The sequence below is a fragment of the Opisthocomus hoazin genome, chromosome 18 (genome assembly GCF_030867145.1).
Source record: "Opisthocomus hoazin isolate bOpiHoa1 chromosome 18, bOpiHoa1.hap1, whole genome shotgun sequence".
Classification (NCBI taxonomy): domain Eukaryota; kingdom Metazoa; phylum Chordata; class Aves; order Opisthocomiformes; family Opisthocomidae; genus Opisthocomus; species Opisthocomus hoazin.
The window spans coordinates 5,164,946-5,272,238 of NC_134431.1; the positions used below are offsets into that span (position 1 = coordinate 5,164,946).

The window sequence follows — 107,293 nt, forward strand, 5'->3', positions numbered from 1 at the left end:
TCAAGCAATTTCCCAGCTGCCCAGCTCCAGCTCCTCACAAGCTTTGGGATTTTTGTTATAGACCCTTTCCCATGCCCTATTCCTTGCTGCAGCCCAGCTCTCCTCCTCAGGACTTGGGAAAGGGTCACGGAGCACCCAGGGGAACCCACCTCCCAGCCATGGGCAGTGTAGGTGGGAGATGCAGAACTATTACTGACCCCGATACTGAGTATACGCTAAATGAGATTTCTCCCCAGGTTTGTGATACAGCCAAATTGGGGCTCACAGGCATAGGAAAAGCAAAACATCCCCCTAGCAAAATGGCCGTCCCTTCCCAGGCTCCAAAGCCTTGCCAAGCCTTCCCAAAGAAAGGGCCACCAGTTCATTACCATTTTGTAATGCACCATTTTATTCTATGCCTTAAAAACAGCGGTCAAAGGATCCAAAGCTCACTTGCTGCTGCCAGTCCAGACAAGAGGAGTTATACAAGATCTGGAAGCTTTGTTTCCTCAGTAGCCTTTTGTAAAACCGATTTTTCATTTCATGTTTTCTGGCTTTGATGTGTGACTGCATTTCCCAGTTTGAGGCCGTGGCAGTGCAGTGAAAGGTCTTGCTGTGCCGGCTGCTGGACACATGTCCAGCAAGAGTCAAGACAAATACTGGAAGGGGAAAAGTCTTCACAGGGCTTTTGAGAAAAAGTCACCATCTGCCACTTCTGCTTGGTGAGCAATGAGGGTTGCCCATCTTGGCACTGGCCAGGTTGGTCAGTGGTCCCGAAATTACTTACACAGAGGCACTGCATGGTCCTTTTTACGGAGAAAGGTGCTTCCCCCGGGGTCTGTACCAGCATCCCAGCCAATTTTGTCCAGGAGACATGCAGGTACAGTGTCCCCGTGTCCTGCACTGGCTGCACATCTCTCCCTGCCCCCTGAGAGGCTGCTAAAGAACACAGGCAGTTGCCAGAGAGCTCTCCCTGGCATTGCAAGGCAGAGGAAAGTGCTGCAAAACATTTCTTCTACATATCCAGCACCTCCCTCAATGACAGCAGAGTGACCTGCTTGTGGTTACCAGTGGAAATCAGTGGAAACCCAAGGGAAATCCCACCCTTTGGTACCATCGTAGCAGAATGAACATCTCTGCCCCTCAGCAGCCATCCCATCACACCCTGTGGCTACTGAGGGCACGGTGAAAGCACAAGACTTGTTCAAGGACTCGCAGTGTCCATGGACAAGGCAACCCTTGCCCTGCCCTCTGCCTACCATGGACCACAGAGCCTCCTGCCACAGCCCCCATATCTTCATGGGAGCAGAGCAGGGCAGATGCTTGGGCATGCCCAACCAACCCAGCTCGCCTGTTGCTCATGAAAAGAGTGAGGGGCTCCCTGGCCCTTCCAGGTGTGCCTTCAGGTGCTACAGTGGTCAATGGTCCCAAAACACCTCTGTCCTCGCAGAAGCAGAGCTCTCACGGGCCACAGCAAAGCTTGGAAAGGAGCAGCAGGGGCAGGTCTCTAGAGCCACAAAGAGCTTATGGACTCGGTTCAGCTCATGTCCATATGAATGAAGAAATGCTTCACTGTAAACAAAACATCCCTTTCTTCTTCCCTCACTCCTTCTCTCCTCTTTCAACAGCAATGCTGAAACTCCACCACTTGGATGTACCTCGCTAGCTAATTCCACCCGTTCATCAGTCCTGTTCAGGCAGGAAAATAAGTGTGGTTGATTGTACAGTTAAAAACAAAGCCCATCTCTGCAGCAGGTCATGGCATCAGCCCCTGCAGTGCCATCACCCAGAGACGGTGGCACAGCTGGCCGCAGCAGCAAGTTGAGGTTGGAGGAGCCTGACAGCAGCCATGCTCTTAATGGGGGAAACACACAAAGTCAGGAATTTCTATTTTAGTAAAACCAGGCCAGGTGGAACCTAATTTCCTAATTACTTTATTTTGGAGTATTTGGCAATGGTACTCTACTTGGGCAAGTGTGGGTTTGTCAGAATTCGAATTTTTCCCTGCAACGTGCTGCATTTTCTGAAATATGGGTTGAAAAAGATTTCTCTAGTCTGGGAAGAACAGGTAGTTAAATTCAGAGATGAAACAAAACCATCAGTGCTTAGGGGCTCCCAGTAAGGAGGGTGATGACCAAGTTTGAGCTGGATGCTCCAGTAAACGAGCATTTACCCCCTCTAGCTATTCAAATGGAGAGCGGTGAGTGGAGAGACTGGGAGACCCTCACCGCAGCGTGGGCTGGATGTGAGTGAGTCTCCCGGGGGATGTGGGGAAGGACCACACGAGTAGCATCTGCTCCCAGGTGGGTCTGGAAGGAGGCAGGAGACAGCTTGGGTATGAAGGTGAGATCCAGCCTGGCTACTGGCTGTGCAGAGGACTGGAAGGGGCAAGTCTCACTTCTCATGAGAAACATCAGAAAGTCACGTTTCCATCGCAGCCCATAGCAGGAACGTGTTTGCAATCACAACCAGCGCTGCAGAGCAGAGTAACCACTCCTCACCCACCTCTCGTGGCGCACAGCATGGAGCACAAGCCTCTGATCTCTATCACTGCGCCGCTTCATTTCCCAACGCCGCGCTGCAATGACAGCAGTTATGAGATGAGCTGGCCGGTTCACCTCCACAACACCTGAAGCGGCTCTGGCGGTGGCACGGGTAGAGAGCCACAGGGCAGGTGACACCAGCAGACACCCAAAAAGTCACCACTTCAGCCCCCATGGGGGTGGCCAGCCCCACAGACATGGTGAGACCCCAGGCTGGGCTGCTGCACCGCTCAGCTGGTGTTCCCTGCCTGCAACGCTGCTCCACATCCAGCCCAGCGAGCCCCAGCTGGCACGCAGGCAGTGCAGGCAGCACTCGTGCCAACAATACTCAGGTTTCAGCCCAACCACAACCAAACGTGTCCGAAATCTCAAGAAGAGCCAAGCGCCGCACATGGCAGTGCCTGGGGAAGGATGTGACGTACCCTGAATTTCCACTGCTTTGGCCAAGCACCAGCGGCTCCCAGGAGATTTGCTTCGTTTCCTAAAGTCTCAGCCTGAAACAACGCAGTTCAGTTAAAAAACTCAGTAAGAAGATGTCAGTAAGAAAAATGTTATGTTTTTAACACCGAGGGTAGCAAGGGGAATTTTGAAAAGGTCTTTGACCCTTGAAGTCTCTGAAACCAGGAGGCAAACAGGAGGAGCTCACACATTTTAAAGACTCATAATTTTGCAGCCCATATTCTGATTGCAGAGTCCTGCTGAGTCCTCAGACCTAATACAGGGATCATTTATCATCTGCTGTAGGGACTGCTGAGGACTCTTGCAGAAGACAGTTTGAGCTTCCCTTGACTGTAGGTTAAAAGACCCCTCTCTACTCTGCAAAAGAAATCTCTCAGAGTGTTTTTCATTGGAATTTTTTCTATTTTCAGAGACCAGGGGGAAGTTTCAGAATTTCAGAAAGGTCATATTTTCCCCTTCCAGCTATGAAAACAGCTCTTTCACCTGTGTACATGTATACAAATTCAGAGGTATGCATTGGTATAAGGTATTACCCACAAAGACCTGTTAGACTAAAATCTAGATAAGCTTAGTCATCTGAATTTTAACTACTTCTTATTTGGTTCACTAGATTCTTTGAGTGAATGGTGCAAGAAGGTGTTCTCCAAAATGCCTTGAAATCATCCAAGCATGGTTCGGTAAAGTTCTAAGCCATTTCTAATCGTAAGCTTCACAGAGTTTTGTCACACCACAAAAAAAATAAAAACAAGAAAGGGGAGAAGACAGGAAACGAGCCCCAACAACTAGGTCTCACAATGAGCAAAATTCAGCTCAGGTCAGCTGGCAGAATCCTGTCAAATCGGGTCCCAAAACTGCCGTGTATTTTTGCGGTAGGGTGGTACCTTCTTGTCCTTATTTGCTTGTTGGTACTCATCCAATTTTTGAGCAATCACAACTGAAAACTTGAGATGCACAAGCCACAGCACTAACACTTTTGACACTGAAAAGCAGATGTGACACGGGCTGAAATGGGGACTCATGAAGGCAATAACCAATCAGTTATAAACGCATTGCACCCTCAAAACGCTGTAGGAAAGGTCCAAGAGAAGGTCCGGTGCACCCACTGAACGTGGCATCATCTACCCCCTCAGAGATGCATACAACCATGCCATGACAGATGAGTGGCTGGGGTGTCCCTTTGTACCACTGCTGGTTTCTTCTTTGCACACCAGTAAACAGAATGGTTGGGTTCACCAAGGACAGGAAGTTCAGAGGCAGGAGATGATTTTGTCCTCTGCTTGATCACTCCCAGAGTGGAGGTCCACCTCTGGAGCTCAGGGATCTCCTGCCCTGCTGACATCAATGGGAACCTGCATCTGTTTTGGCGGAGCTGGAGGGTCATTGCAGGGGGTTTTGCACTGCCAGCCTGTCATCTTCCCATCTGGAAGCCTGTCCTTTCAGAGTCCTTTGCCATCATGTCACCTCATTGCCTCAAAGGAGCTTCAAAACTGGAGCAGTGAAGAACGTCTCAACACATGCGTTTTGTCCCACACGAAAGCAGAGCCGGCACTTGTCTTTGAGGCTCTCTAGCAGGCTCTAAAAAACATTAACAGGGGAGAAAGAAATATCTTCTTCAAATAAGAGAGGAAGGAGCCCTCCAGCCCACTGACATTTGAGCATCCAGACAGCAGCAGCAGAACTGCCATGAAAACAGTCCTCTTGTGACACAGACACTGTTTGACCACTCCTAATAATTGTTAACAGAAAGGGCACACAGATTTCTTTAAAAATAATTTCCATGTTGGCAGCTTTGTCAGCCGCCTGACTTCTCTGCAATGCTGCAGTCGTTCATCTGCCTACAGCCTCGTCCCTGGGAGGAGGCCAGAGCATCGCAAGGGCCCAGCAAGAGCAGGAGCCCTCCCAGGGGCTCGCATGGCCCCCGGCCCCAGGAGCCGCCCTGGGGGGCTGACAGCAGAGGGGCACAGGGAGCAATGGGGCGGTTGTCTAAGCCCAGTTTGGACAGCAAGGTGTTTTCCCCAGTGCTGCTGTAGGGACTCCAGTGAGAAGCTCCACGCCCTTTCTTGATGGAAAGGAGCAGCTGAACAGATGAGAAGCTGAGGAATGAAAGAAGACGTGAAGCTTTGGGAACCCAGAGGGTGGGTTCCTGGGGACCTGGCTGGACAGCCCCATCCCTGAAGAGGTCCAGAGCAGCAGCAGACGGAAAGCCATGGCATCCCTTCCTGTGCCAGACACAGACCAACGTCTGTGACGCTGCCGTGGTGGCACGGCTGTGTCTCACAGCACTGTCCAGAGGGGCAGGAGCTCTCTTGGGACACAGACCAGGCACTCAGGGGTGCAAAACTGCATTCAAAACAGTTCTGGGTGACCGCGGAGGGAGCGGGTGGTTAGCCACCAAACCCTGCTCTGAAAAGTCACTGCCAGTGAAAACATGCTTGATTTTTATCAATAATCCCAAACTAACAACTGAAAGCTGAAAGTTTTGTTTTTAAAGCAAAGTTTTCACTCTTTCAGTTCTCTACAAACCACCAATGTTTGCCAGAGAGGTTTCAACACAACCGTCTTCGTCAGCACCTCGCTTGCTGGCTGGCACCTCTGTCCAGCCTGCCGCAGAAGTGGCCAGCTCTGGGCTGGTTCTCCCCCCTGAAAGCTGTCCTTGCCCACGGCTTCACCAGGTAGCACAGCGGGGCCGTCAGAATGTCCCTATGGTCCTGCTGGGAGCTGCGCCGCCGAGGCCTTAGGGGAGTCCTTCAGGTGACAGCCCGTGGATGCAGAAGCAGTGCCCAGACGCAGCAGGGTGCTGGGATGGGCGATGCCACCCTGCCAGCTCACTCCCACCCATGGGTCACAATCCCTCCGGGCTCTCCATGTCACTGGAGGGTATGGGAGCACCCTGCAGCGATGCAGCACAGTGCTGCCCCATACCAGGCCTGGGCAGGGCAACAGCCCTCACTTACTGGAGACCTTTGGGCACTGGGTTTCTTTTCTCCTTAAAAACCCATTCTTTGAATCTGCAGGACTCCAAGAATCTCAGCCTGCTTACAAACACATTGCAATTCCTGAGCTTACAGGGTTGCACAGAAAAGTCAGGAGATGCAACGTGAGCGGGACCAGAAAGAAAGATGGTCCTTCCTAAGGAAACCCACCCTGTACACGCCCCTCTCCCTTTCCTGTCTGGGGAAGGAGGAATGGAGCGGGCATGGCTTAATGGGTGAGTCTGTGGATGGAGGATGGAGGCTGAAGCTTGCAGGAAGCTGATCTGCTACCACAAGGTCCTGCTGAAGCCATGAGTGCACCAAGGGAGACCCCAATCTGCTGTGTACAGCAGCTGGGGATCGAGGTGGGTGTCCCGCTGCAAGACCCATAACCTTCTGGCCATCATAGCTGGAGCCTGGTGGGTGGGATGTGGACAGCAGAGCAAGGAGGTCCCCTCCACCTCCTTCCACATTGCAGTAGATGATAATGGCTCTGTAGGAAGAAGGACCAGGAGGGATGAGGTCAAAGCGGGGCCACAGCATGGTGACAAGGCCACCAGATCAGGCTTCAGAAGATCAGGCCAGCCCCTTCCATGGATGACAGCTATACACGCACACAGATGACAGCCCTCATCAAGAAAAGTTTTGCAGAGCACGGCCAGCAAGCCCTTCGCACCTTCTACTGCCACTGGAATAACGAAGCCGAGATTAATTCAGGGACCTTCATATTTTGTTTTCACTTTTCAAATTGCATGTGTTCAGCTTCCAAGGCGTGGGCCAGCCCTGCGAACGGGCCAACGCATTGATGGCAATGGTCCCCACACCTCGTTGTGTTGCAGGCTCTGCTCTGACCTTCAGCCATGCTAGAGGGAGTTCCCACAACGCTCTTCTCAGCTGCTCTTCAGGATGGTGGTGGCATGCAAAGATTCCCTTCCAGCTCTGCTAATGAACTCACCTCTTCTTCAGAGGTGTTTGCCTAGCAGGAAGGAGAGAGCTTTTAACGGAATCTTGCTGCTGGAATCCGTCTCATCAGACATGGATGAGACACTGAAAATGCCATTGTTGTGGATCCCCAGGAAAGGAGGCCAGGACCTCACAAGGAGGAGGTCACCCCATTCAGTGTGTGAGTGCAGAAAGGGAGATGTTAAGTTTTGAAGGCATCAATGGCATGGGCAAAAAAAGCAGGTATATATTCCAGAAAAATCAGCTGCGATTTCTCTCCCAGCCAGTTCATGGGATCCCTGAAGGATGGAGAGGCAGCAAAGTCTGAGCTGCGTTTGGGCTGTATTTAGTTGCCCAGATCATAATTTCTCTTGCAGGGAGGAGCGAGGTGAGGCTGGCACATGGGTCTCATGCAAATCCTGCCAGGACCGGGCACTAGTGCTCTTCGGGTGGCTCTGGCTCCTGTGCAGAGCTCCTGTGAGCCAGCCCTGCTAAGCAGGCATCGCCATGGGAGAGGAAATGCAGCTCCACTGAAACCAGTAGCCAAGCCCTACAGATCCCAGCAGCAATGGGGCTTCCCTCTGCTCTGGCTTCCCGCTGCAAACCATCCATGGAACAGGCTGCCCAGGGCAGTGGTGGAGTCCCCATCCCTGGAGGGGTTCAAAAAACGTGTGGATGTGGCACTTCAGGACATGATTTATCAGGCATGGTGGTGATGGGTTGACAGTTGGACTCGATGATCTTAGAGGTCTTTTCCAACCTTAATGATTCTATGATCCCCTTCCCAAGCACTGCAGCGCAGTCGCTTCTGTTGGTGACCATTTATGGAGACTGATTGTGCTGTTCTCATGGTAAATTCTATGTCATAAAATTGGCAATTATTAAATATCAAAGGCATTTTCACAGAGAACTATGTCTTTCAGGGTTTGATACCCCGAGCAGACAGAAACACTACCAGTGAGGAGCTTACTGTTCATGCTGGTCGAAAAATAAGTCTAAGGACAGAAGGCAGCCAATCATGGTTGTCACCCAACTGGCCTTAATATATGTCATATATACGACATACCTGACTGGCCTTTATATATGTTACATATATGATATACTTTGTGTAGCAGCAATAAAGTAATTTTAGGTTGAAAGCAAAAATAGTAAGGCGAAAAGAAGCTGAATGCTGGAGGGAAGTGAATCCTCCATACCTCTTCGGGCACATCTCCACGCGGTTCACGCCGGGAGCAGGCTGCAGCCTCTGCCCCTTGGGCTCCTGTGCAAGCCCCAGACCAAGACTGGACCGTCCCAGCGTGGCTGCTGGTGGTGTCTCCCTCCCTCCCCTGTTCCCCCCCCAAACCTCCAGACAAAACACCATTTTCCCAAATACAAGGGAAATCCCCCCAGCAGCTCCAAACCGGCCTCCCCCCAGTCCCGCACCCCCTTTGGCAGCCGTTACCAGCGCAGTGACACGCTCCTGCACACAGCCCTTGTCTCCTGCCTTGAGAAACAAACTCACCTCTGTTCTGACCTTTACCTAACAGCAGGAGATCCTTGTTCTGTGACAAGTTTCAGTGAATTTGTTTTACATGGTCATAAACTAGGGAATAAAATGTCTCTGCCGTTTCTCTGTGTTTCCAGAGCCACAGGAGGGTTTTCTCATTGCTTCTCTCCAGCTGTAAATTCAGTCCTTTCTACCCCATTCGCCGTGCGAATGTGAAAGATGGGGGATTCTCCCCAGTTTTTTGAACTTCGAGGTCAAAATCCTGGCTGTGCTGGAGCTGATAACCAAACTGGACTTCCCACCCCTTTCCCACCACACATGGAGTAAGGCTGAATAACCCCTCTAGTCCCATTTTTTTTTTTCTATCTTTGCAAGCCCACCAAGAAAAACAGAAGATGCAGCAGACAGTCCCCCTGCAGATGCCTCTGCCTCCCCTGGTGTCAGGGCTGGCAGCAGACCAGCCCACGCCTCTCCCCTGCCCGCACCCGAAGGCTGCGTACCTGCTCCTTGGCCCTGGGGGACATGATCAATTTATGCAAAGGGAAACGCTGCCTGGCCCCTGCTCATCTGTCTGTATTCTACAGGCACCAATCATCCCAACACCTCCAAATCTTGCTGGTAAAAGAATATCAAAGCCACAATCCCCACTGGAAAATCCTAGCTCTGATAAAGAAAAAGAAAGCTCACTTACACAAGCGTGGCAGCTTTAGACTTTATCAATGTCACTTAACGTGGGTGCCATAAATCCCCACACTAAAAACCAAGACACACTGATGCTAACTCGGTTTTATTTTTGCTTTCTCACTTGTCAAAATCCCAACAGTAAGGCAGACTTGCATAAAATATTCAAATTCTATATAGAGCCACAATTCTTTGTGAACACAGTGCAAAGAGCTCCTGCATGACCCTGTTTGGAAGAGACCTGTTTGGAGCGGGAGCCCTCGCTGCATGAATTCTCTGGCAGCTGCCTACCAGCAGTTTCTGCAGATACATTCGTTAGTTAAGTTTGTCAGTGAAAGAAAAATTAAGAGGTTTAAAGAAAACAAGTTGAAGCCGAGGTAGCTGTGCGGTGGAGTGGTGCCACACCAGCTCTCCCTTTCCCAGCTTTAGTTCTCGTTTCTGCTTGCTGGGTGCCATCTCGGGGGGACGCATCTGTTCGTACTCCCTGCCCGGGAGAGCAGGGCTGCGGCGCACTGGGACACCTCCCCAGTCACAGCTAGGCAGCTGCGAGTCCAGCTCTTTCGTTTTTAAATTGCAGCGTGGCTTAATATTCTGACACCTAAATGAAGACCAGAAACCAGGTGGCCCGTGAGTTTTCCATGTCTTACATTCGCTCTATTTCTTTTCTTTTTTATTATGTCAGTCAGGTGCTGAACAAATAAAATCAATTCTGAACTTATAAAAAGCAATTGGAAATGTCTAGTCTTTTATAGTGAAATCTCGACTACAGCAGCCCACAGCACTTGGAGAAAAATCAATCATCGTTTCCATCCTGCTATGTGTGCTACTAAAATTAAGAATTGATGTTTGGCTGCAAAGGAAAATTATTTCAAGAGAACCACTTTAGCAACAGTTTTCGGTGTTCATAAAACTCCTGTTTACGGTTCTTCTCATAACAGACGAACTCACACATTCCACCATGAATTATAAATATTAATGGGCGATCCTGATTTACATGCAGTTTCTATCTTAATGGGCATCAAGATTGCAAGCAGGGCAACAGCACCACTTATGGTAATAGCAAGTAGTAAACAAGTCCTCAGCCTAAAGCTGTCATAAAGCAAAGTGTTAAAGGCCCCTACGATTACAGCCTCCCCCACATCCAAATGAAACTTCGCCTGATTTTCCCAGTGGACGTTTCATAAAGACAGCCTGACGAGCTGGAGTGAGGCCCCTGAAGAAGCACTTAACTCTGATGCGGCCTAAACATTTTAGTAATGTGCTCTGCCCGTTTGGAAGCACTGCTCCCCACGTCTTCTTCGATTTATTGCGTCAAAGCCCATATAACTTGTATGATGTTATGCACACTCCACATTAACATTCCTCTACTATGTGCCACAGCCCCACTGAAATCAGCCCTTTGCCCCAAACCATTTCCATCCCGCCAGCTGTATTTACTAACAAGCATGCAGGTGACGGCCACAGGACCACCTGGAAGCCGCTGCTTATGCTGCGCGCAGGGGCTGTGCCGGATCAGCAGCCGGGGCTCTCTGACCCCCCGAGCTGTGGCTCAGTGCGCTCCCCGCTGCCATCGCGAGCTGCTCCCGCCCGGCTCTCGACAGCCAGTCTTCTCGGCCACTCCGTGGTGGGGCTTGTGGCGGCAACAATGAAGCCATCTTGCTTCAGCCAGGCTTGCAACAAACCTGTGGCTATGCCGGGAAGCGGAGCAGCGAACGCTTGGGAGGAGACACCCCCGGCTGCCCCCAGATCCACCCCAAGGTGCTCAGCTGCCCCAAGCGCCCTCCGAAACGGGAGCACTGCACCAAAAGCGGCTTTTTCACAACCAGCTCGGTTTTGATCCAGCTGGCTCTCCCGGCCCCTGCTCATCCCTTGCGTTGGTCTTTGCTGCTCGCCCGCCTTGGCAGGTTGAGAGACAGAAGCTCTTTTGTGATGGTCAGCTCAACTCTGTTATATTAATCACATTTTTTTCCTTGAACATATTTCACAAATGCTCAGGGGGGTTCAGCGACTAATTGCCATGCTTCAGATAGTGCGATTAGTGCCCGTGACATTGCCGCCACGGAGCCCGCCTTCTCCGCGGCCGCGGTGGCAGGGCACTCCCACCTACCCGGCTCCCCCTCGGAGACACGGCTCTGCCTCTGTCTTGTCCTGGTTTTCTTTCAACTCACATACTGTATCTTTTTCAAAAATACTTCAGTCAACTTTCAGAATTCAATAACTGACTTTGATAGAGAAATTGCTGTTCCAGTATACGGCAAATGGCAGTGGTCTAGAACACTGTTAAATTGAAGTCTGGAAAATGAACTTTAATAAAATGCGCTCCAGTAATGTACTGTGACAGCTTTTAGTGAAATCAACTCCAATACTTTGATTCTCCCAGGAACGCAGCAAGATATACTCCAGAAGCCTTGAGCCATGGAATAAGAAAGCAGACAGCTTTATGATAAACTGCCGTAGAAACCTAAATTACAGCTGCAGCAAATGAATAATACGCTGAAATTACTCGGCGGCTTTTCGCTGCCGAGTAGAGCTGTGGGCAGCCACGCCAGAACACGAGCGTGCACTGACACCTAGTGGGATTGCCCCAGTCGAGGAGCCTTGGGGCAACGCATGTTTGTTTTATTAAAGAACACCAACAACAGCCAGCCCTCCCTGGTGCTAAACGCCAGCACGAGGCGACGAAGCGGTGGGTTATTTGTGCCCCTTCCTCTCCTGTGAGCAAGCTGGTTTAGTTCTGATTTCTACACGTTGCACCTTTTCCTAGGCAAAAAACTGGCTTATCACTTCCCTTCTTGTTTCCTCTCTCCCTGCCAGGGTCCCATCCCGCTCCTCCTCACCTATGGGCACAGATGGGGGAGATTTACTTTAAATTCTCGCGATTTACTGCGGACCAAAGTCTAGAGACGCTGGTGCAGAGAAAGCTCTGCCAATTGCTCCGATGTTAAAACGTAACTTGCTGGTTAAACAGCAGGATGCTAAAGTTAGTGTAACCACACTGGGAGTAGGGGCTCCGAAATCTTATAGAATCATAGAACCACAGAAAGTTTTGGGTTGGAAGGGATCCCCAGAGGTCATCTAGTCCAACCCCCCCCGCAATGAGCAGGGACACCGCTAACTAGATCAGGTTGCTCAGAGCCCTGTCCAACCTGGTTTTGAATGTTTCCAGGGATGGGGCCTCCACTACCTCTCTGGGCAACCCGTTCCAGTGTTTCACCACCCTCATTGTAAAGAATTTCTTCCTTATATCCAGCCTAAAATATATTGTATCTTCCTCAACTTGAGCCACAGCACTGACAACCGCAGGGAACTCCTTCCTCTCGCAGGGCGCTCCGGTCCCGCTCCAACGCCCGGCAGCAGGCCAGGGTGGGAAGGCCGCTTCCAGCGCGCGGGGGTGACACCACCACACGGCTCCACACACGGGCTTGGACGCCGGCCTCTCTGCAGCAGGTCCTGATGCGTCACACAGAACTCACGGAAAGCTGGGTCTGAAGCAGAGGGAGCAGGAGCGCGAGGTTTGCCGGGCGGCAAGCTCACAGCGATCCTCCCAGTTGCTTCACCAACGCTCCGGGCCGTTTCCCCCCTCTCTCCCGGACAGGAATGGCAGGGAAGCAGTGCCAGGAACCATCTCCCCTTCCCACCCGGGACAAGGGCCTTCCCGGGCAGCCGGCACCACCGCGGGAACCCGCCATTGCGGCAGAGCCGCCGCAGCGCCCGCTACGTTTGTTCTCACGCCTGAGGGCTGCACCCCCAGGGCCGCCGGCTCCCTCAGGGCCCCGGCCCGCCCCGCAGGCTCACTGCTGCCCTGCCACGGGGAGTTACGGCCTCCGGTTAAGGCACGCAGGAACCTGCCCCTCCCTCACGGAGGTACCCGCAGTCACTCCCGGTCCTGGCGCTAATTACCGCGATAATTAATTAATCACCGCGCTAACGGTCCCCCGTCCCCGCCGCCTCCCACAATGCCCAGCGACCCGGAAGCAGCCGCGCGGCCTAAAGCCCTTCCGGCGGCGTGCGCACGCGCCGCCGCCGCGGCCGCTCCCATTGGCTGCCTGGCTGGCTGGTGGGCGGGGCGCCGCTGAGGCGGTGGCGGTGGCCATGGCGGTGCTGCGGTGGCTCGGCTCCCTCCTGTGCCTCTGGGCCCTGCGGCTCCCGGCGGGCTCCGGCGCGGCCGCCCCGGGGCTGGACGTGGCTGCGTACCGGTGAGCGCGGGGCCGGGCGGCGGGGCCGGGCCGGGGCCGGGCAGGGGCTGAGCGGGCTGTGCTTGTGCCTCAGGGAGCGGGTGCGCGCCATGTTCTACCACGCCTACGAGCACTATCTGGAGAGCGCCTTCCCCTACGACGAGCTGCGGCCCCTGACGTGCGACGGGCAGGACACCTGGGGCAGGTAGGGCCGGCCCCCGGGGACCGGGCCTCGCCGCGGGGCCGGGCCCGGCTCGGCTCGCCCCGCCGCCGGGCCTCAGCTCGCTTCTCTCCCCGCACAGCTTCTCCCTCACGCTGATCGACGCCCTGGACACCCTGCTAGTGAGTACGAGCTGCCCGGCCTGCGGCCCGCTGCCAGCCTCCTGCTGCACACCCGCTCTGAACGCGGTAGTGGCGCAAAGCCAGTTGTTAATTGACCGGGGAGCTTCTGCGTTTCTCTTGGCTGCAGCCCTGGGAGGCAGGTGGGCAGAGCCCCGGGCCCCTGACACCTCCTGACTCTGCAATAAAGGCCGAAAGCGCGTGAAGAAAGTGTTTTGAAAGGAGTTGAAACTCTCAGTCGCTTTTTTAGCGCTATTCGTAATTAATGATTTCACGAAATAGTAAAACAAAACTAGAATTAGCCCCTGACGTTGCGCCTTTGATTTCCCGTGACCTCTAAGCCTTGTTTTCTGTTGTCCTGCTCCCCCTGCAGATCCTGGGAAACGTTTCCGAGTTTCAGCGAGTCGTCAGTGTGCTGCAGGAAGGGGTGGATTTTGATATTGATGTCAATGCGTCTGTCTTCGAAACTAACATTCGAGGTGAGGTGGGTTTCTTCCGTGGTGTTTATGCTGGATTTCTTTCCTGTATGAGTGACTGAACTGTACACAGAGGTAATGGGAAGTAGCAGTCAGAGTGAATTTGTAATGCAGTGCAACCAGAAAAATCCCAAACAAATGTCGCTTCCTTTTTGTCTTTGCACATCACCTTTTTGCTTCCTGCCTCAGTGTGAACAGAAGTAGATGTGGCAGTTTCAATATTCTGGTGCCAGGTTTTAAACTTTGGAATAAATATCTTTTCTACTGAAATAGTACAAGTTCTATGCTATCTATTTTTACATAGTGTTTTTTAACAGATATTATTAATTTCTAAGCATTGTAAAGTGAAACTTGTCTTTTTTCTTGAAAATCACAAAGGCCTTTGAAGTCTTCTACCCGGGTGAACGCCGAACTGTTTCAGTGCCATCCAACTAAGAAGCACTGGCAGGGAACAAATCTGTTAGTTATGCTTTTTTGTTTCTCCTGTCTAATGCTGCTGAGACAATTTTTGTAGCAGTGTAATTTTTCCGTGTTTGTGCTTGTTATGTGACAGTAGACAAGCCTGTGAAAAGGGCTCATGACTCCCTGTCTCTTCCAGTCACACTGAAATTCTTGACTCTCACCTAGACCTTTTTTTTCAAGGAATTTAAGAAGGTACACTGTGTTACTTTACACAGACATGGTATTAAGCTGTCTGGAAGAATGAAGCAGAGTTCCTCTCACAGATGTTTGTGTTTATTATAATGTTAGCTCTCTGTCTGCAGAGCAGTGCAGGTAGAGTAGGGCAAGTAGGATCCAATGCTTCTAAAATAGTGGAAGATGTGTATCTGCTACCCATTGCTAACAGGCAGGAAGAAACACGCCCCTCTGCTTTTGTGGCATACTGAATTAGGCTGTTAGAGATGAGCCATCTCACTTTTCTTCTCCAAAAACACTGCCTCTGCATCGTGGTAAATACAAATAAATAGAACTGGGTTCAGTTTTCATTACTCCCCCTGCATTCTTTAATGGGATTCTTACTGTGCACCTTCCAGTGGTGGGTGGTCTCCTCTCCGCTCACTTGCTGTCGAAGAAGGCTGGCGTTGAGGTAGAAGCGGGCTGGCCGTGCGCTGGACCTCTCCTGAGGATGGCGGAGGAAGCTGCTCGCAAACTGCTGCCAGGTGAGAGCTTGTCTGGTTTGCGTCGCTGCGCTGCCGGTCAGGAGGTGACTGCTGTGTTTGGTGGAGAGGGCGCTGCTTGACGTGGAAATCCGTAAAACAGTCCTGCGTTCCCTGAGCTCAGCGCAGGTGTAGCTTGCAGGGAAAACATTGTGAGGTGCATGATACTAGCTGCATATATGCATGCCAAGTGTTGTATGTGCTTAATGCATCAGTTTGTTCCTTGTTGAAGGGAAATATATTCGATATAAACAAAGGCTGTGAAACAGCAGCTTGTGAAGACAAGAACAGAGCAGCCTTATCTGCCCCGTTGTGGGCTGCTGCTGGGATGTGTGCCCTAACAGTGCGACACAGTTTCTGTGTGTGGTGTGTGCCCTGGGCTGCCGCTGAGTAATCACGAGCTCAGCGTTTGCACTTTAGTGACCAGTGTGTGTAGTTCTGCTTTGACTACACTGCTTGTGCTGTAAAAAAACCAGGGATGCAGTGTGCTACTGTGGGCAAGGTGGAAGAGATCTGCAGTGCCGTCCCAGGACTGTGTGTAGCTTGGGGTACCCTCTCTGTCCCTCCCAGGGTCACACTCTACTTCTCACTTCGTTCTTTCCGGTTACAGCCATTGCTCTAGTTCCGTTTCTTGCCTGTGTGGAGTGGAACGTGAGGCACGCATCTGCTTGACAGTCTGTCAGGGGTAACAGCACTCTCCCCTGAACCAAAAACATTGTTTCAGCTTTTCAGACCCCAACTGGGATGCCATATGGAACAGTGAACTTGCTGCACGGAGTGAACCCTGGGGAGACCCCGGTTACCTGTACTGCTGGAATTGGCACATTTATAGTGGAATTTGCCACTTTAAGCCACCTTACTGGTGACCCAGTGTTCGAGGATGTTGCCAGGAAGGCTTTGAAGGCACTGTGGAAAAATCGCTCGGATATTGGGTTGGTGAGTGAGAAATGAACTTTGAATTTGCCGGCCTGGTTTTTGTATAGCCTTGTGGATGCAATTCTAAGTGTAAAAAAGCATCAACAGAAAGGAGTTAGAACTCGATAAATAACCACAGTGCTCGTAACTGGGCTGAAGTCGTGTGTTTGACATTGCTCCTGAACACCTGCAGCATCCACATCTCTGCTTTAGTGGTGCCGCCCAACGTTATGCCATTGCTCTGTTCCATAACAGACGTGGTTGGGAGACAAATGCCTTCTACTGGGCACTGCAGTTTTTGTAACAGTAGCTGTAACAGAGTAAATAAAAGGTCTGTCTAATGCCTTGTGTGCCTACGGAAGAGAATCAGAATGTGGAAGAGAATTAAGAGCATGGCAGGTGCAACAAGATATTACCAGCCTCTCCAGCTCTGGTGCTTTAGGAATATCCAGAGCTAGAAGTGTTGTCTCTGTGTTTGCTATCCCCTGGTCAGTGTTTCTTCAGTTAATTTCTATAGTTGCATTTTGAACCTATGTGAACTCCTAGTGTTGCATATGTGAAATCAACAGATTTATTCATGTGCTGTATGAAGAACTGTTTTCTTTTGTTTTCTTTGGGATCTGTTTATTTTTGGTTTATACCCCTAATTCTTGTTCAGGAAAGAAACTGAATAGCTGGGTTTTTTTATCTTTGCTAAGCAAGTCACGATTGTGTATTTTATTCTCCATCAGCTTGGTCCCTGTCTAAGCTGAAGAGTCCCAGGTTTGAAGGATCTATTTAAATATTAGCATGGCAGCTCTCATGCCTTGGATATCCTTGACCTTCATCTCTGTATCTGTACCTTTTCATCCTCCTCTACTATTTTTTAGGATGTGAATTAGGACCAGACACATCATGTTGAAATTTGGGGTTTTTACAGTAGTATAATGGCATCCAAAGTGATAGTCTTTATAGTTTGTAATTCTCTGATGCTGATAAATGTGTCTTGTGTGAAATGCTGGTTTGTATGGATATTGTGAATCTGTGAAATGGACGGTCTGAAAAAAGGTCAAGGGTTTCTTCTGTTGTTATGCTGTAGGATTTTTTTTTAATTATTGTTTAGTAGATAAGCTTTATTTCCACTTTAACTCTCTCTTTCCTCCTCCCTCACTTCTTCCAGGTTGGTAACCACATTGATGTGATAACTGCGAAGTGGGTGGCCCAAGATGCTGGCATTGGGGCCGGAGTGGACTCCTACTTTGAATACCTTGTTAAAGGAGCCATACTCCTGCAGGACGAGGAGCTGATGTCCATGTTCCTAGGTGAGCAGTTTGTTTTCTGTGTGAAGGGTCCCAGGACTGCCTCCCTGACCGCACCTGTAAAAACTTTGCCCATTGGACTGTGGAAGAAGATGAAGAATCTAAGAGGGTACACTCAAGACTTCCTGAAGCCTTTGCTGTAATCCTTCTGAGCAGTCTGTGATAACAAGGAGTTGCCAAAGTGAGCGTCCTGAGAAGTCAGTCATTTGACATGGCTCAAGTGAAAAAGGGGCTTCTCTCATTCTTAAAAAAAGATTTTTTTTGTTTGATTACCTACCCATCTGTGTTTCTTTGTAGAATATAACAAAGCAATCAAAAATTACACAAAGTTTGATGACTGGTACCTCTGGGTTCAGATGTACAAAGGAACAGTGTCCATGCCTGTTTTTCAGTCCCTGGAGGCTTACTGGCCTGGCCTACAGGTGAGAGCTGCCATACCAGTAACATATGGTGATTTTGTTCATTGGTCTTGGGTCGGTCTTCAATAATGAAGTTACAGATATAACCCTCATCTGTGCTGGTTTAAAAGTTTGTTTTGATTTTTGGTGAAATCTAGAGTAGTCTGAACCTGTAGAAGAGCGAGTGATGACTTTATGTATGGTCTATGAAAAAAGTCTCCCATTAAGCATGATGGGAGGGCAGTTTTGCTGTGGCAAACTCCACTGACAGTGGTCTCATAATCCAGATGGGAACATAAGGCAAAAGAAAATCACACCTCTTTTTTTCACCACCTTCTAAATTCTTTATTTGTGTGAAGACTTTCCCATTGAGAGATTTGCCTTCTCATCAGTACTTACATTTGGTCTGGAACTTTATCCCCACTAAAATAGACTGTATGCTGTGAATGACTAAAAGAAATGTTGACTGAAGAAACTGAGCCTTCCATTAACTAAAATTCAAGGAGACTTCCTATTATTTAGGTGTGTGGAATGTAGTCCAACAGAAAAGCAGCACCTATCTCCTTAGACCTACCTGTGCTTAAGGCATCCTGGCTAAATATTACGCACACCGTTCAGACCTGCTGAACAACCCATTTCTGTCACCATCTCTTGGTTTGACAATAGAGTGTTACTGCATCAGTTCCTGTGCTCTTTCTTCTGCACCCAGATGTTGCTTTGCTAATGGGTTCCTCTCTCTCAGAGCCTAATTGGGGATGTAGATAATGCCATGCGAACCTTCCTCAACTATTACACTGTCTGGAAGCAGTTTGGTGGGCTGCCTGAGTTCTACAACATTCCCCAGGGCTATACGGTGGACAAGAGGGAAGGATATCCACTCAGGCCTGGTAAGCAGAAATAAAAAGGAGCATGGACTCCTGCATTTGCTCTGGTGGCAAGATCAAGTGTTAGCAACACCTGTCCTCCAAAAGTTCCTCCCCAGTTTTGCTTTGACTCAGTTCCTGCATGCGTTTTACCTGTGATTTCCATAGTCAGAGCTACGTGTTTTGCTTTCTGCTGTTCACAAAGGCAGGGCTACCTTTTAAAGGGAGCAAGCCGTAGTGTTACTGTATAAAGAGGGCCTGTTGATGAATGAGCTTCGCAGTGTAGGGTTTGACATGTTTATGTGTTAGATTGTCTTACATGGGATGTTTTAAAGTGATGCCAAATGTCAATGTGACTGCTTGTGTCCTTAAAATTTAGGAAGTGAAAGTGAGTATGAATAGACTAGTTCTGCTGAGTTCCTGAAATAAAACTAATTCCAGTTGCACTAGTAGAGCTCAACATGTCAGAGGGATTGTATGTTGGCTGTGATACTGCAGTGAAATGAGCTGTGTTTTTTCTGTTTTTATCCAACTCTGACAAAAAAAAAAAAATCACACCTGATTATTAGGTCAGTAACACTTTGTAAATGAGAATAATTGATTTCCTTTTGGTCTGAGTGTTCAGGTGACATCCATAGTGGGCACTTACACCAACAATATGCATCAGCCTTAATTTTCAAATGTATTACAGCATCCAGAAAGACCTGTTCAGTAAGTAAACGCAGCATAGTGCATATGTTGCCCGTATAGAATATTTCCATAATGTCTGGTTTTTATGGTGTTTTAGATACCCCTGTTTCAGAGGCTTACAGTATTGTTTAAAAGTTGTATTTTGGGGGTTGAATTTCTTGTTTGTAATCGTTTCTAGAAGCATCTTTCTTTTCTTCCTTTGACAACTGAATTTTGATCCTTTTCTCTCTTGCTCCTCTCCCACTGTCTGAATGTGGGAGGGGAGCATTATTCACTTTTACCTGAGTGGATGCAGTCTGGTTAGAGTGTGTTTCTTTGTAGCACATCCTTGGTAAAAGCAAGTATCTGTGCTTTGAGCCAGAGCAAGTGCAAGTTAGGCTGTTTACCTGATCATCTTACAGTAGTATTGTTAAGTTAGTTCAAGGAATATCTTGTCTTCCCTGTGCACATGGTTTGGTAATCTTTATGCTTGCAAATATTTGTTTGGGTTTTTTTTTTTGCAGAGCTGATTGAGAGTGCGATGTATCTGTACCGTGCCACAAGAGATCCCACACTCTTAGAACTGGGAAGAGACGCGGTGGAGTCAATAGAGAAGATCAGCAAGGTGGACTGTGGATTTGCAACTGTAAGTGCTAAATCAACTGCTCAGTCAGCTAAATGGCTATGGTTTTAGAAAGTGTTCACACAAATGATGTTTTGCCATTGAGTCAGCTCTTTGGTTGGAACATGACTTTTTTCAACCAAACCCCTGGTCTTTCTCTGTGAAGCTGATCTCGTAATGGCTGGTCGTGTTTCTGGTAGTAACTTCCCTCACAGCCTGAACAGTGGGACAAATTCTGTCACTGGCTGTTGCACCAGAGCCCAAAACATAGGAAAGCATCAGACGCTTCTCCTGTCTTCTGTATCTTGGTAGCTGCTGGGTGTTCCAGCTCAGCAGGACGCTTATACTCGGGCTCTCTGCCTGCCAGTTGTGTGAGTCTGCTTTTCCACTATGCCTTGAAAATCTGATCAAACACAAGAGAACTGCAGTGAGTGATTGCTCTAAAATTATTTAATGGAATATTTCAAACATGCTGTCAAGCTCTGTTTCACAAAAAAAATCCTTATTGGGGATTAGGTGTTGTGATTTGGAAAGTAGGTAAAAGTCTTATGATTTTATTTTTTTTTTTTTAGTGGGGGAACTGGCGAGACGCTTACTCACCGTTCTCCTCACCCAAGTAGGAGGTGCATTTCTCCTGATTGTTAGTTTCCTGTTCCTTATTACTAGACTATGCTAATTCAAAACATCTGAAACCTTGTTGATGTATTTGCATACAACTGTTTAAAGTGCAGGGTGAATTAGTGCCATACTGTGCTGTTTAACTGAAATGAATTGCAAGCTGGTTTTACTTTTCCCCCTAAGTTTATAACTTACTGAATTTGATATGACTGTAACCCACTGTATTTCTTATCTTGTAGATCAAAGACTTGAGAGACCACAGACTGGATAATCGCATGGAATCCTTCTTTTTGGCTGAAACAGTAAAATACTTGTACCTGCTGTTTGACCCAGACAACTTCATTCACAATGATGGATCAGCCTTTGATGTGGTGATTACGCCATTCGGGGAGTGTGTCTTGAATGCTGGGGGATACGTCTTCAACACTGAAGCTCATCCTATAGACCCTGCTGCACTGCACTGCTGTAGGAAGCGGAAGGAAGAGCAGTGGGAGGTTGAAGACTTGATGCGGGAATTTTACTCGTTGAAGAAAAAAAAGAAATTCACTTTCAAAAGAGCTTCCAACCATGGTGAAGGGGAAAGTGCAAAAGACCCTGAAGATGCCCCTTCAGAGAAAGGTGGAGAGAAGAGAAGCTCGAAGAAGAACTCGCACTCCCTCTTGAGTTGCCCCAGTCAATCCTTTAACTCTAAACTTGCAGTACTGGGACAGGTCTTCCTCGATAACCCCTAATGCTATTTTCTTTATCAGTTTAAATTATTGGTTCAGACTCTGGGAATATATTTTTATAGTTTCATAATGGAAGAAGTCATACCTCACAATGTGAATTGTATTATGAAGTGAAACAGCTTCCCATTAAATTCTGCTACTGCTGGTTCATAAAATGCAATGCAAGTATCTGCTGTTAGTGCTGTGAAGTTGCTGATCTCAAACCAATTGGTTGCCTGAATAGCAAATAGGATCAGAAAGAAAAGTCTGCAGGCTAGAGGTACTGTGTTTATTTCATTGTGAGCTTACTTTCTTTTTGCAGAATCCAACATGCTTTTCCTACGAAACTTCCCTGTTTCCTTCCTCTTTTAAACTTCCCTTTGGGGCCTCACTTGCATAACTCTGCATCAGCCACCTCCGTCAGTGAAGCTGGCCTGGGGCTGGACTAGCTGAGCGGTTTGTGTAGTGTGCGTGAGGGTAGGATGGGAGAGGTTTCGGCTGTCCTGAGAAATCCAAACCTTTAGATGTGTTACTAATGTGTTTTCAACAGGTGTATGCAATGATCAGAATAGAGAAATCTGTAGTGTTTCTTTCTAAATTAAAAAGTAAAGAAAGGGGTCAGAAAACTGGTGGGCTTTCTTCAAGCCTGCTGGAAAGTGAGGAGCCTGGAGCAAGCACGAACAAGCTATAGTCATTCAAGTGGGTTGGAGATACAGGGTAAATAAATCCACTTAAATACACCTGGGTCAATGGCCAGTCGTTGCTGGTGGGGAGTTGCTTTGAGAAACTATTGGTTTGATCTGTACTAGTTCTATAAAGTTACATAAAATCTGCACTCTCAGCCTTCAGGATGGAAATCCTGTTGCAGTTGTGAGTAACCTCCAGTAAGAGACATTTGGAGCTTTGGACAGACAGATACATTGGAAGGATTGGTAAGCTGGTAACCTGTACAGGCCCTTCTAGTTCTGTAGTTCTTTTAGCAGGTGGGACAGCTGCTGTTCTAGAAATATAGCGTAGATGCAACTGTTGCAGGGGAGGTACTGAGTGGAGCGCCCTAAAATTGAGGTAAAGATAGAGCTGTTGCTAGTGGCTCCTTGTTGTAACCATAAGGTTGTCTTTTCCAGCTGCTTGCTGTTCATCTGTAGATCAGACAAAACGCATGCCTTCTCTGGTGGTTTCACTCAGTGCTTGGCCCTGATTCTCTCTCAGCATTGCCCCACCCATGAAGTAGAGGAAAATGAAGGCCCTGTGGGGTAGACTGCAGATTGCCAACACCGTAGATCTCTGCTAACTCTGGTGTTTTGGTGCCCTCACCTAAGAGGCTCCAGTAGCAGAACCGAGGGGTAGTAGCCTTAGGAGGCAAGATCTAAGATCTTTCCTCAGCACAGTTGGAGCTGAAAGAACTCATGTGTCCGCAGCTACTGTTCTACTGTGAGTAATTAGATGGATCTTGATTAGTGCTATGGGATAGATGAGTCAGAATAACACGAGAGCGCCTTAATTTTGGTTTGTTCCAATATTTGAGAGCGACTAGCATCTTACTAAGATGTTATTTTAACAAGAACTGTGCTATGGTTTCTAAGGATCCTTAGTAAGCCTTTGCTTTCAATGGAAAACTACATGATTTGGCCTAACTGCTGGAGGGCAGAGTGCGTGCTTGGGCCGTAGTGACACCAGCGGTGCTAGTTGATGGGCAGTGCGATGAAGGAAGGACAGACGTTTGGGAATCTCTCTCGAAGGGATGGCGGATGAAATCGGTGGTGGCTGGCTGGCCCACTAGAGATCAGATTCTGTTCCCCGTACATGTAATGTAAGACGTTCTGCTGTTGGTGAGAACTTGGTGGAGACAAAATTAGTATCACAAGTCAGCTGGGGGAAAGGAATAATAAAGCTAAAACTTGTGGTCTCCTGCTGCCTCTTCTCCGAGGGGCCTGACAATGAAGGACATGGGTGGGAAGAGATGGCAGGTCTATTTTGGCATGTTCCAGCTGGAGGGAGAGCTCCAACCAAGCAATATGGGGAGCGCTTGGTCACGTTAACACAACGCAGAGGAGTTTTGTCAGGAATCCAGAACGAGATGTGTGTGACAGATGGGTTGTGGCAATTTTGGATGGCTCCAGAACAAGGCAGGTCGGCATTCACAAGGTCCCACCCACAGCACATACTCGCTGGAAGGAAACTGGATTTTTGTCAAGTTGTGAAAACAAATTTAGCATTTGCTGTTGATGCCGTCCTTGTAACTGTTTGGGTTTGGGTTTTTTTTTTCTCCACTCTGAGCAGCCTGCAAAGCCCAAAAATTGAGGCCAGATTTTCTGAGGTATTTCAAAAGTAAATGTTTGGATTTGGAGAGGCTGTGGATTGATGAAAGGTCAGACAAACATCTTATGAAAGACTATTTTAATGGAGCTAACAAAGCACAAGACAGAGGAAGATGAGTCAGACCTTCGCACGAATTGCTGGCAAATGGCAAAAAACTTATGGAAAAGCGGGGGGGGGGGCAGGGAAAGTGCTAGGCAGGGGCCTGAGAGCAGCAGCCTTTTGTATCTGAGGCAGCGTGAGTGTGCAAGTGGAAAGATTGCCATGTCTGCGTTTCTTCAGTGCTTAGCGGCTTTCTGTGGACAGCAGTTCGTCCAAAAGGCACGTCCTCCATCAGCAGATCTTGCTTTTTACAAATAGAACTGTGGTCGTCACCAGGCCCACGCATTACTGACGGTGGTGAGAAGTGATGTAAGACACGATGCTGTAAAATTTGGAAATACCTCGCCCGGATGCTGTCACAGCACTGGTTAATCGTGTTAATCCCTGGTGTCTTTATTGCTTTCTGTTGTTCCTTGTGCCACGAAGGGACGTTAAAATGGAACATAAACCAAGCTCCGCAGTGGAATCGCTCGTGAGTTTGGGCACCCATGTTGTACGCTGCGTTCCTCACCGAGGAGCGGAGCTGGGCTGCTCCCCTAAACAGGCGACAGCAGTGCAGAGCCTCAGGGAGGCAGGAGGAGGGCGGGCACGGGCGAGCGTTGTGTCCTCGGGCCCGGTGTGACCTCTCGGCCCCGTCCCTCAGGCAAGAGCTCGCCCCACGCCTCTGTCTTCCCAGCGTGCGGTGTCTCCTTCGCCTTGTTTGGCTTCTTAACCCTTGAAGCGTTGCCCCTGCTCTGCTTCGGTGCGAAGGGCCGCTGTCCAGGGCGGCGGGAGGGCTGGCGGCGGTCCCGCAGCGGCTCCTCACGCACCCTGGGGACGGCCCTGCCATGGCGGCGGTCCCGCTCCTTCCCCGCGCGCCCCGCACCCGGCGGCGGATCTGCGCATGCGCCACCCCCCGGAGCCGGACTACATTTCCCAGCGGCCCCCGCGGGCCGGCGGCGGCGCAGCGCGCGCAGGGCCCGGGCGGGGGCGCTGCGGAGCGTCCCTCGCGCCGCTCCGTACAAAGCGGCGGGGGGAGGGGGCGCTTCCTGTTTGTCTCCGTCCGCGCGGAGCGGCGGCCATGGCGGCGGCGACGGGGGACCCCGGGCCCGAGCCTGGCCATGGCGGCCGGCGAGGAGCCCGCGCGGCGGCCACCACCAACATCCTGGCGCAGCTCCGCCACGGGCAGCTCAGTGGCTGCGGCCTGACGCGGGGGGCGCAGGTACGGGCTGGGGTGGGGGGGTGCGGGCCGGTGGCACGGCCCCGTGGTGGATGGGGGCGGCAGGGGCCTCCGGCGACGGGACGGGGCGGGCTGGCGGCTGCTTGCCGCCCCTCCAGCCCCGAGCCCCCCGTCCCTCCGTCGCCCGCGGCCGGCCTCGGGCAGGGCCTGCAGGCCGCCTCGGGGCCCGGTCCGCCAGGCCCCGCTCCTCGGGGGTTGGGAGCGGCCGTTCGCCGGCCCTCGCGGCCCCTCGGCGGGGCCGAGCGCCTGCTCGGGGCTGTCGGGGCTCTCTCGGAGCTGCGAGGCCGGCCCAGCGCGGCCTGCCTCTGGGTCTGCTGGGGGGCAGCGTCTGGCGGAGCGGCCTCTCCCCGCCCGGGCTCGGGCACTCTGCGGGGCTCCCGGCCTGCTCGCCAGCCCGGTCCTGGTCCCGCTCCGGGGGGGACGGCCATGCGGCCTGGGGAAGAAGGATGCCGCTGCGCCCTGCTGCTCCTTATCTCTGCTTCCCACCCTCGGTCTCCCTGTAGCAAGACTGTGGAGCCGGACGAGCGTTTGCCGTGCTGCGAAGGAGCCATCCCCCTCCATTGCTTTGATTGGTGAGAGAGGTGGTGGCTTTCTCCTGCCAAGAAAGGAAGCTCTGCCTGGAACCGTAGCAGTGCAGAGTCAAAATTTAAGCGTTATTGGGGGACAAAGGCAACCTCACAACGTTAGAGCTCAGGAGAGCTTTTAGCTCTGAAATGGGGTAGGCTTTGCGCTGGTGGTTTTCCATGAAACTATTCCAGGTCTATTTCCACTTTGTCATCTTTCCCAGTTGATGATGCTGGGAAATACTGAGAAATGAAACCAGCTTATTAACCTAGGCTTGTGCGTGTTGTGTGCTTATGCTGGCTTTTTTAAGAAACTGCTGACGGATAATGGACTATTCATTTCTTTTTATGAATAGTAAGTGGCATTTATTTTACAAGTTCAATGCAAAATGGTGCAAGGACTTGGAAACTGAAGCGTGGGATAAAGAGCTTGCGTTCGGGTGGTGATTTATTGAGCTGAAGTGTTTTAAAAGAGTTGAAGTGGAATAAAAAACAGGATTTCTCGAAGTGGTTTTCACTAGTGCAGACACAGTATTTTCCTTGATTAACAAGGATTCTGAGCAATTATGAAGAGAAGACTTGTTCGTCATAAATGTCCGTGCCTCCTTCTGTAGCTGAGATAGGTAAGGGAGCAGGAGGTGACTTTTAACCGGTCTTTTGTCCTTATTGTACTGTTTACTCAGGTATTAGTTTGGTTAATACTTAAGAAGAAGCAAATCATTTGCATGAATTTAAACCTGATACTGTCTCTTTTGAAGGAAGTGATTTGTGTGGGATTGTTTTAGGAGTCATTTTATGCGACGTGTAGACAAAGCGGTGTGTCGCCACGCTAGCTTGCCTGTCCACCTCTGCGCTCCTGCTTGCTCGCTCCCCCGCAACCGTAGCGATCGAAGTCAGATCAGCCTGTAACAACGTGGTGCACCAGCGTGAGCTGTGAGGGTGGGACCTCCACTGTGGGCTTGGTTTGCTCGAGAAGCACAGTGGTACTGTCTTTTAATTTGGGGCTTTTAGGAGTTGCTGGAAATAACTGCTGAAGCAAACGACCAGGCTTTTACGGTAATCGAGGAAACTTCTGCTAGTTATATCCTCCTTCTCATAATGCCCAAGTTTTAGGTGTTTTTTTTGTTGTTGCTGGGGTTTTCTTTGTTTGTTCTGTTTTACTTTATAAATTTCGGTATCACTGTGTTGCCCTGAAACACTTAAAGCTTGGATGCCTAGGGCTCCCAGTGCTTCATAAATGCTGTAGGAATATGTTTTCAAATCACTTAGACTACAGGGGAGAAAAAAACAACTCCCCGAATGATTTTGAACTTTGTAAATTGCGTGTCTCTGTACTTTTACCTTGAAGCGTTTTTTTGTTTGTAGATGATCTAAATATAAAACACTTTGATGTGACTTTTAAAGAAGTACGAGGCAGTTTTGGATGCTTTTCTAAGTTCTATTTTTTTATCAAAATGTTTGCAGTTTTCCTGCAGTTGACTCCTTGGTGGCAGCATGGTGGCCCTTGCTAAAGTTTTTGAACTCATTTGCTCCTGAAAAGCCTGAGAGCAGATCAACTTTCCGAGCTGCTGTGTTGGCGTCTGGAAGAACAAGTCAGGAGAATGTCCTTCGAGCTTGCTCTTTGCATTCTTTGCAAGGAAGTTTTAGGTCATAGCGCTGGCATACTCTGAGGGAGGGAAACTCTTTACAAGACCTTGATTCAGGGAGACTGGGAAGCACCGTCCCTTGCTGTGGTGCCTGCCATCGGAGTGGTGTTCTCCCAGAATGTTATAATTGTATTTCAGCGTCTGATCTCTGGAGAGAAAATTAGTACCCTTCTGTGGGCAGCAGTGGCATTCATCCTTAAACGAAGCTTTGCGTGCTATTTTTAGGTGATCGCAAGATCCATTTTTGCATGAGGAAAGCAGGGGCTTATCTTTGAACTGATGAGGTTAGTTGTTGACAGGCCTCCATCTGAAAGTTTGTCGATCTGATCTTACTGGGACATGATAATATTCTTAACAGCAACAGCCACCTGAATATCTGAGAGTCTCCAGGCCAGCTGAGGCTCTGAAATCTGGATCCTTGTGTGTTCTTGCTGTACTCGCCTACCAGGAGCCATAGCTTTCATGGCGGTTGGTCTTTTTGCTTTATTGTTAACAAAAAGGTAGATGGATAAATGAGATTTCATTAGGCATTGCCATTAGCTGTTCGTGTATCCACTTTAGCCGTATTGCTAGCATCAGCTGCTGCCCTGGATGCAAGCCTCACCCGCTGGCGTCACATTGCATAACCTCGTGTCAAGGTTTGCCCTAGCACTGAGCACAGAGCAAGTGAAAGGGGCTTTTCAGACATTGGTAAGCTAGAAGCAGACCAACTTTCCAGAAGTGACACACATTTTTCTAATAAGGACAAATACTGCTTGTGAACTGGCTGGTCTGCAGTGCCTCTCCTGGCACTACTATTTACAGTGGCTGTGCTGTCTGCACACAGACACTGTAAATAAGACCTGACGGGGTTTATGCTGCAGTTCCTTGAAGGCGAAGGAACATTTTGGCTCAGCACATCGAGCTCAAATCCCCTTAGCAAGAGGGCACACACTTCATCTGCTGCAAGCCAACTGTGAAAAGCGTGCGTATAACATGTAACCAGGAGATACTCAGGTGCAGCCATGTGATTCCATATAGACAGAGCAGTAGAATAATGGACTAAGCAGTGATTTGTTGGCAAACTAGCGTGCTGCTGGTGCAGTCCCAAGAGCAGATCGTCAGCACTGGTCTCTCTCACAGGATTGCCAAGGCTTAGCTGAAACAATCAGAATGGAAAAAAGAGAGAGTCCATTTTTCCAGCTGTGTTTCGTGATCTGCTATTGCTAGGAATACATGCTTCCCTTAGCAGGATAGTCCCTGTCCACTCTGAAGAAAAAAAAAAATCTCTGCGGAAGCAAAACATTTTCTGCCTCAGACATACAGATTTCCAGCTCCTACCATTACAGGTTATCAGTATTCTGTAGTAGTTTCCCAACTCATGAGATAATGTTTTGTTTTCTAATCAGTTTTGTTTCCTCCTTGCAACACCACCAACAAAAAAAACGTTCACGTGAGTACAATCCACTTTAGTAGCTCTAATTGTGTGGCTCTTAGCAGGCTTACACCTCGTCAGTAGAGGACAGTTGGCGAGTACTGGAAAGCCTGGACGTGCTTTTTATATAACAGGGACCAGAGCGTTCTCATACACTAGAAATGCTCAAAAGTGGTAGTGTTGGACTTGTTTTGTGTGACTGAAGATGAGTGGGAAGAAAACTGTTGTAGATGTGATACTCCTTCGCCCTCTGCTTTTTTTAGGTGCCCCTATAGATTTTGCTGTCTGTCAAAATAAAGAAGAAAGGTAGGCAGTTCCAAGGAAAAAGCAGTCACTGAGTAGTTAATACAATTTTGCATGTTAGTTGATCTATTTTCCTCCGAGAGTAAGATCATGAAATCAAACATTAGTGGTTATTACTGCCATCTGGCAGATTCTGTAGTGGTTTTGAAGAGCTGCTGGTGTTAAAGATCTGTGTTGGAATTGTTCTGCTCTCAGAAACGCTGTGGGGTTTTGAGATTCGCGAGGCGTGTTCTTGGTCTTGGTAGACCGTCTTCTTCCAGTGACCAGGGAGTAGGGTGGCAGTCTGGGAGTCGGGGGATGGTTGGACCTGGCCTGAAGTTACAGCAGGTTTTGTCCTAGGACACCATGTCCCTGCATTCATGCCTGGCTTTGGGGCTAGCGGGAGAAAGGATGGTGGGCTCCATCCAGGGATGTGGAGGATGGAGAAACAGCAGTTATGGGAAACTTGATCCGCACTTCGCAGAATCTAGGAGCTGGAGAGAGGCTGGGAATAGGTGCTCTTATGTGGACTTCTCCCAGCTTAATATCAGTTTCTTTTTGTGAATAAAGTTCCGGGGGCTCTGGCATGTTCTCAATCGGAGCTACGTGGCAAAAGGCCCAGCTGGTGACTTGTCACGTTGTTTATTGCCCCACAGCTGCAGGGTAGCAGTTCACTGCTGCTCCCTTGCAGCGCTTTCCAGAGTCACAGAATGGGCCAGAAGCTGTGTTTTGTGTTAAATTGGAAACTTGGGGGGGGTTCATTGACCTTGGTTGTAGGCTTTTTGTACAAAGGTGTGTGAAGAAGGAGACAGCTTAGCCACACTGGTGCGTGTTTGTTAGCGACTGAACAGGAAAATGTAGTGAAGAGCTGGGGTGACGGGGCACTCCCCAAAACACTGAATAATCATTCTCCTGGCAGTCTGTCAATGACTTCTTAAGTTATTACTGTTCAGAGGAAAATTAAATATTTAATTGCACAAGTATTAGTTTCCTGGTTTTTAAAGGTACAGCTTAAAAGATTTGAAGGGAAAGGGTATGGAAAGGCTTTAATTTTATTAAAAATGCGTAGAGACCACGTGCTTGCATCTTTCTGAAGATGCGTAATCTTGTGCCTCTTTTTCCCTTTAAACTTTTAAAACATTTGAATATATACTTCAGAACTGGTCATGGATGATACTGAGAATGGAAACGGTGTTTTTAAAGCACTTCCAATCTTACCTTAATGCATGATTGCAACAAAAAATTGAATTAAGAAAAATTACAACTGATGTGCCATAGCCGTAAAGTCTATCACAGCATGAATCCTTCAGTGTTGTAAAGGATGCTTGGACACCTGAGCCACTCTTTATGGCTTTTTGAAAGATCACAGAAAATGCCCTCTTGTAGTGAATGTTCAGCAGACAGTGAAATGTTTGAAGGGTAAGATGTGAAACAGAGACAGGATTTTGTTAGAAAAATGTTACCCCTGCTCGGGAGAGCGAAGGGAGGGAGGCTTAGCCCAGGGTATTTCTGCTGCTGTCACGTGCTCACGGGCCTTCGGTTCGTCAGCGGCTTTGGGAGGCCGTGGAGACGTGTCCCTGACCACCGCTTAGGAGAGCGGTGAGGACGAGGTTAGGAAAATACTTTGGAAGGCAGCAAAGATGGTCACAGTGCAGGAGCACAAATGGAAAGGAAAGTCCTCACGGAAGGGGGAAGGGATTTCGAAGCAATCATAACTGCAAGGGATCTCAGGCCCGTAACAAAAGTTTTGGCACTGCTCGTAGCGCGGTGCTGAGCACGGGCACGAAGCAGCCGGGAGGTTAAGCCACTGCTGGTGGAGAGGCTGTGCCTGGAGGGTAGCGGGCATGGGGGGGGCATCAACAGCAAATACTGTAGCAAAGTCAGGAGGGGGAGTAAGGAAAGAGGAACTGAGCCGATCAAGGGGTGGATTTAGGCAAATATTAACATAGAACTTAATATAACTCGATGAAGATTTAGGTATTAATCAGAATTACTTACTGGTCATTATGTTAATGGATGCTGGGGTGTTTTAAAAGGATTTATAACACAGGAGGATTAAAAATAAATTTATATTTAATATAAATTTATCTTTATTTTTATGTATAAATATTTAGATTGGTGTGTGGTGTGTTCAGCCCTTTGTGTACTTTCAAGAAAATTTATGCACAAAAGTTCTTTAAACTCTGTAGTAGGAAAGTATTCCTGTGGTAGTTATCGGTCTTTGGAGTCACCTCCTGGGGAGTCCTGGGCTCCAGGCCTTTGGGAGAAAACCACTCGGTGTCCTCTACCTTGCAGTCACGGCTGGGCTTGATGACTTTTTTTAACCCTGTATTTAAATCCTTTCAGAAGTCTTTGGTTGCCCTTCCACCAGCAGCACAGTGCTGTGGGTTCGCCAGCGCAGCTGGAGGAGGCGGCGGTGGCTGGTGCTGGTCAGGCGCGTGGGCAGCGTTCGGGGAGCTGCCCGTGGGGCCGGCATCGTGCAGAGCGCTTTGGGCTCTGACGGGGTTTGGGAGCTCAGTGCCTGGGCTCGAGCGTGCCGCCTGGTTTCGGAGGCCTGCCTGGGGTATAAGCGCCTCTGGAGAGCCTCCGTGTGCCGTCCCCAGGTTTCTCGGTTTGTGATTCAAAACTTGGATGTGTTGCAGCAGACTTCTGAGAAATGACTGTGAGGAGCCTTGGTGTTTGTACCGGTTTGGTTTGCTGTACCTAGGTGGTGGGGAAGTTTTGACTCCGGTTCTTTGGTTTTCCTGGTAATTGGTACTTACTCTGTTCTTCTTCTAATGCCAGTAAGGCGTGACAGCTCATAACCCCTGCAACCATCAGTTAGGTAGGTCCTTTTTTTTAATTAATGCTATTTCCAGCTGGGCTTCTGCAGCCTCCCCTTCTTGCTGGGTAGTATCCAACTTCTCAAGCTTTGTGTGCAAGATTTCAGAGGTTTTTATCCAGAGCTATCCAGTGAACGAGGACAATTTCTGAGAAATCGGTGTGGGATTGGGCTTACCCTGCTTGGATGGGACCAGAAATTACTGGAGAGGGAAAAGGGTCCCTGAAAGACCCAGTGCTAATTTTGATGACTGTTCAGTAACATCTGCCCAAAAAGAGCAAGAAGGAAACCGACTTCGCTTATAACTAAAAACCATTGACTAGCTGCTATTGCAGAAATCATGAGATGCAGTTTTTAACCGAAATGGTTGCAAAGAAAGACAGCTCCATACAATCTGATTGAATTTTAATCCCTCCATAGAATCCCAAATCTTTGCGTTGGCAAATACCACTGCGCCACAATGGAAATATTCAGAGCCAGGGCAGCCTCATAAATTAAGAACAGGGACCACAAGCTAGAGCTTGCAATGAAACCAAAGACATGTATTAAATCAAGAGAAAGAAAACTTTTTTTGGGGGGGGGAAAGTGGTTAAAAGAAGATGAGAGCAAGGAAACGTTTGCTTCATTCTTTCAGAATTTCAGTTCTGAAAGTTTTCCGCAGATCAGCACAAGCGGCTGCCTGTCAGAGTCTGGGACAGATTAAGGGCTTTTGGCCTTTTCTGAGAGCACTTGGATGATGAATTCTGCTCTGTGCTACTGGAACCCCAGATTGGAGCCCAAGCGCGTCATCGTTGCCTGTGATATCTTCCACATCAGCTGGAGCCGGGAAGTTGGATTCTTTCCCTGGCGTTTTGCTGCATGCTCCTTGCACTTTATCCAGCAATTAATCTGGTTCCTCCCACTGCTCGTGGGGTTGTGTACTCCTCCCACAGCTGAGATGACGGGGTGGTGGTAGAGCTCCGCTCGTGCTCCCTGTGCTGGGTGTTACATGGAGAAATTTGTGACTTCAAAGGAGCTGACCCATTACTCACAGTCCAAACGATGAGAAACCATTTTGACCTTGTGGTTTCATCCTGCCATTTCTTGTGCAAATGGCCACCTCAGAAGCAACTCTGTGTCATTCTCCAGCAGTGCTGGTTCACTGCTCTTAGTCAGAAAGCAGAGTAAAGTTGAAAACGGGAGAGAGTACTCTGTCACAGATTTGCTCATGCTTCTTCAGTCACCCCTTGTAGCAAGAAAACCTGATACTTCAAGAGCCTTGAAATTCTTAGTTACGAACAAATTTGGGTTTTTCATCAGGAAAAGAACCCCAAGTATCTGGGAAGCTTAGAAGGGTGAGGATCTGTAGCAGCCAACATTGCCAGTCTGTTTTCATGTGCTTGCACCACTTTTCTGGTCTTCCTTTATGCTGTCTAACAAGCCTAGAAAAGGGTTAAATTCTCAGTCAGAAACTGGAGTATATTTGCATATAATTGTTTAATCAGGAATTGAATGGCCCTTTGGAATTGTGCGCTGAGGTATATCTGAGAAGGATGTATTGGCTGGAACAATCAGAAGCAATATTTCCTGGCTGTTAACAATGAACATGTAAGTAGGCTGGAGGGAAGTAACGCAGGTTAACCACAGAAAGGTTCGAGCGACTCGCGCAGAATGAGGGCAGCTTGGAGGTTTAGGCCTAGGGGTAAGAGAAAATCCGCAAATGTGGCATTGAGATGCAGTGTTGCTGGCCTGAGGACTGGGGGTTTTTAATTTCATTTTTTTATTTGGAGGGCATATAATAATACTGTAAAACCAGCCAGAAGTGCTGTTGGCTGTAATTGTTGTTGTCTGCCTTACCTTTCTGTACAAGGAGAAGTCCCTGTTTCAGGATTGGTCCAGGTACCTCTGAAGCGTCGTTAAGAACGGGGGTTAAAGTCTGGTCAGCATTAACTGGATGGTGAACTTTAATGAAGAGCTCCTCCTTTACAGCATCTACTGGCAGTAACCTGGGAGCGTTCGGAGTGTTCAGGCATCAAAACATCTTTTGTGGATTCCAAGCAGAATATTTATTAGTCTTGTGCTGCTATTTCAGTCTTTCAGATGTAAAATATAATGGTGAATACTGAGAAATTTTTTTAGTGTTTTGAGGAGAAGAGGGAAATTGGAGAAGGTTTGCACAAATGTAGTAGCAAATGTTACTGTGTTCTTTTTTGTGATTGCAGCCTGCTTCCCAGTGTTGTTCTCCTGATTTAGTTGTTGGTCTCCATTTATAACCAGCCTGAGACTGCAGAGGATATTTTCCCTGTGTCTTTGATACGTTATTCTGGAGCCTGCTTGTAAATCTTAGTGGTTTGTGTCATAGCTATGACCAATGATGGCTTCGGGGACATACTCATTACTAGCTGAGTGTAACGAGTAATGAAGCCTTTCCATCTTCAGTGTTCTGTCTGCCTTAGACTAGTGTAATTTTTGATAGTGTCAAGGGCATCCATTTCCTTCTTCAGTGACCTGTCAGTTGGAGTTCTTGTAATGGAATTATTTAGAGACTAATATGTTCCCATTTAAAAATACATGATCAATATAAAAAGTATGGAATGAGATTAAGTACTCTAAATGATAACATCTCCTTTAAGCCCCGTCCTGCTTAAGATACTATAACAATCTAAAATTCTGCAGCTACCAGTCCTGGGTAAATTGCTGCATGGAAAGAGGTATTGGATTTTGTAATGGTGCTCTCTGCAATAAACTATTTTTCTGTTGTATTCTGATAGTGATATTTTGGGGAGATGATAAGGTTGTTTTCCTGGTTGTGAAGCATTGGACACATGGGAATTATATTCTGTCTCTGTTGCAGATCACAGAGGCCTTGTTAAAGGAAAGAGATAAACAAGCAAAATGGAATGGGATTCCTTTACTGTTGCAAAAGCTGTATGAACATAGCCACCCGAACAGTGATTTCTCCCAGTGCCATAGCATCTTAAAGGTAATATCTACACTGTTCTTCCTGAAAGCTGGGGGTTATTTTGTTGTTGCTTTTTTTAAAGTCTGTTGTGATCATATTCCAACTAATTTTTTAAACTGTTTGCTTGATAGTATCTGTGAATTGGCTGGTATATAAGAGCTGGGAATTCGTGTAATTGATTAGTCAGTAGATCACACAGATAGTCAGAGACAATTGTGTTTGTACTGATGAACAGTTTTCTTTTTGAACTTTTTTTACTGCATGCAGGAAATTTCTCCACTTCTTTCAATGGAAGCCATGGCGTTTGTTACAGAAGATAGAAAAGCTGCTCAAGAGTCCGCTTTCCCAAATACATACACATTTGACTTATTTGGAGGAGTCGATGTAAGTTGTGTTTTTTCAACAATATAAAAACATTTCTGCATGATAGTTATACCACTAAGAAATCTGTAAGTGAGGTCTTTTGAGGAGTTTGAAGCTTCTAAATGCAAGCTGCAGAATGACTTTACCAATTTGGTGCCAAGCATTAGAATTATGCCTGTTTCTGTTAATCAAAATGTGAAAATAATGTATATTCTGAGGTATTATGTCATCAAAAGTGAGGTAGTTCTTCTTACATGATAGACAAGACCTGGCTGTTTCTTCAGGTAGTCTGTTTTTAACTGAAAAAAGGTGAGACCTCTAGGTTCTTAATGAAAACAGTTTCAAGTGATTTCTAGTCGTGCGATTAAATACTACAGTCGGTACTAGAGCACTGAGAATTTCCCTTATGACTGAAGGAGATGTGGCATTTTAAGCACACTAGGGCACTCTCTTAGCCAGGTTGTCCATGTTTATTGCTGTCATGCAATGCGGACTGCTTCATCTATGGAAAATTTTTTAAAACAGAGCTGCAAGATTTCTGTAGACATTCTGGCAATTGATCTTTTTGTTTATTTGTTTTAATTCTACATTATGCAAATACCCAGTTTTATGGTGACAGACTCTGGGATCTTAGCTTTCCTTGGAGATGTATTATTTGTATTTTCCAATGAACTAATTGACACTTTCTTCCCCCTCCCTCTTTTTGTCTGACTGAACAGTGTCTTTGCTACTTCTCCCTTGTTATGCTTAGCATGCCTTTATTTAAGTAAAATTTGTATTTAGGTTGTGTTTTTTTGAAATTAGCACTGTTTTAGTTGCTGGTGTGCTGTCAACTGAGGACAGAAGTCTTCAGCTAACCAAGCAATTCAGAACATTGTATGAAAATATTCTAAATTTCCCTTGTTTTTAAAGGGAAGTAGTGATACTTCCTGTAGAAGTGCTTTTAACATAAGAATGCACAGAAAATGGCTTTATGTTTCATATTTAAATAAGTGTGTGTGTTGGGGTTTGGTTGGTTGGTTGGTTGGGTTTTGTTTGTGGGTTTTTTTTTCCTTTGGGCTGGAAAGGGTAAATATCAGATACATTCTAATTACCTGGTACTATGGCCAGAGTTGACTGATACAAGTGGGTTTAATCTGGTTAAAGGCAGTGGTGGAAGCCAGTGCTATGTGTTCTGAAAATCCTTCTCTAGGACTTGAAAGGGAAGTGGTCTGATCTGCTGGTTCTGTGTGCCATGTGCAGATTCTCTGTTGCAGCATTTCGAACTGCAAAGCACGAGTCACTTAGAAGGATACTAAATTTGCATTGTACTCTGTATGCTATAAAGTATGATAGTATAGTCCTTAAATATTTTTGGATTCTGACAGCCTTAACATCGAGGAAGAGCAAAGGCACATTTGTGTCTCCTCCCTTTATATGAATACATGTAAAATGTTACCTGAGAGTACAAACATATGAACTGATGCATGAGCCTCGTGGACTTTGGACTCGAATGCAACCCCATTCCAACAAATAAGGTCTCATCCCCCCACTTTCTGCTCCTTCTGCCTCTGGGGAGGCACCTTCTTACCTATTCTCTTTCCGCCATTGGACTCTTGCACTTCTTGGTGCATACTGTTGCAGTTTCAGTAGGATGGCTGAAGAAAGCCCGCTCCAAGGAGTGTCTCACACCACCACTGCAGTCCAGTCCCTGGAGTGTATGTGAGGAGCATACCAGTTCTGCAAGAATAAGGTGATAAATACGTGGTGGGTTATAGTATCGACCAGGAAAAATAAATACTAGCTGAAAAGGTTCACTCTGTGGCAAGGCAGGAGCGATCATGACTGCAGCCACCCTTAAAAGACAGACTTGTTGCAGTAGGTGTTCTTTCCCAGGAGAAGAGCAGTGCCTAGGGATATCTTTGGATGCTTATCTCGGGTACCGAGCCTTGATGTGTGCCTTCTCCTCCTAAAATGTAAGCCATTAATATGAGCACTACATTACTGCTGCAGTCATTTTTCTCTACCCTACTGATGCTACAGCTACTATTACAAATCTTGCTGGAAAATGTATATTCCTCTTTAAAGTTCCCTGTTTATTTATTTGTCAGTGCTGAAAATGTGGGCTGTGCCTCCAGTGCTATCAGATGTTTTCCTCTGCGTCTGGCTAGATAGTTCATTAAGACAGAAGTAAAGTTAAGCTGGGACAAATAGGCAGAGCAAGTTGTAAAATGTAAATATCTTGTCAGTTGGCATGACTTGACTGGGTGATGCCTGCCTTGCTCTTGACAACTTTAAACTGTTAGTAACAAATTAGGGGTTTTTTGCAATACTTCTTGCAGAATTCATCAGTTCCTTCTAGTGGTTAACTCTCATTTCTGAATAAACCACTATTTTTTAAAATGTTTGAAAATAAACCAGTGTTATAGGCTAGAACAACTGTCAATCAGCTCTACATCTATCAGAACCCTAGTCCCAGTCATGGAAAGCTGACTGTTACATTCCTTAAACAGAAATGCGACAACACGTCACCTATCTGTAAATGTATATGTAAGTATGCGTATAAGTTGCATCTACACAAGCAGTGACTTGCTCTTTGTTGGTGAGATTAAAATCTGGAGCAACTAAGTTCTATTATGTCTGGACCTGAAATGTATTTTGAAGCCCTGCAAGATTTAGGGAGAGCCTTTGCAAATTTTGCGTCTCTTCACAGATTATTGCTAAAGGTTTGTTATTTTGGGAGATGGGTGATAGCCATCCTTGATGTGATCTGGATGCATGTGGAATTGCATTCTTTGCAGCCTCAAATTCTTTAAAGCTTGCCAGTGGGAGATTGTTTTATATAACTGTTATTATTTCTTCAGGGTAAATACAACTATTTTTTTGTGAGAGTAATTTTGACACCAGGGGGGTTGTGACTGTAGAGCTTCCATTATTCACCTCTGACTTCAGCAGAGACAATTTGTCACTGACAAATTAGTTAGTTATTTGTATCCCAATGGTTATTCCGTTAATTCTTTATCATCTTGTTGCAGCTTTTAGTAGAAATTCTCATGAGACCAACTCTTATTACGCAGAAAAAGAAACAAAAAAGTAAGTAAATAGGCGTTTTATGTTTTTTTCATTCTTTCCTTGCGTCCTTATTCAGATAAATTATTCTGTTTTTCTGTTACTCTTTTTCCATACCAGCAATTTCCTGTTCCTAAATGAATCGTTGGTTTCTTTGTTCGCTGAGTACTGATTCATGGTGGGATTTAGGATGGTGACCTGTGCAAAGCACAGCTCAGGAGTATTCATGCACTCAGCATAACATACTTCTCTCAATGCGGTAAAATCTGCAGTCACTGGAAATTTTTACTGTAGCTATAGCCACAGTAAAAACAGTTATTAATAATAAGCCACAAAACATTGTTTATGTAATAGGAGTTACAAAGATTGTGAGATAACGAACAGTATGCTGTTTTCCTGTCCTAGTCCTAGTAACTACTACTACAAGTTGCTATAAGGAGAACTTGCCAATGGGGTGCAGTGGCTTCAGCACAACTTTCCTGCTGGAGCAGCTTTAGTTTCGTGTTTTCATTTCTCCTGTCTGTGATTCTGCTGCTTCCCTGAACCCTTCCGAGGAAGGGAGATGTCACGGTACGCTCCATGCCCGTCAGCCAGGGAACTTCTAAGGTGAAGGAACTTGAAGCAGCTGTTGTACGACTGTACTGAAAATGTATTTTAAATATTAAAATGCTGGAGTAAACCAGATTGAAAGCTTTTCTATGAATTCCTGATGCTGCCTGGAGAAAACTGCATGAACTGTCCTTCCTCCCTCTCCCCTATGTTTAATAATTGGAATTAATATGTGTCTCAGCAGTTTCTCATATTGACAAACTTTGAGTTGATCTGTAACATTTTTTGTAAAATACTGTTTACACCCCTATCATTTTCTTTTGTGTGTGACTAAAAAGCGCACTAGACCACAACGACATCTCTGCCTGTGGTCCTACTCAGTGCTGGTAGCAGTTTTGGAAGCAAGCAGGTGAACGTGTCAGGTATACAAGGTTTCTTCCTCTGGTTTTTTTCCTCTAGGGCATTTGCACATGTGATCTGAGCTAGCAGTTAGCCTGAAATTCTCACCTGTTTCATAGCTGTTTGTGTCACTACTGTGGACATTAATGTTCCTTTGCAATGTAAAGCTAGTGAATGTCTGTTTTCTACTTTGCAGTAAGCGATGACCTCATCAAGGACTGTTTAAGCATACTGTACAACACGTGTATATGTGTAAGTACAGCTGCTGTGCAGAAGTGTTCTTCTGTTGGTCATGCTTTACATGTGCTACTTGAGAAGACAACATGCAGACTCTTCTAAGCATAACTTAAACTTACTGTGAAACTTTTCATTAAAATTCCTGCAGTTAAATGTAGGACTTCCCTATATGTTGGTGTGTTACTCATTTTCTGTTTGCTTAGCCACATCATGAAGTTTAAATCCCCATTTGGATCTTTCTGTATCTATATTTCCTTAGGAAGACTGTGTCAGCCTTTGTTGTAGTCAGACGTAAAATTTGAAACTAGAAATGGATGCCTACTAACCCAAGCTACAGCTCATCTCGTTCAGTAGTGGTGCTGGCAAAGTGTTTAAGTTTGATCTTGCAACTCCTTCATGTGCTGAATATTAGTTCAGTTCAGCTGGTGGCAGATCAGTGCTAAGGAAGACGCTGGGTTAAAAGCCTGTTGAAATACTTTGCCATTAAAATTCTGAAGCTAGAAGCACGTGCTTCAGATTATGCGTGCAGGGAGCATCCTCAGGATTGTTTACTTAATCACACATCTTATTATGTCATAACTGAGAGAGCATTGTTTAACAAAAATTTTTGAAGGAGGCAGTTACTGGCTTGGAGCTCTTCCAAAGGCATCAGCCTCATCTCGAGAGTTTGAGTCTTGGTAGATCGTGTTCTCCTTGCTAACTATCTGTGTACACGTGGGAGGGGGAAGAGAGGGAACACTTTTTTCTTGACTTACATGATTTTTATTTTGTTTTAACTACAAGTAGTGCAACTTTTACAAACTGTGAATAGCGTAGTACACTAAGAAATAATTTGCAATTTATAGACTAGCTGCCGTTTTATTTTGGCATTACTGCGCTCTCTTGAATGAGAAATGTTCAGGATAACAGAAGTGTTGTGTGCGCAATATTAACTGTTCTTACGCTTCTGTGGAAATATTCAGGAAGTACCTAAGCTACTCTAGCCCTGTGAGCACTGGTAGTGTGGCAGTCGTATATGACTAACAGACAGCTTTGCAAGCGGTGAGCATGTAGTTTTAAGTTCCATTTAATTCCAGAAAAGACTGGCCATGGTCTCAGAGATCAAAGCATGAAAGCTGTCTTCGGCCATCAGAACGTGAAAGCTGGCCTTAACAAACTTGTTAAGTCATGTTCTAGCATGACTTTTGGGTTCGTCACCAAGTTCATTAAGGCCAATGCTTGATTCTGGTTGCTCAGACTCTGCCCAGCTGAGAGCAGTGCTGACAGCTGAGGAGGGATTTGGGTGCTGCATTTACATACCGTGAAATGGAGCTGGTTACAGTTTGTGTGGGGAATGAGAGACAAGCCTCTCTGACGTGTTTCCAGGCATGCAGTGTTTACTTTTGGTTTAGGCAAGTAAACAGTTGCCTTGAGATGGAGCCTTTCATCCTGGAGCCTGTAGTTTTTGCAAGCATGTTAACTTCAGACAAGGACTAGAGCTAGTTTTGGTCATCGTAAATAACAACATTTCCTGGTTTTGGTAGTAGCTGATGGGATAACACCTCATCTGTGAAACTGTCCTGCATGTGCCTGTAACGTACAGCTTCCCAAGGCGGGCTCTGACTCCTGGTCTGTGTGTGCATCTTGCTGCTTTCTAGACGGAAGGAGTCACGAGGCGACTGGCGGAAAGAAATGACTTTGTGTTGTTCCTGTTTACACTAATGACAAACAAAACGACATTCCTACAAACTGCAACGCTCATTGAGGATATCCTGGGAGTTAAAAAGGTTGGTTACTGGTTTCTTCATTTTATTTGTGTGACTTTTCAGGCCAGGAAAGACAGCTGTTTCTTTGAAGAGTTGCTGAAGACAATCTGGCATTCTCACTTCTTGTAGCTTATTTGAAACCTGTTTGCAGTGGTGATTAACTTCAATCACATGTCATACAGAAGCCAAATCATGCATATGGTATCATACTTGTCATGCTTTTGCATAGCTTGCAGAGGATGATGGGGGTGAGTACCAGGCTGTCATTAAAGTACAAGTATTTCAAATAAAGAAAACGAACCTCATATAAATTGGTTTTTCATCCTTGCCTTCTCATTACGCTTCAGATGTTTTAGCAGTCTTCCTAACATCTGGAAGGCTTCCCATGCTTCTCTTATCTTGGGGTTTGTCATCTCTCTGAGAAGATGTAGGCTGGCAACAGGGCACTTAGGTATTTCTGCACAAACTAGGTTTCTGAAGTTGCTTGCCAGCATCAAGACAGCTTAGTGCCCTGATGCGGTGCAGATAAAGTATTAGAGGTGTCACCCTGGGAAACCCCTGAATGAAATGTGTCTATGTACTTTTTTTTAAAGTAAATTTGAGAACATTGTACTTCTGAGATAGAAAACAAGCTTGGTTTATCTGAACACAAATGCTTTTTGCTGAAAGCTGTTTTCAACATCTTTTTTATTAAAAAGATCTTTTGATGAAAATGACTGAGAAAAATAATCTAGAAGTCTGTTCTCATCCGAGTTTCAAAGAAAATACAGAAGTGGAAAACAAAATTGAAACTTCCTGATACCTAAATGTAATTTGTGTGTTAAATTAGCTTGGGGTGGGCGTGTTTAATAATAAAAAAAAAAAAAGGCCCTATAGTTTTATGTAAATACTAAGTCTTAAAAATATGGGTATCTATACTATTAGAATTGATAAACGTAAGTGACACCCGTTGTAGATCACGTCTGTTTGCAGACTTTACACTTGTCACTGCCTGCTTACTTCTCTGCTACTAGCATTGAAATAACACGCAGATCTCGCCAGGGAAGAGCTGTAGCTGGAGCCTTCTGGCTGTGTCTGTGTTCCCTTCTTGAGCATCGCATGCCCCTTACTCAGTTGGTGTTCCCTTCTCCAGGAAATGATACAACTGGATGATATTCCCAATCTTGCGAGCCTTGTGTCCAGTTTTGATCAGCAGCAGCTTGCAAACTTCTGCAGGATCCTTGCCGTCACAATTTCTGAACTTGACACAGGAAGCGATGACAAGCACACCCTTCTTGCCAAAAATGCCCAGCAGAAAAAAAACCTGGGTCCTTCTCGAGCTGAAATTAATCAAGGTAATTGTTACAATGGGAACAAACGCAGAAGAATCTCAACAGTGTGTAGAATTTCCCTCTTCATAATGCCACATCTGTAGTGTATGTTTCTAGAGGATACTGTAAGCATTCTGTCTGTTACAAAGCATTTTTCTTTATTCGCTTTCCTGGAAACAGTCTCTTCTGTTAATGAAACTGACTGTAGCTTTCTGTTTCGTATGGTGTTGGTAATTAGGTGAGTTACTTTCTATCATTTCAGCCCTCTCTGATGAACTGAGTGACTTAAAGTAGTTGGGTTTGTTTTCTGTACCTCAGTCACCTCCATGGCCTTCACTTTAGCAGCTCTCAGTAATTATATGTCCTCCTTAAAATATGAAATCCTGAACTGAAACTGCATGCAGCATGGTGGCTTCCCTGATTTTATCTGACTTTGTCCTGAGCAGGATGTCTGTCTTCATCAACAAGGAAAGTGTGTTTAATATCGATCACATTGGCCATCCTTACCACACCAGCCTTGGAAATCTGTGGGTCTTATCTCGACTTTAACTTTGGGCACAGTGCAGGTTTCCTTATTTTGCTGAGTGCATCTCGGATGCAGAAGTCTTGCCTAGAAGGATGAATATGAATTTGAGAGATTTAAATTAAAGTACTCTCAAATGTAGAATCTGCTGTTTTCAGCTCTTACTGTGCTGAAAAGCTTTCGGGCTTCTGAAGCAGAGGTTTGCATAGGCCCATGCCGAACAGTTTTGGGAAGTGCAGAAAAGGGTTTTGGAGCTCATTCTCCCAGCTCCTAACATTTTATGTTAGCCACGAACAACAAAGCTCCACTTGTAATCGCTGCCACGTCTACAGGATCCAGTGGGAGCAACATAGCATAATCCAGCAGGCAGAAGCTGAGAGGCTTTAAGGGGGGGGGGGGGGGGGGTGTATCGTCTTGTGCCCTGTGATTGCCAGAGCTTGCTTGTAGAGAGCAGTGGACAAGTATGCGTAGGTACAAAGTTTAATTTAAGTTAGTTGAACTGAACAAGCTTGGATCCTGCAGAGCTGAACTTAGTCAAGCAAATATTTAACTAATCATCTTTTGTTTGTAGAATTAGAGACTGTATCTAAGACTATAAAGAATATTCAACTTTAAAAATTTTATCAGGGAGCTTATTCTTGCAGAGGGGGTGGTACCAATGGACAGAATATCTCAATTCTTTTATGTAGTGTTTACGGCCGAATTCTGTCCTTTTCTGCTTACATCTGCAAGTGAAGGACTAGCCATGTATCTATAATAAACAGGTCCTGTAATTAAGTTATTCTGTGAACACTTTACGACAAAGTGCATCTCCTAGCACCTCCCCAAGTCCCCCAAGCATTTTGCAGACCATTGATGTCTGTCCTCAAACTGCTGTTTTGAAGGGTGCAGTTCCACAACAATTAAAACCCTCTAACGTGGGGCTGCTGTCATGTGTTTCCCATCTGGTTTGCTCCATGGTGAAGTAATTCAGGAAACTACTACTTAAAAAGCTAACAGCTTTCCACCCAGCTACTGAAGCGAGCTAGTTGGGTTTGCTATGAGTCAGCACCACAGGAGGTAGAGTGAAGGAGGTAGCACTGTACAGAGGAAAGGGGAGGTGGAGCTGCCCTTCCAAGGGCTGCTGCTTTATTTCTGCCAGCTTAATTTTCAGCCAGATCAGTTTCTTGATACTGACTCGCTGTGGACTGGAAAACGGCAGTGCCAGCTAAAGGGAATTGGCCAGAAACAAGCAGTTAGAGTAGGGTAGAACTAATTTTTCCCCAGTCCAACACAAACCAGTTTAATGCTGATTGAATTATACCTAGGGTACACACACTCGTTTCCAGTCCATAATAGGGTGCACCGACTGCTTCCGTCTTTGGATCTTTTTAACTGGATGGAATTCGTTGTACTGTGTACTTTTCTATGTGACTAATGTTTTGATACCTTGTGGTATAGAGGATTTGATGACTGTTGTGTTGGTGATCTTAAATCGTAATGAAATTATTTTTCTTTTTCAGCTACACTTTTGAATATTCCAGGCTTCATTGAGCGATTGTGCAAACTGGCAACACGGAAGGTGTCTGAAACAACAGGTACTTCCAGCTTCCTCCAGGAGCTGGAAGAATGGTACACCTGGCTGGACAATGCCCTAGTACTTGATGCGCTGATGAGAGTGGCAAATGAAGAGGCAGAGCAGAGCAGCACAGGTATCTGGCTTGCATTCCTCTAGCCACCATTAGCTGATGGGTCTCTTAACCTGCTTCAGTGTTTGCCATGTGTTGCTTTTCCTTTCAATTGGTCTTGATTCCCTTTTTCTTGCATGAAAGGCAAAAATGCAGTGTATATCTTACATAACTCAAAATACTCAGTAATGGAATGAGAATTATCCCCAAATGTTAGTATCTAAATACTTGCTTCTGTGCTTCTTGGGAAACTTTCTTCCTTATCCAGCTTCATTAGTTTTGTAGCAGTTAATTATTAAAGACTTCTGAAATTACACAAAAATTAATTATCTGAATGCTCCAACAGCATCTTGCACGTACCTTTATACACACCAAGTTGGTGGAAACTGGCAAACGCTTGGTATTTTGAAACAGAATTCACAAGGCAATTTTGCCGAGGTGGAACATGCCCAGCCACAGCTCTTGACCCACAACATCAGTTAGCAAGCAAACCTAGACACGCTTTCCCAGAATACTACCTCGGTCTCCGGTGCCTTGTGGCTTAGGGACTTCTGAGTCAGAGGTGGTGTCTATGCTTTTTAGCCTTTGATGGTTTCCTTCCTTTGTGTGTTTGCCTGGTTACTGTTTTTTCACGTGGGTTCAAAAAGCATTCACTCTATCCTGTGGCAGGGCAATTCATCGCTTAGTTATGTATTGTGTAAAAAGCTAACTCCTTTTTGAACGGCAACCTATAAGCTTCACTATGTTTTTATTTACTTTCCCTGTGTCACTCGTAATTTCTGTCATGTTTTCCACTTGCAATCATGGTGTCTTATATCCTATTTCTGCCTTTAGCAGTATAATTGTATATAGGACTATGAAAACTATTTAACTGTGGCCTAAGCATACTGATACCGAGGTATGAGATGAAAGTAGACTGATAGTAAATGCTTCTGTTAATCTCAGCCCTACTTTTTTTACCTTTCCTGACGTGTCCTTTCTGGTGCAGTAGTCTATTAATGCATATAGGTGATCCTAGTTACTTCATGTAGGTGATGCCATTTAGCTTATTATAGAAAAGTTAAATAATTTTTTTAAAGTGTAATTGTATCTCCTCTAAAGTTCCAGCTATATTTTTTTTCTCTTCTGTAGCATTTAATTTAAACTGGTTATTTGTTGTCTGTCACTATTTTTAGTTGAGAAGAAGATTCAAGCAGACATGCTGGTCTTACATCTGCAGTGTTTCAGTGTAAAAGTAATAACTGTAACAAATCCTTTCCTGTTGAAGCTGCCTCAGGCTCACATCTTTGCCATCTTGTTCAGAGTCTTCGGATGAAAGTGGATTGGCCAACACCTCAACCCGAACACAGCTGCCACAGTCCATGAAGATCATGCATGAGATTATGTATAAGCTGGAGGTGCTGTATGTTCTCTGCGTGCTGCTTATGGGGAGACAAAGGAATCAGGTGAGCACTTGCGAACGGTCACGCACGCAGAAGTTGATGTCTCTTTAAACCGAAGTGCTCAGTAATTAGGTCACGGACACAGAAACACGAAGGGCAAAGCTCAAGGCATAAAGCTGGGCAAATCCCATCATTGCAACGATGCACAAGCGAACAGGCAGTGTTTCATTGCTAAGGACCAGAGCGAGCCGCTGGGCAGGGCTTGTCACCGGTTGTGCTGACCAGTGTGGGGCTGGTGGTCAGCCTCTGCAGAGCTGCTGCTCTGGTGCAGGATGGATGGCAGAGGATGCCTCCTGGGTGAGGCACGCTGTCTCTGTGTGAGGAAGCGTGTGGATGTACCTAGACGCTGCAGGAGCTGCAGCCAGGCTTCTTCCCCGCTCCTGGCAGACTGGTGACCTGCTTGGACAGAGCCGCTTCAGACCGTCCCCTGCTTCGTCTGCTTTTGCTTTTGGAATCCTTTGGGGTGATGGGTGAATGGGTGATTTTTGCAGTAGGTTCCCATGTCTTGGCTGAGTATGTTGTTAAACTCTCAGCTGCGAGGATACACCACAGTGCTGTTTGCACTAGGTGCTGCCTAGAAATCATGCTCATCTGTTCCTTTTGTGTTTCTTGCTTTTGAAATGAATAATAATTTGTTCCTAGCCTCGCACAGGCTTATGGAGAACCCATCACTGCAGCTTGGCTGTAGTTTGGTTGAAATGGGTCAAAAGCATGTTGTGAAGGGAGCAGAAAAGCAATCCGTTGGTGCAGTTTTGACAGGTTTCCAACACTGGCAGTCTGCTCAGCTCAGCAGAGCAGCTTGGAATAGTAGGGGCATTTGGATGCCCTAGAGATTGGGAGGGTCAAATGGTCTTGAGTGGTTGAAGGGCTGTTGTATTAGGCAGGAGTAGCTGTGTTGGGGGGCTGTTGCTTGAGCACATTTATCCTGAATATTTTGTTCTTTGCTAGTACTCTCCCACTGTATAGGAGTCACAAATACTCGCCACAGGCAGCCTCTTAAATCTCTTAATCTGAATTTAAAATAGAAGTGTGTTTGTAGTACAGTCCTGAGCGTAACTAACCTCTTCACTCTGAACCAATAAATAGATACTCAGCATTAAAAAGAAACAGATTCTGTACCATAGTAACGAGAAGAAACTAGGAATTCTTGCAGAAACCGCAGTCACTGCCGTAAGAAACTCATAATCCAAAAGGCAGCCCAAGACAGAACTGGAACTACCAGAACACAGGAATCTGTTAGGAGGACTTTTTTTCCCATTGTATCAAGTCAGATAATTCATCCCTGCTGATTTCACCACAAGAATGCAGTTTTAGAGATACTGCAGAAACTACTTAAAGCTTGCACTTACCCAGCTGCTGCCTGTTCAGGGAGCTGGAGCTGGTTGCTTCCTTACCTCCCTGGGTCAGTTCTACGGTGTTACTGTCAAATGTGACAAGGTCTAGAACGTATGCTGCTGAAGCAGCTGGCTTTGAAGCTGACTTTTTCTTTTAATTTCCTGGACAAGCGAGTCTTTATTCTTAGTCTGCTACTGCTGCCCCCATGCGAACAGGGAAGCTGTCTAAGGATAAAGCTGGCATGCAGCTCGCTTCTCTAGGGCTGATTGCGGACTGGAATTGAATTCTTGAAAGATTTGAGTTACTTCATTCCCAAACGCTTTCTGTCCAGAGCCAGCTCATTTTGTAAAATCCACTGCCTTTGAAACACGTGATGTAGCCTCCATTCCTTAAGGTACGTATTTTTCAGAGACTTGTGTGGCAGATGCAAATCCATTCCCCTTCCTGAGGGGCAGTCAGATTAAGAACTAGAGCTGAGCTGTTCTGCGTGGAAAGCTCCCGTAAGCAAAGAGCAGCATTGTCTGCAGTAACACTGCTGACAAGCATTTCAGCTGCTTGGTGGTATCTCTCTCTATGAGGGAATAAAAGCACAAGATCTGCAGTATCACTCTTCCAGTCTCAGCAGCCAAAGGTCTTAGTGGTTTTATATTGGAGTAGTTTTGCATAGAATTTCTAAAGGGCATCACAAACCTTCTTCAGTCCACTTTGATAATCAGCATAATGATTTGGCATTTGCTTGAAGCATGATGCAGCTTCCTAACAAACTCAACTGGCTGCTGAATGTTTAGTCTAAATCCTTGGTTTAAACTTGACTGATACCTGACTTGTGTAGATTGACCACTGCGCTCTGTGCCTTGGCTCCTACGGGTGCCACCTTGGGGTGATCACACCAGGGGTTAGTGGTGTTTCACTGCAGATCTGTGCCTTTGCTTCCTTCTCATTGTAGTCACGCCCTAAATTACTCTCCTTATATATATATTTTTTAGGCTGTCTTGCCTGTCATATTGTGGTGAAAGGCAATCGGTTGATTTACTTGCTCCTGCTATAGGGAGCCAAACTGCACACAGCAGAAGCTGAGAATAGTTTTAGCAGTGAGAAAGCAATAGAGCAATTCATGTGAAGCTGGGCAGCAACAGGAAGAAGTCAAAGGAGTTCGAAGGATGAATATAGAGCAGGGATTGTCGTGGCATCCCCAGGCTGAGTAGTTGTAATGAGTTTGGGATCTGTGAGCAAGCGTGATTGAAAGGCAATGGCTGTGACTCAGAGCTTTGTCATGCAGCTGTCTGTCAGGTGAGAACTTCAAGTTCAGCAAACTAAAAGTAAAGTGAACACGTTTGAAATTAGGGGTGAGTCAGCTGGAATAAGCAGGTTATGCTCTGTGTGGAAAGGAGCAGATTCACGAGTTAAAAAAGTGAGCGTAGAGAACCTCTCCTTTAGTGAGGGGCCGAGGCTCTCGCAGGCAGCTTGCACTCGGGGTTTCATCCTGTTGTGCTTGTGCCACGCTAGCCACTGAGGGCTGGAGACTGCAGGGAGTGCTTTCTTCAGACAGATTCCTCGGAGCTGTGTCTGCTGGAGGCTTGTGACTAGGTCAGAGTGTCCGAGAGCATATTAAAGTAAGGGAGCACCGAAGGACTCCAAGCTTTGCAGTCTGTCAGGGTAGTATGGGTGAGGTGGGAAGGAGCTGTGTGCTTCCTTGAGTGTGATTATTTGGAGATGCCCAGCAGTGGGAATGTGATTTTCCATACAGATGGGAAAGTTGGCGGCTACAGTTAAGAGGAATGCACAAGGCCATCAGCTATGCTGCAAAATAAGAATAAGAATGAACACTTGTAAAATACCATCAGCTTCAAGTATTTTTAGTTCATTCAGGTTATTTGAGGAAATAGAACAAAATGGAGTGGTCTGCTTGAAATACTGCTAGTTATAATTCTGCATCTCAGGGAGAACCTAGGTTGTTGTTCAGGTGACTTGGTTTTAAGGAACATGTCCATTACTGCTTTGGGCACTTAATTTTTATAACACGTTGAGCTTCCCAATCACACGTGGTTTTCGTTTGTGCCACGTCTCGAGGGATACATCTTGTCATAAGCCTGCAGCTGAGAAGAGTCCTACCTTTGTATTTTTCCTATTCATCGTCTTCCAAATTGCTTACATCCGAAGTATCAAAGCTTGGACTGAAGGTATTTAACAGCTGTTCACACCAAAATTATTAGCTTTTTTTACTTGAGTAACTCCATAGTCTGTTTCAAACATCATGATGTACCATGTCCTAGTTTGACAGGCAGACTGATAAATAAACCTGAGTAATTTGGCATTTTCTTCTCTTCTGAGCATTCTCTAAAGAAGTTCAATTTCCTCTTAACCTGAAGGAGCAGCACTTGAACTGCAGTGCGGTTGTGTTGCTGCTGGACTTTGCTTTGCTCAGAACTCCTGCCTAGGTCACGTGAAGAAAACCGGTATCGATCATTTGTGTTGACTTCAGAGGACTACCTCAGCTTCGCCGTGTGAACTGGAGAGGCAAAGGACGCTCGGTGGATGACTGGCACCAGAATAATTCACAGCTTAGTTTTGTGACACATTGAAGTTAGGTATAGATGTATTTTCAATGTGGTGTAAGTGATCTCCCGATGTCCAAAGCTGCTTCCAGAGGCACAGTGGTTAACTGAAGCATGGCTGACAGCCTTCTCCCAACATGTCTGTTTTCTGTCCAGGTCCCCCAGATGGAAACTACTCTAATGATACACCATGATTAGTGTGCATGTTAACACAGACATGCTGTTTGATAAAAGAATTCACTCTGTTGTCAGAGGATGATGTAATTGTGCCCATCTGCTTACCAGGCTACGTTATATCCATATTTGAGGCTGCAGCAAATGCGCATGTACTTCTCTTTGCTTTCCAGGTTCATAAAATGATAGCAGAGTTCAGACTGATCCCTGGCCTCAATAACTTGTTTGACAAACTGATCTGGAGAAAGCATTCAGCATCAGCCCTTGTTCTGCATGGACACAATCAAAACTGTGATTGTAGCCCAGTGAGTAACTTTTTAAATCCTGTATTGGGTTTTTCTCTTACATAATTGCGGGGAGTTGTGTTGAGTAACTGGGCGCTTGTATAATAAGTGAATTGAGATAATTCTATGTTTTTATGTGATAGCATTCAGGTTTTTGTGAGTTACTGTTTTCACTTAAGTCTTTATCTTTGGCTCATGCCAGCAATTTAGCCTCTCCCCTCTCTCCAAGTTTGGGAACTGGGAAAGGTGTAAGTTCTGTGTCCCTGGAGGCCAAAGGCAGAAGACGACCAGAACTTAACGAAATGGTGGCTAGTAGGTCTAGCAAGGAGAGACACAGAAGAAAAAATGAATCGCCATCAGGTTTGGGGAGGGCTGGGGGTTTTTTGTTATTTTGTTTTGTTTTTCCCCGAACCTAGGTACCCCAAATCAGTCAATACAGTGGTGAGCTTTTTTGCCTTTGCAGTGAGAAGAAATCATTAACTGTACATGCATAGGCTTGGAGGCAGTCTCCACTTCTGTTTTGGGAAGCCTGCGAAGTGCAGCCTTCTCCAGTTACGCAGGTCACTTGCTCTGCTGTGCAAATGGGTTTGGTCTGGATAGGTTTTCAGTTCATCTGTTTCTTGTCAGCTTGGTGTAACTAATGATATCCAAAAATATGAAAGCAAAATTTTTTGACCTTTCTTCTCTCTTTTTAGGACATCACTTTAAAGATACAGTTCTTGAGGCTTCTTCAGAGCTTTAGTGATCACCATGAGTGAGTATGAAAAGCTGTGGTAGCTTGTGGCTTGGCAGTATTGTTTGCCTGGTTGCAGTTTCAGCGGGTGTCCTAGGCACGGTGCGGGCTCTGTCTGAATGGAGCATTGTACTGTCCTTAAACTCGATTCAGATGTTCACGTGCCTTTCAGCTCCTGCTATGAAAAGGCTAAGGATATGCTCTCCAGTGGGCATGTCTTGGTATGTCTGTTGACGATTAAAAATAGCCGGTTTTGCTTCATGTTGAAACAAACTGAAACATTTATGTGATGAGTTAACACTTTCTGGCTGCGGAAATGGGGAAGCAGCTTTCATGATGCTGTTTATCTGTCTTCTCCCTGAGAGCTGGTAGTGAGCCAGTGTGCTCATGAGCACACATACCCTGTGGGGACATGTTCAGGTTTAATTCAGAGGGGAACAAGCATGAAACAAAGGCCGTTGGAAGATCAGGGTGAAAGACAGCGTACCTCTGAAGAGGTTAATCAATACTCTTTTGCCTTTGTGAAAAGGCTGGGAAGATGTGATCGATGTCTAAATGCCAGACGTGGAGAATTCCTGATTAAACTGAATGGGAAAATGTTAGGGGAACAATTGTCTATCAGCTAGCCAGTGGGAGCCTAGGTTGGAAGTAGGAAGAAAGCTTCTGTTTGCCTGCAAAAGGCATGGTTGAGAAGCTTGAGTCTGCTGGAGTAGTTAAGGGGTGATGCAGATTTTTTTTTTTTTTTTTTAATGGTTATACTCGAGAAGCACACCTCTGCTGCTGGTACAGAGGTACTGGTTGCTCTGTTCTGACTTGCAGAATCACATCTGCCACTCTGTGAATGTCCTTCTAATGTTGCTCTAACTCAGTCTTGCAAGATGGTTTCCTGTTCTTTACAAACACTGCATTTGAGGCATATTGCACGAAATATGCATGTTGCTTCGCTTCTTGCCTAGCTGGTCTTATCTACAGCCAGGGTGATAATTTTGTGTCGTTTTTTTGTAGTACTGTTAGTTATGCATATTGAAAGTACCAGCCTTTGTGGTTGGGAAGTGCTACCTGTAAGAGTGGGGAGCTGCTGGCCATATTGTTAAACATCAGGGAAGGGCTGGCCTGTGGTAAATCCTCCATGCAAGACGTTGTTTGCCTAGGAATGACTCCTATGTAAGTGGTTACTACAAAGATCTCGGGCTTCTTTAAACAGAAAAGAGCTTTCTGCTGTAGCATTTGAGTAAGTGGAATGTGTAGAATCTGGTTAGGTTTTTTAAACCAATAGTTACAGGAGCTTTCAATGGAAGCACAGACCAGCTGAATTAGCTGAGGACAGGGTGAGAGCAAGTACTTACATACTGATATTAATTTCAGCAAAATTATGTATAAACCGAACTTGCAGAACTGTTTATTGCATGGAGAGAGAGGCTGCATTTTCGTTACAGAAGCCTGTTGTTGATCCAGATCAAAAGAAGCTTCACATGACAGCCTCAGTGGGCACTAGTCTGGAAGACAGTGTTTGAAGCAGGACGCCATCCCCATCGCCTCGCTGGTCTAATAACTTATCCTCTGTGTAGTTGTTACAGTTTGATGAATAGGTTGTCTTTGCACACCCTGACACTTAACCACAGCATGCTATGCTCCCTGAGGTTTCCTGCAAATAAATCCTTATTGTCTGAATCTGAACACTTTGAAGTAGGAGGGCTCAAAGGGAGCACACTGACATTGGGCAGGGAGTCTGTCAAAGCGAGCCTCTGGACTACATTTCTACTTTGTCAGACTTGTTCTGCATTTAATTTATTTTACAGATAAATTGGTTTTAGTTACGAAAAGTTCAGCATTTGAATAAAGCATTTAATGCAAATTCTGTGGTTTTCTATCTGTTCGTATTTAGTTTTATACATTTCATGAATTTTTAAATTATTTCCAGACTAAATAATTTGCTCAGAGTAACAAAATACCAGGATGATTGACTACTTTTTTGGAGTTTCTGCTTTCTAATTGAGGCTTATGACTGATAAGGAGCATAGTCACTATATGGCAGAGAAAGACTGTAGGAAGCTATGAAAAAAATTGCTTTTTAAGTCTGCTGAAATTCGGCAAAATGTTACTGAGATTTTCAAAACCTAGAGCCATCTGGAAGCAAATATTCGCAAAACAAACCATAAGATCTTGAACAGGTCAACAAAGAACCAGCATCTCAAAGCTGGTCGGTGTTGAAACATGCATTTGGCAAATTTTGGAGGAGGTTTATAAAACGGCAGCTCGTTGGCCTAGCGTGTGAGTGTGCTGTGGTGGAGGGGAGTAGAGTGTGAACGGCTGTGACGAGCTGGAGAGGCGAAAGCTGATTGCCTCGTCCTGCAGCCCTCGCAGGCATGTGGCTTTACTCTTCATGGAATTGCATGTTTGCCTGCCTCCTGAATTCATCATATTTTTCTCCCATGCTCCCCAACTGTCTTGCTTTAGGAACAAGTATCTCCTTTTAAACAGCCAAGAACTTAATGAGCTGAGTGCAATCTCCCACAAAGCCAACATCCCTGAAGTTGATGCAGTTGTCAACACAGACAGGTGAGTAGGGGTAGAGGGCTTAGGTCAGCAGCTTCTCGTGTTTTGCAAGCAGTTATACTGGAGGTTCAGTGTCACCCATTTCATCTGAGGTCCTGCTGTCTACCTCACTTGCTTTAATTTCAGTGACGTGTTTCAGCAGGAAGCATCTAGGTTTTTGTGATGCTCATGGCCATTACCAAATCTAAAGTGTGCTTGTGCTCAGAGTAAGGAACTTCAAAAACAAAAGCAACCTGAAATGGGGGTTTTGAGTTCATGGCCCAGACTTGATTAGGATGTGCTAGGTCTGCCTGTTTGCCTGGCTGTTCTCACTGCAGGCGTTGCAGACAGACCTAGGAAGTAAACTGAGATCCCTCTAATGCATGAATTGCTGCAACTAATAAATCTTAGCTTTGAGATTCGGAAGCAGTCTTGCACACATAGTGTCCATTTGCAGTCTTTATAAACAGATCTAAGTGTGTCTGCTCAGAGCCTTTATTTTAAGAGCAGCTAATAACTAGAATAAGCTAAATTAGATTAACATGTTAAACCACTTACAGAATCTCTAGTGTTATATTTGAGTATCTGTTAGATTGACTTTCTTGATTTAATAAGCTCTTTAATAGACGATTCTGGTGTACAAACCTCACAAGGTGAAACACTGTTTGCAGAATTTAGTTGTCAGAGTACTCCCAGAGTATCAGCAAGGACTTGGTCTGCACAGAGCAGATTTACCTCACTTCAAAAGGGAATTCGCTAAGAGGATTTCTTAGATAATTATTATCATAATACTGTGCCTAACTGGGAATGAATGGAGTCTGCATTACTCAGATCCTTTCTTTGTAAGGACGGGTACTTTTCTGGCTTTGTTTGAAAAGGTGTAAGTGTTTAAGGGGAAAAAAAATTGACCCTGTTAGGAGCACACTGAGAGGAAGTGGATCAAGGGTATAAACAGCTTTTTCCAACCTACAAAGTTTCCTGTCTCTCTCGAGTGGTAGTAAGAACAGACCATCATGCTGTAAGAAAACTGCTTCCCACAAGAGCTGTGTCAGCTGGCTGTTGACTGCCCAGGGAAGGTGCTGGTGCAGTAAGTAGCCATCAACCTGGGTGCATCTGCTGGATGTGCACGTTGGGCTGCTCTCTGAGGAGGAGTGCCGCTTGAGGCATCTTACTCTACCTCTGCAGGATGGTTTGTATGGCCAGGCAGGCAGCCTTGCTCAGTTGCTGGCCTAAAACTGGTTTCTTTTCCACCCTTAGCATTTTGTTTCCATGTTGCTTTTCTTGATACGTGAGGAGATGAAGGCATTGCTTCTGCACGCACTTACTGTGGGTAGATACTCCACTGAAGACGGTATTTGATACAAGTAGTATTGCAGTTCTACAGCCGCCATACTTTTACCAGTGTGTACAGAAGAAGGTTACCCCATGTAGGATCTAGGTTTCCCTACTCTGCCTCCTAAATGGAACTTAAAGTTTCCTTCACATTTATTGAGCAAAAAAGGCCTTTTTTCTTTCATTCCTAAGCTGAGGTGTGGTATATATTTTTTTCTAATCTCTTCATTCCTACAAGATGTGAATTGGTCTTTCTGAAATCATTAATGTTTTGAGAGAAAATGAAAAGTTTTTCTTTAGGATTTATTTGAAAGTCAGGTTGCAAGTATTGCAGACGTTTACCAAAGGCAATGAGGAGAACTCTTCCACTGGTAGAACTAGTAATGAAAGTTATTAATATTTATACTGTATATTTAATATTGGGCTTTTGATTATTAAAAGCTCTGGAGAGGAGAGTGGATTCAGTGTTCTACAAGGTACAGTGCTTGTTGGCCCTTCCACTCATGCTGTAATTTCTGCACGTGCTCTAGGAGTCTTGTCTGTGATGGGAAGAGAGGCTTGTTGACCAGACTGCTTCAGGTCATGAAGAAGGAACCAGCTGAGTCCTCCTTCAGGTGGGTTCGCTTTGCACTGTAACATCGTATTTTGAGTTGACTAGGAAGTCAGTTTGTTTTCATACAGTTTACAGCACTTGAAAATGCTTGAAAATCGAAAGTTGTGAAAAGATCTGGCTTTGTTGTACTTGGCTGCAGTGGCAGTGCCGGTGAGGGAGAATGCCAAAGCTTGCCTTGGACCTCGTACCCAGTACAGTCAGTGATCTTCGGCAGGATCAACGTGTCTGAATCCAGCTTCAGATTGGAATGACACTGATCGGGAAATTTGATTTAAATTACAGCTGTGATAAAATGCTTCCCTTACTCCAAAATTGAAACCTCATTTCTTTTATTTCTCAGGTTCTGGCAAGCAAGGGCAGTTGAAAGTTTTCTGCGAGGCACCACCTCCTATGCAGATCAGATGTTCCTGCTAAAGAGAGGACTCCTGGAGGTAATGAAGTATATGTCAAGCTTCCTCTGTAACAGATCTCCATAGCAATTAAGAAGGATTTATGTGTAATGAGTTCAAAAGGGGGTAAAAATGTAGTGTTAAATATTCAGTGGGAAGAGGGCAATTTTTGAAAAGTATTTGTGATTTCTGCGTGTGTCAGGCAGGTGTGAGGTGGCTGGTTCTATAGCCTGCATCACTGGGAAGTTAACTGAACAGAAGAGTCATCTGAATCGTTGTCTTTAGTTCTGTTATCTAAGAACTAAAGCTGCAGATAAACGTTTTAAACCGTGATTAAATCAGAGTCTATGTTGTACTGCTGGCTTGGGCGAGAAACTGTCTCAATAACATGTTTTCCTCCCATGCCAGCATATTCTCTACTGCATTGTTGATAGCGAGTGCAAATCACGGGATGTGCTTCAGAGTTACTTTGACCTTCTGGGAGAACTGATGAAATTCAACATTGATGCATTCAAGAGGTTCAACAAGTACATCAACACAGATGAGAAGGTAAATATTTGTAAAAGCTGTCCCCAGTGGGTCAGATTATGTGCTTCTATGACCAGAGGTAGCACTAAGAAACTCAGATTCATTTGCTGATTTTGATGTGATTGTTGAGCTTGGTGCACAGTAGACATGGAGTGAGCTGCCAAAGTCTCTTCACGAACATGTCTGTTGTTGCGTGCACTTGTGTTTTCAGAAGCTCTCCTAGCTGTTCTGAGTCAGCAAGCGCTGAGCTGTTCAGAGAATATTGCCCTGTTACATGATCGGGCAGGTCTGAGCTCAGGGCTCAAAGATGGTAGAGCATTTCCTGTGGAATCACTGGGGTTTGGGTTAAGCTGATAGTTGTGGACATTGCGACAGGCTCCAAAAAGTCTTTTTCTGGAGCTTGGGGGATGTTCTTCATGGAGGTGACTTAAAAATATTAATATTTGATACTGCAAAAGACATACCTTATCTTTGAGATTGTTTGAGCTTACAGACATTTTAAGAAGTTGTGTCTGATGTAATGACCTATAAAACTTAGTTGTATATGTAGATTGATAATGGGCAGCTCTGTGCAAAGTGGTTTCATGCTCTTGTGCCCTTTGTGCATATGACATCAGCTGTTGGGTACCCTTTGAATGACTTCACTCTTGCTTATGTTACTGCAGTTTTTCTCTGGTTGCTGTTAGGTCTGGCAGGCCTTGGAGAATAGAAGCAAATATATACTTAAAAGAAAGATGTATTTAATATCAGGTTGTTTGCTCATAAATGAACTCACATATTCTAGACAATCTGTCTTTATACTTTGTGTGTGCTTCTTATTCATGGATCTGTAACTTTTTAAATTGTCACTCTACGAATCCCTCGCTGTGTTACTCCCTAGTATTGTCTGCTGTATGAAATAAGTGTAGGAGAACGTGGAGCTGGAGGAACTGCAGAGGCCAGCAGCCATACTGTCTCGTCTCCCCCTCTCCAAACAAATAATGAATGAAATCTTGGTCTCGTTGAAGTGACACAGCTTCAGAAGAGATGTTAGTGGTGCCAGGACTTTGGCATTTTTCTGTTCCATAGTGTTTTTAAGGTACTTGCTATAGGGATCCTTTGGTCAGCCCTCAGTACCAGTATTGGCTTGGACTGGATGAGGCAGGCCTGGGAATGTGTATCTCCTCTTATTCTTGTTAGAGATAACAAAAAGGTGATGATCCTGAGTATTTGCTGTTCAGAACCTAACTTCTGTTTCTGAAGTGAGGGGAAATCGTCCACGCCTGTGAAGCCTTGTGTTGAAGTGTGTGTTTTCGGTGTGTGTGCTCAGACTTCAAGGCAGTTTCTCCAATAACCTTCAAGGACTGTACTCTCTCAGTGTCGAAAATAGGAGAACGCTGACTGTTGCCCTGCGTACCAAACGCTGCTCCTAGCTCTTCCTCCTTGGGTTTGCTGGCCTGTTCCCTTCGTACCAACAGAGTAATTGGCTTAGTACAGCCCTCGGCCACGCGTGCTCTGAAAAGGGCATGAAATGCTGCTGTGTCAGAGCTGATCTATGAATCTTCATGTGGGATTAATTTTTTTGTTGTTTTTCTTTAATGCAACACTAATAATATTTCTCTTTAGTTCCAGGTATTTTTAAATCAGATCAACAGTTCATTGGTTGACTCAAACATGCTTGTTCGCTGCATTACGCTGTCCTTGGACCGGTTTGAGAATCAGTCTGATGCTAAAGGTAAAGAACAGGAAATGGGTTGGGTGGGAGTGTGTGGGCATGTTTGGTAGTGGTGATGGTTACTTTAAGTCTGGGCTTTGAAAATTTTGGGTTCAGACAGAGAAATGCCGCCTTGCAAGTTTGTTGCTACAGTCAGAACCAATTCTTGCTGTCATATTGTTTGGACCAATGTGCCTGAACTTCAAGCACCTGATGATTGTCTTTTTCCTCTTGCTGCAGTTGCAGAAGTCCTGTCAGAGTGCCGCCTGTTATCATATATGTCCCAGATGTCCATGAGAATGTCCTTTCTTTTCCGTCTCATTAATATTATTCATGTACAGACACTTACACAGGTAAAGAGCTGACAGTAACTTTGCAGTTATCTTGCTGATACTGTGTGGTGGTGAACTGGGCTGGGAGCAGGGAGGAACCTGGCCTCTTGTGAGGAGACCGTTGTCCCTTCTCTCTTGATCTGTCTAGGAGCACCTCCTCTGCTTGCTTACCAAGAGCACGTTTTGTGATGATGTGCGTACAGCCAATGTCTCTTATTTTTTTTGTGGTCTGACTTACTGTATCATTTTTATTTTCAGGAAAATGTCAGTTGTTTGAACACAAGTTTAGTTATCCTAATGCTGGCCCGAAGGAAAGAAAAGCTACCTTTTTATCTGCGCACTTTGCAACAGATGGAATATACAGAAAAATACCCAGGCTTCATCCTGAACAATTTCCATAGTCTCCTGCGATTCTGGCAACAGCATTACCTCAACAAGGATAAAGACAGCACCTGCTTAGAAAATGTATGTGAACCTGTTACCATAGCAAGAATCAATCATAGCAATATCTGTCTGCTAATCACATAGCAAAAATGGGAAGTGAGCAGTTATGAAGGGAAAGAAGGGAGCAAGTTCTGCCCCCAGCGTAACTTTCTGTAGTGCTTTTCACACTGTCTTACCCAGTCAGGTCCCTGCTGCAAGCAGGCTGCTGCAGGGCAGGTGCTGGGTTTGCCTGCGAACAAGACCTTAGGTCTTGGCTCTGGCACACACAGGTGAGACTTGCTGATGCTGAGCGGGTTTGAGCGGCAGGGCTGGCAAGAAGGCCTGCCTTGCACTGGGGTGTGGAGGCAAGACAGAATCCAGCTCCCAGACCAGTCAGCACGTTAACCGGACTGTCCCCTCTCCTCGCGGGGTGGCAGGCAGTGCAGGGAACGTACCTGGTGTAGCTGCTAGATGAGAAGGCAGCTGCCTTGTGGAGAGCACTCCAGAGCTGGCCTGTCTTGTACCCTGAGAAGAGGAAGAAATGACCTGTGATGGGGAGTTGACTCCCTTGTATGTGCCCTAGGAGGCTAAGGTGAGGTTGCTCTGGGTTCTTCCTTGACTTTCCAGTGCCTGGGTGGCAGCTTTAACAGATTTGTACTGTGTTCATGCAAAAGCCCATCTCTGGTGTGCATGTGACACTGCAGCACACAGCCTGTGGCGTGAGCATGGTGCAGGCAGTCTCCTACGGAGAAGGTACCTGAAGAACGGCAGTGGTAGAGCTTGGAAGCAGTTAAAATAAGGAGCTTCAGTTCCCCAGGGAGGTGGAGTGCAGTGGAGGGAGTCTGTGTGGGAAGGAGAAGCTGCAGCGAGTGGTGCAGACTTGTAACGCTTGTCTCCCGGCATTATTTGGGCCAGTGCTGGGCTGAGCCGGTCGGACCTGGGGAGCGGCAGGGTGGCTTGGGGCCCGCAGCACTCAGGCACGGTGTGGCGGTGGCCTTGTCATGGTTTGGTGCATCCACGGCGCACCGAGGTGCTGGGCTGCGCAGGGGGGTTGCTGCCGAGACCAAAGCGCTGCTGCTGCTGCTGCTGCTGCGTTTCAGGGTTGTGCTGTGCTGTGTGTGCCTTGGGCCGCTGGTGGGGTTGGAGGTAGGTCGTTGTCCAGGCTTTGGGTAGTACACGGTGTTGTGTGGGACTGCTGAGAGGCCTGTTGGCCTTCAGAGAAGGATGCAGGAGGGATCATAGAATCATGAAATCATTAAGTTTGGAAAAGACCTCTGAGATCATCAAGTCCAACCGTCACCCCATCACCACCATGCCTGATAAACCATGTCCCCATGTGCCACATCCACACGTTTTTTGAACCCCTCCAGGGATGGGGACTCCAGCACTGCCCTGGGCAGCCTGGTCCAACGCTTGACCACTCTTTCAGTCAAGAAATTTTTCCTAATATCCAATCTGTGGGTGTGAGCAGGGAGGGCGTATTGTCTTTGTGTCTTCCCTGGGAGTGGGAGCTACTGCCAGCATTGGCTGGATCTGCAGCACCACAGTGTCCCAGTTTGTGTTTGGACTGGACAGGGAGGGAGAGGTTTGGCCTTGTGTGTGTGTGCACTGCCCACGGGCAGCCCTGCCTCCCGGCCCACGTGGGCTTGCTGGGGTGGTGGTCGCCCTGTGCGGCTCTTTATGGGGCTGTAGTTGCCACAGGAGCTGGGTGTCCCTGCCTGGAGCTGGGTGGTGTGGGTGGGTTTAGGAGGTGTGGTTGGTTCAGCGTCCACATCTTCTGCTCTGTGTCCCAGGGAGGACGGGCTGAGCGGTGAATCGGAGGTGGGAAACTGCGTGGGTGGGGAGGTCGGGCTGAATAGGAAGGGATTTTCCGTTCCCTCCACTGAGTGTCCCTGGGATGTGTCTTCTGCTCCGTGTTGGTGCCTCTGGACTGTGCTAACCAGCCTCTCCGTCTCTTCCCACAGAGCTCATGTATTAGTTTTACCTACTGGAAAGAGACTGTATCCATACTGCTCAGTCCAGACCGGACATCCCCCTGTGCCATAGTTAGCTACATCGACGAGGCGTATATGGACATTGACAGAGACTTTTCTGAGGAGTAATTCTCACTCTGGCTTCTGACGGACAGCGCTTGGAGGGTACCTCGCAGCCCGTGGATTTTCAGGGATATGCTGTGTCGTGTGTGTGTGTGCGTGTGCGGCTTGGAACCGTGGAGCGTTACTGCATTGTCACAGCCCCAGCCCCTCCCGGTCCCCATCTCTGAGCTCTGACGGATGAGACTTTGAAAGCTCTTTGGGCAACACATTCAGGGATGTATCTTCCAGTTGTTCTGGGATAAAAATAATCACCTGCAAAAACCAGCCTCTTCATTATTATTTTTTTTTCCTCTCTCCCGGTCCAGCGTGGCTGGTCGGAGGTTTTTTCGCTGACAGGTGAGGATACTCTGTATGTGCCAATTCAGTTGTGGCTGTCTTTCACGGCTGCCAGAATTAACAAGTCAAAAAGCACAGAAATTGCCCTCCAAATGTGAGGTCCAAGGAGCCAGTCTGACCAGGACCCCGACACACCAGCCGCGTGCAGAGCCACCAGGAGATGCCCTTCAGGTGTAACTCTTCTGCTGGGCTTTGGAGTCAGGGGCTTGGAGCTGGTGAGAGTGTGAGTGTGTGCGCGCGCGTGTCTGCTTTTAATTCCTGAGAGCCCTAGCTCCAGTCACCTCTTCACCACCTACTTTGGGATCGTTTGGTACTAAATCTGTCTTGTCTGTGCATTAAGAGAGAAGCTCGGCTCCTGCTGTCTTTCCTGCAGGTCCTTCCCACCTGAAGGTGTTTTACAGTGCTGCAGGGAACAGAGACATTTCAGCAGTGGTGGAATTGCAACAGGGGTTGGCTTTTTCACGGAGCACTAGCATTAAAATGTACTAATTTTTTAAACTTACGGCTTGTCCCTTCTTGGGTAACTAATCTGGTTTTAAAATCCTTTTCAGGACCATTGCTCTCAATGCTAACCTGCTATGCCTGGAAGTCTTACGTCAGTCTCTGCTTTCAGTCCTTAATACCAACACACACATTAATCTTGAAGTGCAATATTTACTGGAGATGTCAGTTTTTCCTGGATCTTTCTTTAATCAGAATGTGTTAAATGCTGGGAATGGACACTCCTGGTTGAAAGGAACTTTGTAGGAGATGTTGGGAAATGGAGAGTCGGGTTTCAGCAGTCCCGAGGGCCAAACCTGCGCATGCTCTGCCTGCTCACCAATGTTAATTGCGTTGCTCCAAGACAGGCAGATTCCTAGGAATGAAATACAGTCTGAAGTCCTGAGCCACTGCATTTAGGTCAAAATATGTCTTGCAGCTCCAGCTAAAAGAAACCAGTTTTCTTTGAAACATGCCTCTGAATTTTTTTTAAATTTTCTTAACTTATTGATGAGATGACTTCAGCTCTGTCCAGGCTCTGGAGAGGGACCGGTCCCGTGGATGTCCCAGAGCTGTAGCATTTTGTCTCTGATCTTTGCCGGCAGAATGAAACCCGCTCTGAGGATCCCTGTGCTGGGGCCTGGAGGAGCAGACGAGGCTTCCAGCCCCGGGTGCAGGACTTGCTCGCTGAAAGTCCCCCTTCTGTCGCTTGTCTCCCCCTTGGGTGCCCTGCCGTGGACGGGCAGTCAGTGCTCTGCGTGCAGGGGGGTCAGAGCTGCTGCTGAGCTGGTGCGTAAGCCTGGAGCCTCGCGGGAGCTCCTGGGGGTCCCTGCGTCCCTCCTTGGGGCGCCGAGTCCCGCAGACAGACCCTGCCCCGCTCCCCTGAGCCTCCCCTGGTCCTACCCAGCGCGTCGGGGAGCTCCTCGCTGCGGCAGCTGCCACTCTGTTCTTCAGCAGGTCACCCCCACCAGCCCCCCCTCCCCCTGAGCGGATTTCTTTCTCATTTGTACTTTTTTGTTCTTGGGTATTTGTGGATTTGGTGTATCTTTGCTTCTTCTTAACTGTAATAGATGTACACTTAAAATAAATGCTTCAAATTAAAAGGCTTTTTAAGTTAAGGGATGCCTTTTCCATAGTCTAGTTAATTGGTGCATCCACTGATTGCTGCTGTGACCCTGCAGAGTCCCATTTACATCTCTCTGTACCGTACAGCTGGGGGCCGAGCTCCCCCTGTCCTCGGCCCCGGGCTGGGGGTCCCCCCGGGGTCCTCACCTGCCCAAGGGGGCTGGGCTCTGCTTTCACCTCCGGGCAGGCTGCGGAGAAGGGTCCAGGACAGAACCCCAGCAGCTCCTCGGGGCAGGGGACGGCTGGGCCCGCAGCGGGCAGGGCCACAGGTGCCTGCTGACTGGGGCCATGGTCCTGGGCACTCGTCGGCCCGGGCCGGGTGCTTCCACAGTCTCCTTTGCAGAGGGACCAGACATGATCCTTGTTCTGTCTTGGGGAGAGCCCCGGAGGCAGCGTCCGGCGTGGTGCTGGGGAGAGCTTGCTGCCTCGGCGGGGCTGGCAGCAGGCGGGGACGGGGGGACCCCCATCACTAACAAATACTCCTGCACGATCCCCAGGGATTGCTGAGGTTCCTGCTGCCCAGGTTAATGCCAATTTACTAACTGCAAATGAACGTATTAAATGGAAACTATTAAAGAAATCTATTTTAAAGAAATGAGTGGAGATGTCTTTCTTTGCAGTCCCTCTTGTCGAAGCCGTGCCCACCCTCCCCCTGCCCTGCAGGACTGGAGCTGGGATTTGTTACGCTCTGCCCAAGAGCAGCAGTTTTGGTGAGGTCTGTTCTGCCCTCCACCCGCACCCCCCTAACCCTGCCTCACCCCTCGGCTCTGCGCCCCGGAGCTGGGGGGGGGGGGCTGAAGGGTTACGGGGCGAGGGCTGAGGAAAGGGCTCTTTCCCCAAAACCCACCTAAAGCCCGGAGCAAGCCAGAGTGACAGAGCAGGGAAGGGTGGGCCTGATGTCCCCGAGACTCCAGCAGCGGAGCCCAAGGCCCTCTGACAGACACACGGAGCGAGTCCTGGCGGATCTACGTTTATTGGCGCGGCGCAAAGCTGGCAGTGACTGTTGCAGCCATTTGCCTACAGCAGGCGGCTGGGGACCGGGCAGGGCAGGCACCCGGGCTGCTGCTACTCGTGCTGGCGAAAAAAAACCACAGGGGCTTTGGTGAGAGCCTGGCCCTGGAGATGGGGAGCACCCTGGCACCCCGCGGGCGCTGGCAGCGCCGTGGCTCCTCCGGCTGCGGGCACGGCGGGGGCCCCTGCCCGGGCTTACCTTGGAGGTGATGGCCTCCCTGGTGCGAGCGCGCAGCTTGTTGACCTGCGTCTCGGCGATGTCGGCGCGCTCCTCGGCGTCGTCCAGCTCGTGCTGCACCTTGCGGTACTTCACCAGGTTGGAGTTGGCCTGCTGCTCCTGGGGGGGGGTGAGGGGCAGGGGGTGCGTGGGGCTGCCCACCTCGCGCCCCTTGCCCTGGCAGCCAGCCCGGCCGCCCCGGGGAGGACAGCACCGTCCTCTGCCCCAGGAGAAGAGCACTCACCGCCTCCTCAAACTGGCGCTTGTAGCTCTTGACCTTGCTCTGCAGCTTGTCGATCAGGTCCTGCATCCGCGTCAGGTTCTTCCGGTCTTCCTCAGCCTGCAAGCGCCGCAGCTCCGTTAGCAGGACCCCAGCAGACCCCCCCATCAGGGTCCGGCTGCCCCACACCCTTATCCAAGAGTCCCAATAGTGTGCGCTGCTCACACACAGAGAGCACCAACCTGCCCCACCAACCTGCCCCACCAACCCATCCCCCGGGGCACAGGCTCTGGCCCTTTGTCCCCCCCCTTGTGTCCCAGCCCCCAGCCCAGGAGGCGCTGGGGAATGGGCAGAAGGACACAGAGCAGGGGATGGGTGCTGGGACAGGGAGAAGCCCAGCCCGCACTTGCCCATCCCCAGAGCTCGGAACAGCCCCAGAGGCACAGCGAGAGCTGGGCCCAGTCCTGTTGGGCCAGAGCTGTGCCTGGTGCTGCCGTACCTGGTAGCTCAGCTCCTTGATCCTCCGCTCGTACTTGCGAATGCCCTTCTGGGCTTCGGCCATCTTCTTCTGCTCCATATCCAGCTCTCCCTCCAGCTCCCGCACCTGCGGGTGGACCGAGGCCAGCTCAGCGCTCTGCTCCCCAGCCCCCGCTGAGGCCAAGCCACTTTCCCCAGCTTAGAGCAGCCACAGCAGAGGCTGAGCCACCCCGAGCGAAGGCACGGAGCCAGCGCCAGGCTCGGGGACTGCCCCTCACTGCCCACGTCCCCTGCAGCACAGCCTGGGCCCCCCAGATGGTGCCACAGGGACTGGGGCAGCGCCAGGAGCCTGCTCCTGGGGGGCACAGCCAGGGGAGACCCTACCACCTCACCCTGGCCTCCAGCTTCTGGATCTGCTTCTTGCCCCCCTTGAGCGCAATCTGCTCCGCTTCGTCCAGGCGCATCTGCAGGTCCTTGATGGTCTGCTCCATGTTCTTCTTCATCCGCTCCAGGTGCGCGCTCGTGTCCTGCTCCTTCTTCAGCTCCTCTGCCATCATGGCAGCCTGCAAGGCCAAGAGCAGAGAGGCATCACCGCAAGGCCAGGCAGCCCTGCCAGATGCCGGAGCTCGGTGAAGAAGCTCTGGCACCCTCCCCTCTCCTCCCACCCACAGCCCCACAGGGTGCTGGGCACACAGCACCATCTCCACCCTGCTCTTACGTCCGTGATAGCCTTCTTCGCCTTCTCCTCCGCGTTGCGGCACTCCTGCACCGCGTCCTCCACCTCACTGCTCAGCTGTGAGATGTCAGTCTCCAGCTTCTTCTTCTGGTTGATCAGGCCCGTGTTCTGCGGACAAAGCAGGGCAGTGCCACCGGGACCGGCCGTTCACCGCTGCGGCCAGGCCCGCGGCTCTCCCGTGCCAGCAGCGACGCAGGGCTGCGGGGGTCCCTCACCTGGGAGTGGAGCAGGTTGACCCTCTCGGTGGCCTCCAGCAGCTCCTGCTCCGCCAGCTTCCTGCTCCTCTCCGCCTGCTCCAGCGCTGCCCGCAGCTCCTCCACCTCTGCCAGCAGCAGGTTGTTGCGGCGCTCCAGGGCGGCCGCCTGCTCCTTCAGGTCGTCGTTGTGGCGTTGCGTGTCATCCAACTCGATTTGCAGGTCCTGCCAGGCAGCGCGGGGTCAGCGGGGACAGCAGGGAGCCGGGGCTGGCGGCGGGGACAGCACCCAGCCTGTCCCACCCACGGCCGCCCAACCTTGATCTGCGCCTGGAGCTGGCGGCCCAGTTTCTGGAACTCGGCAGCCTGGCGGTTGGCGTGGCTCAGCTGGATCTCCATCTCGTTCAGGTCTCCCTCCATCTTCTTCCTCAGCCGGACGGCCTCGTTCTTCGCCCGGGCCTCTGCATCCAGCGTGGCCTGCATGGAGTCCATGGCGCGCTGGTGGTTGCGCCTGCGGGAGGGAGGACACATCAGGACCCTCTGCCCGGGGACCCCAGCCCGGGGCAGCCGCACCAGGGCCATGGTGGCAGCTCTGCCCCACCACGACGGCCCAGCCTGTCCCCTCTCCCCACACACCTCAGGTTCTCAAACTCCTCGTCCTTCTCTGCCAGCTTCCTGTCCACGTCAGCCTTGATCTGGTTCAGCTCCAGCTGGATGCGCAGCGTCTTGCTCTCCTCGTGCTCCAGGGCGCCCTAGAGACAGCGGCAGTGGGAAGGTGGCCCCGGGGGGCATCTCCCCAGCCCCCCACCCCAGCCTGCCTTGCCCCCAAGCCCAGAGCTGAGGGGAGCGGGGCAGGTGGGGCCGCCCCAGTGCCTTGCTTTGGTTGCACGGCCCCCATGGGCTCCAGCCCAGCTCGGGACTGTCACCCTGCCCGCACGGTGCGGGCTCCTGCTCCAGCAGCACCCAGCCAGAGCTGCAGCACGGGCCAGCGGCTCTCGAGGGCAGCGGGCACATGCAAGCATCAGTGGGAAACAAGGACCCACCTCAGCCTCCTCCAGAGCTGCCTGGATATCGCTCTTCTCGCTCTCCAGGGCTTTCTTCAGCTTCTCCAGCTCATGGATGGTTTTGCCGCTCAGACTGATCTGGTCAGTCAGATCAGCAATTTCCTCTGGCAGGGATGGAAGGGCATTTGGTCAGGAATGAGTCTGTGGGGCCAGCTCTGCGCAGGTACCTCCCCAACCCCCTGCCCAGGCTCAGCTGATGTTCCCCCAGACCCTTGGAGACCCTTGGTTGTGCTTGGGGACATTTCTGGGCCCTGCTGCGCTCCCCTGCAGTCTGGGTGAAGGAGAGGGCATGGGAACAGCATGAAGAACGCACGGAGAGCTGCTCACCTACGAGCAGCACCCCCAAGCCAGCGTCATGCTACAGCCATGGCACTCGGAGCAGCAAAACATGCACCATTCACAAACGAGAGCCAAGTGACGCTGCCCGTCTGCCCCAAGTGCCCCATCGAGAGGGCAGGACACAGGCTGGGCTGCTGCATCCTCCAAGGAGGAAATGGGCCAGGCTTGGCTGAGCAGCAAGGTCTGCTCCCCACCTGCAAGGGACCCCACCAGTCCCACCACATGGCTGTGGGCAGTGGAGCCAGAGGCTGACTGTGAGAGCAGGACCCCTGGCCAGAGAGTCCAAGGGGAGAACTTCAGCCCCGTCCTACCCTGAAGGTTCTTGTTCTCCCTCTTGAGGGTCTCCAGGTTGTCCAGGGACTCCTCGTAGGCATTCTTGAGCTTGAAGAGCTCTGTGCTGAGGCTGCGTGACTCCTTCTGCGATGCCTCCAGCTCTGCCTGGGTCTCCTCATACTTCTGCTTCCACTCTGCCAGGATCCTGTCAAAGTTGCGCTGCTTCTTGTCCAGGGCAGCGCAAGCCGAGTTGGCGCGCTCCAGGTCCACAGAGAGGTCTTCTATCTCCGTCTGCAGCCGGTGCTTGGTCTTCTCCAGCGAGGAGCACTTGGCGTGGGCAGCCTCCACTGCCTCCTCTGCCTCCTGCAGCCGGATGGCCAGCTTCTTCCTGCCGATGGCAGCAAAGGCTCAGCGCTCCCAGCCCACCCCACCCCACTGCTCTGAGCCGGGGAGGCCACAGCCTGCCCACACAGCCTCCAGTCCGGGCATGTGGGTGCAGTCTCACCCTGGGGTCTGGGAAGGGCCCATCCTTGAATGGAAACCTGTCACCTGCAAGGAGCAGGCTCCTGCCATGAGACTCACTTGGCTTCCTCCAGCTCCTCCGTCCTCTGGATAGCATCCGTCTCATACTTCGTTCTCCATTGGGCCACTTCTGCATTGGCCTTGGACAAGTTCCTCTGGAGCTCACTCTTGGCCTCCACCTCCTCCTCGTACTGCTCCCGCAGCAGGTCGCAGTCGTGCCGAGAGGCTTGCAGGGCATGGGCCAGGGCGTTCTTGCTCTGAGGAAGGGAGAGCGCATGAGAGGAGCAGCTGGACCCAGGCTCCAGGACACCGGCCACGGCACCGGGACTGGGGGCACTGGGAGGTTTTCACAGGTTAGCAGCTGCCCTTGGGGCTCCTGTGTGCAGGGTACATCCCACCTCCCCAGCCCAAGACTCTGGGCCGCTGTCACAGTGGGACACACATCCCATTCCCCGAGATTTGGGTCACTCAGATCAGCCATGCCCTAGAAGCCTCACCTTGGTCTCTTCTTCCAGCTGCCTCTTGAGCTCCTCGATGTTCTGTGTGAATGAGGTCTTGCCACGGCTGAGCTGGTTGATGAAGGACTCCTTCTCCTCCAGCAGCCGACTAAGCTCCCCTGGGTTCAAACAGAGCCAAAACAGCTCCTTTGGAGCCAAAGGACTGCAACGTGCATTAGCTCGCACTCCCCCAGAGCCTGTGGCCTTCAGCTGCACGGAGACCTCCAGCAGTCCCAGTTATATCCCCACCCAGGCAAGCTGGGGCCCGTGGGCAGAGGTGCAAGCAGCTAGAGGCAAAGCATGCCAGCTGGGAAACCCCTCCTTCCGACGCCTGAGATCACAGCACGTCCCCCAGCACAACTAGCATCACCACAGAGCTCCTCTTCCTTGCCAAGCTGTATGGCACCTCTGCAACGCCTGAGTGGAGGCACAAGGCAGACATCCCACTCCCCTCCACTCCAGATGGAGCTCCTGCTATTTTTTTGTGCCCATGGGAGAGGCAGGACAGTCTGCTCAGCTGAACCACGGCTCCCCACTCTGAAGCCCCGGTGCAAGACCAGCCCCAGGGCAGCTGCCCCCACCTACCGTTCTCGGTCTGCAGCCTGCCCCGCTGCGTGCTCACGTCGGTCAGTTGTCGCTGCAGCTCGTCCACTTTGGACTTGGCCTCGCTCAGCTGGTCCTCATAGGTGCGGCACAGCTTCTCAGCACTGGCCTGCACACACCAAGCAAAGCCCACGTGAGATCCAGCTCTTCCCCAAGAGCACCGTTACCCCAGGAGGGGCTCAGCGACTGCGTCACCCTGGGACCTCGCTGCCCAGCTCAGCTGATCCCATGTGCACACAAGGCAGAGAGCAGGAGCCTGCCAGAGCTCTCGTGTCTCTGCTAAGCTAACAGAAGCTCTCTGCAGTCAGTCTCCCAGGAAATGTCTTCCCAGATCCTCCAAACTTGACTAGGACAAGTAAAGCATCCTGCAAGCGCTGCCATAGCTACATAGGACGAGGGAGGTTCTCCTTCCCCTCTACACTGCCCTGGTGAGGCCCCATCTGGAGTACTCTGTCCAGTTCTGGGCTCCCCAGTTCAAGAAAGATGAAGAGCTACTGGAGAGAGTCCAGCAGAGGGCTACAAGGATGATGAGGGGACTGGAACTTCTCTCCTACGAGGAAAGGCTGAGGGAGCTGGGCTTGTTCAGCCTGAAGAAGAGAAGGCTGTGAGGGGACCTAATAAATGCTTATAAATATCTGAAGGGTGGGTGTCAGGAGGATGGGGCCAAGCTCTTTCCAGTGGTGCCCAGTGACAGGACAAGGGGCAATGGGCACAAACTGAGGCACAGGAAGTTCCAGCTGAACAGGAGGAAGAACTTCTTCCCTCTGAGGGTGACGGAGCCCTGGAACAGGCTGCCCAGGGAGGCTGTGGAGTCTCCTTCTCTGGAGATATTCAAGACCTGCCTGGACAAGGTCCTGTGCAGCCTGCTGTAGGTGACCCTGCTTCGGCAGGAGGGTTGGACTAGATGACCCACAGAGGTCCCTTCCAACCCCTACCATTCTGTGATTCTGTGATTCTGTGATAGGGACAAGCTGCAGCTAGTGAAAGAGGGACTTGGACATGGTGAAGAGCTACCTAGAACAACATCCCATGGACATGGCTGCACTGAACACACTGCAACCAGTCGCACTGACGTTCACAGAAGAGATGAACCTGCCCCGAACAGACCAGTGCCCACCTTGTTCTTGGTGAGGTATTCAATGTTGGATGATAGGTCATCCACCTCCATCTTCATCTCGCTCTTCTCCTTCTCCAGCTTCTGCTTGACACGCTGCAGGTTGTCGATCTGCTCGCTCAGCTCTGCCACACTGTCTGCATGCTTCTTCCGCAGGGCGGCCGCTGTGGACTCATGCTGCAGGGTTGCCTCCTCCAGGTCCCGCCGCAGCTTCAGGAACTCTGCTTCCCGCTTCTTGTTCATCTCCAGCTGCGTGGCCGTCGCCCCGCCAGCCTCCTCCAGCCGCTCACTCAGTTCCTCCAGCTCCCGCGACACTTCTGCCCGCTGCTTCTCCACCTTGGCTCTGGCAGCACGCTCAGCCTCCAGCTCCTCCTCCAGCTCCTCAATGCGGGCCTGGCAGAGACAGAATAAAAATCATAGAGTCATGGAATCACTAAGGTTGGAAAAGACCTCCAAGATCATCAAGTCCAACTGTCAACCCACCACCACCATGCCTGATAAACCATGTCCTGAAGTGCCATATCTACACAGTTCTTGAACATCTCCAGGGATGGTGACTCTACCACTTCCCTGGGCAGCCTGGTCCAATGCTTCAAGAAGTTTTTCCTAATATCCAATCTAAACCTCCCCTGACACAACTCGAGGCCATTAACCTGAAGTTAAAGCAGTACTCTGCTGAAGCTCCAGCATCTTTGCTCCCCGCAATGGAGCAAAGCGTCTCCTCTGATGCTGGGGAGTGACAAGCCACCAGCCTGGAGCAAATGCTTGGGCTATTTTTGGATTCTCCAAGGCAGACATGCCTGGTGCTCCTTGGTAGCCCATTTTGCAGAGCTCCTGCTCTCTTCTGTACCCTGCCACCAGCATCCAGGCTGATACCAGCCTCCCTTCAGCAGGAACCTCCATGCAAACAGCCTCAACCCGGGGGCCCATCTCTGCTAGGAAGAAGCCCAACATAATAAATTTGAATCTTCAGAGTTTGGGCGCTGGATTTAAGGTTTTACCTCAATAGTTCATTCTTTAATTTTCAGTCCACCACACTTTAGCAGAGGGCTTTGCTTCTGCTATCAGTGCCAGCTTTTTTCATCACTCTTCTGCCAAGGACATGCCCCTGTGCTCAGAGAGGGACTAGCCCATGCAGATTCCCCAGCACGTTACACCTGACAGAAATTTAGGACTCCTGGACAGTGAGAACAGTTCTTCCCACCATACCTGGAGCTCCTTGATCTTCTTCTGCAGCTGGGCCTCAGTCACTTGCCCATCTTCAATCCTTGAATTCAGCTGACTCATTTCAAAGTCTTTCCTGTACAGAAAGCAGCCAGAGCCTTTGGTCAGACAAACGCTGCCCTGCCAAGTCCCTCTGGCTTCAGGTCACTCTGGCTTCTGAAGCCAGAAGAAGATTGTTCCCTGCACCCAGGACCAGAGGACAAACAAACCAACCCACACAGAAAAGGGACTGCAGGGGTAAGAAGCAGCACATGGACTGCTCTGAGTGAAGCTTAAAGTGGACTCTGGCTCTGAGGTTTTCCCTGTGAGGTCCCTAGGTGCTGGTCTCTGGTTCCCCAATGAGAATGGGACATGAGTGATGAAGTCTGTACTTGTCTGTACATCCCACCTCTGTGTGAGGATTCTGCCAGGGAAGTCTCTCCTCTCCAACCTCATGTACAGAAGAAGCTCTGTAGTGCCCTGATCTATTTGTGTGCGCAGCTGACAAGCTCCTCAGCACCTCTGCGTAGTGCCCAGGAAAGCCAAGCCCGCATTTTGCCTGGACTGATCACACCAGCAGTGCTCAAATCCACATCCCAAGAGCCCCTGCAGAGGCCAGATGTCCACTTGATTTAGAGGTGGGCACTGTTCTAGCGGAGTAAGCATGCTACGTCCAGCCACGTATCACACACTCACTTTTTGAGTTTTTCCTCCAGCTGCTGTTTGTCATTCTCCAGATCCATTACAGACTCTTGTGTCAACTTCAGGTCTCCTTCAAGCTTCCTCTTTGCTCTTTCCAGGTCCATGCGGACTTTCTTTTCTTGTTCAAGAGAGCTTTCCAGCTGGAAAATGAAGGGAGACAGGCTAGGGAGGGAAACGACTCTCTCTAGCCCCAACCTTCCTAATGTCCATTGCTGTGGGCACGTCACCCAGCCCTGAGATCCAGCGTTGTTTCCTAGCTGGTCTCCAGACCCATTCCCTCAGCCCAGAACTGCTCTCCATGGGGTACTCTGGACCACCTCTTGGCTCAGGGGCAGTTTGTCAGTGGGGTTATTCATCAACTGGACATATTAAATTGGGATCTGATAACGATCCCACTCTCCAGATACCATTAAGGGACAGCCTTTCGGCTCTCCTGGAGGTTGGCTCAAACCTCTCCACTGTCACTGGTCCATGACTCACATCATCCACTTGCTGCTCCAGTTTGACCTTGGCTTTAGTCAGTGTGTTGACTTTGTCTTCCTCAGCCTGCAGGTCATCCAGAGCCTGCTGATGGGCCTCTTGCAGGGCTTTCTTCTCCTTCGTCAGCTTGGCAATGATCTCATCCAGAGCAGCCATCTCTTCAATCAGGTTTTTAACCTAGACAAGTGAGGTCGAAAATTAAGCACCTCTTCTCAGAAACAGGGGGAGCAAAGCTAATACAGCAGCCTGGCCCATGAAAGGCAGGCGTCCATGATCAACAGCAGCTTGGCACCGCAGCAGCTGCCAGACCCTCTTCCCTTGGCCAGGCTGGTTCCACCAGCTGCTTTGCCAGTGTCCCAGACCACTTGCCACTGCACAAAACCGTTTGCCCATACCGATCCCGTGCAATGAGGCAGGACACCAGAGGGGTTTGCCCTGTCCCACACCTTTTTGCACTCTGCCTTGCCCCAGCTCCCACACACCAGCAGCTTTGTCCCTGATATTTCTCTTTGGTGCCCCCAAAAGCACCAAGGTCCCTGGGCAATAAGGCTGTACTCTGCAGGAAGGGTGAGTTACCTTGTTCTCTGTGGCATGCTTCTCCTTCTCCACTTTGGCCAGCGTGATCTCTAGGTCATCGATGTCTTTCTTCAGCTCTGCACACTCATCCTCCAGCTTGCGTTTCTTGGCAGTGAGGTCTGAGTTCATCTCCTCCTCATCCTCCAGACGCTCTGTCAGCTCCTTCACCTTGGCCTCCAGCTGGATCTTGGACTTGATCAGCAGGTCGCAGCGTTCCTCTGCGTCTGCCAGGTTATCTTGCTCCTGGGACAGGCACAGGAGAGCCAGTGCTCATCCACTGCCCCAAGAGCACAGCAGCAGGCTCTTAGCCATGCTGCCCCAGCCCAGAGTGGAAGCTCTCCTTGTGGAAGGGGCAGAGTAAGCCCGAGGTGCTCAGGTGTACAAAAAAAAGACAGCTCCAGTCACTGTTCATTTTCAAGGTTCATGACACAACCACTAACACTAACCAGGGCTAAAGAACTAATTGCAACTAAATTTTTCCAGAGGAAGAAAACACTGGACTGATGCTTCCTGGTACAGAAATGGCACAGATTAGCCACAGTCTGGCACGCAAACATTGCCATCCCTCCCACCCCCATGTGAGGAGATCACCCTTTCCAGAGCCAGGGGAGCATGGTTCCATGCGGCAGCCCTGAAGTGGCAAGTCTGTGATGTTGCTTCAGGCTTGCACCGAGTCTAACATTGCAATTCAAACAGGTTGTGGCAATGAGGGGGTCTCAGAACTGCAAGAGGCTGAAGGAGGAATCTAGCATGCTTTGCTCCTTCTTCTGCCCATGGACTCTACCCAGAAGGGGTGAGGCACTCACTGCCTGCAGCTGAAGAGCCAGGTCATTCTTCTCCTGGATCATGGAGACCTGCTTCTCTTCCAGCTCCTTCCTCTTAGCCTCAGACTTCTCCAGAGCCTCCTTCAGCTTCTGGAACTCCTCCTTCAGGTTTGCCATTTCCTTCTCAGTCTGAGCAGACTTGAGTAAAGGCTTGATCTTGAAGAACAGCTTCATCCAGGACCAGTTCTTCACAGCATTGAAGGCCCGGATGTTCCACTGGATGGTATAGAGGGCTTCCCTGGAGGGACACAAGCACAACATCATCGTGGGTGTAGATTCCCCACGTCCCTTCCTCACTGCAGCAGGGACTTGGCTTTTGCAGGCCTGGACATGGCTCTGTTCTCCCCTAGCTGGACAAATGGCAGTCTGTGGAATGAGTGGCACATTGTCTGCATGCTGTAACAGCCCTAGAGGGATGGGTGGTATGGCCTGGCTTTCAGCTCTCCTCACTTTGCATTCCTCTGAATCTTTCAGTGGAAACCAAAGGCTCCCATGACCTAGGTACACTGACCCTCCCTATTGTGCCCATGCCAGACCTCTTATAGATCTGCCTTCACCCCTCCAGGACAGGGCCACACTCAAGCACTGCCAGCCACAGGTAAGCCCCACAGGACAAACCCACTGAAAGGTGCAGAAGGAACAAGGAGAGACACAAAGTTCTTCCTCTCCCCCTGCCCCTCACAACTCTACCTCCTGCTGATGATCTTCTGATACTCAATGCGCATGAGGTGCCCACGGATTCTGGCCTGCAGCATGGTCAGGATCTTCGCCAGACGCTCATCTCGCATCTCTTCCAGCATGCCCAGCAAACCAGCCTTGAAAAACACCTGCAGGCAAGACAGCGAGAACAGTCAACAGCAGAGAGGACAGAGAGCTCAAGGGTTGAGATAACTCATCAGGCAGGCAGGACTAGCTGCTGTGTTGGGTGGCATGAGGTCAGGCAGCAGTGACCTTCTGCTCAGGCCTGTTCCTTCCCAGCCTGCATCTTCCTATGCCCTCCTCAATCGCTTCAAGGGCCATGCTTAGCCTGCAGAGCGCTGGGCTTCAGCAGGGCTGTGGCCAGGCAGAGAGCAAGCTGGGCATGGAGAGCAAACTGGGACTGCAGTGAGACAGGAGGAACAGCTGCCTGGTCTCACCTTGGTATGACCAAACTTGTACTGTGAGTGGTCCAGTTCCAGGGAGCTCAGCAGCTTCTCTGTGGCCTTTCTGCTGTCCACAAACTTGTCATCTGGAATGGCCGCTGGATTCAGGATACGGTAGCTGCAGGGACAAAGCAGAGGGAGGACATGCAAGTGAACCCCAGCACAGAGCTGGTGGCTCCATTGATAGAGGGGATTGTAAGAAATGTGAAACTATAACAAAAAGCCTTAATATTTTCTAGTTTTTAGTAGTCTTTAGTACTGTAACTTGTATTTCTGCATGCATAGTGATCTAACGATGTAACTGTTACGCTAATCCCTGTTTTCTCATTAAGGAATGTAGTGGAAGGACATGGGCACAAGCTATCACTTAGTCGTTAGACAAAATAATTAAGTGGAATAAAAGTGGTCTTGGTTCTCAGCAAATAATTGGGATAATTGGGGGATAAAAGAGACTCCTAAATAATTCTACTCCAGACAGCTCGGCCTTGGGAGGGCAAATGCCCTAAGCTACAGAGATAACGAGGCACCAAGAGAGCAACAAGACCGGAGCAAAACACCCTGAAGGACATGATCTACGTGATCCTGGAACTGAGTTTGCGCAGAAACAAATGTCAATCAGTGAACAGAGTGATGAAGAGGATGAGCCTTCATCTTGGGACCCCCGAAGACCACCCAAAGATGCTAACAGACATGTGTAAAAGATATTTACATATGCTAATTAGTTCCTAGAAATATAATGAATATTTACATGTGTGATTGTATTTAACCTGAAGCAACAGGGTGTCTGGTGTGCACATTTGGAGGAGAAATCCCCCGTGTGCCCAGCACCGCAATAAAAAATCCCTGCTGAACAGTGTACATTGTACTGCTAGGTTTTTTTCCTACCGGATCTTCGAATCACCATCACCATCCTTGTACACCAGTCATGCCAGTTCCCCCGGCAGCATGTCGCTGCAGCACAGGCTGGAGCTATCTATGAACCAGGAGATCCAGAGCACAGTATGGGTGCTTCTGCAGATCAGACACCCGGGAACCTTGCCAGATTTTAGTCCCTGAGCACAGAGAAGACTCCAGGAGCAGGCCACTGGCCTCACCATGCCTGGTCCAGGCCCAGGCCAAGCAGGGTAGATGTGGTCAGCCTGGTAGATGTGACCAGCCTGGAGAAAGGGACGGATCCCAAGGGCAGTCAGAAATCTGAGTCAGGATTGACAGGCCTGAGCCTTGCTACCATCCACCTGCACCAGCCCTGCATTTAGCATCTCAGACATCAACAGCCCTGCTGTCTCATCACGTCTGTCACCAAGCTGCCCACGTCTGGCACCACAGAGCCAGCAGCAGAGCTATCCCAAACTGTACATGCACTGGGCATATTGTGGTGGTTCAGACCAGCCCTGAACAAGCTGGGGAGCAGTTCAGAGCCAGGGCAGTCTGTCTCCCTTCAGAACGTGTGTGGGATGCTGGGCAAGGGAGCAGAGGGAGTTACCGCTGCTTGAAGTCTGCGTAGAGGATCCTGTTGGGGAATCCCTTACGGCAGATGCGGATACCTTCCAGGACACCATTACACCGCAGCTGATGCAGCACCAGGAAGGCGTCCATGGCTCCTGTGAGCAAGAACAAAGATGGAGCAGATACTCAGCCCACAAGCACACGGGAAACGGAGCTGCAGCATGGGCCTGAGCTCTGGAATCAGCCCATGGTTTTGAACATGGGTGTCACCCTGTCATGTAGGCCTGTGTTGAGCACCAGTGCTGCTGCCTTGGCCCCAGATGGTAGAAGCCAGCCTGAAAGACTCATCTGTGCCTGCTATCATATACAGGTGCAAGGCAGCCCAACTGTCAACGCACAGCCAAACTGGAAGCCTGGAAAAACTCATTCTCCCCAGTAGAGGGGACTGGTATGGGTCACAGGGGTTTCCACACTGAGGTGGGACCAGGTCGCAGCAGCAAAACTGCTGCAAGAAGAGAGCAGGGTGAAGGTGAGTGCTAGTGTCGCTGCCAGTTCCCATGTGTGGATGTCACCCAAGGGCTCTGCCAGGGTGCCGTCTCAGTCCAGGCATACCTGGGGTCTTCGTCTCATTGGGGATGATGCAGCGGACGAAGTGGGGCTGAGTGGAGCGCAGGTTGGTCATCAGCTTGTTGAGATTCTCCTGTAGGGCAGACACGGGGGTGAGACATGAAGTGACAGCTCTGCTCCCCTACAATTCTTCTCTCCAGTCCCTTCCTCCCACAGGCAGGGAAAGAGCGGACACTGAGAGCCCCTTACCACTCTTCATGAGAGAGGGGGAGCCTCCTGCAGCTTGGCTGCTCTCTGTGCAGCCCTGTAGCGGGACCACTGCCTTCTGCCAGGGTGGGAGCAACGGCAGAGGGGACTGGGCTGGCAGACATGCCAAATGGCACCTGCTGGTGTTGCTATGCCAGAGAGGAGCCAGATGCTTCCCAAGTATTTGTAGGTAAAGTTTTGCTGCAGCGGAGAGCCAGGAACACAGGACTGAGCATATTCCTGGTGTACAGCTCTGCTGCTGCCCACCACCCTGCAAACGTAGTGCTGGCATCCGCTGCGCCTGCAGTCCCCGCCTCAGCAGATTCTCCCCGTACCCCCGCAGTGCTGCCCATGGCCTTCAGCTGTGACAGGGGACCCTGCTCATCCAGCCTGGGCCTCCTTCTCTCCCCAAGGCAGGGCTCAAGCCAAGAGATGGCCCTGCCTTTTCTTGTGGGAAAGGCATCTGCACCCTCCATCATTCCAGGCTGCGTTCCCCTCCTCATACAGGCTCAGCCTGTCCAGGACCAGCTCGAGGAAGGGAATGCCTTCCCACAGCTCCATGCAGTCATGGGGCAACTTCTCACTGCAGACACCTTTCCCCAAGGCCTGTGACTTGTCCAGGAGGAAGAAAGTCACACTTCTCCCTGAGTGGGGGCTCTGACACAAGCGCTGCCCTCTTTGAGCACCCTGTCACCACAAGGCTGTCATGGCAGGAGACAGCTTTGGGCTCACACACCCCTCTGTGCTGTTTTCCAGTTGCTTAAGCTGTGGGGTGGAGAAATAATCCCTGTGGTGAGCATGGGAAGAGGAGTGTGTGTTATCCTGAGCTGTCAAATAGCTCAGGTCACCTCCCTGGACAGGACAGCAGAGAGCTGCCTGCTCAGAGACCTGTAAGATCCTCCTCCATTTTCTTCTGCCCAAAGGCTGTCCTTCCCGCCGACAAGAATGAGGAGAGAAGTAGCACAGACTTAAAGTGATGTTCATGTAATACATTATCTAAACATCACTACAAGTCTTAACTGCCGCTCTCTCAAAGGCGAAGGAGCTGCAGAGCAGTGCAAGCATCACGTGGGCAGAAGCAGCACAAGCTCCAGCTCAAAGGCAGCCATCGCTCTCCCAGCCTGGAGCCTCGAGTCCTTCCCTGGCATCACGGGGACAGGGCTGGGGCTCTGCCAGGCACAGGCCTCTTGCCCAGGGATGAGAGGTGTCGGGAGCTTTTCCTAGTGGTGCTCCTTCAGGCCCCAGGAGCTCAAGTACAAGAGACGCCAAAGTCTTGGCAGGAAAGTGGGACTGATACCCGGACGCTCTGAGCATGCTTCCCTCACGGCCTTGGATGAGGGGCTGGCTCTTACCTTGTGCAGCTGCGACACTGTTTGGAAAGAAGCTGCCTTTTTACGTTTCTCCTTGGTTCCTGGCTTGTGAGGTTCCTCTGTTGGGTTGAAATACTGATTAATCACATCAGCAAAGCATCTCCTCAGCTTGGAGGACTCAGAAGCACCCCCAAACACCCCTGAAACACCCACAGCCCCTGCTCTCCGTAAAGCAGAGATGGTAGCGCCCTGCTGCAGAGCAAAGCCGCAGACCAAAAACATCTCCCACAGCACACAACTCGGCTCTTGGTAACAGGGGACCCATTCACACACCCCAAGGCAAAGGGCCACCAGGACAGCTCTACAGCTCCACACAAGCTCAGCCTGGTCCCAACCACCCGCCTAGAGCCCCTAGGCCAGGACTGCATGTCCACAGTACCAACCTACTCAGGTCAGAGAGGTTTTTAGGGGTCAATGTGAGTCTTCCCTTTGCCCAGGCTGCTAGGTGCAGGAATGCTGCACCAGCGGCTGAGCGTGGGGGTGAGGAGGCTTTGCTGCAAAGGGAGGGAGGGAGACCAAGGTCAAAAAAGGGGTGAGGTTGTTCCTCACCTGAAGTAGAGCTCACGTAGTTCTCATAGAGGGAGGCCAGGAGCTTGTTTTGGGATTTTTGGAAGACAGCCACCACTGTCTCATTCAGGGGGTCCTTGTTCTTATCCAGCCACCCAATGATGTTGTATGGTACCTATCACCAGAGGAGAGAGGCAAAGTTAAGGACAACCCTGCAAGGGGGAAGGTGTGAATGCTGTGGAAGAACTCACAAGAGACGTACCACACCAGCATAGTGCACCAGCTCAAAGTGAGCCTCGTATTTCCGCTTTTTATCCGGTCGGGGCTTCTGGAAGTTGGGCGACTTCCCAATGTGGTTGTCGTAGAGCTTAGCTTTGAATGACATGTCAGAGGCCTTCGGGAACATGCACTCCTCTTCAAGGATGGACAGGATTCCCAGTGGCTGCAGGGAGAAGGTGGTATAAGAGGTCTGAGTTCAGTGTTGCCATGTCCCATCCCAGAATGGGGGATTCTCTGTGCCACTGAGCAAGGTGAGGCAAGGCTTGACTTGGGAGACCTCGTCTTCGTTTGGGCAAATGGTGCAAGACATTGACCACAGGGCAAGCCAACACTGGTCTGTTCCAGGCTGCATCTGACCTCCAGCCAGTCAGAGTGGGACTGGCCAGGCCTGCAAGACGTGGGGGCTTGCTCAGGTCGATCAGATTGTTGGGAATGTGAGATCCTCTCCAGTATCCTGACAGGTTTGCTCCTTTCCAAAAAAAAGGTGAGTTTCCTCCATGCCACAGTGGAAATCTGTTATACAAGCTGCTTTGAATCAGCAAGTACTCAAGTAAGAGGCACGGAGGCGCAGAAAGCGGGAAGGATAAAAGGGGCAGATTTCACTGTTCTCTGGAGGAAAAGGCTGCACCAGGTTTTGTGGCTCACTGGTGGGTAGGAACAGAATTTCCATGGTTTCATAAAGTCAAAATTTGTTTCAAAAAGGACTCAATGGGCTGGAGTCTTTGAGCTGTAAGTGTGGGGAAGACAAAGCTGGGCCCTTGCCACTGACTGGGGAGGGAATAATTTCATTTCTGGTAGCAGAGCACCCCTCACCATTGCAGGTTTTGCAAACAAGCTGCCTACCAGAATTACCATTCCTGTGCCCTGACTCATGCTCTACCTTCTCAATCAGATCAATGCAAGCCTGCAGGTCCAGGCCAAAGTCAATGAAGACCCATTCGATGCCTTCCTTCTTGTATTCTTCTTGCTCCAGGACAAACATGTGGTGGTTGAAGAACTGTTGCAGTTTCTCATTGGTGAAGTTGATGCACAGCTGCTCAAAGCTGTTGTACTGCAAGAACAAAACAAACATGTGTCAGAAGGAAGAGCTCCAGACATGAAGGAATTCACTCTTCTGCTTCCTCTGGGTGTGAAGAGTGATCTCTGCTGGGCTCAGCTGGATTGCTACCAGAGGACATAGCCAGGAATCATGAGAGTTGTGCTCACAGCAATGTTAGAACAGTCCTTTGTGAGCTGCCCGTTTGCTCCAGATAAATTAATTCAGGCAAGAGCTCTTTTTCTTATCAAGGCCAGCAGTTTCTTGGAGGAGGTAGAGCTGTCAGACACTAGGGGACTGGGCTGTCTAGCTACAACATTCCCCCGAACCCACTGCAGGGAGCCTGCAGGACTCACATCAAAGATCTCGAAGCCTGCAATGTCCAGTACTCCGATGAAGAACTGTCTGGCCAGCTTGGTGTCTAGGGTCTTGTTGATCCGAGCCACCAGCCACTTGAACATGCGATCATAGGTGGCTTTAGCCAGGGCTCCCACAGCATAGACAACCTGCCAAAGCAAATCAGAGAGCAGGTCATGAGCACTTATTCTTCTCCATGCTTTTGCAGGAGCTAGAGGCCAAAGAGAGCTCCTCTTGGCACACAAAGGACAGACAGACAGATCCAGGGAGTTCATGATTACAGTATATACTCCAAGATTAGTTTTCACATGCTCACAAGTTTGTTCTTGTGTCCCTGGCTTGGTCTTAGCCTCCAAGGTCTTAGGATACAGATTCAGTCTAAAGTGATCTTCTCAGAAGCTTTGCGCATGGCAGGAGCCTACAGCTCACTTTGGATAAGACACCAGCTCCTAAGGTCCTCTTGAATTTCACTCAAGGACTGGCTTGCACTATACAGGGCAGATTTGGGTTCCTAACTGATGTGACTGAAATCTGACAAGATACATTTTTGGTGTATTTGAGTCTCCCACAAGAGCAGTTTAGATGAGTATTTAGAAGAGGTTTCCACTTTCCAGAGCTGAACTCTTCATGGGAGTGTGACTATCTCTGAAGCAGACCCATAGAAACTGGACCTCTTCTGGCTGTGATCCAACCCACATTTCAAAGATACTCAGTTGAACCTCCAGCCTTGGTTGATAACAAAAGTTATCTGCCAGCTCTGCCACCAGCTTTCCCAGCTGCTGAAAGCCAGTAACCGTGGATACATCTTCCCACGCTGCTCTGGAGTCTCCTCCTAAACCCAGGAGAATGAACTGAAGTACCAGTCGCCCTGTGCAGAGAACATTACGCAATGGGCCTGCCTGCAGAGGAGTGATGTACCAGCATGAGCAGGGAGCCCGTGTTCTGGCACACTCACCTGTTCTACATTCTGACCTTTGGTCACGTATTCATTGCCCACTTTCACACGAGGATGGAGCAACCCCTTGATGAGGTCAGCTGAGCTGATTCCCATGAGGTAGGCAGCTTTGTCAGCACCTGTAAAACAGTACAAAGGCATGAGGAGCCAGCAAGGAAGCCCTGGGAAGGGAAAAAAGAAAATAAACAAAGTAACCAGCTCTTCTGCTGATTAATGCTAACTATACTAGATTTTCCACCTGCTCCAGACTCTCTTCCTGTGTCTACTGTGATTTCCCATCTTGGACATTGTATGATGCTTTTGAAGTCTAGACCTCCTGCCTGAGAAGTTACTGTTTGGAGGATATGGCCATAGCAGACCTGCTGCACCTTATGAGGTCCCTATCAGGTTTTTGAGTCTTCTTGATCTGGGGATCTCTATGCATTTTCCAGTGGAAGGTTGGATTCCCATGCAGTGAATTTGAACTGACCAGAAAAGAGATTATTTTCTTGCTTCTCTTTCACAGACTCCCAATAGCAGATTGTAGCTAGAAAATCACCTCTGTAGGAGAATCACTGCTAGATCAAAATCTTCTTTAATTACCAGATAGCAGCTGAATCCAGTGTTGACACTCCTCAGGCCAGGGAAACTCTTCCTTTATGAATGTTAGCATGACAAGGCAGTCATTTCTGCTGGATCCCTGCCTCAGCTGATGTATAGTTACTGCTTAAGCCTTCCAGTTAAGTGCTGGGGCTCCCCCTTCTCAACCTTCCACATGCTGCAAACTCACCCTCTCCTTCAAGCTTGCTCCATCATGCCTGGGAGCCAGGCATAAGGCAGCAGTGTAAAAGCAATAGAAAATACTTGAACTTGACTTTTCTGAACTTCCAGGTTTGCTTTGCAGCCTGACTATTCTCTTAGCTCTATAATTTGCATTGGATTTTCCTAAGCAACAAACAAGCAAAAGTATTAGACAGTGACTGTATCCTACTCTAACCGCTCTTCAGGAGGCTGTGACTTGCACAAGTCCTTGCAGTCCTGATCACAGTCTGGCTCATATTCTGTGGACAACCTGCTCGGGAAGGCTGTCTAATGACATGCAAGAGAAGAGGTAATGAAGGGCAGAAGACTGAACAAGGTGAAGCACAGCCAGGGTAGGACAGCCTGCGATATTGCTGAGGCAAGTCTGATGCAAATGAGGCCACCTAGTCCTTGCAGAAAAGGCTGTCCCAGATATTCAAGGACAAGCCCCATTGTGCACCTACAACAGGTCCTAAGACTGTGGTTGCTTGCATCATGGTCACTGATCTTCACAGACCAGGCCAGGGAAGTTAACACAACCTGCCCTTGGAGGAATTTGTATGCCCAGCCCGGGCTGGGCAGATCTGGCAGCATGAAGCCAAACTCACTTTCAGTGCCGTCAGCCTCTGCCTGTTCTTCTCGCTGCTTTTGCTTGAACTTCATGTTGCCGAAGTGCATGATAGCGCCCACTATTTTATAGGAGCCATATTTCTCATCGTTGCTGAAGCCCAAGATGTCCATGGCGTGCTGAGGAGAGACAAAGCAGCAAGATAGAACAAAATCACCACTCTGAGGTGAGGGTTGGTCCTCCAGCCATCTCATAAAGCGCTCTCCCTATCCTGGGGCTCTGGGCAGGCTGCTTTACCCAGTGTGCACCCAGGAAAACAATCCTGTCTGTGGGATTTTGAATGTGAGTCCCGTTTCCACAAGATCTCTTTGAAAGCAAAAGGACTAGCCTGACATCCACAAGCAGGAGGCTTTCTGAGCTGAGGTCTCATCTTCTCATGGAAGCCATGGGAAGTGCTCATGTGCTACAGGGCCTCCCTAATGCAGGGAATTACTCCCCCTTCTCTACCTGGAGGAGGCTGTTGGTTGAGAACAGTCATTCTGCTCTTTCTTGTAGGCTCACAGCATGTGTAGAGCAACTGCCAATAAACCAGAGGGAGCTCACAGCCCATTTAGAGAGGGACATAAAAAAGCCAGGACATGTCCCCTTGTCTGCCCAGAAGGAGGTTGTGCCCTTCCCCAGGCCCCCACCTCGGGCTGTGTGGTGTGAAGGAAGTATACGTACATCTGTCGCCATGAGTTCCTCGCCATCATCCAGGTTGTCCACAGTTGTTACTCCCTGCGAGCAGAAGTGGTAGTCGTAGGGGTTGAGGGAGAGCAGGAGCATATCTGTTGGGGGAAGACACGCAGAGGGTGAGGCCAGTCTGACAGAGACAAACCTGGGGCAGAGGGGCAACCTGGATGCAGATGAAGAGGTAAGGCTGCACCGGCCTCAACTAGAGGGCACCAGCCAGTGGGAGGAACAGCCTCTTCAAGCCCAGGCAGATCAACACATGGGTCCATCTCTTCTGTGATGTGCCTCCTGCTTGCTATCTTGGGATATGGCTTGGCTGCAGACTGATTTAGAACTGGCCATCCATGTCCTTGTGACCACCAGATAAGATTACTGCTCTGCACAGCTCTCCAGACCTGCCTAATAAGGTATTGTTCTCCAGGCAGCAACAAGCCCAAGAGCCTGCAGCCAAGAGGCTGGCCACCCCCGGGGACAGTGCCAGCCATCTTTCTGCAGTGTGGGAAGGTTTCCTTGCACTCTGTATGGCCTGGCACCTGGTGGGCAGGGCTGCTCAGAGCACAGGACTGCCCCAGTGCAAGTTTGGGTCAGCTGGGACTGTCCTGGGGAACACATCTAGGATGTGTCTACACCAGGGCTGCTGCTGTGAGTGAGCTCTGCAGCTGTTTTCAAGCTCACCTGAAACAGGTCATCTCACTAGGGTGGCTTAAGGAGCTCAGAGTAGGCTGCAAAATGCTTCCCCCTACCCCAAAATGAGTAAATATCCAGCCTGAACATGCTGAGGTCAGTGCTGTACCTGCCACACATTGAGGACTCTATGTAAGGCAGCTTTGCAAAGCACGGTCCCACCCTCCAGATAGACCCCGAGTGACCACCTCTCTGCTCCTAGACAGTTGCAGAAAGAGCTTTAAGTCTGGCTTCTCAGTCTGTGAAGATAAAGGAGGCTGGACTAGATCACCTCTTGAAATCCCTTCCACCTTGAATTACCTGACAATCCTATGATCCTGCACAGCTAGCAAAGCATTCAAGGGCAGTACCTGCATGGTGGGCTGGGTTTGCTCATTCCCTGGGGACCCCAAAGCTGACAATCAAGCTCTTTGTGGCTATTTTCAAGCCACCATGCTGTAAAGGCTATGCTGCAGCTTTGGCTGCCTTACCTTGCAGCTCTGGTTTCTTCCCAGAAAGGATCTGGTAGTAGATGTGGTAGCTTCGCTCTTTGGGTTGCTGGAAAATCACTCTTGATTTTTCCAGAAGATCTAGAAGCAAATAGGGCAGAGGGGTTAGAGGAGCGCTTGTTCTTTGCTGGAGCCAACCCAGCATCGGCACAAACAGTGAGATGAAAGCCCTCCCCGCTGCAGCTGGTCCTCGTTTACTCACAGATGTCGATGTCTGCAGAGGCCAGCTTCCCTGAGGGGCCAAAATGGATCCGGATGAACTTGCCCTGAAAACATGCACAAGAAGTTAAGCTCAGGGCTTGGCTACACAGGTACAATTCTGAACAGCTCCTAGAAACCTCAGACAACTACAAAACACTGGTAATTTTCTACTCTTTAGGCTTCTGCTGATGCCAGGCAAGTTACTGGTCTCTGTGAGGGGTAAGTGGTAAGCTCTCTGGTTTGTAAGGTGCACAGGGTCAGACAGCATCATCTAAGGCTTTAAACAGTAGGCAGGCAGAAACTTTGCTCGCAACAGATAAATCCCTGTCCTCAGGGCTGTTCTTAAAGCTAAGCACTTCTGCAGGGCAGTGTGATACTGAGTCTGCCCACAGCCTCCTGCCCTGTGATGTGTTGGGGAACCTCACCAGGGAGTGTCCTTTCCCTCCAAGGCACAAGCACAGGCATCAAAGCCACCTGTGGCTGACGAGCTCTGCACCTCCGGCTGGCTTAACAAAAAGGATGCTGCTCCCTGGAAGGGGCATGCTTCTCTGTCCCAGCTCCAACACTGCAGGCTGGGCTTACTACCCCTCAGCTTTGGTCCTGTAATGGACTTCTCTCCAGCCATAGGCTGTGACACCAGGGTGATTTTTTCTGACCAGCGCACCATTTACTGCACAGATATAATCAGAAGAAACTTGGTCCTTACAGTCAAATCCCACTAGGAAGCAGAGCTGGCTTCCTGCTACGTGCCTTGGGCTCACACCATATAAAAATACGATACCACAAGCAATGCATTCAGCTTACATAAACATGGCACATTAGCTCTCTGTCTTGCTAAGACACTTACAAAACGTGAGGAGTTGTCATTTCTTATGGTTTTGGCATTGCCAAAAGCTTCCATAGCTGGGTTCGCCTCAATGATTTGATCTTCGAGGGTGCCCTGTAAAACAAAACCAAAAGACGTGTCAGCTCCCACCCAGCCAGAGGGCATCTGTTACCAACAACAGAGGGAAACAGGGCGTGGGGCTCCTCGCACCATCTGCCTGCTACGCTCCTTCGCTGTCTTTAGGAGCCTGCTGCTCCTGGGGCACCTCCTTGTCTCATGAGCCAATGCAGCTCGGTTTAGGGGTCATCAGAGCTAGGTTTTGCAGTACTGCTCTCTGTGGGCTCCTTCTCGCCCAAACTGGTCCCTCTGAAGGTCCAGGCTACTGTCCCTCTGCACACAGCAGTCTTTAGCCCCTTTCTTAGGCTGCTATGATGTGCAAACCAAGAGCAAGCATGCATTGTCACCACAACAATCTGCAACATTTCAAGCTCTTTGACTCTGCCAGGCATTTTCTTTTCCACCAAACCAAAGTCTTGGACAGTTCAAATCACAGCACTTTTCAAAAGAAGAGATCCAGAAAACTGACTTGATCTACGACTCCCTACACCAACAAGGTGCACAGCAGGGTCACAGTGTGAGGGCAACACACCCCAGGTCCCCGCTGGTGTGACCTGCTGAACTCACTGGAGCTCTCCTGAGCAAGCCCCAAGATCAGTCTTCCCCGAACTTTGTTTTTCCATTCGTGTTTCACATGCACAGTTCAAAGATAAAGAGACAGCCCCCACCTAACACACACAAAGCAGGGCAAGAATTCAAGGAGAGAAGCATGAGACTTGCACCAAGACACACAAAGGACAGTGGGGTCTGGCAACAGTAGCAGAGTTTGGTGGCACAGGCACCTGCAGGATTTTTCATGAGAGCTTTTGCCCATGCTCTGACACATTACAGTCCATAGGGCTTTCCTTAGGTGGGGAACACCAGCTCTGGGCTCTGCCCACCAAGAGCCACGCTGGCTTCTCAGTGTTGGGCCCACGACTGCTCCCCACCTCTGCAGCTCCAGGCGTGTGAAGGGCAAAAGAGACAGGGAGCAGCTGCGAATCACAGTTTTACTAACAAACTGTCTTTTGTCACTTGGATGTCCTTTGATCTGTTATCTTGAAATTCAGCCTGATCTACAGCTGCCTGGCCTGTGAGATTCAATGGGTGCTGCCCCATGGGCTGCGCCAGCACCCACAGATTCAGCCCCCCCAGCTACCTCCCTCTTAGTAAGCTTGCCCGAGTGGTCTGAGACTGTGTTAACGAGCATCCCCCACCCAAGAGTGTCCGTCAGCTAAAGGCTGTCCCTCAGCGCTCAGACAGGGAAACTGAGGGCTGAGGCCGTAAGACTGAGCTGCTGAAACGGCTGAGCCCTCGGGGTGCTGGGAGTGCCAGGGACCGAGCCTTTGCTGGGTTTCCAAAGGCACTCCGTTGTTTCCTCAGAAATGCACCCCAGAGCAGGACATCAGCTGCCTGCAACGGGGTGAGCCGAGCCGGTGCAGGTCTTTGCTGAGGGTGGCATGCCCAGGCACCACTGGGGCCCCAGTCCGCGGCCAGAGCGTGGTGCTGCCCATGCAGAGAGGCTCTGCCCTGCCCCTCAGCACCACCACCCTCGGCTGGGCCGCGAGGCTGGGGGGGACTTTAACAGCTCAGAGAGTGGGGGCTTCACCTTGTCCTTGGAGGAGCCCACGCCACCCTCAGGCAACCACTGTGCTGTTAGAAACGAGCATTTGAAGAGCAGTGATCCCATGAAGCAGAGGTTGGAGTCAGAAAGGTAGAAAGTCACCAAGAGACAAAACATCAAAGCTTCAAGCTACGGGAAGGTGGGAGATACAAAGCCAAGCGGAGAACTAAACGCTGCCCAGGTGCTGCGGCAGCCCTTGCTCCTGGACCCAAGGCAGAGGCCCCACGCAGGCATTCCTCATCCCCCTCGCCACAGCTCTGTGGTGCAGCAGAACTCTGTCCTCAGCATCAAAGCTTAGGAATCTACAACACTTACCCCAGTTTTAGTGGCAATAGCTGCCTAGAGAAAGGAAAGAAAATTGTCTTTAGAAATCCAGAAAAGCCAGGCAAGAACCACAAGAAGCATGGTCAGAAAAGCAGGGCATGACCATTTAGTGCCAAAAAAGTCCAAGAAAAAAATGGGAAGATTAAACTTTACAAGAGATGCCAAAAAGTTGTTAAATAGATTAGCTCAAGAAAATAAAGAAATGCATCAAAAAGCAAGAACAGTTAAATCCAAACCCAAAGAAGAGTAAAGAAAATAATGCTGAAGTATTGCTTGTCTGATGCCTAAAGCAAGGGAAAAGCAGGCTGGAGCCTCAACATATCAAGAAGAAATAAGCAGTTGCAAGGGCAGCTCAAAAATAACCAGCACCAAAGAAATGCAAGAATCAAAACAAGAGCAAGAAAAGCACAAGGTAGAAAAGGGTCAAAATGAACAAGAGGAGAAAAAAAGGAGAAAAGGATGAAAAGCAAGGCTTAAAAGAGGCAAGATGGGAAATGGCAGGTTTACTCTGTTCTTTTAATGCTTCTTAAGAAGAAGATCTGTGGGGTGTTGAAGGAGGAAGAGAAGATAAAGAAGGCATCTAACGCACCTCGTCCAGGCTGCACAGATTGAGCAGCCACATTAAAAAAAAATCCATTTCCCCTTGAGCAGAATAATTTCAAGCCTTGCTTGTTCAAAAGTCAGGGAAAAGGCAAGCCCTGGGTGGGTCAGACCAAAACACGCTTCCAAATGCAAAAAGTTGGAGGAAGAATAAAAAAAAAAGGTAAAAAGAAGAAGAAAGGGGGAGGGGAGGAAAAAAAGAAAAAAAATAAAACAAAGAAAGGAGGAAAACAGCAAGAACTTGTTACAAAAGAGGGTCTTACTAATTTCTTGCCCGGTGTGTCGCCCAAGGCTGCGACAATGGCAAAGTACTGAATGACCCGCTTGGTGTTTACAGTCTTACCAGCACCAGATTCTCCGCTTAGGGTAACAGAAATACACAGATCACGGGCATGAGGCAAAGAACAGGCAAAACTTCAAACAGAGACCCTGCCGCCCCGCTCACCGCGCCGGGAGGGAGAAGCAAAGGACCGGAGGGACGGGGAGATGGGCACTGTCAATCCCTGCTTGTCTTTGGGGCTTGCCTTTGGAGCGGGACCCAGCTCCAGCCCCGCTGTCTCCCATGGCTGCGAGCCCGGGCTCTGCCTGCCTCCATGGCGGTATCACCGGGGCCAGCTGCCCGCCGCAGACATGGCGGGAGGTGCTGGTGCCCACCCAGGCTGTACGGCCCTGGCGCGGGGGCTTCAGCTGTGCGGGGTCAGCCAGGAACCGGCCTCGCCTGCTCCCGCTCGGGCAGTGTCCGCGTGGCCCGCTTGGCCGGGGGTCTTGGCGATGGCGGGGGCACCGCGCCGGGGCGAATCCTGCCCGGGCGAGCGCGGGGGCTGCGTGGCCCCGCTGAGCTCACCCCTATAGATAGCTGCGCTCCCATTGTAATCCCGGATCACAAAGCGCCGGGGGGCAGCCGGGCAGCAGAGCCGCCGCCGGACACGCGCCAAGCATCGCTCCGCAGCCCCTGCCTTTCCTAATTAGGCTATGGCCGAGGCTAAAAATGTCCGCGGCTCCTGGCAGCGGCGTGGGGTCCTTTAGAGACCTTTATATAGCCCTTATCTAGATGTCACTTGAAATCAACCTGGCCTCCACCCTCCCACGTCACCCTCCTCCCCCGCCACCGCCCCTCCGGCCGCCATCGCCCTCCAGCCTTGGCCTCCACCTCCCTCCGACAGCTGCCGGGGCGGGGGGGACGCGGGCAGGGGGCCCTCCTGGGGCTCGGGGTGCCGGCCCAGGGCTCCCCCAGGAGCGCAGCATGGGGGTCCTCACCGCTCACCCCGGGGCTGGGCAGGGCGAGGGCGCGGGGGGGCACTTACGTGATGAGCATGGACTGGTTCTCGCGGTCTGGAAGAGAAGGAGCGGGCGTTAGGTCGGTGCCGCCCGCCTCACCGCCCACCCCGGGAGCACGGACCCCCCCCCAAAGCCGGGGGTCCCCAAGGCTTACTGCGCAGCATGTCGTTGTAGGCGTTGTCAGCGATGGAGTAGATGTGGGGGGGGGCCTCGGAGCGCCGCTTGCCCTTGTAGGCGGCCACCACGGGCGCGGTGTAGACGGGCAGCCATTTGTAGGGGTTGATGGTGACGCAGAAGAGCCCCGAGTAGGTCTGCGGGGGGAACGGGGGTGGATGAGGGGTGGAGGGGCCCCGACGCCCCTTCCCCTCCCCACCCCACGGGGTGACCCCCCATCCCCCAGGCGCCATCGGCTTACGTAGATCATCCAGTGGGAGTAGCGGCGCTTCAGGTTGTAGAGCACGGAGGCCTCGTTGAGGTGCGTCAGCATGGCCATGTCCTCGATCATGTCGAACTTGGGGGGGTTCATGGGCTGCAGCTCGTCCTCCTTCACCACCCGCGTCTGCCGGAGGAGGGGGCACACATCAGACGGACCCCAGCCCCCACCGAACACCCTCTCCCCCAAAACCTCCCGGGGGGACGGACCTCCTGGCAGCCCCATGCTGCGGACAACCCTGGCCCCGTGCCTGCTGTCCTCCCGACAGAGCTGCTCTCCATTTCGGGGTGACGGGGCTAGGGGATCCTCACCAGCACCCCGGCCACAAAGCCCCGCTGGGAGAAGCGAACCCCAACCCGTCCCCTCTCCAGGGACACGGACTGTGGCCGAGCCTGGCAGCAGGGGTCCAAGCCGGGGGGCACCAAGATGTCACCCCACAACACGCTCAACACCCCCATCCTGCGCTCCTCTTCGCAGCCTCAGACCCCGCAGCAGCACGATCTCTCGCTTGGAGAGATCCCTGGTTATTCGGGCAAGCAGCTGAAGCACGTACCCCATCACTCCTGACTGGATTTATTTAATCCTGCAAAGCCAAGTGCTGGGAAACGATCGCGTTACCTATCTGACCCGAATGGAAGCAGCGGGATTTAGCAAATGGTTTTGTTAATAAAGATTAAATTAAACCTTTCAGAGAGGTTTGTTTAGGGTTGTTTTACAGGTGAATACGAAGCACTTGGTGTTAAAAGGTGTCCCATGTTAAAAGCGGGAGGGTAGGTAGAAGGATAAGGGGGGGGTTCTGTCTCTGGAAACTGTTTCTGCTGGAAATGCTGATCCAGGGAAAGCAGATATAGTTTCAGATTTCGTAAATCCGTGACAAATTGTTAAAAAAGACAGTTTCAAGAGGGAACGGCAAAAAAGGTTTGGAAACCGCTTTGTTCGCAGAAGCTAAAGATCTTTTAAACATCAGAATAAACTTTTTCAATTTATACCCCCTCCTCAATGAATTTTATTTTGGAGAGGTCAAACTTCTTTACTTTTTTCCCCAGTTTCAGACAAAGATATTTTCAAAGCCTTGACGCTTTCCAAAGATGATTACATAAATTTCTTTTAAATTCGGCAGACAGGAGCGCTTCTCAGTGCCATGCTGGCCAGCTGAGAAACAGAAACAACAAAGGCTACCATCTACTGCCTGGTCAGGTCCCTGTTCTTTTTCCCAGTTTTACACCAGTGTAGTGATGTTGTAGGGCCATGCGACTCCCATAGCCAAGAAAAGAATATTAATTAAGCTCATTTACAGGTATTTGTACTGGATTTTATCTTGACAAATACCAGCTAATTGTTGCTTGCTGTGCCTCCCTCCCGCTGCCGGAAAGCTGGAGCCTCACCAGGAGACACAGCCGGTCCCACCTCTTTACCCAGCGCCCGTTCTCCCAACAGCACCCCTCACTCTGCTGCAAATCCTGGCTAAAACAAGGAGGACTTGGCCAGTTGGCCCCTTACCTCTTATTTCCACCTCGGAGATGAGCCGGGCAGCGGCTCAGCATCACGAGGGGCTGTGCCGGGGCAGGCGCAGCCTTCATCAGCCCTTCCTCCCCGGCCGGGAGCTGCGCTGGGCCAGCCCGACCGTCCCGCTGCGGTCTGCCCCACAGGGTGAGCCGTGTTTGGAAGCAAACGCTCGATGGGGCGATGCTAAACCGCTACCACCCTTGGCAAGCCATTGGCCTACGTGTCCTGACACGCTGCCGTGTGTGTCCCCTCGGGGCAGGACCGATCACCAAGCACGGGAGGGTTATCAGCAGGAGCTCAGCTAGTTTCAGATGTGGTCTTGTCACACGTATCCCCCCTCCGCACACGCTCGCTAGCCCTTGGAAAAGGAAAGGTATTTTGCTTACCTCCTTATTTTTGGTTTCCACAGTGACTTTGCCACCAGAGCTGTCTTTGATTTCCACTTCAATATAAGCTTCTTTCTCATCTGGGATCCAAACTCGCTTCTTTCCTAGAGGGCAAAAGAAAGGAGAGGAGGGAAGGGAAGGGAAGGGAAGGGAAGGGAAGGGAAGGGAAGGGAAGGGAAGGGAAGGGAAGGGAAGGGAAGGGAAGGGAAGGGAAGGGAAGGGAAGGGAAGGGAAGGGAAGGGAAGGGAAGGGAAGGGAAGGGAAGGGAAGGGAAGGGAAGGGAAGGGAAGGGAAGGGAAGGGAAGGGAAGGGAAGGGAAGGGAAGGGAAGGGAAGGGAGACACAACAGGTTGAAATATAGGAAAACCATTAGAAATTGTCAACTGAAAGCCACACGAATGCAGTCTGATAACATGGAAGGACAGTGATTATTTCTTCCTACGCTCTTGGTCATAGGAGCTGGGATTTCTTTGCCTTTTTCATGCTTGGCAGCTGTTTTCTTTGCCAGGGTCAACTTTTAGTCTGACAGAAGTCTGCTGCTTGCACTCAGACTGTCATAAAAAAAGGACGATGAGAGCAAGCAAAACTCTCCTCTTTTGCTCAGCCAGAGCACAAGCCGGGCCGTGGAGCCCAAGCACAGTGAGCTGTGGTACAGCGGCATGGCTGAGACAGACCGGGAGGGCTGTGGGGCGAGCTCTGCACAGCTCCCAAACTAAACAGAGCTGGAGAAGGCTTTGCCACCAGTACCTCAGCCTACGTCCCTCAGCCCTCCTGCCCCTCAGGGTCGGGGGAGATGAAGGGCCACCTCCTCCTGCATCTCACAAGGCAACGGGACAGTCGAAAATCTGCTTTTCCTACTTCTGAGATCTTCCTGTCCTCCATGGTGGTGGGGACAATTCTGCAGCACCCACGATACCACAGGTACCAGCACTGGGAAAGGGACGGGGATGGTCTCCAAAGAAAGCCACGGCCAAGGGGCTGGCTCGGGGCACACACATGGGGCTGTGCTGAGGGCTGCCTCGGGGTCTTACCATCGAACGGCATTGTCTGAAGCTTCAGCTGCTCCGTGTAGCTTTTCCGGAGGTATTCAGCAGCCTCCCCAAACTCGCTCATGTCCAGCATAGACATCTTGCCTGGCTGGAGGAAGACCTGGGCAGCAGCGAAGGAAGAGTGAAAGACACCTGAACACTGAAAGGAGGGAAGGGACAAGGAGTCAGTGTATGGGGAAAGCACCCGCTGCTGGGCTGCTAACCAAGAGCAACATGGTCACCAAACGTGCTTTTAATTTTAGAGGGTGAGAGAAGACAGTGACAACAATGCTAGCTAATAATAACTATAATCACAAGACAATTACTGAACACTTCTTCTTCTGCTGCTATCAGCCTCGCACTGCGAGTCCCAGCTGGGTGAGCTGGCATTGCTTTGGCGTCAAAATCCACAGTCACATTTTAGGTGTCACCAGAGATCGTCGATGACGCCCTTTTTCTTGATAAACTCAGCTAAAACCTATTCCAGCTCTACAGACCTGTTGGAGCCCTGGTGCCCTGCGCAAAACCTCTACAAAGATCCAGGTCTGTTTCGCAGAGCAATATTGCCGGAAGATAAAAGCGAGACTGGAGTTATTATCCCTGGGAAGACCCCTGGTATAAGACCACCGTGACAGCTGCTTGGAAAAGCGCTTTTACGACAGTGCTTTCTAATACCCATCTAATGCGGCATCGCACAGCAGAGCTCCCAAACGCTGCAGCCATCACGAACGTAGCCACTGCTGGTAGCCAGCAACGTCGCAAAGCACGCAGACCTTCACAAAAACACCCTCGATCCAGGTCTGTCCCACCCTCCTCTGTCCCACCAGAGTCAGCCCCTGGCCTCGGGGAACATCCACCCTGCAGAGGGGAAGCGGGTTAGTAGCAGAGGACAAGCGTGCACACAGACATGCTCTTTCTTACTAACCTTGGTGATAGGACTGAGTGGCTGTGTGCGTGCTGCAAAGCCCCTTTTTATTGTGTCTGTCAAGGTCAGAGTGGGAAAAGATATGTCAGAAATTCCCATGTGTCATGTCCACACAGCTCCATTGGTGCTGCTGTCCCACTGCCCGGAGAGACACAAAAGGCAAACTTCGCTTTTATCTCTCTGCGAATGCAGCCTGGTTATTTTTACTCCTGTATTGTCAGGCGAGTACAAAGACTCCAGCTCGGGGAGGCAGCGCAGGTCTCCAAGCCTGCCCGCGCTGCCTGCTCCGGCGGGGAGCGGGGGAACGAGAGCTTCGCCGTTTCTTTCCTCCTGCACCTGAGCAATCGGTCCTCCCGCTTCTTCCCCGCACCCTGCCAGGAGAGCCGCTGCCCGGCGGGATGTGTGCGGCCACCGGCTTTCCCAGCTGGAGCATCCCAGCTTCTCGCTCCGCTCTGGTTCAGCCTCCCCCCGGCCAGACTGCCCGGGAGCCAGGGACCGGGGAAGGACATCAGGGCTTGGTCTCTGCTGCCCCATTGTCTTCTTCTCAAAGGCTTGGCTTGTTTCCTGAGGCACACCAGCCCATCTAACACCAACCACCACAAACACCAGAATTTACTTTCCTGGTTATATGCATGAAATCAATCAAGAGATTTATCAGAGGGGCCTGATGCTCCCCTGTGCTGTAGTGGCCTGAGGGCAGCCCCCCAGGGTGGGCATGCTGCTGGGCAGGGAGGATCGAGCTGCCATGGATGGGCTCTGCCTTTGGCAAGCTCTGCCCAGCCATAACCCCCCAGGTCCTGCTCCCAGAGTTCACTCAACTTGGTGTGGGAGCTTGGTTCATGGCTAGGCCAGATGCCAAATCTCTCAACAGACAAGTTGCTGGTTTCCTCCACATCCTTGTACCTGGGCAGCAGCCAAAGACACGGTGTACAACGCGGTGATCGCAGCCCGGAGCACACCACCAGCCCAGCAGCACCACCATGAGCTGCCCGAGATGGGAACGACCCATGGCCGTGCCATGGGGATTTCTGTGCAAGGCTCAAGGAAAAGCCATTCTAGTTGCTGGCACCCAAAGTGTGGTGAGGTTTTGACCCGCTGGGTTGGCCGTGTTGCTGCATCCCCAAAGAACCCTCATGCCTGCCCACCAAGGACTCCGCTCCTCTCTTTGCCTTTGCTCTGGTGCAGTTAAAAAGAAAGCAGGGCTGGATGGGTTTTTGCACGTGGGAGCAGGGGCACTCGTGGGCTGCTTGGATTCAACACAGACTTGTGCGAAACGAGCTGCAGCCACCCCCAGTGCTGGAAATCAGCCTGACTAGAGCTGGGTGACTCGGGACCCCCAGGTGCAGGTGCAGGGAGGGGCAGCATCTGCCCCCCACCATGGTCCGGATGGCTGCATCCTCAGCCAGGGCATGTCTCGCTGCCAAACTGCTTCTTGGCTCCCCAGTCATTTGGTCACGTCCTGGGAACACAGAAATGAGAAATAACCCTGCCGAGGTGATACTGGAGAACCAGGGCCCATGGCTGCAGGGTTTTGCTATTCCTCGTTCAACACCTTTCAAACCCCAAAGTAACTTGGGGTTGCTGTATCCTCCCGAGAGCAGGGGAAACTGAGGCACAGGGTGATTACGGATTAGCTGCACAGTGCTGTGCCCAGGCTGGATGTGGCGTGGCCTCTGCCACCGCCAGAATAGCAGCATTGGGATGTGCTGAGGGCATGTGGCTTCAGTCTGGGCACACAGCCCAGGTTGCAGAGAGATTTTTGCAGCTCCAGGACCTGCCCTGAACCTAAGCCAGGCACTGGAGGGGTTTTCTGCTGAAGCCCCAGCAGTGGTCAGTCCTTCCATCCAGCTCACAGGCATGGTTTCCTGCTACACCCTGAGAGCCTGGGTTCCCAGTGCCATCTCCTCCACTCCCCCCCGACAACCTGCTTTGGGGAGAAGTCTGGGAGATTCATGGGATGCAGGAGGACTCCAGACCTGTCCCTTGAGGCTTGAGCCCCATCAGAGAGGATGGCAGGGCTCAGGGACGGGCTGATGTTCCCGTCTCTGGCTGCGCAGTGTAATGTGAGCGCTTTGCACGGTGCCAGTCTTCCCCATGAATTACAATGCTCCCACGGAGAGGAGTCTGTGTCGGGAAGAAGATGACTTAGAGCACATCAGGATAGATGGGGTGCGAGCCCCCATCTCCATGACCCATGTGGGCACTCTCTCGCCAGGCTGGTAGTCATAAGCTCAGGTCCTCATTGGGATTTGGCAGCAGCTGGTGGGGAGCTGGACTCTGCAGATGTGTCTACTGCAACTCCCCTGGGGCAACCATCAGGGGACACCAGTCCTGAGATCACTCTTGACCATGATGTGACAGAGGTTCTCAATTCACCAAGATGGCAGAGTTTGAGAGTCCTGAAGAGCCACGGGCACTGGTGGACCACAGGTCCCTCTGAGGTTACCCTGGTGGTCTTCTGCCTCTCTGTCCCAGGCTCGGAGTCAGGTTTCCACCCACACCCTGGAGGGACCCAAGGCCTTTGGCGGGTCTGGTGCCAAGTACCTTCACCACGAGCGCCCAGACCTACCAGCTGGCCCAGCCTCACACATTCTTCTCAGGGCATGTACTCGCCCCGCACTCTGCTCACCCCCTCCCCTGCCTTATCTTTAAAGCGATTTTATTTTCGGAGATTCCTTCTGCAGTTCCCTCTGTTCGCCCTGGTTTCTCTCCCTCTTTGAAGAGGTTCCAGCAGGATCCATCAAAGGCTGAGCAGATCTGTAGAAGGGGAAATGTGGAATGGTCGCTCCAGCAGCTGCTGAAGTGTGCTTCCGCTGGGCCCGGGCGCTGTCGGCGCTGGTGTTTGTGATGTGGTTTTCAGGGTGGTAGGAAGCTCATCCTCACATTGCCAGCAAGGCCTGAGCCTGAGCTCGGACAGGTGAGACGGGGCATCTTCAGCAGGGCAGTGGCTGCAGAGGGCTCCTCCGGACCTCCTGCAAAACCCCATGGGCACCACGAGGAGCCCACAGCTTTAGCCTGAGCAGAGGGCGGTTTGCTTTAGGTGGCTATTGCCCAAAGCAAACAGTCTGCCTGAATGTCCCACCAGCCCTGCACGACCATCCTCAGCAGTGGGAGCATCTCCCCTGACCACTGAGGCAGCCCCGTTCATCCCCTCGTAGCCCTGTACTTGATGTCGGTGTCCCATGATTTGATGGAAGAGGATGGGGCTCTCAGCTGTGCCACCAAAGGCTGGACAAGCCTCTCCCCATGGGACAGGACACCACCAGCATCAGACCGCAGAGCTGCCCCTTCAGTGAGAATTTTGTGGTCAGATCAGCTCCCACCCAGCCCCAGAGAGCCAAGAGGGTGCCAGGGCCTCAGCCAGCCTCTCCGGAGAAATCGCCCGGCTGCTCCCCGACCCCGGGAGGAATGTTTCCCATTAGCAGGCCCTGATAAGTGGCAGGAAGGAGAATTACTCTAAGTGTCAGGCAGTTCTCGAGAGGCTTCCACACTTAACATATCACTGCTATCAGCTCCCTGAAATGCACTGGAGGGGAGTGGAGGCGGCTGATTAGATAAAGACAATCTGCGGAGGGGCTATTTCAGGCATATTTCCATCAGGCGAGGATGTCTGCTTACAGCGAGACAGGCGGAGGTGACAGGCCAGCGCTGCCAGTCCGACAGCGTCCCTTTGGCTCAGCCTGGCCATGCAAGACTCCCTCCAAAGCAAAGCCCTACATCCCCACAGCCCTGTCGCACCAGGGCCAGGGAGACAGCCCCGCCACCCCGGCACAGCTCTCTGTCCACCCCTTGGCGTCAGCAGGAGCGGGGTGCCGCAGCCACGCTGCTGCAGGGACCCCCAAGGGCAAGTTCTCCTGTGGGGCGTGGGATGGGGCTAGCGCTGGATCCCCACATCTCACAGCTCTTGGGAACTTCCCAGCACGAGTGCCCTGCTGCCTGGATGTCCCACCGCGGCGACGGTGCTGGTCTCCCTGTCCTGAGCTGGCTGTCCTTCAGCCGGGGATGAAGTGCTGCCTCTGCAACTCTTCATGAACACGCAAGAAGCTGCTGATGCCATGAGCACCCCGGTGCAGTGGTACACGCCTCACCACGGCATGAGGCTTGGGCAGCATGGGCACGCTGGCGGCTGAGCCTCCGGGCACCGTGCTTACGCTGCATGCAGGAAGTCTTCAAAATGAGTATAGGGACTGAGAAAGTACCTGGAAGAGACACGATGTGAGAAATTAGGGGCCAGAGTTAGCAAGCAAGGTGCTGGGAAGGTCACACACAGGCATGGAGACATCTAGATGACCCGGAGACTGAGAAAATTGGAAAGTTTTTGTTTATTCACTTTGAATTTGCCAGCTTTGAGGTTCTAGGGGTTTTTTCTCTAGTGGGATTGACACCGTAAAGCGTCTGCTTAGGGATGAAGGTTCTACTGAACGCTGCAAACATTAGAGGAATGTGTGAGCCTTCCGTGAAGACGCTTGAGGTTTTGGCAATGCACTTCAAAACAATTAGAGAAACAAGAATCTTGCCCAGTTCATTTGAATACTTAATAGCACCTTAATTGCAGCTGGCCTGCCGGGACAGACCCTGGCACACAGCAGCTGTTGGAAATCACGGCCAAGAGCTGTCTTGGAGGCTGCAAGGGAGGCGCAAAGCCAGGGCAGAACCGGAGCCGGGACACGGTTCTGCCAGCCCGTCTGCAGGATCTGCCCCTGCCGTGCCCTCCCTGTTCTGGTTTCACATCAGTTTTCATCTGCTTGGAGATCTGGGGGCACAAAGGCGGGTGGTGTCCTGCACACACCCCCAGCCCACACAACCAGCCCCTCTCAGAGCATCGGTCCCTGGGATGATCCCATCATAGCCCCCTGCTCTCTCCGCTCCTCACGCACTTTCTCCTTTACTCCATGGGACACTAGACTAGGGCCATGTTGTGATGATTAGCTGATGGAAGTGTCTGCACTGGTCTGGGACCTGCTGCTTGGCTTTAGCAGTTGTTTCCCTGGCCTGGTGAAGGCCATGGCTCTGCTCTCCTGGGCTGCCGACCTAGTCTTCTGCTCACTGCGAGCTCAGACACTGCTTTGCTTGTCCTCCCCACTGTGCTTGGCCATCAGGCCTCACACTAGATCAAGCTTAGCTTTTCTCATGGCAAGGGCCAACTGCTCAAGATGGAGTGGCAACAAACATGGGAGTTCCTCGTGGGACCTGTTAGGCTTGGACCTTCCTCAAGACTGGCTGTCACCTAGGAGGGAGCACTATTCTCTGTGTCCTTACATCAGGACAGGAGACCTTCCCACATCACTACGGCCTGTCAGACATCAGCAAATGTCTGATTTCCAGCCCCTGGTCTGGACATGCCCTGGTGGGATGCCATCTTGCAGACAGCAGCTTTCCCCTACAAGATGTCCCCCGCCCCTAAGCAAGGCTCTGGCCCGTGGCGTTTGGTCTCAAGGGTTACCCTGAGCATCTCGGCGCAGCAGCTGAGCTGCACACACACATGCAGCCGGTCCTACCGCCTGCTTGTTGGCCGGCGGGAGAAATAAACCTCCCTAAAACCTACCTTGGGAAGCAAGTCCTGGGGCTGGGGGGACTCTGGCCCCGAGGGACCGGCTGCTGGGTCCGTGCGTGGCCAGCGCGGCGCCGGCTGGGGCTGTGTGTGCAGGGAGCTTCTCCCCCCGGCAAAAGGCAATCAGCACCCGCGGCCGGTCCCCACCGCGGTGCCGCAGAAGCCTGGGCACAGCTCGGGGAAGCGAAGGTGCAGCCAAACGCAGGTTCGGCACCGCAGCTTCACTTTCCACCAGCCGGTCCCGCTGCCTCCCTCGCAGCCTGGCTCGGTGCTATTTATACCTCGCTCCACGGCCACTTCACGGCGCAGAAAGGCCTGGTGGAAAAGCTAAGGAAGTGAAATTACTTTGGGGAAGAAATGACACTACCCATTTATAAATAACCCGGGTTTCATTGATCTTTTAGATGCTCTCTTGGCAGCGAGTCCAATGTCACCGCTCCAGCAATGCAGACAATACTTGGGCATTGTTTTATTCTCAGCTACAAGGAAAAGGACAGCACCAGCTGCCTTTCTATCTTTAGCCCATGAGAGCACCCTTCAATTGTTCTGCACTTCAAACAATAGGCACACATGTGGGGGGTTTAAGATTGCTGGCCTTACCAGAGCATTTCGCATCGAAACGCGGCCTTAGAGACAATAGATTTCTTTCATGCCCTGGCTGAAGCTGGTATTTATACGACAGAGAAGCCAGGGTGCAAGAGCTCTGCCTTGTTTTTCTTGTGCGTGATGGGCCAGCGAGAGGTTCGGCTCGCCGGGGAGCCTTCTGAACTCCCTTCCACGAAAACAGCCCTATTGTTCTCTCTTTATTTGGCTGGTGCCGAACATCACATCCCCCTCCGCTCGCGGGCTCAAGTGAATGGCTTTGGTACTGCTCTATTTGCAGGAACGAGTTTCTGCGTTAATGCACAAATATCCTGAGATACAAGAGTTGGCCAAAACCTCAGACTTGGCTAAGCTGGAGCTGGAGGAGCAAAGGAGAATTGGGGGATAAAGGTTTTTTGCCCCCATTACCCCATTATAGGGTACCAGGGAAAGCGAGCGTGCCCACGTGCGGCTGGTGAGCGGTTCTTTGAAGGCGCGGACGGGCAGCCAGGCACCCAGCTCTGCAACCGGCCCGTCAGCTGCAGTGTATCAAATGCCCGTGCATACCTCGGCAGCGTCGTGGGCACACGATCTGCTCGCTTTCGGGCGGCTCTGCCAGCGCCCTCGGTGCCGGGCCGCCTCTGCCCTGCGTGGCTGGGGGCCCGTGGGCATCCCGGCTGTGGGACGTGGCTGCGGGGACCTACCTGCCGCAAGGCTCCCGTTCCGTGGCGCTCTCTGATGAGCGAGGAAAGCAGGGTCATGCCAGAACTATTTATTCCCCCCCCTCGTTGTGGCTGATGTTGTATTGAGTTTCAATTGTCTGAGCCCCGAGCAGCCTTTGAAAGGGGACGTGACATCCCAAAGCCACAAAGCACATCTTTGCAGGCTCTTTAACAGCCAGAGGAGAGGTTTACAAGTATAAAGTGCTTTTCCTTAAACTTTGTGGGACTCTATTTTTAGCGAATAAAGATAATGCCCCAGTTGCTGTTGTTCATCTTTTGTTGCACGTAACATGCCAAATACTTACCATGTCTGCCATATTTTTTAACATCATTTAACCTTCCCTGAGCCGCACTGCGGCTCTCTTACGCAGTAGCAGAGATTATGGGCTATCTGCATGCACAAATCCTTCCCGGGCTACTGGGTTACTTTGAAAAGATCTCATTCTCCAGGCTGAATTTGGAAAAGAGAAAGAAAAGGTAAGTCACAGCTGTCTATAAAAAGACTTCTCCCAGTCTGAGCAGGGTACATTTATTCTGGGAACTCCCAAGGACAGGGCAGCACCTTTTTCCAACTTTTTGAGATGAAACTGGACCACTTTTTGAAATAATTTGCTTAGAAACTCAAGCTTTTTATGCCCTTTCTCAGACTCTCAGAGCAAACAGAGAGGATGGGGGACTCAGGACGCAGCCAGGACCCTGCCAGGACGGAGGACTGAGAGGAGAAATGCTTCTGTTTGAGTAAACTCTGTTCTTCTGCATAGTCCTTAAAAGTCTTGGACTTTGTCCTCCCTTCCACCCTTCAACCAGCACGTGGGCAAACAGCCCTTGCCCCGTGGAGGGGTCTAAGCAGGCTCCCAGCACAGGGCAGTTTTCCAGCGAGACAAGACTGGATCACCAGTCCACTTCCTAATTCACAGCCTTGATCTGTATTAATTACAGCATGAATCCACTGTTACTGATCAAAGGGATGACAGAGAGGAAGAAGAAAGAGCAGGACTCCCGAGTCCAGAAGAGACAAGGTGGGTGCATCGGAGAGGTATAATCCCAGAGCTTTATTTCAGAGACAGATCCCTAAAAGCAGAGCTAAGAGGCTTGCAGTGACCTGGACAACTCCCGGTGCTGGTAACAGGATAAGGAGCCGGTCGTCTCTCGGCTTGGCCTGGTGACCGGCGATGGTCCCGTCTATGGAGGGTGACTGAGCGTAACAGGCATTGCCCAGTGCCTGCTGGAGGAATCCCTCCGCCACGGGCACGCACGTATGTACAGATACAGAGTCGGAACCCACCCACACCCTTCTGCAGGTTAGGGGGGTCGGGGGCTCTCCCGCACAGACAGGCTCCGGGGTGAAGGGCTTGCTGCAGGGCTTGGCACTCGGTGCAGTTCCACCCTCGGTGCTGCTTTTGCTGCTGGGTAACAGTAGCTCTCACGGCAGGCAGGAAACCCAGGCTAAGCGTAAAGCTTGCCCAAAGCCATCAGCAAGTCAGAGGAAAGGATCTGCTCTTCCTCCCCAGCAGTCCAGCAATGCAGCTTACAGCCCTGGTCACCAAGGAGATGGGGAGGTCTACACCCATCCTAGGAGATTTTCAAGGCTTGGCTACGTAAAGCCACAGCCACTCTGATCTCATGCTAGGGACGATCCCACTGGGGAGGCTGGGTCAGAGACCAGCCCCTTCCCCTTCCCTGACGTGAGGAAATGTCCGAGCGAATCCCCGGTGGTAGAGCAGACAGAAGAAATGAGTATCCGCGGGCAGCACACTGGAGTCAATGAAACAATTCACAATTTCCCAGTTTTGTGACTGCAAGAGACAAGTGTCACCAGTGGATTTACTTGTTCTGCTCCCAAAGCTGCATTAGTGAAAAACTCAGTCCAAATAAAGACGCAGATGTGAGCGTGGTGTTTAGCCGCTGTTCTCCTACCTACACACAAGCGTCACACAACCCTCTCTTCACCAGCAATCAACAATTTCGAACATTCATAACACAGGTCGCAAACCAAGCCTTTGTTGGAGCCTCACAGCGTTATTACAAATGTGCTGTGAAAATGGTGAGGTAATTCTGTTCCCCCAGTAGGCACACAATTGCCTTGCAATGACAATAAATCTTTTTTTCTGGTTACTCTCTGGTGTTGATGGTACCTTACCGGCAAACATGTTAGGGTTGTTTCATTTTATTACAATTATTTTAAGGGCAGAGAGAGTTAGGACTGAGAGTTCCTTTGTACATTTAAATGAAAAAGTAGGAAGGACCTGGTTTGGTCTGGATTCGTTTAGACATAAACAAATTTTATCTGTTCCTACTACAGGCACGTTCCTGCAGAAATAACCCTCTCGATTTGTCACACTGCCATTTCCAGCCCTGTTGCTGGGAGATGAATGTCCTGCAAGTATACGAAACTGTTCTGAAACCCGAGATTTAGCGGATGTACTCGCCTGCAGCGGCACAGAACAGCCCCCAGCCTCGGATCTGCCCGAAACGAGAGCAGCCAGCAGCCCCGTCTCCTGGCGAACGCAGGCGAAGGGAGCGTAAGCACACACCTAAGGGGGAGAAAAATCTCAGCTTGCATTGCGCCGCGGGGCGTCCCAGAGACTGCCGAGGGCTCGGCAGTGCCACCGGACTGCGGCACGGCCCACACCGGGGACAGCCCCCTGGGGACACTGCGGGGGCCTCAGCAGACCCCCGGGAACAACGGGGACATCTGTGATGGGGGCTGCCAGCATGCTGGGCTGCGTCGAGGTACCCCTGGCCACCCCCTCTTCCTGGTCCTGTGGGTGCAGTGCAACAAAGGGATGTGGGCGATGAAGATGCTGAAGAACTGGAAAACACGAAGATGGTTCCAGTACCAGTTCAGTCAGGTTCTTTAGTTTCCAGAGCCAGGCTTGTGGCTCCTCCAGCTTCCCCTGCCTGCAAAGGGCAAATTTCAGCTCCCACCAAGGCAATGTGACACAGCTCCAGTGCAGCAGAAAGTGCCAACAAGGTAACATGAAGACGTTTTCCGCTGCTTTCGGCTCACGGCAGCCTCAGAAATGATGCTGGGGGTTACAGTAGGTACTCGGGGGCTGTTCGCAGTGTACGGTAAACCACGGTCCAGGTTACAGAATCACAGAATCACAGAATGGTCGGGGTTGGCAGGGACCTCTGTGGGTCACCCAGCCCAACCCCGTGCCGAAGCAGGGTCACCCAGAGCAGGCTGCACAGGACCGTGTCCAGCCGGGTCTGGAATATCTCCAGAGAAGGAGACTCCACAGCCTCCCTGGGCAGCCTGGGCCAGGGCTCCGTCACCCTCAGAGGGAAGAAGTTCTTCCTCCTGTTCAGCTGGAACTTCCTGTGCTTCAGTTTGTGCCCGTTGCCCCTTGTCCTGTCGCTGGGCACCACTGGAAAGAGTCTGGCCCCGTCCTCCTGACACCCACCCTTCAGGTATTTATAAGCATTTCTAAGGTCCCCTCTCAGCCTTCTCTTCTCCAGGCTGAACAAGCCCAGCTCCCTCAGCCTCTCCTCGTAGGAGAGATGCTCCAGTCCCCTCATCATCCTCGTAGCCCTGATGAGTGATGAACTTACGAGTTCTCCTTGGTGAAAACGCCGAGGTACTGCAGGACAGGCGAGGCAGAGCAGGGGCGAGCTGGCCTGCCCAGCGCCTGGGGACTGCCTGTCGGGCTTGACGGGACAACTTCAATTGCTGGGACAATTTGAAATGAATCAGACAGCAGCAAACAGAGCCGGGGTGTCGCTTCGGCTCTCCACCCTCGGAGAGGCTCTCCCAGCGGTGGGAAAGGCAGAGGTTTGCAAGATCTCCCCTTTGTGCATCTGCAGGGATGCTGGTGGTCGCCCCGAGGGTGGGCTCGAGCATGGCAGGCTCACTGGAGGGGCACAGTTGCCAACTGTGGTGGCCCCTCCAGAGGCCGGGGGTCTCCGGGGAACGTGGTGGCAGCCCCCTGTGCCCAGCCCCACGTGCCCAGCCGCATTTGGAGCTCTGGAAGGATGGAGTTGTTCAAATATCGGTTCAGCTCAGGCACTTGGATTTTCCAGGCCGGGCTTGCAGCTCCTCTGGCCGCCCCAGCTTGTAAAGGGCCAAGTTCAGCTCCCATGAAGGCAACGGGTGACGCAGACCCAGTGCAGCAGAAAGTGCCAGCGAGCTGACGTGCAAACTGCCACGCTCCGCTGCCCGCACGCTGCCAGCCCCACCGCACGCCGCTGCCGAGCGACAGCACAAACCCGAGTCCACCACTTCCACGGCTGAGGTCTTATGACGGCTTTAGCAGTTGTTTCCCTGGCCTGGTGAAGGCCATGGCTCTGCTCTCCTGGGCTGTCGACCTAGTCTTCTGCTCACTGCGAGCTCAGACACTGCTCAGCTTGTCCTCCCCACTGTGCTTGGCCATCAGGCCTCACACTAGATCAAGCTTGGCTTTTCTCATGGCAAGGGCCAACTACTCAAGATGGAGTGGCAACAAACATGCGAGTTCCTCATGGGACCTGTTAGGCTTGGACCTTCCTCAAGACCGGCTGTCACCTAGGAGGGAGCACTATTCTCCGTGTCCTTACATCAGGACAGGAGACATGATGGCAAATAGCTTCAGTTTTACAAAAAATGGGCGCTTTCTTCTAGTTTAATTCCCTCAGAGCGACTCTGCAATGCAGGGCTTGACACAGGCATTCGCAGAGAAGGCGCTCGCCGGGGTCCCCCCTCTGCACACACGAGCAGCAGAGCCCGGTGCTGGGCACCAGATGAAGCACTAGTGGGCCACTGTTTTTTCCATCTGGGTGGGGTTTGACTGATGGAGGACGTCTTGGACTGGAGAGCTGGAGAGGACACACCACCAGAGGACAAAACCTTTCTTGGGGTGAACGCCTTGCCGAACAACCCCTCAATGACTGAGAGCCTTCAGGTGTTGGCCAGATCCTGGAGACATTACAGCTTTTGGAGACATCTCTCTTGGACGCTGCCAGGTGTTTTGGGATTGATTCATCGGCAGCAGGAGATGGCCGTCACCGCTTGTACCTTTGTCCAGCCGTTCCTGGGGAGCAGCCCCACCCCAGCGGAGTCACAGTGTCCTGGGCCTTCCTCCCGCTGCCCTTCCCGGGAGGACGCTGATGCTCAGGTCCGCAGCGGGGGGAAGCTCCCTGCCCTCACAGCAGGCAGGAGCTCCACGTGGAAGCGCGCTCAGCGTTCACCCCGCGCAGCACTTCTGCCCAGCCCAAGACGATCCACCCCAATAAACCCACGAAATTACTGATCCCGAGGTGCGATCCCACCAAATGCCGGCAGCGGATCCATTCTGGAGAATGGCCCCAGCAAGCCCTGACCCATTCCTCGGGCCACGGGCGTCAGCAAGAATCACAGAATCACAGAATCACAGAATAGTAGGGGTTGGAAGGGACCTCTGTGGGTCATCTAGTCCAACCCTCCTGCCGAAGCAGGGTCGCCTACAGCAGGCTGTAGAGGACCTTGTCCACATGGGTCTTGAATATCTCCAGAGAAGGAGACTCCACAACCTCCCTGGGCAGCCTGGGCCAGGGCTCTGTCACCCTCAGAGGGAAGAGGTGGTTCTTCATGTTCAGCTGGAACTTCCTGTGCTTCAGTTTGTGCCCATTGCCCCTTGTCCTGTCGCTGGGCACCACTGAAAAGAGTCTGGCCCCGTCCTCCTGACACCCGCCCTTGAGATAGTTGTAAGTATATATTAGGTCCCCTCTCAGCCTTCTCTTCTCCAGGCTGAACAAGCCCAGCTCCCTCAGCCTCTCCTCATAGGAGGGATGCTCCAGTCCCCTCCTCATCCTCGTAGCCCTCTGCTGGACTCTCTCCAGTAGCTCCTCATCTTTCTTGAACTGGGGAGCCCAGCACTGGACACAGGACTCCAGATGGGGCCTCATAGGGCAGAGTAGAGGGGGAGGAGAACCTCCCTCGACCTGCTGGCCACACTCCTCCTAATGCACCCCAGGATCCCATTGGCCTTCTTGGCAGCCAGGGCACACTGCTGGCTCATGGTCAACCTGTCATCCACCAGGACACCCAGGTCCCTCTCCGCAGAGCTGCTCTCCAGCAGAGAGGTCGAAGCCCAGCACCCACCTCGCCTCCGCGACGGCTGGGACGGCGCGCGGCCCTCGCTTTGCAGCGGGAGCATCCCGAGCCGCGCCGTCGTCCCGCTGGACGCAAGGCGGGG

General features: G+C 50.2%; 3 protein-coding genes across 4 annotated transcripts; 2 read left to right on the forward strand and 1 right to left on the reverse strand.

Moving 5' to 3' along the window:
* The first annotated feature begins 13,141 nt into the window (after window positions 1-13,141).
* EDEM2 (ER degradation enhancing alpha-mannosidase like protein 2) lies at window positions 13,142-23,163 on the forward strand. The gene is made up of 11 exons (XM_075438779.1): window positions 13,142-13,261; window positions 13,335-13,445; window positions 13,543-13,582; window positions 13,953-14,058; window positions 15,090-15,215; window positions 15,937-16,148; window positions 17,287-17,428; window positions 17,723-17,847; window positions 18,566-18,710; window positions 19,880-20,001; window positions 20,835-23,163. Exons 1-11 carry the CDS (start codon window positions 13,158-13,160, stop codon window positions 21,324-21,326), a joined length of 1,725 nt encoding a protein of 574 aa, XP_075294894.1. The 5' UTR covers window positions 13,142-13,157; the 3' UTR covers window positions 21,327-23,163.
* A 1,577-nt stretch (window positions 23,164-24,740) lies between these two features.
* Window positions 24,741-62,878, forward strand: TRPC4AP (transient receptor potential cation channel subfamily C member 4 associated protein). Its single transcript, XM_075439040.1, has 19 exons — window positions 24,741-24,921; window positions 34,499-34,627; window positions 34,874-34,990; window positions 37,984-38,041; window positions 39,162-39,217; window positions 40,840-40,968; window positions 42,080-42,281; window positions 44,283-44,471; window positions 45,750-45,892; window positions 50,127-50,258; window positions 50,933-50,991; window positions 53,428-53,529; window positions 55,368-55,451; window positions 55,791-55,881; window positions 56,248-56,388; window positions 57,973-58,081; window positions 58,301-58,413; window positions 58,651-58,857; window positions 60,780-62,878. Exons 1-19 carry the CDS (start codon window positions 24,781-24,783, stop codon window positions 60,915-60,917), a joined length of 2,340 nt encoding a protein of 779 aa, XP_075295155.1. The 5' UTR covers window positions 24,741-24,780; the 3' UTR covers window positions 60,918-62,878.
* A 928-nt stretch (window positions 62,879-63,806) lies between these two features.
* Window positions 63,807-93,455, reverse strand: MYH7B (myosin heavy chain 7B). Of its 2 annotated transcripts, XM_075438785.1 has the most exons (42): window positions 93,365-93,455; window positions 92,335-92,438; window positions 90,425-90,568; window positions 90,164-90,320; window positions 90,036-90,063; window positions 88,995-89,091; window positions 88,123-88,146; window positions 86,109-86,201; window positions 85,263-85,326; window positions 85,043-85,141; window positions 83,880-83,983; window positions 83,197-83,335; window positions 81,809-81,927; window positions 80,853-81,002; window positions 80,341-80,511; window positions 79,444-79,623; window positions 79,224-79,356; window positions 78,657-78,733; window positions 77,104-77,191; window positions 76,529-76,646; window positions 75,040-75,163; window positions 74,594-74,730; window positions 73,886-74,141; window positions 73,080-73,322; window positions 72,504-72,680; window positions 72,018-72,163; window positions 71,328-71,418; window positions 70,122-70,511; window positions 68,987-69,113; window positions 68,402-68,520; window positions 67,965-68,161; window positions 67,421-67,770; window positions 66,750-66,874; window positions 66,343-66,458; window positions 66,025-66,217; window positions 65,729-65,932; window positions 65,496-65,621; window positions 65,170-65,340; window positions 64,800-64,904; window positions 64,325-64,420; window positions 64,063-64,200; window positions 63,807-63,926 (listed from the first exon to the last, which is right to left on the reverse strand). In XM_075438785.1, exons 1-42 carry the CDS (start codon window positions 93,453-93,455, stop codon window positions 63,918-63,920), a joined length of 5,820 nt encoding a protein of 1,939 aa, XP_075294900.1. In that variant the 3' UTR covers window positions 63,807-63,917. The 2 variants fall into 2 exon arrangements, with proteins under 2 accessions (XP_075294900.1, XP_075294901.1); XM_075438786.1 differs by lacking the exons at window positions 85,043-85,141; window positions 85,263-85,326; window positions 86,109-86,201; ... (5 more) ...; window positions 92,335-92,438; window positions 93,365-93,455 and adding an exon at window positions 84,086-84,169.
* Between the last annotated feature and the right edge of the window lie 13,838 nt (window positions 93,456-107,293).

Bases quoted from the DNA above. Each gene is read 5' to 3' on its own strand.
- EDEM2 (XM_075438779.1), top strand. From the start codon at position 13,158: ATGGCGGTGCTGCGGTGGCTCGGCTCCCTCCTGTGCCTCTGGGCCCTG. The intron at 17,429-17,722 runs GTGAGCAGTTTG...GTTTCTTTGTAG, and splicing joins GCTGATGTCCATGTTCCTAG to AATATAACAAAGCAATCAAA. The intron at 17,848-18,565 runs GTGAGAGCTGCC...CCTCTCTCTCAG, and splicing joins CTTACTGGCCTGGCCTACAG to AGCCTAATTGGGGATGTAGA.
- TRPC4AP (XM_075439040.1), top strand. From the start codon at position 24,781: ATGGCGGCGGCGACGGGGGACCCCGGGCCCGAGCCTGGCCATGGCGGC. The intron at 45,893-50,126 runs GTGAGCACTTGC...TTTGCTTTCCAG, and splicing joins TGGGGAGACAAAGGAATCAG to GTTCATAAAATGATAGCAGA. The intron at 58,414-58,650 runs GTAAAGAGCTGA...TTTTATTTTCAG, and splicing joins ATGTACAGACACTTACACAG to GAAAATGTCAGTTGTTTGAA.
- MYH7B (XM_075438785.1), bottom strand. From the start codon at position 93,455: ATGCTGGACATGAGCGAGTTTGGGGAGGCTGCTGAATACCTCCGGAAA. The intron at 76,647-77,103 runs GTATGCCTGGAC...TCTTGCTCACAG, and splicing joins CAATGAGACGAAGACCCCAG to GAGCCATGGACGCCTTCCTG. The intron at 75,164-76,528 runs GTAACTCCCTCT...TTGTCCCTGCAG, and splicing joins TACGCAGACTTCAAGCAGCG to CTACCGTATCCTGAATCCAG.